Source organism: Spodoptera frugiperda, chromosome 26, assembly GCF_023101765.2.
Source record: "Spodoptera frugiperda isolate SF20-4 chromosome 26, AGI-APGP_CSIRO_Sfru_2.0, whole genome shotgun sequence".
Taxonomy (NCBI): domain Eukaryota; kingdom Metazoa; phylum Arthropoda; class Insecta; order Lepidoptera; family Noctuidae; genus Spodoptera; species Spodoptera frugiperda.
In genome coordinates, this window is record NC_064237.1 from 10,530,302 (window position 1) to 10,674,480 (window position 144,179).

Sequence of the window (144,179 nt, forward strand, 5' to 3'; positions counted from 1 at the left end):
GCGGATAACTATTGTCAAAGTAGACAATCAACACGCAATCATTGTTTTAGTACAAAAGATTTCAAATAGTTATCTTATGGACAAATCGCAGACAGATTGACACAATCAGATATACCCAAATATACCACTTTATGACAATCGTTATTCGAGTGTCTAGTCGATTTTATTATTTAAGCTATTTTAATCGAAGGGGTGGAATCAATAGAGCTTTGATAGCTTCTCGGGTGCTTACCTAACATCGGTGAAATGCTTACCTAAGCTAGAAAAAAAATAATCGAACGAATGTAGCGCTTAAAGGTACGCGTACAGGCCAGCATCGTACGCATCGCACGCACCGCACGCAACGGGTTTTAGTTTGTCTTGTATAAAAACTCATACAACTGCGTCCACATATCCGCATCGTCCGACGCGTGCTGATGACGGCATACGGTATGCGTACGATGCGTGGGATGCGTACGATGCGGGCCTATGGACGCTTACCTTTATAAGCACTCAGCGCTTAATTCCGTCGACATCACGTATTTCAATTAATCTATGATCTCGTATCCATGCTTTTTTAATACGGGTAACTGACGTATGTAGTGTGACGTCACGATAGAAAAATCAATATACATACGTTAGTTGGATTATCAAATACTTAGGTACAGTTATCAACGGGTGTTGAGGTCATGGATTGATTGAGTGCGTACTACCGCATTAATGAAGGGTTTTATCTCGTCTATGGGAATTATTGAATGAAATGAACATCCTTTGTTCTCATTTGAAATGAAATAAATGTACATATGTTATCATTATCTAGCTACAATTAAAACCTGTGTAAACGATTTGTAGTGAGTCACAGATAATCTTATTTATCAGTATCGATGTAGTCAGCTTGATTACAGCCTTGTTACCTAACATTTTATTTTATTACCTCACTGAAATGAAAACTCCTACGTATGACATTTTCAATTTGCAGAGTTACCTGCGTGAATTAATAAGGATAATGTTGCCACATTTCTACAAGCATTTGGAGAAACATGTTGATGCGATGGAGTTACTGTTTTGTCACCGTTGGATATTGTTGTAAGTATTTGTTTATGATGGCAGAGGCTTGAGCATTAAGTTTATCTTTTTAAACATATTGCATTTTGTTGCTCGAAAAGTTAGGAAGAAAATAAATATGGTATAATATGTATGATGTTGGTATGTTCCATTACCTATACCTACAACATATTTTGTCAACACCTAACTCCAGAGCTGGTTATAGTTTAATTAAGTTTGAATTGTTACGTTTTGAATAGTAACTCTAATAATAGTTAAAAGTAGTTAGTAAATTTATAAGGTCCGATGGGACTTTTATGCAAGGTATGTCCTTGCATAAAAGTCCCTAATTAAGTCCGTATCAGAAAAATTTGATTCAGGAATCGCATTTGATATGCTTTGCCGAACTTATGATTTTCAATAACTCATGTTAACTAAATAAAATAGCACTTCTATTTTTCAAATACCTACTTGAATGTGCTTCACTATTATTTTTGACACGGGCTTGTAGTGTACAATGACGTCACGTACCCTTTTCCCTTGTTATTCCCCTCTTACTACTTAAAAAGGTATCTCGTTTAGTAGCGTCAAAGGAAAACATCAAAGCGAGACAAAATGTAATTATATACCCACACAGATAGAAAACATACGACCCTTTGACATACGAGTGTGGTTTTTACCTGGCTAAGGATATTAAATTATCTAGCCTTTTTATAAAATGTTTGTTTTCTTTGACCTTTCAAGTGTAAAATGTGGGTAGATGGGAGTGTTTAAGTGGCTTAAAGGGCGGCCCTTTAAGCCACTCTCTGGGCTCTTTCGTTGGTCCCATCATCGGCAGGCGAGTCTCAGTTCAAACATCGACCTATCACACTACGTTTGGATGTTTGTCCGTCAATCATGTTGAAACTACTGATCGCATCTCGATGAAATTAGGTATACAGACAGGGAATGAGCTGATTTTGATTATAGGATACTTTTTATACTACTGGAATGCCTGTGACACCGCTGGCAGAAGCTAATAAAATAAATTTGGGGAAAATTACAAACAGTTTCAAAAGAAAATCAATTGTAATAAAGAAAATAAGTAAAACAACAGTACAAGGTTACGCTATAATTGTTTGCTAGGTATGTTATTAAAGGTAAGAATGTGAAGTGTAAGTAAGCAATCAAGCAATAACAGCCTGTACGATTGTTACGCAAATCGAATTGATTTGATTCGTGGAAAGTCTCCATTTCTGTACCCTTAGTACAAGTTTGTTTGACGTTTAAAGTAATCGAAACGAGAGCGCGTTCGGCGCTTTGATTGGTTGGCTTTTTCGAGGCGGCCAATCAGAGTGCCGAACACACTCTCGTTTCGATTTATTTAAACGTAAAGCAAACTCATACTAAGGGTACTGATTGCATAGTTATAAGAGAATGAAGTGTGTAGAAAAACGTGATAATATTACAGGTACAGGTAGAAAATTTGACCACGATAGGAAAATCTGATGTTTCATAATCAAATTATTCACAAAGATGTTCATCACTTACTTTACCTAATTCACTTTCAACTCTAAAACATCGACGCAATAAAGTCGAATATCTGTTGCAAGAGTTTACCATCTAAGATTGGCTTGACTAACTGGTGGTTCATTAGTTACTTTACTTAATTATTTTCAACTCTATAATATCGACGCAATAAAGTCGAATATCTGTTGCAAGAGTTTACCATCTAAGATTGGCTTGACTAACTGGTGTTTTATGTGCTCATTTTCTTTCGTTTCAGGTGTTTCAAACGCGAGTTCACGGAAGCAGTAGCGCTGCGCATGTGGGAAGCGTGCTGGGCCAACTATCAGACGGACTACTTCCATCTCTTCCTGTGTCTGGCCATCATTGCAGTGTACGCTGATGACGTCATCGCACAGGATCTCAATACGGACGAGATGCTGCTGCATTTTAGTTCTTTAGGTGGGTTATATAAAGTCTTTTTTTAAGCCAACGGCAACGGTTTCTGCACCCTGCAGTAGTGTGGTGTGTAGTAAGTGTAGGTACACTTATGTACTTGCAACACTATCGGATTACGAAATAAAGGAAGTTCTATTTTACTTCGTCGTAATTCCGAATCGATACGACCTTCAAGAAAAGAGCGTATTCCTTCTTAAAAGGCCGGCAACGCACCTGTGACTCCTCTGATGTCCATGGGCGGCATTGATCGCTTACTATTCGGTGACCCATCTGCTCGTTTGATCCCTATTTCATAGAAAAACTTCAGTTTACTTAGTTTTTTCTTTAGAAGAATAGCTAATATAGTCTTTGTCTTTCTACATATTTTAATAACAAATGTTGTCTACGTATATTCCAGCAATCATGATTCATATTTGTTTGAAATAACCATATTCATGTTTAACGTTCATAACTAGGGCAACATATTGTTTGATTTCAAACACATTACACATGTGTACATTTTGTACATCGTGACCTTAAACATTTTGTTTTGCTAAACTAATAATAATATTTTTTATACAGAGTCCTCAACGAATTAAAAAATAAAGTGCCCTTAGTATGAGTTTGCTTTACGTTTAAAGTAATCGAAACGAGAGCGTGTACGGCGCTCTGATTGGCCGGCTCGAATAAACCAACCAATCAGAACGCCGAATGCGCTCTCGTTAAACGTAAAACAAAATCTCATACTAAGGGTGCAGTTTCAAGCATAATACCTTGTTTTGTTGATTAAGAAAAAGTTTATTTTTATTTCCAGCAATGTACATGGATGGAAGACTCATCCTCCGCAAGGCTAGAGGTCTACTCCACCAGTTCCGCCAGCTAGTCAGGATCCCTTGCACCTTGGTAGGCATGTGCCAGCGATGTGGTCCAGGGATATGGGACTCCACCCATAGACCAAGCGTCGAATGTACTGGAGCCCACGACTTCTGCAAGTATGCTGTGCAGTAAACGAAGATAGAAGCTATTGAATACGGTTTTAGGAGTACACTGCTGGGTTTCGCTGTGTTTAGTTTGAATTCTTACGTTCAAACGGCGCAATGTATGTATGTGTTAAGGAAAATCGGTTCTTCGTTCGTTGTCTAAGCCATTTTAGAAGTGCAAAGTAAAAGCAGTCTTATTGAATCAGTATTAAAAACTCTATTTAAACTCTAGTGCCGTGCATTACCTGCTTTTAATTAGAATTAAGTTGCATTTTGCCATGTTTCATTTTAAAGTAAGGATAGATGTTAAGATATGAGTTTTATGTACAAACAAAACATGTATTAAAAATAAGTTTTGCGAAGAGAAAGGCGTAAACGGAGTCTCAAATTAATGATAAATGTAACACTTTATATATTTGTATGCTTTTAGGAAGGTCTTAAGTAAAATGTCATGATTTCTGCGAAAGTGTCGAGTAGAATTGTGTAGTAATGAAGTGGTCACGTTTTCACAAACAAACGTCTTGTTCTGAGAAAAGTTTTCAGGACGAAACGGTAAGTGAAAATGTGGCCCACTTTTCGTGTCCGCCATTGTACAAAACATACTAATTAGTTGTATAGAAATTTCGACTTTATTTCTTTCAATAATAACTGTCAGTTTCGAAGTTTCACTGTAAAGGGGTATATTGTTACAAAACAATGTATTGTTTTAAAATGGAAAGTGCTACAGAATAATGGTTTTAAGGAACGACGTTTTAACGATTGCTTTGAAAATGCTCTACTTATTTACCGAATCAAGTAATGCGAGTTAAATGATTTTTAATTGGAAAAAAATATAGGAATTTAAACGAAAACGGTATACGTATAACTAACTGTGTTTTCCATCGCACATCGTACAAAATTTTATTAGTACAAAATTATTTCCAGTAGATACGAAAAGGAATAGGGATGATGACGGGTTATACAAATAAAAAATCTATTTAGTCTGTCAGTTAGATAATGAATAATATTAGATACGTATTTTTTTATTTTGTCATATAACGTAACAATGCTTAGAGAAAAATGAATCCAAGTTTACGAGTGGGAGCAAATACGTCTTTTCTACGTATAAAACGTACCTAGAAGTGACGGTACGCGATATTTCAAATCGATATATTATTCTTCGAAAGTATTTGTTTTCGAAAGAAAAAAAAAAACGTGCCTAATATTTTAATAATCTACGAGACGGACATTAAAATGAGTCATCTACCCTATTAAAAGGAAAGTTTTTAAAATATATAGGTTTTCGATATGGCTGGGACATATCAAATAGAAAACGAGGAATGTTCTTAAACTTATCAGTAACAAAGTAAAAAAAGTAATGAAATTATTGTTAAAAACGTACCTGGTTTACACGTATGATAATTGTTACCATCAAATGTTTTACCTATAAAATCTAGGGGTATTCATATCAAACATGACAAAGTTATTAAATATTTACTTTCACGACAATTCATTCATTTGACTTTACGCACCCACAATACAGGAGAAAATGGTAGTTTGAGGCGACGTTTTAAATAAAAAAAAATTAAATAATATTTTATATTATTTAATTATTATTTCTATGTTGTATTTGACACATAAAAGCATGCGTTACGTACTAGAAAAATAATAATCAAATAATTAAAAAAAATCAACACCCTGCAAAAAGGCCAGGGCTCGAGACACGGTGATGATTTTCAGCACTAGCCTGTACTAAAAGATTTCACTACTAAAAGATTCGCCCTTCATAAAACTACTAGCCAGATTTTGGTGAAATTCAATGTAGGTACGTACAGTCAGCTAATTTATTTGGTATACAGATAGGAATTACCGAAGGCTTTGTTTGTGTATCGTTGCGGCATTTCTGTCAAATGATAAAATATGAAAAGATATAGTACCTATATGTTAAATGTATTCTTTAAAAATTGACGTGAAAGTAGATATGTATCTACGTACCAATAATGTTTGAAGACATTGTAAAATATTGTAAATTGTTGAAAAAAATCGTTATTTACTAGAGTATAGAAGCATACACAATTCAGCTAAGTATTTATTATACAAAAATTTATAAAATGCGCAGCTATTTTAAATATATAATAGTAGGTATATAGAATATAAGTTATATGTATATTATATTTTCCACTGGTTTATAAAATTAGATAGGTAGGATATTTATATGCTTGTTGTTAAATACATGCTTACTGAATGATAATGTTATTTACCTAACATACATTAACATATTATATTATACAATATACATATAGTAATTTGTGGTGCAACAATGCCTGGTACACTTTCTTTCAAGGTTACTTTAATAATGACTATTTTTAACTTGACTTCATAACTTTCGTGAGTCACTGGTTTACGGCTCAGACACGTAATTAATTTAACGATTGAAGATTATGTTTATGAACCCCCGTCAAAGCTTGAAACTAGTCGAGCACTTTCTTTAAATGGTTACGTGATTATGCTGTAGTGTCTAATTTATTTTATATGTCTCATGATAGTTATTTGTATGAAAATAACTATACCCTTAGTATGAATTTGCTTTACGCTTAAAGTAGTTGTTTGGCGCTCTGATTGGTTAGTTAATCGAGCCGGCCAATCAGTGCCGAAGGCGCTCTCGTTTCGATTACTTTAAACGTAAAGCAAAATCGTACTAAGGGTACAGTTCTGTTTGTTGCACCACGTTTTCGTTATTTTATATAGGGATATTAATCGTCTATAAATAATCTAATCAAAGTTGTTATGATTAATATCAGTAAGGTAAACTACGGAGTTCAATTGAATCGAACGAGGCAGCTTATTACATTATTCTTACTAATAATACTATCAATGCGAATGTTTGTGAGTTTATGTGTATGTTTGTTACTTAATCCACGTCAAAACTGCCGAGGGGATCGGGATGAAATTCGGAACAACGGTAGATTATGGTCTGGAATAACAGAAAAACCGCTGGCAAAAGCTAGTATTCTATATTTGTTAAATTAAATGTATTTATAAAACCTATCTATATAATTGATTATTTATCAAACATGAATGTTTTAAAATCGGATGATTTAATGTTACTTCTTATCGTTAATTTTTGGCTTACATGTATTAGATAAAATATATTTGTGGTGTAAAAGTGCAAAGTTTGAATGCAAAATGAATTGTTTATTTTACAAAGTGACGATGTATTAAACATTCCTTGTTGCATAGGTAACCAATACTTACTGTTACTCACATGTTCACCACGAAAACATAAAGTCATCTTTATTTTTTATTCAAAACATTTTTATTTTATATAAAGAGTGAGATTTGTGGCAATTTAATTTATCTAAGTATCTCAGGTTTTCTACAGAGTACCTATTATCCATCAATGTCTGTAATTCTGTATTTGTCTCTTCTAGAAATATTATGTTTATGAATTGAGTTAAAATAGGATGTTTCTTAACTCGTACATTCACTTCATACACAAATTCACAGTTTAGATAAATATGTTCGCAAAATACCATTCACGGAGAAAATTATATAGAATTTAGGTACACAATGTTACAATAAGAAATAGATAGATGCTGCACTGGTAGCTAGCAAACCTAGTCATCATATCTCCTTATTTTGTTATTTATATTTATACTTTGGACTATCTACTGAATAAATTAATGATCAAAATTTTCATTGCCGCACTAAAACCTATAATTAAACCATATTTTATATGAATTAAGGTTATGTTTCGCTTGTGTTAAATATATTTGTGTATATCTATGTCAGCCAAATTATTTGGTTCGCAGGTTAGAAGTAAAGATTGATTTAATGCAGAGACATTACTGTCTACTGTCCATTGATTGGTTACGTTTAAAGCATTAAATTATGCGACATCAATATTTATTATTATCTTATCTGTATACCAAATAATTTGGCTGACTGTACTTAATAATAGTATAAAAAATATTGTTATGGATAAAAACTATGACATAATTATGAGGCTACGAAATATTTTAAAGTGTTTTATTTAATTTCTTGCATATTGTGAATTGTTACGCGTACTCTGTGATAAATATAATGATGATCTGCTTGTAATATATTGTGTAAATGTTAAATAAAATGTTTGTAACGAACGTATCGTATCGATTATCGAGGAATAGGAGCCATATCTTATTAGAAATAAATGTACAAGCATCCCATGAGCGTTTGATTTCATTAAACCTTCCTTGTAAACCAGTATAGAGTAAAAGGACTGTTCAGTTCTTATTAGGAGTGGTAAGTACACGTCGTTGTTAGTTCGATGAGGTTCTGAAAAGACACAAGGGATGTGAAGAAATCTCTCAAATACCCCGAACTAAGAAGTAGTAGAAAAATGCAGGCGGTATTTTTTTTTTATTTTTTTACAACTGAGTCTCCAACCGTCGTCTACTTATTGAGGTGGTTATGTTCTCCACATGATTTATTTCTCTATGGAACAAGCGCTATTGTATCTTTCATGCTCAAATTAATAACCTCTGTAGATAAGTACCTTATCTTGAAAATCAGGGGCAGGTGGGTACCTAGTAAGGTACTAAAAACTAAAGTGTCTTCAGTAGATGGGACATATTATGGAATAGCATGACGTAAGTCAACATATTATTTACAAATTTTACATAATACAATATTCAGCCGACTGTAGTGTAGACACAAATACAAAACAATTTGCAAATACAACTTAATCCGCGTAATTACTCATCGTATTTTTAAACACCTTCAGTCTAAAATACTTTATTTACTGTATCATTCACAGAGGTCAATGTCAAACGTCACCGTGCGACGCCGGCGCATGTTTTGGTTGGCATTAGGCTTAGAACATACATCCGCAAAAAATATTGGATTGATATCTATTTGATTTGTTCACCCTAAGTAGTGGCTGGGCTCGCTGTCATTGCAGCGGTAAGTCCCCTCTTTGAGGAGTGGCTAGAGAGGCGCCACGGCGTCCTCACCTACCGCCTGACGCAGGTGCTTACCGGACATGGAAGCTTCGGTAGGTTCCTGTTTCTGATTGGGCGGGAGGAAACGCCCGGGTGTCATCACTGCGAAGACCGCCCGGAGGACACGGTGGAACATACGCTTGCGGTCTGCCCTGCGTGGGCTGAGCACCGCCGTGTCCTCAGGGATGTGGTCGGCGACGGCGCCCTCTCGCGTCCGGCACTGATACAAGCCATGGTGCGGAGCGAGGGGGACTGGGATGCCGTCTCCTCCTTCTGCGAAGCAGTCATGCTAGCTAAGGAGGAGGCGGGGCGCGTGAGGGAACGAACTTCCTCACGCCCCAGCCGTCGCGAGAGACACTCCGGGCGTCGGGGATCGCGCGACGATCTCCGGCCACCGTAAGTGCGGGTCTGCGGACGGTGAGCAAGGGTAGCTCGCCGCCCGACCAGAACTAGACCTGTGCGATTTATATGTGCGCGTCGCGTTCTGCGCGCGCCTCAAAGAGCCATCAGACCACCACAGATGGGGCCCAGTAGGGCTGATGCCTAATCCGGAGCTGCGGACTACCTAGCGGGTTTACCGGGGCTCCGGCTCGACGGGCAGATATAGGAACGGGGTGGTTTTTAGTCAGTAAGAGTCTGACACTCCCTCTCGCCTCGCCCAAGGCGGGAGAAGTCATTGGATGATTTTCCACCGTAAAAAAAAAAAAAAAAAAGTAGTGGCACCCTGGCTAGTGGCAACCGAGTCTCCAATGTTTCATTATAAGTGCCTAGTTAGTGTGCTGAGTGACCTTGAGCTTTCTTCTGAGGCCCATAGTGAAAGACTACGTTTCGGTGCCATAGATCATCACTGGCTGCTAGATTCAGATCAATTCCAACCAGCCTATCTATCTATATCATATAGCCTGGTCGCATATTTAGGACATATAGATATGTTATGTCTTTTTACGTTGTGTATTTTTGATACTGGCAGTGTTGAGACAACTTTTTTGTTTCTAATTAAAAAAACATCTTACCCTTTTCTAAACAACAGCCAAAGTCATATTCAAAGCCAATAGATTTTGATACCGTGTGTACCTTGCCTTACCGACTAACGTGAAGTTGCCGCTATCGCACGCGACTATATTCAATGCGCGGAGTAATGTTGTTATGTAGACGATTTAGTAAACTCACGCCCACCGCGAAGCCGGTTGATGATATCTTGATAAATTGTTATGCAATACACGTAGTACTTAGACATTTCTATTAAAAACAAGTGTATATCATTCAATTTGTTATCAACGTAGACATTTCGCAGTTTGTGTCCATGACTATCGCTTATATCCATATCTCAGTAATATTGCTGTTCGCAAGCGCGGCGCACGCGTCTCAAAATAACACGATGTTGAAGATCCCGAAAACTATGAGAGCCGTCGGCCTCTATAAATACTTGCCGATAAGCGATGTCAACAGTCTAATCGACGTAGAAGTGAAAGTCCCCAGTGTGACACCGTCTGATGTGCTAGTTGAAGTCAAAGCTACTGCAGTAAATCCCATTGACACTAAACAGCGCGCTCCGAAACCCAACGTAGAAGCTATACCGCGTATTCTGGGATGGGACGGCGCAGGAGTCGTAGTTTCTAAAGGAGAGAAAGCTAATTTATTCAATGTCGGCGACGAGGTATTTTTCACGGGTGACTTGAGGAAGAGTGGTTCTAATGCACAATACATGGCTGTTGACCAATATTTGGTAGGAATCAAGCCCAAAAACTGGACATTTGAACAAGCCGCCGCAATACCTCTGGTGACGCTCACGGCGTGCGAGTCAATATTTGACCGTCTACTGCTCTCAGAGAAAGACAAAGGAAAATCAATTTTAATCATCAACAGTGCTGGAGGAGTGGGATCAGTGGCTACACAGATTGTCAAGAACCTCGGTCTGAAAGTAATAGGCACAGCATCGCGTCCAGAAACTCAGGCGTTCACGCGCCAGTTTGGAGCAGACATAGTCCTCAACCACACCCAGGATCTGATACCACAGCTGGAGGCAAATGGGTTTGGAGCAGGAGTGGACTTTATTCTAGTTAACTTCGACCCCGCACCGTACTGGGATACGATGATGAAGGCAATCAAACCTCAGGGTAAGATTTGTATGCTAGTGGACAGCAGCGCTCCAGTGAACATAGCTACGTTGAAAGACAAAAGTATAACTTTAGTTGGTGAAATGATGTTTACGAGAATGAAGTATGACACCGAAGATAGAATAAGACATTACGAAATTTTCAAGGAGGTCTCCAAGTGGATGGAAGAAGGCAAGCTCAGGAGTCCTTTGACGAAAACATTGAGTCCTATCAACGCTGCTAACTTGCGAGAGGCGCACAAAATTATGGAAGAGAAAAAAATGATTGGGAAACTAGTGTTAACAGGATTTTGAGTACAAACTACGAACTTAATAGTCATTTCACTGCTTTATTTAAATGTAGGCAAGATACTTATTCTGTAAGTGTAGGTACCTACAAATATACTTAAAAGCATCATGTATTTGTATAGTGTGATACCAAAAATAAGTAGGTACCTATTTCTGGTATCTCAATAATATTTAGTAATCATAATGATCATTATACTTAATTAAGGATAGTTGTAATGTGTAATTTTTAGTTTGGTATTATTTAAAGATTACTTTAATTAGAAATTGTAGTATCCGTTATTTTCATCCCTTTATTCTATCCTTTCCCTTCGACTGTAACTACCTAGATAGGTACAGTCAGATAAATACACATGTAGTTACTTACTACTTAGTACTTATATTATAAATGTGGATGAAGAATTATATTATCAATTTACTCAACTAGAACTGACCTCAACACAATGTGTAGCTGGTAAAGTAGTCCATGCACGGCTTCGGCATCGGCTTTGGCATACAATCCGACACGATAGACGGATAGCTTTGAACGGCTTGTCGGATGCTACCGTTAGGCTACTTTAAACCCTGCGGAATAGGGTTGTCAGATCCAGACTGATCATTGCATTGTATTTTTGTGATAAAAACTAGTATTGTTTAGTTCCGGGACAGTAAAGAAAAATTACTGGACACGGGACATTCCGGGACAATCCTGGAAATCCCGGCCATCTGGCAACCCTACTGCGGACAGAAAAAGAAACCTCGCAAGGCGGGGCTTCGCCACTTATAAACTAAGAAGTTTAATTTAAAAAGTTTTGCTTAATCCATTAAACAGTATGTTAGATTAGTTTTAGTTAGTATACAATCCAGTATTTTTAGTGCTACTAAAAAAATTGTAGTAGGTACTTATAATACTGGATTGAATCAAGGAATACTTACAGAAACTAAATATTACCCCTATATAAATAGCTTTATTTTTTGCCCGTCATCTAGATATTAATAAGACGGTGTGCAAGATTGCATTGTCACTCAATATGGGAATATAATCAGGATGACTACTTGATTACTGAAGATAATCGTCATTGTCATGCGATAGGTTACCTAAGTCATGTCAACAGCCCGTGATAGGCCACTGCTGGAGTATGGGCCTCCTGTATACAAGGGTCTGCCATAATATCCAAGCTTGACAGGCGGTTGGAGACGAAAAGGTTCAGGTTTATCAGAACGCTGCCCATTTTTTGTTAATTTAAGGAGCAAGACTAGCGAGTGTAGGTTTCCTACTTTTTTATGGTATAAGCCGCCTGATGGTAAGCAATCGCCGCCGCCCATGCGATACCCGAAACCAGAGCCAGTAGACGTGCATTGCCGGGATTTTGGGGGTTAGGAATTTAAGGGTTGTTGGGGAATCGGCGATTGGGAAGGAAGGGAATTTGGTCTTGGCTACTTTACTTCAACTGCTTTGGAGGTCATCATTAGAACCTATAAGTCTTCTAAATAGACCATCTGCAAATCTCCACTGTGCCTGAACCGCAAAATACTAGCGCAATGATAGTTTATTTATTGAAACAACCCTTTGCTCTATCTATCTATCTCTCAGTAGACATATGAAGAGACGTTACTATTTACAATTTATATCTACGATAAAGACTGCAACAAGTAGAGTAGGTGCCTTGAACCTGAAGTATCAGTATGACAGTATCGTTGAAATTTCGATAAGAAACACAAACATTACGTGATACGAATTTTATTTTAGCTTTGTCATTGTTGGCTGTACTATATCTATGGCATTAAATAATGATATTTATATTCGTTTGAATCAGTTGTCATTCTAAATTCAGCCGCTATACCCGCAATTTAGCTTATCAAAATGTCTGGTCTACCGAAAACAATGCGCGCTGTGGGACTCTACAAGTACTTGCCGATCGAACACGAAGAGAGTCTCCTCGACTTGGAAGTGAGTTTACCAACTGTGACTGACACAGATTTGTTGATTCAAGTCAAGGCTGCCGCAGTCAATCCTATAGACACCAAACAACGCGCTCCAAAACCGAAAGTAGAAAATCCCCCGCGCATTTTGGGATGGGACGGCGCTGGAGTCGTCGTCGCTAAGGGTAAGGAAGCCAACTTATTCAACATCGGCGACGAAGTACTTTTCACCGCAGACATATCAAGAAATGGTGCCAATGCAGAGTACATCGCCGTTGACCAATTCCTAGTGGCGAAAAAACCTAAGAACTGGACATTTGAACAAGCTGCCGCTATGCCGCTGGTGACGCTAACTGCCACCGAGTCCATATTCGATCGCCTACTGATTACTGAAAAGGACAAAGGAAAGTCATTCTTGGTCATCAACAGTGCTGGAGGAGTGGGATCAGTAGCTACACAGATAGTTAAGAACCTCGGTCTGAAAGTAATAGGCACAGCATCGCGTCCAGAAACTCAGGCGTTCACGCGCCAGTTTGGAGCAGACATAGTCCTCAACCACACCCAGGATCTGATACCACAACTGGAGGCAAATGGGTTTGGAGCAGGAGTGGACTTTATTCTGGTTAACTTCGACCCCGCACCGTACTGGGATACATTGATGAAGGCAATCAAACCTCAGGGTAAGATTTGTTTGATTGTTGACTGCAGTGCTCTCGTAGATTTGAGGCCATTGAAGGACAAAAGTGTAACTTTGGTGTCAGAAATGATGGCTACGAGGATCAAGTATAAAACTGATGACAGGTCCAGGCATTACGAGTTGTTGAAGGAAGCAGCGCAGTGGATGGAAGAGGGCAAGCTGAAATGCACCCTTACAAGAACTATGAGCCCAATCAATGCTGCTAATGTTAAAGCGGCTCACAAACTTCTAGAAGATAAAACCTTGATTGGTAAACTAGTGTTGACTGGGTTTTAATAACTACATTAAGTTTTTACAGCAGTTATGTATACGAGTAGGTAATGATGGCTGATAAGCTTATGATTATTCCAACTTTGGTGAATTGTTAAGTAGGTTTTATGTGAAACCACTTATTTAAAATTCTAAGTAAGAAGACTTAGTAACTACTAAGTCTACATTTATTGATGAAGTATATCTATCTATACTTCCTACTTAATTGGTTTTTGTCGTAATTCAATAAAATATACTTTGTTTCGTTTTCTTGATTGGTTTGTATGCAATTTTATTTTATTTACTTTTAGTTGTGCGTTTGATAAATTTCTCAGGAAGGTTTGAAGTAAGCAAATAAGTTCAGATTTTGTTATATACTTCAAGAAGAATAATAAAAAAATCTTACCCGTATATCGTAGGTCTATCCAGTACAGAGTATTTGTTACTAACAAACTAACAAATTGTTAACTTTTGGAGTTAGTGTTTTTATAGGAGCAGAACATTTTCACTGATAATCTCTTAAATAATAAATTAGTTTTCAAAAATTATACACAAATAAACAATTTTGAATAATTTAATCGTAAATTAGTGACCAAAAGATCCTATTGTATGAGAAGAATTACTGAGCACACTCGGATCAAACTCTTGACCTATGAATGGGGATCCGGGTGCATTCCATGCTTTCTTCAATACATCCATATTGCGAATTTCATCACTAGTCGGCAGACCTTTCATTTTTCTTTCTTGATTCCATTGTAGTTCACGAACCTAGAAATAAAGTTTTAGAAAATTAATATTGATTGGATGTTTGTTTATTTTAAATAGCATGCTAAAATATGCCAGCGGCTTTGCACGCGTCCCCATATAAATAAGTATTCTATCACCCAAGTCAACTCATGCCCTGTCTGTATACCAAATTTCATTCAGTTGTCTTGGCATGATTGAAAGACAAACATCCAGAAATCCAAAAAAAAAAGAAAATGTTTAAGGGACACACTAGAAAATGCATTGATTTTGTCTCATTTAGATTTATGTTCCAGCAAACGATCTGTTAATATCAATGTTCTTTACCTTGGCAACATGATCTTCAGGTAAATCATCCAGAGGTCTGGAACAGTCTATCTTATCCAGGTCTATTGGCGGTTCACTATTCAGCAGTCTATTCCACCATCTCTCCTGGACTTTCTCTGTAAAATAGAAACAAAACATGTCAGTAGAAGTCCAAATGTATTTTAGATATTAATAAAATATTTCTTAGTATTTAGTGCACAGCAATATTTAGAATAATGACTAAAAACTTTTGGCATAAAGAAAAGAGATATTAACCGTCATACTCAAAGTAATTTAATGGTAACTTAACCCATTCCTTAGCAATTGTTTTGGGAACAAAATCGTTATTAGCCCGTCATATGCTGGAGCTCAGACCTGTGGGGGACACAACATGTTTTCTATTGCGTCTCATATATCCATAGACGAAAGATTAAGAATCATTGGCAGTTAGTGCCCTTATATAGTTTAACATTACAGTATTTAGTGTAACTACTTTTCAAACAATTTCAACACAATTATTACCTAGATGCATTAACAATTTTCCTCCAGTCATGCTCCAAAAGCTGTCCATGGCCTTTATCTTATAAGGCAGGGTGTCCTTTATGATAACATCACCATTTCTAGTGGCCACACTTATATCTCCTGCGTTGATAGCCACCTTCAGATCCTTGGACGATTTTATATCAGGGGGCAACTTCACAATGACATCTGAAATTTAGATTATTGTTTTGTTAAAATTAGAAATAGTTATATGTTTGGCTAACCGGCAAGGGGTTTGGGTTTGATTCTGCCGGGTCAGACAAAGCATTGCTAGGCATTTTTTGGTTTTTAGAAAATTTCTTAGTAATAGCATGGAGTCTGGAATTGTATATCAAGCTACTGAATGGATTATGATGAAATAAGCTAGTTAAGAATAAAAGGGTATAATAAACAAGTCAGTACCTAATTCCATAATATTCTGTGACCACAAGTAATTCTCTCGCTCAGCACCATTGTAAGTATCACTGTCCTTCTGAACCGGTATCTCGGGAGGCTTGTAGCCTTCTGGTATAGCTCTAGAAGTACTTGATACAGGATCCGGAGACTCAGGAGGCTTTTTGGCATTATCAACAGGCTTGACAAGAATTTGTTCAGATTTTTTAGAAGTATCTACTGATTGTTGAGAAGTTTCATCAGATTTCTGATCAGTTTGTGTGGCGGCTTCATCTTCACTCGCTTCCTCATTCTCAGCGACTACCTCCACTTCTTGGGCCACCGTTGAACACATAATCTCATTGGTAAGGTCTAACTGTTTCTGAGCCCCATTTGTTCCCTTCCATGTTTTGGGGTCACATGTTCTAAGGACCTTGATCACCAACTCTTCTGCGACTCCCGGCGGGAAGCCCATGTTTTCGTACGCGCCTTGAGGTACATAGTAGAAGTCAGTCCTGAAAATGGAATCGGTCTTTGGTGAGATGTAAATTAGAAACAAATTGGGTGTACCTTCATTTTGAAATGATAATAGTAAACTTTAGTATATTGACTGGCTATGATCTCTGTGAACGTTGTGAAGGATCTTGGTAAGTTATGTTGCCAAAAACTTGCACAACTTACGTACAAAAACAATAGAAAGAACCAACCTTCTGGCTAAAAAACCGAATATTGCAGATAGGAAGCCTAATATAGATTTCTCGTTGACTAGTATCGACGTCAACACATCGTCGTATTTTGTTACATCGTAAGTATCCGACATTATCACCGTATTTAGTTCATAAATATATAATTTTCGATGTGTTATTTTTCTTGTTGATGTTCTCTTTCGAAACAAATTAAATGAATGAGAGTGAACGAATGAAAACGAAATCAAGACTATTTGACGTTTGACGAACGATGAATGAGTGAAGTTTTCTCGTTTTGACATTGCCACGTTCCGTTTTACTGTAGCCTATTTTATTTTATTTATAGTTTAGATTTGATTAATTGAATATAAACATCATACCATTATTTTAATTTATATTGTAAACTGAGGATAATTTTATACTAAACTTTACAAATATTTTAAAATTCCCAAGGATTACTTATTTTTTTACGTTGGCATCCCAAAACCAGTTTTTTAATTTGCATTCCCGCCACTTGGCGGTGTTAGTTCGCTTTCGAAAGTTTCACATCCGCAAGAGAGCGGCAAGGCAAGGCGAGGTGAAGTAGGCAAAGAAGTCTCGCGCGCGAACTCGGTACGCTGCAGGCGATGACCGCATTCATATGAGTTTTTATTATATTGTGTGTGTGCTGTCGTGTTCTCCGAACCGTTAAGTGTTTACGAAAATGCTGTATAGGTGAACTTTTAGGATACAAAGTGTTGTGATTGTGATAATATTCCTTTAAACCTCTTCTATCTTTTACTGTCTCTTGAAGGTTGTAAAAATGCCTTGCTCAGCGGTAACTTTGTCTATAGCGACCATTACAGCAATCGTGGCTGCTGCTTTAATGGCTATAGCCTTCTCGACGGATAACTGGCTTTATATTGAAGTTAAGCGGACACACATACAGGTAAGAATATCATTAATTTAATATTTAATTTATTGCATGATACTAACAATTTTATATCTTTGTTTACCTTATACTTTTATTTTTAAGTACCTACATTGCATTAATTATTTGAAAAAAAAAAATACAAAAATTTACAACAGCTTCTAGACTTAGTTTTTTTTCGTAGTTAGGTAGTCGTAGAGTTATAGACAGATTGAGGTCAATTAGTTGTCAAAATAACTACCCATATTTAATTGACAGTTTACCCAACAAACATTTAAGACGTCGAGTAGACGTTTTGGTAACAACTTAATGTTATTTAGTCTAGTCGTATAAACGTCATAAGGACGTTTACTCGACGGCATTTGGGCCCATTTTATATAACTTAAGGCGCTAAGAGTTTCGTATAACAGTCATATAAAACACCTAATTAGTCGCATAGTAGTCATATACGCGTCGGCGATTTGACTACATGTCGTGTAGTGGTAGCTGTTGCGGCGTGTATTCGACTTATTGTCACAAATATGATTTTTATATGATGTAATCGGTATGTAATGGTCGTTTAAAGATTATATTAAGAACGAATATTATAAAATATTATTTTAATGGAGTAGTGTTTTTGACAGCGGTATTTATTTTGTTTTTTTTTCTTGTTATTTGAGGTGATAAAACCATTCCATCAGTTGTAAACCATTGGGCAATCAAGTTTACTGATTAATGTGAAGTTAGTTTTTAACAAATTTTTAATGCGCCTTCAAAATTTTAATGTTATCACATATTTTTATGAATAATTTACTATGTGACTGCGTTATATGACAACTATATAACTTCCCGACCAATAAGCTGCGAGTTCATTGTAAATAAATATTATAAATTTGATTTAAAAATGGTGGAAGTGGGATACAAGGTTATTATAAACCTTTAACATGACTATTAATTATATAGCAGTCGTATTATCATGTTTGTGATACTTTAGGACGTATAGAGGTCGTTCTTAAGACTAATATTCGACTTATATGTGATGGTTACTAATACTACGTTTAAACAACAATTGTCCGTATAGCGGTCGTGTAAAAGGTAATTATATGACAAAATTGACAGTATTTCGACGTTTATACTACGAAAACGTTTACACGACGAAACAGTTGTGTATGTAAGTTATAAAGATGTCGTCGTAGACACTATTATACGATGATTGTATAAAAAAGTCGTAATAACGTCTATATGACATTATAATACGACCAAAAATGTATATGACTATTCGGTCAGATAAGGCACCAGTACACGACGAAGAGTTATAAAAACTACTGTAAAATAACTTTAATACGACTCAAAGTTATATAAATGTTTGTTTATATGACAAAAATGTTTGCTGGGTATTCAAGGAGTCAACAGTTTTGAAGCCTTCGATGTTTAAATCAGTGAATGAGTGTCATCAGCTTCAGCCTCAAGTTACAAGGTCGCAGTCAAAGTAATAACGAAACTATTGAGAAACTTGGAGAACAGCTGCTAACACCTTCCTCCAAACAAACAATGTGATTAACATCTTAACACTTTTCTTCATTGCCAATTGTTTTGCATCATGCGTGAGCTACCTCCACGTAATGAATACAATCTTGATCATCAATAAATCTAACTTACAACATATCCCCTATTTCATTACGAATTTCGATTGTACCAGCGGAATGGGCTCAATAAATAAAATCATCGTAGCACGTATTCTTTCGAGTCCTTACCGAGACACCGTTACAGTAGACACGTTACGCATAAATATGCACGTATTAATGGCACGAACAAATGTGTTGGTAACTGTACTGTTCCGTGAGCCAACTCCTGTGCACCCAGTCGTGGAGATAAAGATGCTACGACCGATAACGTTGCACGGCAGAACACGTTTTTAATAATAAACTGCCTATTTAAGGCTCGACGGTCAAGCAATCGTTGTTATTATGCACAAAAACCCCTGTAGTTAACATAAGAAAGCGCATAATTTGCAAAAAACTGGAACATCTCACGGTTAATTTGGTTGTTATGTGCGTCTCAGTTTTTGTAACTATCAACCTGCCGGTTTTTAGTTTCTTTTCTTAAGTCGGGGTCATGATTTTTTTGCAAGCCGAGCTAACTACCTAGTATGTTCTGCCTTGTACCTGCTCGAGGACGGCTTAATTTTTTGTTCCCTTTGTAATGGGGTTGGGTTTTGCTCGTAGACAGGTTACTACGTGACCAATCCTTCGACGAGTGTCTTTACTTTACTTCAAACAATTGGTTTTGTAGGAACTTATGTGCCTTTTCTATAGCTATTAGTTGGCTCCTTATTAAGCCAGCTAGTTAAAAGATAAAACTGAATAGGTACCCAGAGATCACGTTAAGTAATCCGTTATTTTAGTTTTTTCAATACCCCACTAGTGTGTTCATTCATTGGAACAGTGTTTCCTCTTATTGTTTTACCGTAAATCACAAACAATTTGTTTTATGTGAGAATTAAATTAGCAATTATCATACATACAATCTGTAGCCCTGAAGGATTTATGTTTTTATAGCATTAATGCTCCTCAGAAGTTTTTGTGACATTTAAAATGAGATACGTTAAAAATACAGCTATAAAATTGTATAGCAAAATTGCTATAATCTACGATTTCAGTAACCATTTGAATGATTACATAGGTTACCATCACCATCATCAGCCGAGAGACGTCTACTGCTGAACAAAGGCCTTCCCCTTACATAGGTTATCACCTACAAATAAACCAATTCAATTCTAGTTGAAAAGACCATTACAGTTCTCATCTTAAAATAGATCATCTGCTTCTTCCGTATAAGTTATAAAGTAATTTCTATACTATCTCGTATCTGCGATTAAATCTATACTAATATTATAAAGCTGAAGAGTTTGTTTGTTTGTTTGTTTGTTTGTTTGAACGCGCTAATCTCAGGAACTACTGGTCCGATGTGAATATTTTTTTTTGTGTTGGATAGCGCATTTATCGAGGAAGGTAGGCTATAAATCATCACGCTACGATCAATAGGAACCGAGCAGGGCGGGTGAAACCGCGCGCAAGTAGCTAGTTAGTTATATCGAGAAAAGTTAATCTCTCTCTGTTCTCACAGCATTCAATGAGGGCTTTCTTTAAATGAAGCCTAATTGTAGTTTACGAGGCGTCTCAAAGACGTGTGGCGAATCCGCTACTATCTACATACATTATCAAAGTCTATTAGATCTTGTAGAGACAAACGGTGGAAAGCATGAGAGAAATCGATCGTGAAAGTGACGAAATCTGTGTGAACATCTCTGAACATGCATACTTTAGTTACCGCATAATGGTAACCGTGACTCGTACGTTACGTAAATTATTTGTTTATTACTTTGTGCTAAAGTCAGGTGTAGTGAATTGGCTATAAGTGTTCCGTATGATACTTACAATTGTTTTCGGTTCAAGCAAACTGCTGTTTCATTCGGTTTCGGTTATCGGTTTGGAAATTCTGCAGTTGTTGTTTGAGTTTCACAAAATATTATCAATTTCCTAAGCTGGATTGATACCTAGATATGCTTATTTCGATTGAACAAAAAGATGAAGAAATGCTAAACCTACATTTGAATTTTAAATTATTATAAACTAAAATTAGCTCAAAATATCCGCTTGAATGAACATCACACTAAACTTTCATCGTGTATCCGAATCCGAGTGATTTTCTACGTTTGGTCTTTTTCGAGTTATGCAAAGGCCAAAGAAAGTGGTTTATGCAAATACGTTAAATATTCTGTGAGTGCGAGATGGTTTTATGTAATAAACACGAATTACGAACGGACTTTCTAGTGATTCTGTGTACAATGCGTACGATAATAATTGTCATGGACTATGTATTAGTAATAGTAGAATAGCTAGTCAAGTCAAAGTAATAGACTTCTTGATAGATAGACTGCAAAAAGACTTAGTATCGACTCTTCTTGATTTCAACACCAAATTTTTTGTAACATATCGAAGTGTAACTATTTAGAACACGTATATATTTTTAGGTATTTGCCTATTTCTTTCCGCATTCGTGATAAAATGCAACAGACTTTGCTGCTCACATATTTACGTAATATTGAATAAATCTGCCTCTATTTTTAAATTCATGCAACATTGGCTATCGTAATCCTCTTTTCATTGACTCAAAGTTCACAGGGTAAATAAAGAAACTTGAGAATGAATTTCTATTTACGGAAGGAGCAGACCATCTGGGCATTAAGGGATGAACACAGAACAGTTTGTTTATTGCCTTACCTGGGGCTCCGGATGTAATGTTTACTTATCTACATCCACATGAAAAAAAAAAACAGTTTAAAAAAGAAAGATGATTTTTAACCCCGGATCAGGTAGAGCTGTTGTTAATGCGTACTGTCAACGGCAAGTTGTCGTCAGTCGCAAGAACATTTTCTATTTTTTAACGTAAAATAGACTTTAAAGTCACAACTCAATCTATTAGCTAATACAGAATAAAAGTACAGAACCAACGTTCTATCATTAAAGTTAAAACTCAATGCAACAAGTACATCTGATAACCGTATAGAACAAGAATACCTATGTTATATCATCTCATCATTTACAACTATGTTAAAAAAGTACCATGAATAGCAATAGGTTCGTCCTATCTTTGCAATTGATGGCAGAATAGGGATGTAAACACACCTCTTTAATCATCTTGTCCTACCACTAAGGCCATGCCACTGTGACCAGAGACTGTTCTAATTTTATCCGCCTACGTCACCCACCTACACTACCCAAAGATAAGTCGGTAGCACTTGAAATGCTCGGGTCTTGGCTCCACTGACAGGTGGTTTGTTTAATGCTTGGCGTCTGGTAAAACAGACACGTTTGGTCGCTTAGTTTCTTGCCAGACTGGAGCCCTACGCTAAGTGATTACGTTTCTTCATAGAGACTTGAAAGTTTCGATTTTTGGGGGGTGATGACACAATTATACAAGTTTGTTTTAGCTTCCTATATTAAAGTATTAAGTTGTAAAGGCCTTTTTGGCCGCTATTCTTTTAAATTGATACAGATTTCTTTAGTTTCTACCCATGGGTTAGAAAATAAATACTGCACCTAAATGAACGGTTAAACTTTGTCCTAATTCTTTAGTTGAACAAACTTCGGTGACGAAAATTCCTAAATGCGTGTGTCTACACGTCATCGACAATGGGTGATTATAGAGGCAACCCGCTTTCCTGCACGACGACACCCACTTCTCACGACTTCCGATGCCCGACCCGGAGCTGCGGACAACGTAAAAGGTTACCGGGGCTCCGGCTCAAAGCAGAAGAAGACACTCCTCTCGCCTCACCTAGGGCGGGAGAAGTCATTGGATGATTTCCTCCCTCAAAAAAAAAAAAAAAAAAAGATAAAGAAAGATGATGAAAATTAAGTCTAATCTGACATTACTAAGCCTAAAAACCATGAAGGGGTTTCCAATCACTAAAATAACATTAACAGTATCATCCATAGTTGGCTATTAATGACTATTAACTGTTTTTAATCGATTTATTAGCCGAATTATATTAAGCGGAATAACCAACACTACCTCTGGAGGACGCGAGCCGAACATACGCGTAAAATATTGATTGAAAAAATAGACTTTAAATCCTTAAGTAATGATTATTTAGACCTAACTCATGTATCGGAATTACCGGAAACTGCTTATAAATTTTATGTGACTGACGGAACTAACTTAAAAGGTTATAAAAACGTTGCTAACTTCCAAGTTGTTCATAATTTGTAAGTTTTGAAATTGCTCGTATTGCATGTGTACGGATATTGCATGGTCAAGCGTGATTGCTGCCTCTAATAGACGGTTTAATCACGGTGGAGGTAATCGTAGCTCCATACTCCATGACTAGATTTCAAACCATGGATAAAAATAGCTAATGAAAATAACAAAAAGTAGGGGGAAATCATCCAATGACTTCTCTCATCTTGACCGAGATGAGAGACAGTCAGACTCCTACTGACTAAAAACCACCCTGTTCCTACTTCTGCTTAGCGAGTTGGAGCCCTTGTAACCTGCTAGGCAGCCCGCAGCACATAGAGTACCTATATCATTATTAATCATCCTATCAAACACCTCCAAAAAACAACGGTTTTCTAAACTTAAAAGGTTGGGTTATTTCCCGTAGTTTCACTTAGTACATCCTCTGGAAACAGCAGCAGCAGTCATGCTACCAGATCGTAATGAATACTAATGAGTATTCAATAGATTTTTTCTAAAACTCATTTATTGCGTGAATAAATGAACAAAACTGTTATAAAGTCAACATGTGAACGCTTGAGAACATTTAACATAAATCGAATTGGCCTCGTTATGTAAAACAAAAACATTACCTGTTGCAAACCAGAAGAGTTTAAAAATATTTGTTATACTTAATTAACCGGATTGAGTTAATTTGTTCATTATGTCACTTGATTACCTGGTATATTACGTATATACAGTAAAGGGCCATGTGAACGTAACTCGTAAGGCTGTATAGAGAACAACAGTGCCACTTACTTAAAGAAAAAAATGCCGCGATTTACGCATAGCGACATATTTGTGTGGCCTTCTTTTTTGAAACATGACATAACCGATATAAATTGATTGTTATAGGATAAACAAGTAAATATAAAGTGTTGGAAAGTGTAAATAATTCATCTGGTTCTCAGATCGTTATAGAGTTGCCTTTCACAATTCTTTCCATGGTTTTCCGGCCTTTCACTGATCTTGAGACGAGACCAAATGGCCAATGTTAGCATATGTTTGTCGTAAGTTGTCATTAAAACTGCCTAATTTTCATTTATCGACATTTTAATGTGAATAAAGTAGGTTAATAGGAAGTTGCGGTAATACATTCAGATTGTAGGCATTGTAAATGCCTAATTTGATCAAAATTGTCATAACTAGTTAGTACTTTTTTTGATGATCTGTTTTTTTAATACAATGCAATATTTTCATAATCGAACTTGAAATGAATGAATCAATTGATACATACAATGATTTTTTTCTTGTTTAAAACGTTGAGCATACATCATTCTCATAACACCAAACAAAATATTTTAATGAAATGCAAGCGAGATGACGACGCGACGGTTTGTTGCCAAACTGTGCAGTTTCGCACAGCATACTCTCATTATTGTTATGCCATTGTGTCATTACAGTTGGTTCATTGATTTTGCAAGACACATTAAAAAGACATTTTTTTGTTTAATTAGTGTCATAATGTATGGCACCGTGTTCTAATTTGAGGTCGAAGGTACTACAGCAATTATGCCTTATGTAATGAACGCGGTTTTGTTATCTGTGGCTTGTGTACCTTTTAGGTCTCAAGAAACTTGTCTATGCTTTAAAGGAGTTTCTAATTAATGAGTTTTATTGTCTAACTGTTAATGCTGGATGGTTGTGCTTTGTCCCTTCTTGGGGTTTAGTTAATTAAGGTTAATTAACATTATTCTTCCTTGATTGTTTGGTGGTTTGCAAAACTTGCAATGCATTGGTTGGTGAATGGTCATTTGGGATTTGGTTCTGTCATTTGGTTATCTGATTTATTAATATAGTGACAGCACAAGGTATTGGTTTGATGCGTAGATTAAGCAATCTTTTAGTGAGGTTTCGAATTGTGACAAACTCGCCGCAACCTCCCAAAACTGCTGCAATTCCTGTAAGCCAGGATCTACAGTAGATACCACAAAAACACTAGAACACTGAAGTCCGGCGCGTCCCAGAGACATGAATGACTGTCTTGGATCTCGCAACGAAATAAATCAGAAGATATTTTTAGAGGAGAAGAAATAACGATAGTGTAATTTCGAAATATGATAACAGCGCATTCTGTATCTACAAACAATAATTTGCATCATTTGAAATTCGCATTTTATGTATCAGCCACTTGTAGGCATCCCAAATTTTTCAATGAAGTAATTTTATATTTAGAAGATTCGATATATAAAGAGCGTATAATAGTAAGGTCAACAATATTGCAATTAGATCTCATTTCTCGCTCCACTTTAGGATCGGTTAACTTGATTATTGAACTAGTGCGACCCCGCGTCTTACCTGATTTACCACGATTTAGTTAGTTGAGGTAACTGTGTCTATTACTCGGTGATCTGGCTATTTGCTCTACTTACTCATTATATGAATAAGTATTTAATAAAAAATGTTGGTCTGACTATGAATAGCAGTATTTACGATTGAAATTAACAACCGTTTCAAAGAATTTGAATTGAAATTGTTATTAATTTTAACTGTCATGTCAATTAAGTGATTAAAGAGGTTATTAAGACAGGTTTAGGTAGAAGTAAAATACTGTAAAACTGGGTGAATAGAATTCAAATGGTGAATAGATGTTAGAACATTTTCCCAACATTTCTTCACCTATTTATTCCTTGAATTCTATTCACCCCATTTTACCTTTTATTGTCAGACGTTGATGTTATGTGGTTTCCATTATAAACGTAATCTTGTGGTACAAATAATTACTGCATAGACCATTTAAGTTGACATTGGTAACGACAGACATTGATCACTAGGACCTAACTGACATCGACAGATATGCGACTTTATTATTAAAGGATATAAGGTTAAAAATCTATTAAATAAATGTGAATCGTAGGAACCAATTTTTCTAGTTATCGATATCGGGTTATTTTACTAGTAAACAAGCCTCGTCAAGTTTCCATGTTTTCGAGTTATTTATAAACCAGAATACTCTGGTTATAACTGGTTTAGTTCATGTAGCTAGTAAGGTTCAGGTGTTTTAATAAATATTCTATGAAAACCTATGATAAAATTAATATAATAGTGGTTAATTTTATACGAATAGATGTTCAATAGACAACGTACTCAGTACTCAAATGATGAGTAAAACTAAAAAGTCGTATAATTTGAAATAATTTCGTGTTCATTTGAACGTTTCACTTACCATCAGGTGATCCGTGTGCTCGTTTGGCCCTTATTCCATTAAAAAAAGTCTTGATTTTAAGTCTTAAGGGATAAGGGAAGACATTATAAAATACGTATTTAATGGACGAATAAAATAAACCTGACATAAGTAAATTCAAAACATCGACTCGAAGTTTTATATCTATATAAAATTGAGGTTTGTGGGAAAAGCTATAAAATAGATACTTACATATATTTCAATACTAATTTGATTAGCTTTCTAGGAACAGGATAGGATCGTGAGAAACCTAGTATTTAGTATCTGGTATACATTGCGTGTCCAGTACATCCACCTCGGCACAGTGAAACTTCGTGTTGACGCTGATCGATGCGCACACGCAACTAACGAGATCAATTTCAATTGTGACATTACTTCATTTCTTGTTTAAGGTGCGTGCGCAAGCCGTTTACTAAATTGTAATTTTTGAATAATTTCGCTTTAATTTTTGTAAATTATATTCTGGTGTTTTTGTTTGGGTGTCATAATTAGCAAAGGATTTATTGGTGAGGCGATACATATAAATAATATACTTTAGTGCTTTTAGAAACTGTATTTGTTATGATTGCCTCGTTAGTCGAGTTGTTACGAGTGCGACTGCTGAGCAAGGGGTATCGGGTTAGATTTCCGGGTCGGGAAAAGTATTATTGTGCTTTTTCGGTTATTCAGAAATTTCTCAGTTGTAGCACGGAGTTTGGAATTGTGCCTAGTATGTAAACGAAATAGACTCACCTCCTATTACATGGGACTTATAATAACACAAATTTAATGGTGAAAAGTGGGTGTACTCATTGTACAGTGGCATTAAGTGCCATAATGTGCACCGTGCTCCCTTCGGGTATAAAAGGCGTGACGATGTATTTGTTATGATTACGATGCAATGTCTTTCAGTTTCTTATTACAATACAACGTTCAGCAGTCTACGATATCTATGACACGCGATACCAAACAGGTGCTGCACTATTTTTGTAACGAGATGCCTCTAACTAGCATTACTTGGATACTAAATATTCCATTATTATTAAAACTTTATAAACTTAATCATGTTCTTATACATAGTTACATATGCGGAGCTACGGACTACCTAGCGTGTTCATCGGCTCGAAAAACAGGAGTAGAAACGGGGTGGTTTTTAGTCAGAAAGAGTCTGATACTTCCTCTCGCCTCGCTCAGGGCGAAAGAAATCATTGCATGTTTTTCCACCGCTCAAAAAAAAAAAACCTAGCTACCTACCAGTATACAGGACACTTGTACATATGAAATTACTTGTTGGTAAATATCACATCACACACTTCAACAGCCTATAAGTGGCCACTGCTGACTAAAGACATTTTCTCGCATGGAGAAGGTTTGAGCATTAATCACCACGTTCTGTCGATACTTAGGACTACCAAATCTGTAGGTCAGACGAATTTTCGACGTGACATCGAACGTGTGACCCTGAGTGCAGAAAGCGGATACTACGTCGCTGTGCAATAAGAATAACAATTAATTTACCAACAATAATGTTTTTGAAAAACTATTTACCGCAGTTGCCATGTTTTATTGAGTATTAAAGGCCGTGAATTAAATTGAAATTCAATTAAATTCTAGCTCAGCTTCTGTACTACTACTACTTTTTCTCTGAAACATTTTATTAAAGTAAATTCATTCATCTTTATTCAAGTCATCAGTCATCTAATCGATTAGTCATTTAAAAGTCGAAATCAAAATTATTTATTTCAATTAGACCATCAAACCAAAATAAAAATGTCAGTCTGTCGATCAGTCCTCTCGTGAAGCTATTTGCTCGTTCCAAAGTTTAGATTCTAAAATGTTGATCGTCGATCGAAACGTAGATAGGGTTACTCTTGGTACAGTTGAAAATATTATAATAGGTTTTGTAATCGCTACATTCTTCCAAAATATCTAATACTTGAGATCATCATAATTGAGATGTTCATAATTGATCCTTTAATAAAATAATGTAGTAAAAGTCTGACAAAAGCTTGAACTTTAAAAAGGTCACTATATCTTCGTCGTTAATTCTAATTCTCCTCCAGATCATAGAGAAAATTTTGTGAAGACTAACTTTTGTGATTGGACTTACCGAAACTCATTAAATGAATGAAGACGTAACCGAAATCGAAACTATCGCCGTCATACTTATTTTCAAGTCTGGTGAATACGAAAACTACTATTAGGTACTATTATTGCATCTCTGAATGACGGTTGGATAATAACAGATGTAAAAAAAGGTTCAATAGTTTTCAAAAGATGAGATAATAAAGAACCTTTTGTTGGTCGGTTACCCATCAAAGAAGTTGTAAAGATGGGTACTACGTTGTAGGTGGTACTCGTTTTTGCCTAAATTTAAAAGAGACAAATTGCGTTTAGTTTAATTTTTCGGGATATTAACTAAGAGCTATGAGTATGTTATCGTATTTTGGGTTTTATCTACATTAGTATTTAAAATCCATATTTCTATTAGTATATTAAATCCATATTATAAATAGGAAATTGTATTTGTTTGTCCTTTCTTCACGTTGCTACGGAACCAATTTATGACATGTTTTTTTGTGTAAAGTTAATTGGGGGCTGAAGAGTGATATGACCCCACTTTCTTAAGATGGAGGGTAGAAGTTTGAATGGGACATTCCGCAATTCTCAAGATAGAATGCATAAAATTGTATTGTAGACTTTTTGTGACTAACAAAAAAAAATGCATTATTTTGTTTTAGAAACCCCTTCAAAAACGCGTGCGAAGCCGTGGGCGGAATGCCAGTTGGTTATAAATTGAGTCCTCAATAAGACATTTAATTTCGCGTGTACACCAACTTAAGTTGATTAAGTCATACGATGTGACGCTTATTTGTCACATTACTAATTTTAAAGTGGAGACCAATTATCGATTTGACTTAAACCTGAAATATTGTACCTGTTCCTAGCGACGTAAACCGAAAGACGATTAAAAAAACACTGCAAATATAGATAGAAACTACAACGCAGAACTACGAGCATGTCGCTACGCTATATATATTTTAATCTTGTTGTTATTATGATAAATTCAAATTTAAATATAGAATCGAACATTATTTTTAAAGTTGGCATTTGTGTACAGAGTACCAGTGGTAAACAGGTTGGTAAAAAATCTTACATTGTATAAAGAGGTACTATTGTATAGTATAATAATGTTGTATTTTCAAGGCTGGCAAGTTTATTTGCTGTACCATCTGCTCGGTTCAGAATTAAGTTTGTTATTACCGTTCGGATGCTACGTGAGAATATCTTAGTGTTTAGGTAATTTAATAGTGCAATTTAGGAATTTTGACCACTTATTTGCCTGTTTTTCTGCGCATTTATCTGTATTTTTTTCTCTATATATTACGTCGTACAAAACAAAAAATAATATGAAAATTTAGAAGCAGTATTTATCATAAGCACAACGCAATTTCATTGTAATAAGCCTTAACTATACAAAAACTATTGAAACGGTCCAGATTTCAAAAACGTCGCAGGCGCAGCTTCATTACGGGAGCACACACGCTTCACATCAGTTATACTTATGTCTGGAGTGCTCGGCATTGCAAGGTGAACGGGCTCACTCGAGTACATGACCCGTGCCCGCGTCCACTCCTGCGCAAAAACGTCCACTGTGTACAGCTGAGCGACGCAGGCGCATCGTGCACCGGTCTCATATACAATGCACGACATTGAGAATTAACTTGATAGTCCTTTTGTTTGGTTTAGTTGTGAAATGACCCTGTATATTGAGAGTTAGGACGGTGACTTTTTTAAGGGGGAAATGAAATGGGATCATGACCTTTTTTATGTTTTTTTGGGGTAGTTAAACGAGATAAAAGTTCTTATTTCATTTCATAATGTTCCGTAAATTCGATTTTTTGCGCATGTTTGTGTATGTATTCTATTCTGCCTTTGTTTGTAATTCCTTAAACTAAACCAGTGTTGTTGTCCATTACCATTGATAAACCATCTTAATAAGCATCTATATCAATACCAATAGTTTATTGAAACAAAGTTAACATTACATTAGAAGCAATAAGTCGTCTGATGCAAAACATCAAAGCTCAAGACGGATCCATTAAAAACTGCTCAGGGTTTCATTTCTATTCCAACGCGTCTCCATCCGGTTTCCAATATTCATTAGAGTAAACGTTCAAAAGAGGAAGCCCACATCCACAGCGCTAGCGGTGGAATCTCTAGCAGCGCAGTGTGGTACTGTTGACCGGTTTTTTATGTGAAATCATCGTACGTGGCTCCATTTGTACCACATTCCGAACGTGCCCGATCATACATTGACGTATGCGCGACGTGAGCATTCGTTTGCGCGCCTCGCCAAGCGAAACTGTATACATTAGCATTCGAAACTAGCCAACCTTTTGCGATATTAATCGTAGGTCTGTACCTAATATTAATTGAGAATTATGAGGGCGAAATGTTCGAAAGTTTTCGCGGCCACTGTTCCGCCATACAAAAGATTTCAACGAGCACTCGTATTATTGCTCAAATGCCTAATCGCATTTTTGCAATCAACCAAAATGATTTATTAAAGAAAGTCAAGTTGTTATGAAATGACAATACTTAGATAGATAGCAGCATGTTTTATTTTTCTTGACGCCTTAGTCTTAAAACAGCGCGAAACAAAATAAAAGCTAAACATCATATTTTACAGCATAATGTCTCTGTGGCGCATTAACTTCATACGTAGTAATAAACTCTGTAACTATACAGTAGATTAATGATTAGTTTGGAGTCCAAACGGCAGAACTGCTTGGGCGAAAGTCGGTAGACAATGCTCACGTATAATTATGACTGAGTGTGGCTGAGATGTGGCGAAAGTGACCGTATTGACCGCGTGTGGTGCACACCGGTCAGTCAATGGTCGGCTCTTCATAAGTTATAAGGCGACAGGTAGTGGCACTTTGCTAATAAATTAGTCTTAAAAGAAGCAGTTTTACTTAATATGGTTGTACATTCGACATGATTCGGAAGGGAGAAATATGAATTCCATCTTATACATGACTAGTGGGCATAGGTTCCTATTTTATAAATTTACTATACTTTACTAAGTCTTCTTTCCCATGTAGTTTTAATTCAATTTCCTTGTTAGTAAGTAATCCTACTAAGTAAGGATATAGTAGGTAAGATGTGTAATCACTAGTCTACTTAAAGTAGACTTTCCCAAATGATTTTGATAATAGCTCGTCAAGTCATTTTACATTATGTTTATCATAACTTTTAATCATAAAATTAAAAGTAAAATAACTGCCAATTTGAAATGACAAGCAGCTACGATAAATGATAATGTAATAGCTGTAATCATTCAATAATATCGAGACGGACTGGGTCGAGTGTCATCCGTGAGTCAAGCGATCGATCATCGATATTAAATTGTTCAATCATAGGTATCGATTGAATCACGTGTTGCGTAAACTTAAGTGATTTAAAGAATGTCTTAAAGTTAAGTTAGTTAACGATTGCGTGAGGGTCTGTAAGAATCGATTTGAGTAAAATCGATTAGGACTGGAATCGGAAAGGTCTTACTTGCGTATCGTGTTGTCACGCGATGTTGTTGTGACAGGTGCTGTTCTATTCTTGAGAGCCCTTTATTTTTGACATGTTCACGTATACCTAAATTACATAGCTATAATAATTATCATATACGATATTATGAAATAGGAACTCATCAGACTGAAAATTCTGAACGAATTTTGATGAAATTTGGTATATAGACAGGACAGCTGACTTGAGTGGTAGGATACTTTTTATCCCACGGAAACTCGATCCTTAATAGGTTTTACCATTCGTTGATCAGAAAAACAGTGTTACATTTACAAAACTTACTTGCAATGCGGGAATAAACCGTTTCACTAATAATGTAAAACCCTGTTTCTTATCCTTTATAAGTTAGTCATTAGTCATAATTCCATAATAATAAAGAATTAAACAAAAATCAGGAAAACCTATGCCCTTTGTATGTGCTTGCGTCTCTGTGGTTTAATGTAAAACAATACAAAACAATTTAGGTGACAATCGAAGCGTTTGCTACGTGCCTATTGGCTAATACTTGCTGATAAGACTCACTTTGTATAGTGATAGAAATATTTACTGCAGTGTACTTGCATTCTCGATTACGTTGAAACCGGAATAAGTAGTATTGTAAGTATTTCAGTAAAATGTGAATTGTAGTCCAATTGACGGATTACCATATTGTTATGTAACGTGAAAGTTTCGTACAAACATTGCAATTATGCCGTAGAGTAATTATATAGTGACATAATTGACATTAATACCAGATTGCTTTATTAGGTTAAATTGTTTAATGCAATCTGCGGTTTCGTTGCACTTTTGTTATAATTTATGACGTTATTTTATTATGCATGTGTCTGTATGTGGTAATAAATTTTAAACGTTTGATTTGTTAAATTAAATTAATCTGTGTGATTTGGTAATGTATGTATGTATGTTAGACTTTTACTGACTATAAATCAATTATCGTGGGACGATATAAAATTTATTTTAGTTTTATTTTATTAATATTTTCCCAAAGTAAATAATTCTGCAATGGTTCATTGATACATTGACACAAATGGTAAATAATAATAGTAAGGTTTTATAAAATATTTATTTTTTTCTTGTCCAATTGTCTATAAATCTTCACAAACCTTTAAATATATCATTTAATATTTTAATATGTATAGACTTCTCAAGAAATATCGCAAACAGCTATCTTACCCATATTATACATGCGAATATGTATGTTTGTTACTCAATCACTTCAAAATGGCTGAAAGAATCGGGATGAAATGAAGATTAGAGGTAGATTATGTTCTGAAATAACATATAAAATACTTTTTATCCCACGGGACCGAAGATAAAGCCACTGGCAGAAGCTATAGTACCTTATAAAGCTATTACCCACACACCGTTTAAAATAAATACCACAGGATATATTACACACACACATCAAGTTTCTCCCGCCATACCCAAGATTGACACTGTAATAAAATATAAACTTTCATAGCACTTTCCCATCGATAATCGTAATCGGATAGCTTAGTTGACTCGATAAAAACATCGATCGATGAACTCGAGTCGAGTTGAAGAAACGTTTCGCTCCGTCGATTGATCGCTCTGATGATCTTCAGGCTAGTATTGTAGCAAAAACCTAATGATCTCTCATTACACGAAGTGGGTCGGTATTAGACCGATAATAACATCTTGATAAATAACTTATTTTATAGAAATTAAACGAACGAAACGACGTTCTGTAAGGAAAGCAACCGCTTTTCTTACAGAATCTACATTTTGGGTGTTTTGTTTATCATTTCTCAATAAAGATATTGATCTTTTATGGGTAAAAGATCAAATAATGTATCAGTGAGATGATATTTTGAAAAGAGTAACGATGGAGTTCCTTGCTCGTTCTTCTCCATTCGAAGCCACACTTTGGAGTGAGCACCTAGCTTCACTGACATACAAATTGTCGGTCAATTCAATTTGACGTTTCAAAAGTGCCTAATTAACACTCAGTTGAAATAAATGCTTTGACTTTGACTTTGCATATGTGTGCATTTATGGTTATCATCGGTATACGCCAAAAAAAGACGTCTTGTTAATATCATAGAGTTAATTTACTATAAAAAACTGTGTTTCTCAGTCTCAGTTATACTCATAATCAAATATGTATTTCGTTAACACAAACTTAGAAAACTGGATTCACCCAGTTTAACCCAGTTTGAAATTGGTAGTATAATTAAAATACCAGTGTACTAAATTCGGCGATTGATACAAAACGAGTTGCCTTTTATGTATATTTGAGTTTATGCTCAATATCATTTGAATTCTCATTGATAAAATATTTAAATTCATATGCCAATGTTCTAGATAGCAACTTAAGCAATAGCTGTTTTACGGCTAGTTTTAACAACCTTTATTTATATTTGTCTGTAGCAGTAGTTTAAGGTGGAATTTTGACACATTTTTTGTATGGAATGTCAAACATTGACAAGTTAAGTAGACTGGCCTTTAATATATTTGTCTAACTATCAAAATTAATCCTATGGAAGCCTTGGTATTATGTAGACGTTTCCTATACGAGTATGTTACTACAGTTTACGTATGTTTTTCTGGTATCTGTATACCTAAGAACCGAATCATCTAGACGTGACCAGCAGCTATGTCCAATATACATGACATACGATCAGTTAATAAGACATACAAACAACTAACTTTCACGTCTGGTTGGACAAGAAAATCTATTTGATTTAGATTTTGTTGGTCATGCAAATATTAAGATTTGGGCTTAATTGTTGAATCACGACGCCCATCAAGTCATCAGTAAATTACAGAAAAAACCACTAATTGCTTTACCTAAATGTTGATAAACTAATTAATTCAGTCCGTTGGAAATACCAAAAATATCTTACTAAAAACTGAGATAACACTAAAACTAAATTCAAAGCTTTACATGTATATAAATAGGTATAATGGATGTTTTATTTTAAAACATGTTTTGTGAGTTACGAAAATATTTATTCAAGAGTTTTTGAATCTGATAAATTGGGTATATGAGCACCACCATCGGCCTGTTTTCGTCCACAGCTGGACATAAGCCTCTCTAATGGCACGCCACAGAGCTCGATTTTTACCTCTACGCATCCAACTACTAACAGCCACCTTAAGGCTATCGTTACTATACGGCTAGAGGGCGCCCTATACTTAGCATATGAACAACTAAACATTAACACAATCTAGTTGGTCCTTCTATCCACCAAACATACAAAATGACGTTCAACTTCAAATACAACTAAAGTTTAAATAAATAAAAATGCAATAGAATCACTTAACAGTTCTCATAAACACAATAACGATTGTCAGTACAATGTCAATGTATCATTGACGTTTTTCTCAAGAATGGTGACGTCGGCGCCTCTTTCCTCTCGTCTCTTCCACCGGGAAGTCATTACAACCGGTTTGATGGAATGCACCATCTGATGGGCTATCATTGTTCATGTTTTTCTACACTTCATTGTCTCATGATTTTATAAAGAAAGTCGTGATAGCTATTATAGCTTGTATTATACTTTAGTAGTTATAGGCTTTAGTAGCTGTAACTTTAATGTTAGGTTTTTGTTGTGTGTTTTTAATTACTTAGAAAATATTAAAGATATTTTTGATTCTATGTAATTGGTATATATTTTGTTTGTTTAATAGCATACAATTTAAGAGAAAGGAGGACAAAGGACCAGATTTTGTGATACTGGTCCTTTTAGAATAGCTTAGAAACGCAATGACCTCTGTTGAGAGGTTATCTCAGAGACGCCACACCTGAGCTCAATAAAAAAAGAAAGACACAATAATATTATTTTTATTAAGGTGACAGCATCGATTTTTTTTCCTTTAAATATCAAATGAGTCACTTGTTTCTCGACTAACAGCGCAATCCGGTTTACTTGAAAACCGGACAGCTATCAGTGTCAGAGGAACTACGAAACTCACCGAAACTTATGAAAAAACCCACTCATTCTTATTTTTTTTATACTATTTAACTGTATTATAGAACTATACAGCTATGTTTTTGGTAGGTAATATTATTATGTCACATTTAATGAGTTTAACGAATGATTATGAGTATCCTAACTTAACTAGTACATAATTATTTTGTACGCTATGTCGCTATTCATAATTTAATTTATTATTTTCTTGATTAGAACTGACTCTATAGATGACCCTTTAAACATGCATACGTCTTACACATAAAACACCATTTGCTATCAATTTCAAAATAATATGACTACTAAACTTAATAGAAGTCCAATAAAAATAATAGATTCCAGTCATGTTTCATACTCAGAATAAGGATGGGATTTGTAATACCTTTTGATCCGCGTTTCTCACGGCTGGCATCCGCTTTATAACTAGAATGTCGATGACAAAGCTGTTTGGAAGGTTCTGTACTATGACTGATAACATTATGTGAAGCTTGTCTTAATTGATAACTGGGCACAATGCCTTTCTTTACAATAGCTATTGTTACAAAGACTATTTTTCAACCATTCACTTCAATGTTTGATGTTTAGTTTCTGTTGATTCCGCTTGGTCCTTTAGGTACCTACCTTTTTTCAATAGTACCTATTCAGGTCTAAGAATAGTATCTACACCACCTTCTACGTAGAACTAGCTACGTTACTAGTGAAAAGATTGCCTCTGTTTTTGAACTAAGCTACATAGTTTCTTTCTTAGTCAGTTTAGTAGTAAATATGACTCATATACGAAAGGCCAAGAGCAAAGCCTTAGTAAACGCTTGTAATCTATAAGTTTTACTGGCTTATGTGTATTAACTTGACACTTTCACAGCTGCGGACTCTGCAATTACTAAGCATTTACTAGATCGCCGGAGGTGTTTAGCATAAACGATCTCCGATGTTAATTCCAAGTTAAAAGCAAACGTTTGTTAAGTCTGAACACTTGTCATGTAAGTTTAACCGTGTTAGTAACATCAAGGCGTCTTTCTGTTCTGCCATCTACTTTCTAATGAGCTAAATCATTCAGTGTACATTTAAAGGCGCGGCTATAGTGATATTACTGAGAATTTGTTTGAAAGTGATTTATAACATATGCCTGTTTTCAATGACCTCTCCTAAGTTTTAAGAAACCTCTATACTAAGAAAGGTTACATATTTAACGAGATTTTGGTTTTCACCAATCTATAAGTGACACCTAACAGTATAGGTAGTTGTAAGGGGTCAGTTTAGGTGCTACATCACACTAAGTAACGTGTTGTTAACAGATGGTTTAGGGTGGTTGGTGAAAAAGGCCTTTAGTTTCTTAACAATAGCAACCTTTAGTTTGTGAACAAAATCTTACATATTTGCAGTATAATATCTATAAGTCCATGTATAACTAAGTGCAGTAGGTATCATATTAACAGGATAATACTTAGAACAAAAACAATAGACATGGTTAAATAATTATGTGTTAATTGTTAATTCTGAGAATAATACAACAACAAGACAGATAAAAGGCAAGAACAAAAATTCTCGATAGATACTTTATATGATAGTTATACATATAAGAATGTCTTCCAAAGCCAAAGTATTCAAAGGACCAAAAAATGTTCTTCCTAAACCGTGTCCTTTTCCCAAATGAGGTCCTCGAATGCCCTTGAAGGCAATCAATCCGTTCCGGCCTTCGGTCCTTGGAGGCCTCGAGAGGAATGCGGTCCACGACCAGTTTCATATAATTACGGCCGACTACCGCTCGACTGCGGGCTATTGTGGCCGTTAGACGGACTCTTAAAATCGCACTTTAATTATACTATACATCAAGCTTATTGACTTAACGATACCAATGTTATTCAATACCGTTTCATTGTCTTTGTGTCAACGATTATGTTTTGTTTTTAAAAAGACTAAGTAATTGAAAACATTCGGTAATAAGTTTCGTTGCCTATAGTAGCAATTGATATGTTTAATAATACTTAGTTGGCTATATCTATTTTTGTATTTGTTCTAGAATTATGCAGCGGAGAACGCAGCGGGCAACTCACAGACGATCCTGGATAGTCTCAACAACAAATATTACTTCTACACGAGGACGCGGGGTCTCTTCCGTATCTGCTACCCCAAGGAACGACCACCTTCAGGTAAGAATTCATTATTTACCTTAATCTTAAGTTAGTAAAGCTGATTTTGCAACTTCGAGTATGTTAGTCTAGTTTAGTATCGCAAAAGTCTTACATTTTTAGGAATTAAAATTGCGTAGATTAAGGATAGCCTTAGGATACTTCACTTGTCCTTTCCAGCCACAAAGATAACAAACCTTAATAAGATCATTTTCTTAGGTCTACCTCAAGGTGAATAAAAGCTATAAAATATGTAGAAATAGAAATGTTTTAGGACCTGTAACGATTTTTTTGATTGGATTTTGCAAACAAAATTGCGATGAATTCTATATTGGTAATGCTTACAAAGATTTGCTAAACATTGACTTGTTCCTTTTTACGAAGGTATTTCAAGCTATTGTATTTGAAGACAGGTTCAAAGTAATAAGCTTAAGCAATTTGAGATTAAACCAATATAGTTTTTTGTTTGTTGACAAGGCTATCTCTAATACGAGTGTAGATCTAGAATGTGTTCAGTTATTGCATACTTGTAATTACAAACGAGTTGGTCATGTGCCCATTTTGCGCCATTCACAAACCTAATCCGATATTTATTGGTATTAGTCATCGTTCGAACCTTGGACGTTGATTAAACTTAAAATTAATGAGCAAACAAATAATTGTTAATTGATTTATAGGAATAACTGTGTAAGCGATAAATAATGTATTAATTTATCTGTTTTTATCAATGAAACTTAGATTTCATGGTCCTAAGGTTTTGGTCCTTCTGGTCCTTCGAGTCGTAAATCTTCAAGTTTTCTAAAGTAAAAACACAATAAAGGGTGTTTATTGTGTTTTCTTGAACTAGTATGCCAATTGCGGTTTCAAGTCTTACAAATACATGTTACAGTTATTTCATAGAAGCCCATAATGATGTTGAATTGTACAAACATTCCTAGAATTCGTTCGTACATCTGACGTGAATCGAAAGATGATCCACAAAGATTGTGCTAAAGTGTAATGATCAAATGTAATTAAAAATAGCTACAGCTATAACTATGCTATCTTAGTAACTATGTTGTTGTTTTTCCATGTGTTGAACTAAATATCTTATAGCTCATTACTATGGATGACCAGTATCCGAGAAATTCACTCAAACGGTCTACTTTGTTTTATCTAATTTGTTCATACTTTATAGCTACGTATTGGCGCATTAATAACCATAATCTTTACTAAACGATATTGAATTCTATAAATAGTGAAGCAGGGTGTAAAATTGCGTGTGTCCAGGGCATACAGCTTGACACTGTTGCGGAATTGACGGTTTTATGGCTGTGTAATTAAAGTTTATATTTGCGTGGAATGTTGTCTGGTCAGTAGCCGTACGGTAAAGCTGTAACTGTGAGTTGAGAACAATAATGATTATGCTCTGAACAAGAACTGAAACATCTGGGTTACTTACTGTTTTACTTACATATCGTCATGAATCTGTACATACTATTACATACATAGGTATTTTCTCTAAAGATGACTGTCTTTCTAGTTTTAGAACGTGTTTAGAAATTGAAGATTCACTTTGGAAACGTTTGAGAGTTAACTTGATGATTTTTTACTTTTTTTAAACGTTGCTCCACACTAGTATTTTCTCCTGAGTCGTGAATGCGTTTACGAACATACAAGTTTACATGCACATGACACTCAGACCCTAAACAACAATTTGTGGATCACACAAAGAGTTGCTCTGTGCGGGAATCGAACCCGCATCAACGATGCAGTCAGTTATATTTTAATAAACTCACTTCGATCCTTTAAGGGTATATCCCTTTTATCTTACTTCGTTGTTAAGACTTTAGAAAACAATTTTCACGATCACTTTTTTAATAACACTAGTGGTCGCCTAGTGGCCGAAATTCGACCATATACGATTTAATTTACAATACCACTTAACATAAGTTCAAGGATAATTTTTATTTAACTCAAACTCAAACAAACTCTTTTATAAAACTCTATTCATATAAGACGTGAGAATATCATCGCAATGTCTATCGATTTTGACGTTTTGTCAAATACGATCAGATACTATGCATGTGTGTGTAATGTTTTATTTATTGATTTAATGTACTTTATAAGCATTATTATTGAAAAATAATAGCGTTCCGCACTTCTCCTACACATAAACTATAAGTGTACCAAATTTTATGCTCCTACGTCCGCGCAATTTTCGTAAAAATGCGTATAAAGTTTTTGCATCACGTATTAATATATAGATATCGTCAACTGAGGTATTCTCATTTTTAACATAACATAATATGTTATGTACGTGTCAAAATATGTTGGTTTCCTTGTGTGTTCGTAACAGTTACCTAGTTGTATTATGATTGCTTACGATCTGCCATTTTTTTATATTATAATTATGATTTTATAGCTCATATAAAGCGAATATTACGACTTGATATGTCAGTGATAACATCACAGTATAGTTTTATGAGTTACATGTTTTATGGGCGTGGTGGTTGACTGGTTGCAAGAGCGACTGCTCACTGCTCAGTGTGTCCGAAGTAAGTAAAGTACCATATGTTGAGAATTATTTCTACATATAAAGGAATCATTTTTCAATCAGTGGAACATTAAAAGGACATTTAAGAAAATTATATTTAAGTATTTGATCAACAAACGATCTCGCGGATGGAAGAAGATTTTGTCGAAATGCCTGAAGTACTGCGAGGGGAACTTATGAATGCTGTTAATTCCTGTTTAACTATGTTTTACTTATGTGTAATGTCAGTTACTTTAATTGGTTCTCTACCGTTGTGACTGTTGTATTAAATAATAATATTTCTCTTGACAAAATAAATTTACTGAAAATGCATTAAAGATATCTGATTTTGGTGTAGTACGTTCTGAAAACTAGATGCGCTCCTATTTACCTATTCTCTCAGTGAAAAACTGGTCTATACCTAGCACATTATCTGAAATTCCATGTTTTGGGAACAATAGGTTATTTAGCTCTCTCCTACGTGTATACAGAGTCTCTCAATGCCACACCCACGATGTCACACCTTGAACCTTTTAATTCAAGATCTTCACTGCCGCTTCCGTTGACCCAGCCACATTCGAAAGTGGAGGCCTTAATTAAATTTCATATATTCAAGCCATACCTCCATATTCTTTATAAAGACTTCGAGGCTATATAGACCCCTATTTTTGTAGTCCTAAGGTCTAGGCCAAACGTGATACATCATTTTTTTTTATTAATAGTCTATGGTCGCATATTAATTGGCCGTAAACTGTGTTCCTTTGCCTGATTGTTGCTAACTTTCGCGTTAATTATCTGTGGTAGTGAAAACTGGCTGGTTGGAATTGAAATTTGAAATTGGAATACTGATGTTGATTCGTTTTGATCTGTTTACAAATAATTATGTTGGAATTTAAGTGTGGGAATGTTGTGATGAGTAAAGATTTTCATTCGTTTATTGAATAGTTCGGTACATCGGTTTTACCAGTAGATATATATATATAGTGTATTTGTATTGATTGGAACCTTAGAGGTGAGGAGAGGAGGAGGAGGAGAATTTCGAGAAATCTTGGACCAATTTGGCCAATTTTGCCTTAACTTGTTTGTTTTGGAAGCTTAGGGAAGGTTTAAAAGGTGAGAAAATAATGTTTGAGGCGGTAAGAAGTTTGCCGAGCCAGCTAGTCTACAATAAATTCTTTTGAAAACAGAATAAAGGCACCTTTAAAAGCCAATACTTACACAACCTATCGAGTATGTAACTCATAATGCGTGACATACGCATTTGGTCGTAATAATCTTGCACATGGTGCTTAAAACGCAGCATCAGCAGTATCTAATCAAGCAAGACAATCAATCTATCATTGTTTCACACCTTTAACTAAGAATTCTCTCACGTCTAGTTATTATCTCCAATTTTAATACAGATAACAAATAACTAGTATTAAAAAAACAGATAAAATATTGTTCAGTACGTGATTGACATGTTTGTTCCAAGGCTGGGCTTCATAGAAACATCACGTATGCTCGCTTGGCACTTGAATGATAATTGTAATGCTAATTCACACATTCTTCTGACATAGGACATAGGATAGAGGACAGATAGATAGATACTAATATATACGTGTATGTAGATATAATTGGCATTATTTTAAATAGGCTGACGATGTTCGTAGATGTAAAAAGTAATATGAAAAGGAATTGTTTGTGTTTTAAAAATGCCCATTGCCACAAACCTCTCCAAAATTTTAAGGAACTCCTAAACTAAGATATACCTTAAGCACCTAAACTAACCCCTGACTTGTGCTGTTAGGTGTCACTTACAGGTTGGTGACAACCAAAACGTCTTATGATTCAATAGTCTTTTGAATTCTTCTGATTCTTATTCATAACTTTTTTAATTGGTGATTGGTGATGAACATTTTAATAGTCTTATTTATTAAGAACTATTGAATTGACACGAATAGGAACCATTTAGTTTGTAAGAAGTAGGTATATTCAGTCCACCTTTGTATGATTGTACATAAAGTGTAAAATAAAAAAATATATTAGAACATTTTGTTGATCTAATATGTTATTTAAGATAAAAACTAAAATAGATTCGTTACAGTTAAGCCTTTTAGGAACAATTTGAAATTGTGTCCTGAGACTAGGCTATTTCTTTTCTACCTAGGCAACCCTAGTATGAAACAGATACACAACTAAATTCTTCACTGTTTTGAACAAACTTTAGACTTCGGCAGGCCCTAGGTGGAGCGTGGTGCCTTAAATTGCTTTTATTTGTTTTACATTTATTTGATAGATGGTAGATATGGGAAGATATGTACTTATCAGCCACAAAAGTGCTGAACATAGGCCTCCCTCGAATCAAAGTACTTATGACAAAGCAGTAAATCCAAATATTGGTGAATGGTGAAATAGTCAATAGTAGTGTATCGGATATAACAATAGGTGCGGAACCCGCCTACGCACGGAGGCCGCGGCCTTGACTCCATGCCTTCAAACCATGTTATTTGGTATTGGCCATTTGTTACAAGACAATGGACCATAGGAAACGGGAACATGTACTTACTATTTATATATTTTGTAGTGTTTCATATCAGGCAAGGTCAAGTTTTTGGGAGTATGGAACAGCCTCTATAGACATTTACCCACTCCCATGGCTCCTATAAACTTTCTTTATAGATACCTATAAAGATACTAAGTAGAGAGCACCCTAGACGGACATATAGCAACCAGATTGGCGATATATTAAAGAAGGGCCACTTTAAAAGTCTTCCTTTAACCGACGAGCATGCATGAAAAGACTGATGACTGTTGATAAAGCGAAAGAGGTATGTAAGATTCGTAGCAATTGGCGTTCCATCTCTGCCATGGGAGACAAGACATAACCTCACGGGTTATGTATGTATCTATAGGTATATAAATATATAATGCACTGCACTGTGTTCTCCATACAAATGATGATCAAAAATTTTAAGAGATTTGGTGGACAAAAGACATTTTCAGTGTGCTCATGTATTCTCTATTTCTCTACCCATTTAAAAAGTATAAAGCATGTACATAGCAACAGCTAATTAGGTAAAGAGGTAATAAAACTGTTAACCAGAGGAAAGCAAAAGTTTATACAAATATTTGACATTGAATTTGTATTCTATTACTTTTAAGTGATTTACTGGATGCGATAAGTAAATTATATGTAAATTTAAAGCAATTGCGTCTTTATTTAATAACAAACTTAGTTCAAAATCGTACTGAAAAAACTACAGGTCGTCTACAAAATTATTTCTTCTCATATTTTGTTATTTTAGAGGACATATACATGTGTGATTTTATGTTTTGTTCTTAGACATAGTTGTTGGTCATTGTACAATTATTTACTCATAAAGTTATGTGTAAGAACGTGCAATTAGTAACCTTGGCAGAGTTGGCGGTTAACCTTTAGTGGTTAACTTTATATTTGCGTAAAATTCAATTTTATACGTGGAAAATTGTTGAATTTGTGATACCTTTAGAGAGTAAGATTGAAAGTATGGGGTTTATAATATAATAACCTGTCTTCTTTAGTTTTCGATTAATTAAGACAGGATCGCAGACAGATCCTTAGTTTCGAAGTTTTAAATCGTAAATAAAAATGTCGCGTGTCGCCTACTATGGAACATCTTTAAACCAATTTCTAATTTTTCGGCATGAATAAATAATATTGAGTATATTTCCATATCTATAACACTTAAGTAACAATTACTTAACAAAACATTAACTTAATTAACTTTATTATCCAACATAACAATTCAATTTCAACACAGACTCAAGCACAGACAAAAAGCAAAAGTAGCGAAGTCAATATATCATAGAAACAAACTGGCCAAACGCGTTACTGTCTCAAATATCTGGTTTCAAGACAATAGTCGGTTAAGCAACGACCTGAATGCAAGTATAACTCTAACTAGGTACCTATTTATAATCGGCAACAGTCATGCGAGCGAATAATATGGTAACAGTGCAGTTTGACGTGTGAAATCACTGGTTACTGGTCTAACCAGTCCAATTTAACTATTTGGGTGATTGAAAATGATACTTAATGATTAAGTTTTAAGATTGTTTTTTAAGAATAGATTAATTTTTGCTTTGCTCCTGGACTAGACGGATGCAATTGAGCTGACCTCATTGGTGTCTTTAAAAAAGACGTTACAAAAAGTGAGGTTAGACGTTTTGTAAAAAAGAACAGTTGTTCTTTATTCAAAATCGAATTGTGGTGCTAAGGAAGATTATTTGAATTAAGTATTTACGGCCGATTTCAATAACCTATTTATTTGTAGATTTGCTTACTTTTTTTTTGAACGGGGACAATTTATCAAATGACTTCTCCTGCCTTGGGCGAGGCGGGAGGGAGTTTCAGACTCTTACTGACTAAAAACCACCCCGTTCCTACTCCTGCCCTTCGAGCCGGATCCCCGATAAACCGGCTGGGTAGTCCACAGCTCCGATTATTTGAAGATTTGTTTACTAAAGATACAATTTTGACATATTTTGTATGGAGCTTACGCATTAGTGGAACCACGTCGTTATTAAGTAGCAAGTAAATCCTCTATCTCAATCTTTTTTCAAACTCCATATTACTTTTAACACTCTAATAGCTAAGTTTATTGTACAACCTTCTTACAAAATCACATATAAACAAGCTGTAACAATAATTGCACCTTATTTTATTGGCAAACACTACAAAACGTAATAATTTCCATTTAACAATGATTGTTAAGGTTATCATTGTGAAGTGACCTTAGGAAGGCCTTGGTTTACGAGATATATTTTAGGTTGCCATACCATTATGTTCAGGGGATTCTATTTTGTGTCAAATAAAAAATAAATGTATAAAAAAAGTCAAAACTATGGAAGTGAGTGAGTGAGTTTAGTTCTTTATGTGTTGTCTTCAAATATTAGTATAATAATCAAACATTTGTAGTATATATTTAAAACTAAAAGCTTGGATAGGTACATAAAGACTCGTTTACCTAAATTAAACCAATAAAACAGAGATTTTGAATGCATTATAATAATATGCACCTGTGAGTAGTGGCGTTTATACAGATTACACAAAGAGATTTGCACAGGTGATCCAAAAATAGCGAACTACTTTCTTTTTTATGGTATCTATGACTACACCAACTTATTAATAAACATAAATAATAACAGATGTAGGCCAATTGATAACCATTTCAACTGGACTGGGGATTGTCACGCCAAAACAAGTTTAATTGTGATTGATGGTCATTGCAAGTGCAGAAAGCGGCGCCGACGCATAATGATCACCGTACAGCAATCAGCATACAGATTATATAGATGAATCGACAGCATATCGATTGTATCGACTCGCCAATTCTCGATTACGGCTCGATGAAGCTTTCTTAGTAAAATGAATATAAGTTTAACATCGGAATCGATTGCAGGTGAAATCTCTCGTGCCACTAAGTAACCGGTCCTGCGCGTCTCGTCTGACGGGAGGTGCGCTTGCGTCGTCGTGTTCGTTTTTTTCTAAGATGGCTGGGAAGGTCGCGAGGGGACCGAACTGTTCGACTGTTCACTGGATGTTTATCTCACGATCTGGGTGAAGATGTATTTGGGTTATGTTTGGACCAGTTTCTGTCTGTCGTCAACACGATTTTTTGGTTGGCTGATTCTGTGATAAAGGCAGTTTGTTTGCAGTTGTATTTCCTTTTAGTTTCTCCTTTAGTATTACTGACTCGCTTTGAAGAAATTTTACTTTTTTTCGATTACATCGTTTGTTTAGTTTGTTCTGTAGTAAACACTGGTACTCATACTTCTACGTGTCTGCAATGACTCACTAAGGATGATGTTGTTCTCTCATTACATTATGATACGTCTATTCTTTTTTATCTACAAACAGTTGTAATAGCCCAAAACACTCTTATCTTTATTTTATGTTGTTTAGAACAGAGGGCTTAGTACGAATTTGAGTCAAGTTTAACGAGAGCGCGTTCGGCAGTCTGATTGGTTGGTTCTTTTGCGCTGGCCAATCAGTTCACTCTCGTTTCGTTTTCGTTCAACGTAAAACAAACTCGTACTAAGTGTACAGAACACTAGTCGTTTAGTAATTATCCAAGTATTTGGCCCACTCGTTATAGATAACATCGGATTCTTGTCAGCGAGACAAAAGAGGTTTATATGCGGTTTTCGCAATGGTAAGGAATGCTGTCCACTCCTCGTTTCCTTTGCCTTATTCTCTTTGTATAGCCACCTGTTGATTAATACTATTATTTTATTGTAGAACTTGTTATAAATGCGTTTATTGTAACGCTTACTTAATATGTCCCAATGAATCAATGTTTTATTGCTTTGGTCTACCTTATACCTATATTACTGAAAGATCCTAAAATGCTAATTGCAGTTATCTATAATAATAATCTGTATGATCTATATGAGGTAAAACTGTGTCCACTCTCAAACCTTGTTTACCAATATAAATCTTGGCATCAATATGCTAAGATTTCTGCGTAAAATATTATCAATATTGAAAGTTCACGTTTTATATAGACTGAAAGTTAATGACATCAATAGTAGATTGGAATTTGACACAAGGTATAAGTAGTAAAATAACTTTTTTATTTACAGTGAAACTATTGAGAAACGATAGAAATAAAAGACCTTATTAAAATAACTCCACCATTAGTTAATTGTCGCTCTATTTAACATAGAGGTCAATGCACGATAAGTATTGTCCTATTTTTAATTTGAACAAGGAAATGTGTCACGATATAGCTTATCGTATAATTGTGTAGTTGTTTAATATCGTGCCACAAAATGTCAATAGGACTTTATCGAAAGTAAATTTTAAAGAATTTGTTAATTAGGTTCGTTCCTTGTTTATTTTATATAATTTCTTTATGTTTGAGTTCCAAAGGTCTAAGACTTCTAAGGTCTAAGCCTTCTCACGTATGAGGTCGAGGGTACGAAACCTACCAACGACAAGTACCAATGTGACTTTTTCCGAGTTATACATACTTTCTTAGTTTATTAAAACACCACAGACAACAACATCGTGAGGAAACCGGGGCTTATAATTTGTAATTATAAGTTTGAAATCGCCAACCCGCATTGAGCAAGCGTGGTGATTAATGCTCAAATCTTCTCTATGCGAGAAGAGGCTTTAGTCAGCAGTGGCCACTTATAGGCTGATGTTTGTAATATGACTATATTAATGCAACATTATGTTATGATACTAAGCAATAACATCAAATAAACACTGCAACTATTATAAAACATCGCCAATACCTGCATTTGCAATTAAATACATTTTATCTCCAATATAATCTACTAAGGAGGTTTCTAATTGACTTTCGTTTTCAATCAGCTTTCATAATAATATGTTAATTGATAAGTATTTTAATTGATTAGTAGAATTTAATTAGATAATAAACTTCACATTTGGATGGATTGAAACTGTTATTTAAATAGATACGAGTATGTTACGTAGTAAAATTCCTCAGCTACACTTATAAAAGATTTTTCTGAATTGATTTATCAAGTTAATTTGTACGTAATTGCAATTTATGAAAGCTCGGTGGAAAAATATTACAGATTAACTATGTGGTGAAAGGTGAAAAAATATACGTAGTTACATCTATGTCGTATTGCGAATCAATTATAATTATTTATATCTTTTGTGTCTTATATAACTGTAAAACTAGTTTCAATTGGCTTTTAGACGAAATTTCGTTATAAATAATCATTTGGTCATATTAATCTTGTAAACGTCAATTTATTTGGTGGAGTAGAGCTTAAAATCTTTGTTATTTCTTTGGGTTAAAATGTTTAATGACTATAACTTAAAATCGTTTACTTAACTATTATTCATTTTCCACCCCAGTGTATGAGTTTGCTTAATATGAGTTTGACTTTATGTTTTAAGTAATCGAAACGAGAGCGCGTCCGGCGCTCTGATTGGACTTTGTTGCGCGAATCAAGTAACCAATCTAAAGCGTTTCCTTTCGTTCAACGTAAAGCAAACTCTTACTGATTGGTTGAGTTTGCTTCGATCCGGTAAAGTAATTAGAGCGCCGGACGCGTCGAACTCTTGTTTCGATTTCATTAAACGTTAAGCAAACTCATACTAAGGTTACAGAACAATTCAACCAACACGGCACCTTCAATTTTATTGCACCAAGTCTCATTTGTTTAAACTTTAAGTACAGTACAATCGAACCATTAAAACAACACCATTGTTGTCACTGAGATGAGAAGTAGCGTGATGATATGTTATTATGTATTATTACATGTCCTTTGTTTTCAGTTACGTGAATAATTATTATCCGCCATTTTGATTACTGTCAATAACGGCCACGGTTTCCGTGTTACCGGTGTGGGTTATGTTACTTGCATTTTGACCTTCGAATTATATTAAAAGAATTGTCAAATTTAATGAATTGTAATGCAAGACTATGCACAGATTAAGATATGTGTCTGAAACGACATATTTTTTTACTAGCTCCTGGTTTCCATGGGGATAAAAAGTATCATATCAACCAAGTCAGCTCATACCCTGTCTGTATTCTAAGTTTCATTTAAATCCGTTCTGTAGTTTTAGCTTGATTGACGGACAAACATCCAAACAAACAAACTTTTGCATGTATAATATTAGTGTGATATTTTTTTTACCGTACCACTTCGTTTGTGAAAATCTCTTGGACTTTTAGGCTTTACATTTAATACTACATTTGATAACTGAAAGGATAAGGTTGGCACATATTTTTGTTAATAGTCTGGCTTTATCTACCCGTAATTCCATGTAATTTATAACAAAAGTAGTACTGCTATTTCAGTTTCCATTAAAATATTCTTCTTGATTTATCAGTTCAATGGCCAAACCTATTTTTAATTTTAATGTACCTATTAATAACACCTTTGTCCTTCAATTAACAGGTAAACAAACATATAGATTGATAACCTCTTTCCTTGTTTCCATACATCATAGCCATTTGGGTAGTTATCGTCTCAACTTAAAGTCTAACGATGCAATGATGTCATTATTTGTTTGTCTTCTTTATAGTGGCCCGAGGTGACGGCCCGCAAACAGATTAAAACCCAGTAATTAATGGTGTTGCAGATAATATTAATAGGACATTGTGTGTCGAGGAAAACCGATGTCAAAGAGGTTTTTCGTGACTTGAATTAAGATTTTTATTATTTGTTCAACAACACTTCTACTCAAAGTAATGCTTAGGTACGGGTTGAACATCAGAGGTATCAGAAATAACGCATTTAACGACTGATAGAAACTACAAACATACATTACTGCATTAAATTCACTGAGGGAAGTGTAAAACTATCGTTTTGTTTCTTCTCTAATATATTATCTTCTGATTTATTTCGTTGTGGGATCCAAGACTTACTCATGTCCCTGTTACGCGACTTCAGTGTTCTGGTGTTTTCATGGTTGTATCTACTGAAAATCCTGGCTTACAACAGTTGAAAGGTAGAGGCGGGATGTCCCATTAAAAAAAATACATTACAACATTTTTTAAGTAAAAGATGGCACTTTCAAATAACTTATCAGAAGACAAAATGTGACATCATTCCGTTTAACTTAGCTTTAAATCATCGTTAGGCTGGTCCTGCAGTCCTGATTAAGTGGTTACGATACTTGTCAAACCATTTACGTATTACTTGTTTCTATCAATGTACAGGTATACCAAAGACTTTCCTTCCTCAATAGTTTTTCATGATTGTTATATATGCACGGGTGCACTTCCACAAATACACACTCTTCAAGTTATAAAACCAGTATATCATGGACTCGCTTTATGTGATCTTTCAGTACATGTGACGGTCAGGTTATACCGGTGTTGTAGAGCTTGATGTGTCGTGTTTATATTGTCACACAACCATTTACGTTTATCGTAGGAAGTTGTTTTGTAATACGCAACGATTTGATTGAAAACAGAGCACATTGTTTTAATGTGATTGTTGTGGATAGAGAAACTATTTAAATAAGCAAGTTGGTGTGTGTACTAAACAATTTGGGGAACTATTTATATTTGGGACTTGCTATGTAGTAAGTTGAATATGAATGAAATTCATTCTTAATTTTGTTGCTATGAAATTTTTTTCTCTCTTTTATTAACTTTGCACCACACTAGGATTTTCTCCGGTGTCGTGGGTGCATTTACAAATATATAAGTTCACATGCACATGACATCCAGACTCAAACAACAATTTGTGGATCACACAAAGAATTGCTCCCAGCGGGAATCAAACTACTACACGTTGCACGGCAGCCAGTTCGGACCTAGCCTAGCCACTGCGCCAACCGGTGGCTTATAATAATAATAATAAAGGAGGAGAAGGACGTATCCCAGTAAGATGCTGGTAGGGGTCTTGACCGTACTTCCGGGATTGCTCTGATAGCCGTGGGATGCCTCCCCTTCCTCAAGCAGCTCAACGGATGTTGCTTCCCTTGTCGCTACATGCTAGCGGCCGTTTCCGGGGGCCCACTATTGAGTTTGCGAGTCACCCCCTGCCTGTTTATCCGTATTTTTCAATATTGGTCAGGGGCAGGGGCCATAGTCCCCATAGTTAACCGGTTAACTATTCCACAGCCACCCACACCCATATCCCTATCATTTCCTTTTACCATATCTCACAATAGTCCTGCATCAACCGGGGATTGTCCTTTGGTGTACTTCCATAGTGCATACAGGGATAATCGCCGGCTGATGTCCCCTTACATTTAGATTAAAATTGTTCAACGGGCCTCTGCGAGTTGGCTTCGGCCCCTCGTACGCCTTCCAAAGGTCCGGGACCCTGTGGTCCCGTGATTATGTAAAGAACATACATAATAATAATAATAATAATAACCTTTATTGTACACCTTTAGATAAATTCAGCATAAAATAACAACGTATAGGATTAAAGTGCACAAAGGCGGCCTTATCGCTTATAGCGATCTCTTCCAGGCAACCTTTGGGTGGAAGGAGCTGTTGAGTGGTAGTGGAGGTGGCTCTAGGTGTAGGTGTTATTTACATAGAATATATAATAACATACATACACGTATACGTATACATACATAAGCATACATATTTATATATATATATACATACATACATACATACAAACATACATACATACAAGAAAAAAGAAAAAAGAGAAAAACATAAATACTAATTATGATATAAATGACAGAATAAGTGACAGTAAGTAATAAAAAAATAAATAAATAAATAAATAACAAGGAAAATAGTGAACTACAGCGTGGAGAGGTAATGTTCCTTCACGAGCACCTTAAACGACGCGAGGGACTGTGCTTGTCTTACTGTAAGCGGCAGAGCATTCCAGAGTCGCACGGCCCGAACCGTAAACGATCGGTCGAAGGCTCTGCTCGCATGCTGGGGCATCTCAAGCTTCATTTCCTCCGATGACCGTACTGGTCTAGAATGTGTGTCATGGAAGAACTTAAAACGTTCTTTGAGGTAATGGGGGTAGTAGGATTGAACAGTATATTGTATAGAAGAGATAAGATATGAGTATTCCGGCGAAGGCGGATCGGCAGCCACTTGAGTTTCGCGCGATATTCAGAAATGTGGTCATATTTGCGTAATCCAAATATGAACCTTATACTAAAATTTTGGAGTCGCTCAAGTTTATCTAACTGCACTTCGGTAAGATCCGGATAGCTGACGTCGGCATAATCGAGAATGGGAAGGAGCAGTGATTGAGCTAGCGCAATTTTAGTAGCAGTCGGAAGAAAGTTTCGAAGTCTACGCAAAGACTTCGCCGACGCAAACGTTTTCCGGCAGACTTGTCCCAGTTGAGGTCCCCAGGTAAAGTCACGGTCCAAAACAATACCCAAGTCTTTCACCGTGTCACTATATGGTATTGTAGTACCGTTGAAGACTACGGGTGGGATCTGTGTCCACGTGATCTTGCATCGTAGACGGGGGCTACCGACAACAATGACCTGGGTCTTCGTGGGGTTTACCTTTAAACCGTAGGCCGTACTCCATTCCGATATTCGAGCCAAGTCGGTGTTCACCATCTTGACCGCTTCGGAGAATTCGTTGGGAGGTGCCTGAGAGTAAATTTGCAGGTCGTCGGCATACAGGTGGTAGGAAGAGAGAAGTTCACTAGAGATGGAATTTATAAAAATTGCGAAGAGTAAAGGAGAAAGAACGCCCCCCTGCGGTACGCCAGCAGCCGTGTCAGACCAGGAAGAGTATGAACCCTCGACGGCAACACGCTGCCGGCGGCCACACAGGTAACTACGAAAGAAATCAATCACAGTTGGAGATATGTTAAGAGAGCTCAGTATTCCAAGCAGTATGTCGAAATCAACGGTATTGAAGGCGTTGCTAAAATCTAACAAGGTAAGGAGAGTGAGATTGCCATTTTCAATACCGCATCGTATGTCGTCAGTAATGTGAACTAGAGCCGTAGTGGTACTATGTCCCGGACGAAACCCGGATTGGTAGGGATTAAGGAGACGGTGTTTGGTAAGGAAAGTACTAAGCTGGTTATAGATGAGTCGTTCTAGGACCTTGGAAAGGAAAGGTAATATGGAAATAGGACGATAGTCGGAAAAGGATTCAGGATTTGGTTTTTTGGGGAGCGGTGTGATTTGCTCTTCCTTCCAAGCAGAAGGAAAAACGCCACTGGATAAGGAATAGTTAAGGATATGACAGATGACAGGAAGGATTTCATCCAAGACAGGGAGTATCATCTTACGGCTGACACTGTCACTCCCTACTGCATTGGAACTGATGGATAATATGCTCTTTCTAACATCACAAGCTGTGAGTTGATTGAAGAAGAATGGTGGGTAGTCGGGAGAGGGAAGAGAAGAAAGATAGTTTAAAGTCTTAGATTTGATAGACCCATTAATATAGGGTGAAGAAGAGAAGTGTTTGTTAAGAGATTCAAAATCTAAGTCTTTGGTGATAGCATTCTGACGTTGTTTACCAACTCCCATCGACCTTAAGAATCTCCAGATCTTGGCTGGATCACCATTTTCCACGGACTCATGAATGTGGCGGCGTTGTGCATCCCTACACATCCTGTTGCTTCGATTACGAGCTGCAATATACTCCTCACGGTTTGCCGGATTTGGTTGGCGTTTAAATTTATCTTTAGCTGCTGCCTTTCTGTGTAGCATGACCCTGATATCATCTGTCAACCACGGCGCTGGCGCATGCTTAATTTTTACTGGACGAATCGGAGCATGTACATCATACAGTTCGTTGAGTTTATTACTAAACACCTTAATTTTATCATCGATCGCCTCAGCGTCACGGAGCTCAGACCAGTCTATGTTGCCGGCATCCTCACGAAGCCTGTCAAGATCCATGCTACCAAAATTGCGCTGAAGGAGTGTTTTAGGTTTAGATTTAGGAGGAGAGAGTTTGTAGGAAAGGAAGATAAGGTCATGGTAGGAGAAATTGTCAGCAGAACATTGTCCGTGCTTGACAACGTGCTGGTCTGACGAGACAAGGATAAGATCAAGAAGAGAAGGTGAACAGTTAGGAAAGTGGTGAGTGGCACTTAGAGGAAGAAGAGACAAGTTGAAGGATTGAGCGATGGATTGAAGTGAAGAGGAGCGAGAATCTTGTTTTAGGAGACAGGTGATAAAGTCACCCATAATTATGCTATGACTGTAAGAGGGAGTTAATTTTAGGAGTAAATTTTCGAAAGAGGAGAAATAACTGACACGTAAAGAAGGACAGTAATAGACACCGAGCAATACTCTGGTATGCCGCAGTGTCAGTTCCAAGAAAAGATGCTCGCCAGCGTTCTGCGGCGGAGGCTGCGGTGACATATCAATTATTTTAAAGGAAATGTTTGCGCGGAGATATATGGCAACACCGCCGCCGCCGCAGCTCGTGCGATCATTTCTTATCAACTGGTATCCAGGTAGAGAGTAGGAAGTGGAAGGGAGACAAGGTTTTAACCAGGATTCGGAAACTAGGATTGCATGGATATTCTTACAGTCAAGATTTGCCAGCATATCGTGGTAATGAGCCGGAATACTCTGTGCATTTATATGGACTACATTAAGATTTTTCGATACATCGGAGAAATGAGCCTCAAGTGTGTCAGAAAGAGAGGGTAAACTACAAAAGCTGTCGTTATCGAAGTTTGCTGAAATAAAACTGTCATTATCACTCTGCGTGTCATTCATCACAATTTATAAGTATAAAATAATAATAATAAAAATATAATAATATAATTATATATAATATAATGTGGGTGTAATAATTAAAATAAATAATAATAATAGAAAAGTAAGGTAGGTTGTGTGAACTATGCTCAGGTCCACCTGCCGGTTCCGTGTAACAATTTTATAATATAGGACTACCTCACAACACAACACAGTGTCTCGCTCGGGCAAAAATCTCAAAGGTTTTATAAAAAAGTAGATAAATTACTGAAAAGATAATTGGGGTGAAAAAGTGATGAGGATAAATTTAAATAAACAGATAAAATTATTTTGTATATAAACATAAATAAATAAAAATTGTAATAAATAAAATAATATTTGGCATCATCTGCATTGATATTGTCTATGGTTTCATAGACAATTCATGCATCCGATGCCAAACCTGGAACGCTACTTGACATTTGACATGTGTCAAACGTCAGTAACAGTAAACAAAGTAAGGTTTGAGAATAAATAACGGTGACTGATAGAAATATAGAAGATAGTTATAATAAAATATAAAAAAAAAAAAAAGGGGTAAAGGATTAAAATAAATAAATATGTTAACATGGGTAGAAGCAATAAATACATAAAGAAGTAATAAATATATTGTGAAGGTATTCGATTACTACCTCAAGACAAAGGAAATAAGAAGTGAGATTGTTACCCGAACGAAGCAGGTCTATTGGAGTCACTTTTTGTTGACGCCGCGCTTCCCTCTCCGTGCCACTGCCGCAGGAGATCGCTCGGAGACTGCCGCCGTAGACCGCTCAGGGACTGCTGCAGGCTCGCCAATCGCACGCAACTCGCTGTGACTGACTATGCGGTGCCTGACGCCATCCGGCCCCAGGACATAGATGTGGCCCGCATTAGTCCAGCATTTCGTCACACCGAACTTGTTCCGCGCCGGCTTATAGTGATTACTTACTCCCCATTTCAAAACACACGTACCATTACACCCAACCAGTATGCCAGTACGTGGAACATTATTTTGTAACGATTGACAATCTTCGGGCTAATCGAAGTAGAAAACTGTTGGCCATACGTAACTAATAGCCGTTTCGCAAACTCCCGGCGAATCTAAGCCCATATCAAGTGTTTTGCAAGCACCCACCGTTCCGTGAAGGAATGCACTGCGATGCGCAAGCGAACCTTCATATTGTTAATTTGTCAGTTTGTAACAGTTTTCGTATGTAGTGGTCACGCCTTTATATCCGAGTGGCTTGAATCTATACTTACTAATATTATAAAGCTGAAGAGTTTGTTTGTTTGTTTATTTGAACGTGCTAATCTCCGGAACTACTGGACCGATTTGAATTATTCTTTTTGTGTCGGGTAGTGCATTTATCGAGGAAGGCTATAGCCTATAAAACATCACGCTATGACCAATAGGAGCCAAGCAGAGCGGGTGAAACCGCGCGGAAGTAGCTAGTTTATTATACATTCGTTTTAGTTTTGACTTTAAGCACAAATCACTCACTGTTTTATCCCATGGCTTGGAGCTAGAAACTATAGAGCACCATCTACTACCAACCTGACACATGTACATTATTAGATGACGGATGCATATTTATGCATCTGTACCATTAGTATGAGTTTGCTTTAAGTTTAAAGTAATCGAAACTAGACCGCGTTCGGCGCTCTGATTGGCTGGTTTATTCGAGCCGGCCAATCCAAAGTTTTCATTCAACGCAAAGCAAACTCGTACTAAGGGTACTGGTCATGCACGCAAGGGCAACGACAAGCATGTAGAATGATTTTGTATGTAAATATTTTGAATTTCTGTAATATGTTAAATCTTTATTTACTGGCCTTTGGCTCAGTCTACAACGATGCTGACCATGAAAGTTTCGGTTAAATATCACAGCGCGTAGGTGTATCAACTATCATTAGACTTTCACAATACATGCCTCAACATTGCAGAATTTTGGTTTGGTAAGAACCGCGTCCCGTTATGAGAGACGTGTTAGAAGAATGGAAGGTTTTAAAGAAGCTGTTTTAACATAGTCTTTCTGGTTTTTAAAAACTTGTTCTGTAGTTCTGGTTTTGGTGAAACCATACAATATGAGGTATTCCACGAAACACACCCAAACGAAGCACATCTATACAGCACCCGATATAACAGTATTCAATGAAGTACACCCGTAGGTGCGCTTTAAATATTTCTTTTAAATAATTTAATTACTAACTATTCCACGAAGTACACCTAGAAATATAACTCTCATAGTACGGGGACAAAGAAATAAAAATGTCGATAGAAGATCCAATATCAGGGTATTCTTATTATTCACTAAACAGGGAGCTATTGGATGAAAGATAAAAGTTATAATGTGCTTCGTGGAATACCTCTGCAATTCTGGTAGGCAGTTCTCAGCGGTCAATGAGGCGAAAGACGTGTTATTTACATGTATAATAAGTGCTCAAGAGAAAGGGACTGAGCCTTACCGTTGATTGTAAACGTTTCGGTCGACGGGTCTGCGGTGAGATTTTCTCTACAAGCATTCGCTCTGGGAAAATAAAGAAACGGAAATGTTTTCGTTTTTGAACCATTCGAATGCATTGAGGAATGAAGTTGGATTTGGGTATTTTCTACTAGTCAAATTCAATACTTTTTTTCGAAACGTCTAAAACGATATTTTGTATGAAATAATGCGTTATGTATGACGTCATCAGATTTTTACGTCAAATAGCAGACTTATTACTAGAACATTTGCTAGATAAATTCGCTAGGAATGTGTCTACTCTACTTTACATCTATGAAAGAGTGTGATTATTTTTGAATATTTCATTGTATTGAAAAGTCGATATCATTTATTTTTGACTGAGGAAACTACTCAATTGTCTCGTTCTCAACATGTGACGAACATACATAAACAGTTGTGCCTTAAGACAACATTCTTAGGTTAACATTATCTAGGGGACTTTACGAATCATGCTCAAGCCCATTCTAGTTCCACAAGATACAAATCACATGAGATTTGAACGAGGAAGCAGTGACGGTAAGGTATCAGATAGCAGCGGCTCTAGCGGTAGACCGCATACAACATGATGGCGGATGGATGCAAGATGCGGATGGATGCAACATGCACATTGCAAGTGATGCGACCGATTAACATTCAATGTACGGATCAATACCGTTGCTTGACCGCGCGTAGGCATTGCTGATGCAAGTGAAAATGTATGTGGGTCTGTAGGAGTTTGTGTTAAGAGTTCGTTTTATTGATGTTCTAAGGTTACAAATTGTTATCCTTTTTGGAATTAACGCTAATTATGTTTCCCTTTTTTCTTCTTGGCAAGAGAACAAATTAGTCAAAGCTATTTATATCTTATTTCTCTATCCTATATGTCTCTGTTCTTTCTGATCTAGATCTGGTTAAGATCGTCAGTCTTTTATACTTATAAGTACTGAGTACTACCATTTACCATCTACAGTCCATTTAGGGTGATCTGCACGCTTATGTAGACCTATTGTCAGTTAGGTCTTTTACTAACTGTAACGATTGTCATGCGTTTGTATAATGATAACCAACTAATTGCCTTCCTATTCTATAATAGGAATAATGTATCAATTCGATTACTAAAAAAGAAATGCAAATTCGAACTATATTCCGGTTAATTCTTTCAGTGGCGTTTACCGAAGTCGGTATAAAAAATATGTAGATTCATATGCATAGGTAATTGTATATTCACAAAGCCCAATAGTCCATGTAAATAAATGGAGCCTCGGTCTGCATGTCCGCCCGTGTTCACGCTAACCCGATTACGTATCAATGAATGCGTGACGCGCCGGATGGCAAAAGACATTCACTAATTATTATGATTAACATCACACGAATACACGACACATTCGTTCTTCAATTCATGTCAATAGAAAACCGTTTATATTTTCATTACCACCCATTTATGAGTGGCTATAATGACTTTATTCTGACTAAGAATGAGTTATTTATTTATTTTTAAATGTAACGGAAATATAGGAAAGAATGGGTCGTTTATATTCAATTAGAGGTTGATAATAGGCCACCCAATGTCGGTGGATTTTTGTTTACGGAATTTTGTCACGGAGATTGAATTTGAAAGTTAGCTCTACCAGATATGATTGTTCAATTGAGTCTTTATAGAAGGAATGGAAGGTGGAGATAACGGCGAAATCGGCGAAATTCATATCAAAAGTTAAATTATTCTATCATTTTATCACAACGATGCATATTGAGTTAGATATAGGATATTACCGAGGTGTACCATTGGCTTTTTAGTTCATTCAAAGAAATGTAGTTAGGCTAATGATATTAAATTTTCTCGTCTCTAGAGATGATTTGAAAGCTGTATCGCAATCTGTAGACAGCTATGCCGTACCGCTACACACTACTCTCATCCTAAGAGAAATCGTCTGTATTTAAATGTAAACAAATACACTTTCCTAGTTAGATCTCTCAGTCAATATCTGGGTGTGTCGAAGTAAATACTTCATAGGTCTCTTTCCCTTTAACTTCAAAGTAGAAAATCTAAGGAACATACAAAGAATATATGATAAAGAAACTGTTTATTATCTACGTAATATACCTACTTATATTATCGCTATTAATTTTCTGTTCATTTACTCAATCTTTTGCGTTGTTCGACGAGGTTATTCGACTACTTTCAAGCTACGTCGGGGTTCCGTAATATTGAGCATGAAACGTTAACTTCTAAGACTTAAAAAATATTGAAAAAATCCTTGAGTGAAATTATACAATCGTTCTTGAGGTGTAAAAATAAATGGTTATAGACTAAATAACTTTAAAACTGAATGTGCTACTAGTTTGATACATAAATATTACAATATTACGTGGTTTCGCAAAACGAACTTGTAATTCGTAAACAGGTATTTTGTATTCGGTGTTACGATTATTGCCTTTTGGTATTGGCAAATAGTTTGTTACTGTTCAGTCGTTTGTTGAATAATTTCGTTTAATGTACAATGTATGTCTGTGCTGTGAGTGTGTAAAATATCAATTGTTTTTAGGCAACGTCTATTTTCGTAACTTGCTACATATCTTAAGATAGTGTCAACAAAATTAAGTTACCCATTTCAACAAATTGATACGTAAATAATTATTATGTTTTGCTATAAAATTACCTATTTCTTCAAATACTGTATAAACAATCAGGAGTAGGTATATTATAGTGCTAAAAAGTGAGTGTTCCTCAAATTAATTATATCTACTTACCATTTTAGTCAATTAACAACCTCAACCTAAGTATTTAAGAAACATATTCTGTGAGAAATATTTTATCTATGTCATTACGAAAGCAAACGAAGTAGGCACTTAATACTGATGAGTCTACCTCATCTCCACTTTCTTTGTTCTACTAGCCAATATTATTCTAACGTAGGTATTATTACCACACCTTAAACCATTTGTAGAGGTCAATAAGTACCGCAATAATTACTCAGATGGTCTGTAAATAAGCTACAGGTTTTTCTAATTAGGTTCACGGGAAAATAAGAAAGTGAAACTGGCCATCTGTAGCTAATTGGCGGGAAAAGTGACGCGTGAAAATGCTTGCCCGCCATGTTTTCTTTCCTGTCATTTTCTATAACTGTCACCGACACCATGGAGTATAGAGATAAGGAGTACTGCGATCTGTGTTCGTTAAAACATGTTAAACGTAAGGCGCTGTTATATCTAAGACTAATTGTAATGAGGCGCCACTTCATTAATAGGTTTATTATCGTTGTTGAAAAATGTTAAAGCCATTTGTTTTATTTACGTCTGCTTGTATAGTTAAAGTAATTATGTTGCTATATGAATAAGTTAGTACTAAATTACCGCACTTAATATTAATTATGTTCGATTATTTTTTTCAATATCATATTTCCGTTCAAGTTGGCACTCTTTAACTTAATACTCCATTGTTGTTAGAGTGTAAAAAATGTGTCAGGGTGTTTTATATAGCCAAGGCGCATAGACAATAATTTTATTGACGTAATGCGTAAGCCTTATAATTTACATTACGAGCCGTAGAATAATTTGACATAAGCTCCATACAAAATGTGTCAAAATTCTACGGCTCGTAAGCAAATTTAACGATCCGTAGTTTTCTTGGTATCTAGTTACGCCGTTATTATCTAGGTAGCCAAGGCCAATGTCATAGATAATAATTGGCATAATGCGTAAGCCTTAATTACATTAAATTAATTAAAAATAATTCGCATTTATACAATACTATTCAAGATTATTAATTGCTGGACTATGGTAAAATCTCTTCTTAGTCTTATAGGTAAGTTAGAACATAAGTTTACATAAAAGTCCCACCTTCACCATGTAACTCATAAGGTCTCATATTAACGACTTGCGTCCAATCGTATTGTTCTAAACTCGAGTGAACTTTACGTAATAGTTACACAACTTGTAAAATGAGGAAGTTTATTAATATTTTATAGTGTTATTTGAATTAAATGGCTTTCATGTTAAATTGTGCGAATGGTTTATAGCCATTAGCAGTTGGAACAAAGGCCATATGTAAGCATAACTGTTAAGGCCTTAATGCCTTTTGGATGTTTAAACATTTTACTAGCATTTTATATAAGGCCGGAACTAAAATAATAATTCACTGCGATTCTATGATAATTGTTTGAGGAATATTTTACACTTTTTTCGTCCCATATCTATCCGTCGGATATGTACCTAAATTAATTGAAATATACCTAAGGTTTACTAATGTGAACTAATGGGAAAAGCTCTACAAAATGTTACGCGACAAAGACACTGCGCCACGCAAATATGGGTCCCAGGGTGACTTGAAACTAGTAGCTTTCCATGATGTTTATAAGTTTTTAAACTGATATGGTCACTAACGGTCATTAGAATTTGAGAAATATCTAACGAAATAGGTACCTATCGGAAACTCTTAGACATAAATAAACATGGTAAATATCACGTCTCAAGTTCTAATTTCCATGACTAGTTTATTTGTGCAATTCGTGTAACTAGGGAAGGACTAGACACCCTAAATACCTCCTAATAATTATGGCACACACACCTGACACTACAACAAGGACACACTAGTAAACTTTCTCCCGACACAGCTCGCCTACTCACATTCGCCACCAAATGTCGCGAAATCGGTCACCTATTTGGAACCCACTTAGCATGTTCGGTCGCGGGCCAAGCGATGCGCGTGAAGCGATTGTCAATGTGATGTGTGATGGAATGTCAGTCCAGTGAGGTTAGGAAGGCAGGAGCTCAGGAGGCAGTGGTGCAAGGACAGTTGTTTAAGTTATTGGGCAATTTAGTGTGTCATTCTTATGAGTTATGTTATTTCCTGATGATTAGCAAATAACGTGTTAGGAACGTAGTGTTACTTTTTTTTAGAAGTGTCACAGGTAGATTTATGCCTAGACTCGTGTTAGGATATGTACACATGGTTTTAAAAGAGAACTTGGTAGAGAACTTTTAACAATTGGGCTGATTTAGCAAAGTTCGGAGAGGGAGGACTGTTACTTCTAGGGCAGCCTTAAACGAGTTTGCATATTCGGTGTTCGGCGCTCTGATTGGTTGGTTTATTCGAGCCCTCTCAAAGAGCCGAACTTATTGTCGTTTCGATTACTTTAAATGTAAACAAACTCATACTAACGTTACAAGTCTTAAACACGATGTTGTGTTAATCCACATTCAAGCTATTTAGACAAGATCGTCGTCGTAGGTACGTTTACTCTAATACATCTTCACATACACAAATACCTTATCTATAGTATACTATATTATTCCATTTCTAACACAATGAGTGTAAACCTAGCCTTACAATTTAGCCCACAGCACACGGCAGCGCCAGCAGCGCATACCAGAGTCATGTAGGTAGAACAATGCCTCCGATTGCCTTAATATCAAATATTAATATTGATGCTCATTGAATATGCATACGACAATAATATAATATACAGTACATATACTATGTACGTACTATGTTGCTAGCCTTGTGTCTATTGAAAGTACTGAGACGTGAGAATCGTCAAAGTTAATATTGAGATTTGGGAACATGGCGCTTCTTTGTGTGTGTGTGTGTGTCTTAGGAAGTCTGCTGTATATGCTAAATAATCTAAAGTGACATTTTTAGGTCAATTTATTCTGGTAGTTTCCGATCGAGACATGTTCTAGATTACCTACTTCCTTTGAACTGCTTTGATATCTCAGTTAAGTCTAACCGGGTGATCCGTAAATGATAAAAAAGAACACAAGACTACATTTCTGGTCAAGAAATACCACGGTTAAAACTCAAATTAAACTAACGTAAAGGGGCAACTGATTTCAATAATCCTAAAATCACTATTGTTATGAGTGAATGAGAAAAAGTAACAGTAATAGTGGTCCCTAACTTAACAACAATTATAAAAGCGGTCCTTGATCAGAATAAGGTGTAAACTGGGTGTTTGTAGATTTTTATACAATACATCAGGTATTTATTAACCTATAACTAATTACAATGTGTATAAAATATGAAAATGTGTAAATGTGAATAGGATTACCAAGTTATAAAATAATCTCTTTTTCTTACAGAAATCGAGATGCGTTCGTATTTCAAACGCAACGCATCTTTCTCAATCTGTCACTTTCCTTCATATACGAAATAAATCTGTTAGAAAGAGAGGCGAGATAATTCGCTGTGAGAACTAACAGCAATAACAATAGAGTAGTTTTTGCGGTAGTCATCTTTTTAATTATAATGTAAAAACTAGGTATTTGGGATACGATCAGTTTTTACAAAGATAGATAATAAAGTAAATTGAGGAAGTTGTCTGTCATGTTATGTTCGCTGTAGTTTTCTCTTCTAGACAAATAAAAAAAAATACAAAACATGCGTCTTAAGACGTGTGCTTATTTGATTGACGTTACAATTTTAGTTTATCTGTCCATGTTTTTGCTCTGGTCTATAATATAATTAGTTCCATTTCTTCTTACTGCTGCACGCAGAGACATTTAATGACTACTATTCTAACTATTCCTTAGTAACAACTATGTTCCGAAAACAATAGCTAAGGACTTTTTTTTAATGTATTGTTAGTATTCTGTGGTAGTTACATAGGTACGTTCTTTTTCTTCGGCATAGACGTAAATATTTACCAAGTGGTCTAGTTTATTTCTAAATAAGTTATATGTATTGTTAGTATTCTGTGTATTACATAGGTATGGTCAATTTTTTCTTCGACATTTTTTTTTTGAAGACGTATAAGCAACGTCCATTAATCACGTGAGACTCAATTATGTCGGGAGTGTGGTTCGACAAAAATCACGAAACATCACAAGAGGGGACGGGGGCCTTTATAAAATATCACGTGTATTTATTTTTTCACCAACGCGTGTTTTTTAAACCTTAAAACGGGGTGTAGTGTAGAATTTGTCACATCCCCATAAAAGAGTAAATAAATTATAATTATGATGAATTTTTAGAAATTCTAAACTTAAATCACGGTAGATGATATTTTTAGGTAGGTACTTGTATTACCTACAAAATCTTAACCCACTCATACTTATTTTCTGTATTAAAAAAATACACGTGATGTTGGTTGCGGGGCTAGCTAAGGAGGGGGGGTTAATCTAAAATCTCACCACATATCACCCGGGCGTCGGGGGGTCAAAAAATGGTTAAAAAATCCTCACGTGATTAATGGACTACCCCTACCAGTACCAAATGACCGATTCTCACATTAAAAAGAAAACACCATCAGACTCTAATGAAAAATGAATTAATAGGTTCGATAAGCAGGAGTAGGAACGGGGTGGTTTTTAATCAGTTAGATTGACACTTACAGTACGCTTTGCCCTGGCGTACCGTACATTGGATGATTTTCTATTTAAATAACAATGAAGCAACGTTTTATTATGTTATCATACTTTTATTTTATAGTCTATGTCGTGTGTTTAGTCTGTGCGTGAGACAATAGATTGTGACATGCAAGAGAATGTGTTGGTGACGAGATCGTGCAGGTAATTCCGGGTTCAAACTATGTGTATAATAGTAACATTAGTATCAGTTTGCTTTACGTTTAAAGTAATCGAAACGAGAGCGCGTTCGGTGCTCTGATTGGTTGGTTTATTAGAGCCAGCTTTGGTTGGTTGGTTTATTAGAGTCGGAGCGCCGAACGTCACGCAACGTAAAGCAAACTCATACTAAGGGTACAGACATGGAATAATGAGTAATTTTATTATACACTTGTAATGTTATTACACTAATAAAAGTATCGGTGAAATTACGGTAAAAAATTATTGCACTTTTAGCTTTGTGGGATAACTGGTATTAAAGTCATAAGAAGTCATTATAATAGGTTCTTGGTACGATTAATTTCACTTTTGATGACTTGCTGCCGCAAGTCAGAGACAGAATTTAATAGATTATCGACGAACAAATTTTGATGACGAAAAAATCCTGCTAATGAAGTTTGTGCGTTAAGTAATCCCATTTAATGACTCTGGGCAGTACGGCAGGCTGATCACCTCGTCTGGTCGGAGCATCCTCCTTTTCTTAGGGAATAGAACCGAAACAACAAGCTAAGTATCTGTGAAAACTAAAAAAATGTGACCTTTTCCACTGGGTAACTATACTAAGCTATGTAGCTGTGCGATTAATTTCAGGAAGATGCCGCTATCAGACTCAATGTTTGTAACGATTGTATCGGTAGTTGGGAAGCCATCCGCACAGCACGCATCTTTCCATATAAAAAACAAGGCCTAGCTAAGTTAATACACAGTGCTATGTTATTGGTACACACCAATGATGATTTAAGCCAAACAATAAAACGATCTTGTAAGTTAAATAAATGTATGTATGCCTAAGAAACTTTTAAACTAATGTTTGTATCACTCTCCTATTTTAAAAGCCCCTAAACTAAAAGGTGACATTTAACGCCAATTTGGACACCTATCAGTTTAAAGGGTTTAAGTGGTAAGTCACACTAACGTTAGGTAAGAGATGGTTTATTAAAACGGGCATAACATTTCTAAGGGACAAAACTTACTTACATTGGTATTTCAAGATCTTCATACAGCACATACATACCTACATAAAATACCTGATTTTAAACTACCTACCTAATGACGCAATTAAATGATTTATGCGTGATGCTGTTTTTCTATGACCATGGAACGTGGGCGTGTGAGCTGATGCTGCGATTATCTGATGACTTAATACTCTGGCATTATGACACGGCTTCCATGTTTCCTGCTTACGATAGATACATCACGCATACTTCTTGCCGTCTTCATGTAACGTATTGGTTACACATCAACGTATACAAACTAGTTTATCATAGTCTCGCTTTGTATGATCTGTTCACACTTTCAAAGGTCAGTTTATACTGGTTATACGTAGCGTGATGGGAAGCCGTGTCATGTGTACTTTATTCAGTCATACTTACTTATAGATATGTTTTAATAGGTAATTAGTAGCAAAATTCTTGATGTCATCGTCAATTTTAAAATTTAATCACAGGAGATATAACTTATTTACTTTGATTCTTGGCGGATTATCAAGATTGGGCTAATCGTTATCTTTATCATGATCAGCTGGTGATAGCTATAGTATTTGTAGAGTATATCCTATGCACTTTATGTTCAAAATGATGTATGTATTTATAATGTTATTATTTAGAACCTTATGAACTCCTAAGAAAGAGATACCGTACCTAAACATTGCAATTTGCAATCCCCCTACATTTCTAAGAAGCAATAAGAATTGTGGTTTTATTTTGTTTTGACGTTTAATTCTGAGTCGAGAAAAAGGATCGGGAGAAACCCAGCTACAAAGAAACCCAGACTCATTGGTTTTCTGCAAATTAAAACACGATTTTTTTGACCTACAGTGAGGTAATACTTTAGTACGAAAATATTTGAACACCATTTCGATTGTACAATCAAATACCTGAATTTGATATTTACAAATCAGTCTGGATTTCTCAATTTGTTGACACCTATTTGTAAATCAATGTGCTGTTGGTGCATATCTTTGCATTGACGATCTTGTTATAAAATATTGATAAATTACTTTGAAATATTGCTTGTTGGGTGCGGATTACCATATTATTATAATGAACGTACTTAACTACGTGGGTTATAAATTATTCTCTATTAATCAATTGCTGTTCGTTAGTCTCGCTAAAACTCGAGATCAGCTGGACCGATTTGGTAAATTTTGGTCTTGAATTATTTGTAGAAATCTAGGAAAGGTTAAAAGGTGAGACAAAAATAAATCGTGAGTTACTTTCGTGTTTATATAGTTTTTCACCCACCGCTTGGCTCCTATTGGTCAAAGCGTAATGTTTATTAACATTTCTCGATAAATGCACAATCCAATACAAAAATATTTATTCAAATCGGATCAGTAGATCCGGAGATTAACGCGTTCAAACAAATAAACACACAATCGCCTTATAGATTTGTATAAATTAGATGTAGATTAAGTAGAAGCATTAGGGAGGATTTAAGAAATATAAAATTAAGCGCAACAAAGCAGATATTTATTCATACGTTGAAGCGAAGTTGCAGTAGTAAAGTTGGTTTCACTCAAATGACATGCATGCAGTAAAAATATTTCGAGACATGGTCTGAATTTTAAGCAGTTATGATTCAAGTCACATTTAACACTTTCTTCAACATACAAGGTTACAATATTGTATGAAAGAGTTAAGTTTCGTAGGTGTGTGTACAAAGATGAATGCTAAAGCAGAATGACATTCTTGTTTCGTCACTCGCGGATAAATAACTTATGATTCAAAGCAAAGATATTTTGCTTAATGATCTTATTGGTATTTTATTTATTTAGGTATCTGTGTACACTTGTACGAGTCGATGATTTGATCGTGATCGTAAAATACATTTGTGATTTGAGACACTTTTGTATTGATGCTTTTTATCTTCTCTATACTTATACCGTACCTATATAAAAATCATTTTCTGTTTGTTAATCTCGTTAAAATTCGAGAACGGCTGGGCCGATTTGGCTAATTTTGGTCTTGAATTATTTTTGGAAGTCTAGGAAAGGTTCAAGAATAAAATATCTGAGGCGAGGTACAAAGTTTGCCGGGTCAGCCAGTGCTGAATAATGTTGGGCAATATTCTAAATACAAGAAAATAATAGGTATACGACCAAAAACGGTGATTTTATTATGACATTACAAACTAACTTGTCCTTTATTTCTTTCCAGTTGAGATCTACCTATCGCCTGTGGAGACACACTGCAGCAATGTGGACTACTTCATCCCTGACGAGAACAACGAGACGAAAGGCCTGTCGGACGACGCGATGAACAGGTAACATTACATTCAATACTTCGTCATCATCCACAATCCGTGACTGTCCATTGTTAAGCCATGAAGCTCCTTTAACATTATTTTTTTTTAAACGTTGGCCCACACTACGATTTTCTTTTGTATAGTGAGTGCGTATACAAACATACAAGTTCATATACATATGACACCCAGACCCGAAACAACAAGTTGAGGATGACACAAAGAGTTACTCCGTTCGGGCATCGAACCCGCCAACCGTATAGTCCAATCCAGTCATTTTCCTTAACACACCACGAGTTTCAATTTCCTTATCTTAAAAAAGCTGTTTCAATATAAATGTATCGTTGACCACGCCTTTGTGATGTTAGGTATAAAATAAGTACAAGATATTATATTCGCTAAACAAGAGAACAATAGATAAGGTCAGTATTAAAACGTAAGTATGTCTCGGGTCATTGGCCCATTCAAAGGCTTTTGTATGCCAGCCAGTGTCGGCACGACTGCGACTACAACATGTTATGAGCAATTACCATGACAACCATTGACAATTGATTCCTATACGTAGGTACTCACTTTCCCTGTGAGAAATGGACAAACAATAGGGAAGAATAACTCTGTTATGTCTATAATTGTTATCCGACGAAAAACAAAACAGTACCCTTAGTATAAGTTTGCTTTACGTTAAACTAAAACGAAACGAGAATGCGTTCGGCGCTTTGATTGGTTGGTTCATTCGCGCTGACTAATCAGAGCACCGAACGTGCATTCGTTTCGTTTTTGTTCTACGTAAAGCAAACTCGTACAGAAAGGTTTTCTTCCTCTTTGTAATTTTAGGGACATTTGGTTCTAATGCCGTGTAATTCCGGGTCCAAATGAGTGATTCTTCGAAGGTTTATACTGTAAACGAGAGAATTATGTTTAATAGCATACACGCTTAGACTTCAACACAACAAATCAATTTGGTATGCAGTCCTACATCACGGAAACTTCAAGGCACTAACGCCTATAACAAATTCTAAAAATACATCAACACTGATAAGTTTAATGCGTGGTTTTACCTCTATTTATTTATTATTGTTTTTAGCAATACCTTGAAAAGCTTGGCCTTACAAATAAACAGTCTCTAGTACTTTATATGCATCATTTGCAACAAACCCATTAGCATAACTGACTAAATGCATCCTCTTTTCTAACGAAATATGGGGTTCCACAAGGAGGTAATTTAGGACCACTGCAGTTTTTTCATTTATTTATTGTAAATAGGCTACAAAAGAGCACCTTTACACGTCAAAATTATTATATAAAAAATATCTAGATGAGGTCGGCATTTCCTAACGGACTACTCTGAGAAGAAATGTCGAAACAAACTCAGAGTTAAAATCAGACCCGCATTTAAACTGTCCTTGATTAGACCAAGTAGGTTACTAGACACCACTCGAAAAACGATTTAGACAAATAGTTTTATGGTCTTTTAATCAGATCACAGTTGATAACCATTTTTAAACTTTTATTGGTGGCGTGTAATAAATTATAGTTAATAAGCTCTCGTTATTAATCTACGGACTAGTTTGATAGTAAATTGTGTACCATCTTAAAAAGTTGGTTATGAAGGGCTTGACAGTGGCTTATTGACAATAGACGTACTCATTATCAGCTATTTATGGTGTTAAATCAGCTTTGATTTGTAAGGAAAATACAAGATTTCGAAAATTATGGTCAATCATGGTTACAGCTAGTCATCAAGAAACTTTGCATTGAAGCACAAGAATTATATCGAATTGATGGTGCTCGTGGTTAGAGGGAAACTGGCCTCCATAATCATATTTTTAAATATGCAAATCATGACAATAAAGCAATAAAACATAGCGGTATAACAGTCATAACACATCTGCGGTTAAATGATCCATCACAAGATTTGATGTACTTGGTAAAAGTACACTTAAATATATAGAATAGACTCGATACGCCTAACGCGTTACTTTGCGGAAATCCACGCTACACTAACAATACAAAAAAAAAAAATAGATTTAATTCTGCTTGTAGATGTATTTTTAGCATGCGGTGTGTAACACCACCCTGCACGCAATTAAATGCTCATGCAACAAAATATTGTATTGTTAGTGTACACTTAAATAATTTCATCAAGCAATATCAAAGGATTATTACAATGAGTTGAATCATTCTAGGAACAATTAGAATGACACTTTACTACTAATTAAACCATCTTTTAAAATACATAATTTGCAAAAGTACAAGTCGCTTTCCATTGTCAGTAGACATAATAATGATATTTTGATTAACAAAAGGGAAATACAATAATATCTACTTATTATAATGGTTTATACAATACCTACCGAAAGAATCGTCTCGTTTAAAAACACGCTATTGTCGTTAATTCAAGACAAAGGCATGAGTTCATCAGCTGATGTTTTATAGACAATAATCTGGAAATGGGCGGATTATTATTATTAAAGTTTGTTTTAATGCAAAATATTATGGTATGAAATCCCGTAGGGTATCAACCTATGCTTGTATTTTTCGTCATCATTATCAAGCCAATTAACTGGGGAAGAGTTATGCTTCGGCACGAATGGGCTGGCTCTACCATAGTAATACCACCGCCTCATTTAAAACCGACGTGAAACAACGCTTGCGTTGTATGTATGTTACCGGATGCCCAGGTTACCGCAATCCCCGATTCCCTAACAATTAATCCCTCCAATAGGCCGGCTAATTTTTAGTTAATCAAAAACATATCATATTCCAATATTTTGGATTGAGTTTAGTTATTATTTTCCGTTGTTAGAAGGTAGCCATTGATTGGTGTTCTATACCGACAATAACAATAGATTTAACCAAAATTAATCACATTTTCATCAATTCCAGGCTGCACATGGCGCGCTCAACGGTAGCTCTGTTCATCGTGGCGTTCCTAGCGCTCTTCATTGCCTTCTGGACCGGCGTGGTCGGCTGCTGGAAGCGCAGCCCTGGCAACATCACCGCCACCGCCATACTTATGCTGGTCACATGTGAGTACTCCACTATTTATTGATTCTAGCGTAAGATTATCATAGAAGGTTTTAGAGATAAAGGGTGTGAAACAAACATACCGTCAAACGAGGCGAAAAGAATTCAAAGGGTGAATAGATTCAAGATAGGGGTGAATAGATGTTAGAATATTTTCTCAATATTTATTTACCCCTCTTCTGTATCTATTCACCTTTCGAATTCTATTCATCTCGTTTCATCGTTACCTAACACAATTATCCGTATTAGTTGCCTGTAGATTTTCGAACAGGACAGAAGGTTTTGTCAAAGATTTTAGTAAGTTTGCCACAAACAAAAAAATTTAAAAGCTGTGACAAGCACAGAATAAGAAGTAAAAGTCCACAAGATATTTCACTTGATTATTTTTGCTGTAATGTAACATAGAATTTTACAACGCAATATTAACTTGAGATCCCAAAAACTCGTAATATCGTACAATGTCCGTCGTATGTACTTTAATCCTACGGAAAAACATTTATCCTAGCCTAATTACTTACATATTTCTTACTTTACTGGTAACATGGTACTAAAATAGTTTTGCTATGGTGTTTCAGGTTTACTAGCAGCGGGTGCGATGGCATTATGGCACGGAGTGGAGTTCTACGAGAAGGAGAAGGTTGTTGGAGAGGAATACTACCAACAGTGGCCTAACGTAAGAACACAGTCTTGTTGACACAAATATTTCCTAGAATAAGACCAAAGAATTAAGAAACTTTACAATGTAGGCTGATGAAAATGCTGATATGAATCAGTATTACTAGCTCCAGTGAACGATTAAGAGGTATTCTTGAGCCCTGATGTGCTTAAAAGAGACATGAGGGCGCATAAACATTTCCAGATTAGTTTTGCAGCAATAGGTGTTCGAGGGCAGATTCTAACGAAGCGTAACGTGTACCTAAATTAGAGTCAAACTTAGTTACACCTTATGCTTTCGATCACCTACAACCACAGAAGATTTTTGTGAGCTTTTAAGTTAGTTATTAGATTATTAGATATTAAGAAGGTTTGTACCACAACATTGACCCAACCCCCAAATCAGGTGTTAAAAGACAACTCATCAATCTGGTACGATTGGTCGTACATCCTGGCTTGGCTGTCTGTCGGCGTTTCCTTCGGAAGCTCCATTTTATTCTTCTCCGCCGCCATTTGCCTGAGCAAGGAAAAAAGGCGGGAACAGCAGAATAACGTGCAGTACATAATGCCAGGTTAGACCGCCATCTTGAGCGGCCATCTTGTGATACGCTTGGCGGGAATAACACTAAAAACTCTTTTGTATATTTCTACGGTTTCCTCTGATGATTTCGTTATATTGTATTGTAAGTGCGCAGTAATGTGTGTTGTAGTTAGGTACCTGTGTTCTGTAGTTATAAGTAGTCTATGTTGGAAGTATAGTGGCTGTAATCAATGTTAGTTTAGTCATTAATGTCGGTACCTACCTCACGTATTACTATTCACTAAACAGTAAATCATCTTTAACTTAGTCCATAAGTACAATCATGTAAGTATCTCATACTAACAAAAAGCTTTTCTCTTTTTTTCATGTTTCTATGAAACTTGGCTACTGCGTATAACTTCGCGACTGCGACCGGTCGTTTAACGCATATTTAAATGTAACTGGCTATCTCATAATATCTGGTTTACGCCAAACGCAATACTAACTCGCTTACGGACGAATTTATTAACATTGGTGCTGTAAATACTGAAAAATCACTAAACTGTATCTGAACCAACTAAATTGATTACCAAACGTATTTTGAATTGTACATAACCAACTTTCAAACACTTGACACAAACACACACACACACACACACACACATTTTGAAATTCGCGGCATTTTTTTTACACACACACTAACTTAACACACATTGCCTACACACCCTATCACCCACACACACGAACCGCGCTCGGGGGCGATATAAACCAGATATTACGTGACAACTCGCGCGTGTGGTACGACTGGTCGTACATGGTCGCGTGGTGCGGCGTGGGCCTGTCGCTGCTGTCCGCCATCTTGTTCTCGTCGGCGGCCATTTGCTTGCGCGGCGAGCGGGAGCGGGAGGAGGCGCTTAACATGCAGTACCTCATGCCCGGTATGCTTTGTAAACCCATCATTATTTACGACTTAGAACACATCATCAATCATTTTTATGTATAAGTATTTGCAAATCAGTTATAAAAGAAACACCAATTAGGTTAGTTTTTGAATAAATGAGCATTGGCATCCGAATATTCGTCCTAGGTCTATAAATCCGTAAAATTTTGAAAATTAGCTTGAATTAGGTACAAAAGATTATCGCAGTCAGTAGTTTTTTTTTTCAATAAATATTATACAATCATTGAATTCAAACTTATTTACATATATACCTTACCAATGACATGTAACATTTTTCGCTTGTGGCAACACAAACACATTCCTACTAATAATTTCTTTTGTAAATATTTTCTCGATTTCAAACAGGGTGAATGTTGAATGCATGACTGGTTTGTGGATTTTGAATAAAACTGTTTTAATTTCCCTTTTACTTTTAAATACAGATGTAAAATTAATTTGGCCTTTGTAATTGTTACTGAATTAAAGTTTATTGGACGTACCTATTACTTTACATTTTATTTTATTTCACTTCTATTGACACGTTTCACATCCAGATTAGATCTAAAATCAATAAAAGAACTTTTAAGTATCGCTTCAGCTTAAATAAATGTACTAGTGCTGCCGTATTTTCAGAAATAGTCTACAAATGTCTAATGTTTTCTTGTTTGCTTGGCAGTGTACCCCCAAAAGCAGCAGTATGCCTACGCGGGCTACCCGCCGCCCCAGGCGTACCCGGGCCCCTACTACCACGGGTCGCAGTACGGCCCCTACAACTACTGAGCATGTGACCAGATGAGGGACCTCGTGGCGGCACACTTCGCCAACGCCCCCGCCCCGCAGGCACCCGCGCGCAACCCCTCCCCGCCCCACCACCCGCCCTCCCTGCCCTCCTCCCACGAGACGTACAACTCCCACCGCAAGATCAAGCGGCCCAAGCTGGGCGACCGCAAGGTGTACCGGCCCGTGCGGCGCCACACGCTGTCGCGCATCGACGAGACGCCGCCCGCCACGCTGCGGCCGCGCTCCAAGAGCCTGCAGCACTCCGCCGACTTCTCGTCCACGCGGCCCATCCTGCGCTCGCGCTCCAACATCTCGGCCGACACCAGCCGCAGCGTGCCCGTCTGCAACCAGAGCCAGGACGTCGAGAACCAGGTGGAGAGCGGCAGCCCGCAGTACGCCGAGCCCAAGGGCTCGGACTCCTCGTCGTACGACCGGCCGGCGTCCATGACGGACCTGCCCATCATGGTGCCGCTGGACCCCGCCACGGGCGCGTACATCCCCTACCCGGAGTACACGTACTACCACGACGACGGCTGCCAGCTGGCTCGCTACCGGCAGTACAACAAGAAGTCTAACAAGTCCTCCAAACACAGCAACTTGTATCTAGCGTTCATGTACTGAACGCGCGCGGGTGTAGGTGTAACGACACAATGGAAGCAATGGTTCCGAGTTTCGATTATTGCCGTACAGTGTATGACGCCACAACCCATGAATTACATTTTGAAAGTTTACGTCCTTGTCTCTAAACATTCATACACTGTTTTGTTTATTTATAAATGGGTGGCCCGAATCTGGTTGAGAGAATATCCTTCCGACTATTGGCACTTTATTTACTGCGCCGCGTCGCGATGCCTCGCTCGGCGACCTCGCGCCGCGGCTGTGCACGGCTCTACGAAACTCTGACGCCACTGAACCTTAACGTTTCATGCGACAACTTACGAACAATCTCTGCTACGAATTTTAGATAATGATAGAACTGTAACAATGTATCGGGAGACGCTGTAATTAGGAGTAAGTTAGTAATGACTCCGCCATAATATACAGAAATGAAACAAATTCTTGTAGTAGGTACCTAAGTTAAAATCTAAGAATGTTAAGATTTTGGTTTCATAAATAATTATAGTTTTTATAAAATTCGACTTATTTACTCTGATCAAATGAATATATCCAAAAGTATTGTGCCTTCTATCGTATAAATATTGCTCATTCGTACTGTTTAAACATATCTTAATCTAATGTAGCGTAGTTAGTGCTAGATGAAGGTATTTTGTACACACCTCGTATAATGCAAGGCCTAGCTCTGGATAGTCACAAGAAATATGGTATATTTGTCTTTGATATATCTCAATTTCTATGTGTAGATCAATTTATTAGTAATTTTTGTATGTTTTTGATTGTCAAATCGTTGAAAACCGTCCTTTTTATATGGATATACGTTAGCATAATGGTTTTTCTATGGATTTTTGTATTTAATTCCTTAGTCGAAATCGTGAAGGTATGGTTCATACCGACTAGTTAGCTCAGAAATAATTGTACATTAATCAGTTTAGGATATGCATTACAATAAATGGTAGATTATATTTAATTGTATTTAAAACTTCCTTAATAAATAATTAGAAAAAATGGCTTGTTTTATTCCTATACGGTGGTAAAAACTGTAATTATATTTTACTTACAAATAAGAGTTATTCAAAGTTAGTCAAAGTAGTTAGTTAGTCAAATTAGTTGGACAGAAAATAATATTGTAAGGAGTAGGTTAAAAAGAAGGTGGGAAATGAAATATTCTTGAATGAAATAGGTTTATCTAGTACAGAGCAACAAAAAGTAAAATAAAGTGGTGTTACTATGTATTCAGTCAGTCGCTTTTATTTCGAAAATTTTAACAAATTCTCACAATTTCAAATCGCGAAATGGATAACGACATCTAGTGTTTGAAATACACAACAAACACAGCGCCATCTATTGAGTAGTATCTATTAAAGGGCAATGTCAAAATTATTTCTTACTCATTTTTCGACATAGTTTTTACTATACTGAACCCCTAGTACCTAATGCAGGTGCTAAAGCACTTTGAATAGGTAAGTACTTATATAAAAGTACGAGGACTGCATTGTATAAACAGATTTGGAGAAAAGCCTGGTCTATTTTTTTTAGCTTCATACTTATATTTTAGTAAATGGACAAGGCAAAATGTTTTGTAATAATTTATCATTGACTAGCTGTGCCCGCGACTTCGTCCGCGTGGAATAGTTATTTTAGGCATTATATTTATTTTTGCAAACAACTTTCTCAGCTTCATAAATTATAGCTGTTACCCACGGTTAATTTGTGCATTGAAAATTCGTGATAGCACTGGATTATGATTATAAGGAACAATCCACACTCATATTTATACTATATGTGTTTCCACTGTTTTCCGGAAACCTGCGCCTATAGGTTGGATTAGCCGCCACCCCGGTTTGTGTTTCAGAAAAAAAGTTCCTAGGGTACTTTTTAGATGGGCTTGCTACATACGCGTTATAGCAGTGGTAAGTCCCCTCTTTGAAGAGTGGCTTGAGAGGCGTCACGGCGTCTTCACCTACCGCCTGACGCAGGTACTTACTGGACACGGAAATTTCGGTTGGTACCTGTTTCGAATTCGGCGGGAGGAAACACCCGGGCGTTTCGTCTGGGTGTCGTCATTGCGAGGACCGCCCGGAAGATATGGTGGAGCATACAGTGGCGGTGTGCATTGCATGTGCTGAGCATCGCCATGTCCTTAGGGATGTGAATGGCGACGGTAACCTCTCACGTCCGGCTCTAGTTCAGGCCAAGGTGCGGAGCGAGGGGGAAGGGACGCCGTCTCCCCCTTCTGCGAAGCAGTCATCCTAGCTAAGGAGGAGGCGGAGCGCGTGAGGGAACGATCCTCATCACGCCGCCGCCGCAGAAGACACTCCGGGCGTCGAGGATCGCGTGACGATCCCCGGCCACCGTAAGCGCGGGTCTGCGGACGGCGAGTAAGAGTAGCTCGTCGCCCGATCAAAACCAGACCCGTGCGTACCGTGCGTCGCGTTCTGTGCGCGCCTCAAAGAGCCAGGCCACTACAGATGGGACCCAATAGGGCTGATGCCCGATCCGGTGCTGCAGACAACGTAAAAGATCACCGGGGCCCCAGCTCAAATCAGAACGGGGTGATTTTTACACTCCTTCTCGCTTCACCCAAGGCAGGAGTAGCCAACGAATGATTTTCCCCCTCAAAAAAAAGAAAGAGTACTTTCTAGAACAAATGTTTTCTTTCATACATGGTGACGCAAGGTTATGAAATCCTTAAGGACCATATTTTTATACCCTATCATATTTTTATGACAATAAATTGAAGAATTGGATTTTTTTGTTTGTCAAATGTTTCAGCCGATATTATTGCACTATACGTAGAATCTGGTTGTACTTTGTTAGACAGCCACAATAAAATGTGGGCGTGTGGTAAACCGCTTTTTTGCCATTATACGCTGTAAACAAACGCTTTTGATAGTCAATGATCAAAAAATGTTTTACTTCGTTAGTAAGACTATAATTTTTTTCGTTAATACAACTCTTAACAAATAATGCATTAATTTCAACCCAGTTTGATTACCATAAAAACGATTCTAGTACGTTGATCCTAAAAGATAGACATATACTGTCGCGGACTTTTTTTTAGATCATTTTAAGAGGAATAATTCTTTCATACATATAATTTTCGTATCTTGAACCATTTTCGCAGCGCACGCAACGGAAGCCTTCAAGAATTATTAATTTCCCCCGTTTTGTCCACATTTTCCTTTATTTCTTCGCTCCTAATAGTTATAGCGTGATGTTTTATAGCCTATAGCCTTCCTCGATAAATGGACTATCCAACACAAAGAGAATTATTCAAATCGGACCAGTAGTTCAGGAGATTAGCGCGTTCAAACAAACAAACAATCAAACAAACAAACTCTTCAGCTTTATAATATTAGTATAGATGAGTATGCATGAACAGACTAAAAAATGTAGGTTGATAAAGCGCCAGATATAGGGGATTTTCACTATCTCTGTCTACAGACGTGTTAGGTATAAATATTTTAATTTTATCGCTAATTTTGATTGAATAGTGCTACAATCTAGTTAGTCGTGAAAACCCGAATACTTACTATTATTTGGAAATGAGTACATACAAATAAAACAATTCTACATTATTCATATAAAATTACAAATGTTTATTTAAAAAGAAACTGTACAAAAATATATTTAGGTATAGGTACTAATAATTATGGCGATTGGACATTTATGAACTTTTATCACATTTCATGAGGCACTAATTTATAGTCTATAGCGTCTGCTAGCGGGATAGAAAGCGTAACATACGTTTGTTGCACGGTTCATGCAAAATGTAATGTGTATGTAACAGATAACAGATTAAAACCGTGTATTAGCTTTAGACGTATCCAAGGCCCGATCTAATTAGAATCATCCCTAACTGTTTATAAAGCCGGTCCAGTGTGTGATAAAGCCTGCTTTCTATCTTGGATTGCAGTCACCAGTTTCCTGTGAGGTCCTATTGGTAGGCGTAAGGCCTGAAGGTCACTTTCCGTGAGTAGCATGAGGGCATCCAGGTCTATTTGCTCGTCTTTAAACTTCTGCACGTATTGGTAAAGGCCAAAGGCTGCTAGGAACATCTCCAGGGAGGCGTACGTTGAATCCTCAGCTTCAGTTTCTTCGTCTGATGCGATGGTTGAGCTATCTGTAACGAAAATGACGTTTATTGTTAAGGGGGTAAAGTGCATTTTGTCACGGAGCCATTTTGTCATTTTGGCCGTGGTATCACTCCAGTCGAGCTTGCCCAGTCAGCATGGCTCTCCCACACTTTCTTAGGTATATGTTAATAGTTCTCGAGATATGCTTATATCTAAGACCAGTATATCTATTAGTTAATGCTTGCTCCATACACCTACCACTGGTTTGTCTCTGCATCACTCAAAGGTTTGGCTGGTAGAAAATGCCTACGGCATTAAGCCGGTGGGCTTGTGTACAGATTTATGTGCATAAAGAGTTAAATAAGTTCTCAAATGATGCAAGACTACATTCTGCTTCACTTCACACGCTGACGATGATGATGACAAGACTTCACACCCAATGAACCAATACTTTCGTAGGCACCAATGACACTTTGTGTTGTGTGTTACCTGACTGTGTGGAAGTCCAGTTAGCTGGTTCGTACGCGTGTATCGCAGTAGAGTTTACAGCGAAGTCCTCGCCAGGCTTGTCGAACTCACACATCGTTGTAATTGATTTTCTGAAATACATCGTGTTTATTGTGGATTTTAATTGTAAATTAGACACTAGCAACAGTAAAACAAAAGACATTTTCTATATAGTCTACTGCGTATGTAGTCTTTACAAGAATGACTATAAAGGTATGAAGTTTAGTGCTTATTTTACTTGCAAGTGAAATGAAATCGTAGGTACCTACTTCGGACATCAACACATCTTTTTAAAATTATGCAACGTCACGTCTTTTATTCCCAAAGGGGTAGGTAGAGGTGCACATTACGGCACGTAATGCCGCTATACAATGTACACCCACTTTTCACCATTTATGTTATAAGTCCCATATAATAGGGGGTGAGCCTATTGCCATACACTGGGCACAATTCCAGACTCCGTGCTACTACTGAGAAATTTTCGAAAAACCGAAAAAGCCCAGTAATATTTTGCCCGACCCGGGCATCGAACCCGAGACCCCTTGTCCGGCAGTCGCACTTGCGAACACTCGACCAACGAGGCAGTCACAGTTTTTCAAACTAGTTTAACGATTAACATGTTATTGGTATATAACGGGTGTTCCAAAATTTCACACAAGAATGCGAAATTGCGTGTATGTATTTCCCATTAATTTTATGTTATACCTGAACACCAAGTTGCGGACCCCATTCGACCAAGGCCTCGAAAACATACTGGCTGGCTCCTGCAGCGTCACCTCTTGTTCGATGCCACTGTCTTCGTTCACCAAACCAAAGTCTGTGTGACTTACAGAACTGAAACGAGTGGAAATGGAAATTAATTATCAGGGAATGTTTAGATTAAGCCAATGTCAATGTCATTTTAGTGTTTAAAGTTTATTTGCTCCCGGTGCATGAACGATCAATGTTCAAGGAGCACTATTGGTTGGATTGGATTCAATGGTAAGATAAATTTAGAGCCTTATACTATACAGAATTCAGGCAGCAATACGTAAATAATAAAAAAGTACTCTTTTTCATCATCATCATCAGCCTATATATGCCATCTGCGGAGCTAAGATTACTTCTCACACGGAGCAAACATGAACATTAATTAATCATCACGCTTGCTCGAAACGGAACGTGTTAATTACAAACTCTTAGCGTTACAATACCCCGGAGCTGCGGACTACCTAGCGGGTTTACCGGGGCTCCCGGCTCAAAAAGCAGGAGTAGGAACGGGGTGGTTTTTAGTCAGTAAGAGTCTCACACTCCCTCTCAGTTCGCCCAAGCCAAGAGAAGTTATTGGATGATTTTCCCCCTTAAAAAAAGCGTTACAATACCTAGTAAGAGGTTTCTTAACCACGGTGGGCTCGGGTGGTTCTTCAGCTAACGCGTCAGAAGATTCGCCTGTCTGCTGCGGCCCGGTGTCGAAGGTAACATACATCACTTCTGAATCCCGACGGATACCACTTATTGACATCACTGATCTACGACCCGTCATCTCCGTTGTGACCTAAAGAAAGTAAAAATAAATGATTTTAGTTTAGTTCACATAGTTGAGCCAACTTTGATACTTACAAACCTATGGCTTGTTTGTGTTGAACGTACGTGTATGAAAAACTGACTCTTAACTGAACTTAGCAAACTAAATTAATAAGTTAAATATTAACAAAAGTTATTCCATTAATCCATTTTATCAGCAGGTTGTATACCCAAATACATATAACTGTTATCCGAAAAACTGTCATCACAACGTACCTTAAAGTCATCAGTGTTGCCATTATTAATGTTGTTTCTCAGTTTGCTAGCGAATGCCTTCTTAGACACCGTGCCCCGGCCCCTTGCGCCGGAGTAGACGGGGCCTACCGGTTCGCGAGGTTGATCGTCAGGAAGGAGACTGCCTGAAACCATTAGATAGAGAGATACATAATTACCATTAAATATCTATATCTGAAAAGCTCCAGAGCGATCACACGACTACGCCCGTTTTGGAGATTGACCCATAACATAACTGGGGAGAAGTAGGTGTTACATTATTAAATGTTTACCCCTTCAGGAATTAAAAGGTTAAGGAGGCTTATTAGAAGTCATCATTATATCTTCCCCTAGTTACTTCGTGATAGGTCGGTTAGAGGCGACCCACGTTTAGGGGCTGCCTGCGGCTGTACACCATGTGGCTGTGCTGGCCAGTACGTGGCCTCCATTTGAAAGCATTCCTACCCCAGCAGCTATCGGTTTTCCGTGCATCACCCACTGATACGCTAAGTCGGAGACTGTGAGGCTCGTTTAAATGAATTTGTTCACTCAATTTTCAATGTAGTTGTAGTATGATGAATTTATACGCCGTTATGAAAGCTATAATATAATATATGTGACGTAAAGTAGATAAGGACAATATTAACGCTATCGAAACATATGTTATCAGTGATATTAATATATCAGGGAATGGAACGGTGCGTAATGACACTTTATTAGGGATTTCCATGTCATGATACCTGAATAGAATCTCTATGCAAATTACCAGCTTTAGTGCCTATTTCATAAGTTCCCGGATGAAATTATTCTCTGAAAAGATATATTACGCGTAATAGTATCACGTTTTCTTTTACCTGAAGAGAAGTAGTAGGTTCATTCAAGTTCAAACAGTTTGGGAGTAACCAAAAACTCCAAATTAACTGTCTAAAATAACTTCAAAAGGGTGGTATTCCTCTTGTCGTAGATACGTTCACTAACATATAATTTCACACGTGCACAGCGGGGAACAGCAATTTGTGGCTCAAACAAAGAATTGTTTCGTGAGGAACTTCACGACACCTTTTGAAGCAGTTGCAGTGCAGTTGTAACTTACCATGGCCAGTAGACTTGGTCATTTTCTGTCTCAGCACTGACAGCACGTTGCTAGGCCTATGTGGCATGATGGTAACCTCCTCCACATACCCCTGGTCCCACTCCTTTGTCCGCTTCTTAAGGTCCTTCTCAGCCATCAGCTCGGCCTTGCTCTGCCGTTTCTGGTACCGTTTGTGGGATTTCTCATAGTCTTTCTTTGCTTTCTCCTTTAGAGCATTCGCTTTTTTCCTGAAATAGTTTCAGGTTATTGTTATGTATGATAAATTAAGATGATTTCAATAAACAGATGGATTATTTGTCCGACTGAAAGACGAAACCAAACGTCTACCAACAATTAATGTAATATGCTGTGTTATGAATTGAGAGATGGACTTAAATTGGTAAATATCTGTTAAGTGCATTTTGCATGATCTCATCTACATTAAGGGGTTTAAAATTAAACAATATCACATTAAGTAATATCGGTTGGTTACTTGGAATCAAATGCTTTATAATTAGATTATAGATTATAGATTCCAGGGATAAGCCTGGTACAAAATAATGTTCTTCAGGACTTTCTAAAACGGGGCTCAAAAAGTTCCGATATTCTTGATACCGTATTCATACCGAAGCATTATAAGTACCATTCCACAAAAAAACAATACAGGTAAATAAAGACTCACTTATCATTATTCTCCAATTTCGCCGTTGCCTGGTCTAAATACAGCAATATATCATCTCGTTCGTTGATGGCTGCTAATTGCTGTGCGGTGTGACCATTCACATCCATAGCGAACACATTGGCTCCGCAGTTGATGAGGAAGGTGACGCATTCTTTGTGGCCATGTGCGGCTGCGAGGTGCAGGGCTGTGTTACCGAAGTGATCGGCTTTGTCTGGATCTCCTCTGGAAATAATAAATGGGTTGTCGTGGTATTGAATTGGTAGCAAGATTGTCTGACAATGATGGTTCCAAACAAAATAGGTAGTGTGAACATTTAATCAGATTTAAAACAAGTGAATATTAAACGGAATGAAAAATTAAAATAGTTAAATAATATAACCCACATTTTTTAGACTGCAGACGGTTGGAGCGGTTGCTGCCGCGTAACGTATAGCGGGTTCCGATTCCCGCGCGAAGTTACTCTTTGTGTGATCAAAAAATTGTTTCGGGTATGGATGTCATGTGTATGTGAACTTGTATTTTTATAAACGCAACGTGTGTTTTCATTAAAACATTTTGGTTCTCTGGAAGGTGCAATTACCAATGAGATGATACACAATAAGTAGTAGTGGTACAGAAATTGTTGTCTGTGTTCGAGTTGAGGTGACGTGTATGTGAGATTTAGTTCACGACACTGACTTCGGAAATCTAAATTCCAGTCAATAACATGCTTACCCTCTTCCACACAAAAGTCGGAGTGCATCGTAATGTCCCTCGAAGGCAGCCCAGAGTGTGGGCGTCATGCCAGACTCATCTTTCTTGTTGCATTCGCTACTGGTCGCCTCGCGCAACACATGCAGCAGACCATCTTTGGCGGCTCTGAAAAATTATAGTTTTAATGTTAATAATACTACTTTCTGAAGATAATAATCATTGTCTGGCCCTGGTCTACGACGTAATAGGTACATCTGAGGATTGATGAATAATTCCCTAGTGTTTTAAAAACACCATTTTTTTTTAAATTAAATATATAATAATAGAGAAATGTTTTGTTGCCCTAATTTTGTAGGAAAGTCCTATTATTAATTATTATCAATTTCTTTGCCTTTAATTAGGTTTTGTTATCTTTATATTATCTAGGTCAGAACAGAAACAACAGCCGATTGCATAATTACAGATACTTATACTGGTCTTTGTTTTAATTATTATGACGTAGAGCTACTTTATCAAATTAATACCTTTTTATTTTTCAAAATTGTCGATCGTTGATAAGAAGTAAGTAGTATGTTAACTAATTTAATTAATTTCAAAAATGTTTTAATCATAATTAAGTAAATGAGACAACAATAATTCATTTTAGTAATTTTGCGTCTTGTTAGTATAGAACGAGGTAGTCATCTGGCGCATAATATATAAAACTGTCTATTAAATTTATGTCCGCATAGACTTGTACCGGCTTCATCCTTGATTCTTATTCTTGTTATTTAAAAATAGTAATTTTCGTGCAATACGGCCTTTTTATTCATAAATATCTTAATTAGTTCTTCTTAAAATATCTCGAATTCGTAACAATTCTTATTGTGTAGTATTTATTCCTGTAACTATACTGTACGTAAGTCAAACATTGTTTATTACGGTGTGGAGAGCCTGGTGACCTAAAACACAGACCTCTGACCTAGCTTAGGCATCAGTCATGGACTGAGCTCAAGGGATGTGGTCGGCGACGGCGACCTCTCGCGACCGGCATTGGTTCAGGCTATGATGCGGAGCAAGGGGAACTGGGATGCCATCTCCTCCTTCTGCGAAGCAGTCATGCTAGCTAAGGAGGAGGTGAGGCGCGTGAGGGAACGAACCTCCTCACGTCCCAATCGTTGCGAAAGACACTTAGGGTGTAGGGGATCGCGCGACGATTTCCTGCCACTTTAAGTGCGGGTCTGCCAACGGCGAGCAAGAGTAGCTCGCCGCCCGACCAAAACCAACCCCGTGCGTGCGGCGCGTTGCATTCCGCGCGCGTCTCAAAGAGCCATCAGACCACTACAGATGTGGTCTAATAGGGCTAATGCCTGAGCCGGAGCTGCGGACTATCTAGCGGGTTTATCGGGGATCCGGCTCGAAGTGCAGAAGTAGATTTGTTATACATTGTGTATTTCTAGTGGAGACACTTTTTATACTTGAATTGTAAATAGAAATGCGAGTAAAATGCTCTATTTTAATTATCTACTTATCAATATTTCTAAGGATATCAACTGAATAAATAATTGGAGTTTAGGCAGTTTGAGCGAAAAAGGAATTTCAATTAAGTAATTTTATTAAATTACTTATTATATATTATGATTAAAAAAAAAACAATAATTTTGAATTGTGCATCCATAATGTTATCGAAAATTAATACATCAACATATTTACCTGCCGATATCTTATCAATATATCAACATTCACTCACCTGTGAAATCTGCCTGTTGTCATTTTTATTGTTTTTCACGATACCATATACAACGACTACCGACAGGCGACTACATGAAGCCAATTCATTTTGAAAATAAATATTGAACAAATTGATAACGACATCTAGTGATAGAAATACATAATTTATTCAGCGCCATCTATTGTTCAGTCACAGCGATTTACGGGCTCATTCAAGAATAATTCTTTTTTATGAGGGGAAAACCATCCAATGACTTCTTCCGCTTTGGGTGAAGCGAGAGGGAGTGTCAGACTCTTACTGACTAAAAACCACCACGTTCCTACTCCTGCTTTTCCGAGCCGGAGCCTCGGTAACCCGATAGGTCGTCCGCAGCTCCGGGTAATTGTATTTTTGTTACATCTTGACTGTATAATGGAAACATTCTGCATTTTTTTAAATTTCACTTTAGTACTAGCTTCAGCCAGCGGCTTCGCCTGATTTCCAGACCATAATCTATACGTGTTCTATCACTAATAGAGCAGCAATAGAATGCTACATTTGGCATGCCTGCAAAGTATATTTTTTGGTGGGGCAAAGCTCTATAGAGATTCTGGCATTGTCATTTTTATCCTGACCCCATCAGCTGTTTTGACGTGAATTTACATAGGTACAAACTCAGGAACTTTCCCATTCATAGGTAGGTAAGTAAGATTGAACTAAATATTTTCTTTATTATCTAATTTTATTGATAGCTTTTAGAGGTTAGGAAATGGGAAAATAGATGAATGGGTAATTATTAGGATTTTTATCTGTCATACTATCAAAATACATAGAAAAATGAAACAAAACAAATCATTCATACAAATGTATATTGAAAAAACTGTACAAAAATATTTATAATATAATTATGGCGATTGGACGTTACACTGGATGGAATGATCTCGAACTTTTATCACATTACATTGACATGAGGCACTTACAATACAAAGTATTCCATTAAGTACATTTCGTTATATTTTTATGAAAAAACGTGATAATATATAAGACAACTACAAAAAAATATATACTCGTATAAAATGCCAACATTTTTACATAGGTATCATGGAAAGAATTAGTGTAAAATTATATTATAACAATTTTATATATTAGCAATAAAAGGAAAGTTATACATAAAATACATAATATTTATTAATCAAGAGCACACTGGAAGTCTTAACCTAAAACGGTCTATTCACGAAATCTTACCTTTATCGTACTAGTGCTAATTGCTATTAAAACTCTTAGGAAAGACCTGCTTCACACTGAAAGTAGCAAAGGTGATCATTTTTTCATCAAAACAAACGTAAAATCTGTGCACGAAGATGTGTCACTAACTGCGCAATGCCTTACATCACAATTACATAAAAATTGAGCACTCACGACATTTTATTCCATTCTTTTCGGCTTTGGGTCGAAATGAGTGGCGGTAGTACAACTACAGTAGACGTCATCGTATCAAATGTGAAATTCGTTTATTTAACGAGAAGTTATTGTGTAATTTTCTACTAACTGTTGGTTCCATACTTACTTTATAAAACACAAAATATGCTCAATTTCATCAAAATGGCAAGTAAACATTCAAACATTCATTTTACTGACAGGACTTAACTCATAAGTGGCGCCATCTTGCATTGACAAAAACATTGCGTAAACTATTTCAAACCAGAAAAATTGCTGTTTATAAAGCCGTATCTATAATAGGTCCGGGGTGTGATAAGGCCTGTTTTCTCTCTTGGATTGCGGTCACGAGTTTTCTGTAGGGTCCTAGAGGGAGGCCTAAGGACTTAAGGTCACTTTCCGTTAGTATCATGAGGGCATCAAGGTCTATTTGTTCGTCTTTGAACTTCTGCACGTATTGGGAGAGGCCGAACGCTGCTAGGAACCTCTCCAACGATGCGTAACCTGATTCTTCAGCTTCTGGTTCTTCATCTGATGTGATGGTTGAGCTTTCTGCGAAGAAAATTGGACTTTATTACAAATTGCACTAAGTGCTTATTGTCTTACTTAGTTTTCGAAAAGCATCTGATCTTCTAGTGAATTACTGACCGTCAAGAAGTTGTAAAGCACTTCTCATCTTATTTGTGCTATGTTGAAGGAAAAACAACTACAGAGTGTTACGGTTTCAATTATATGCAGTTCAGAGGCCGTGTGTAAAATGTCGAAACGAGACCACATTCGGCGCTGTGATTGGTTGGTTCATTGGCGCAAACGTGCTCTCGTTTCGTTTTCGTTCGACGTAAAGCAAACTCGTACTAAGTACTAAGGGTACTGATATCAGTATATCCAATAAGAAGTTCTCAAATGACACAAGACCTTGCTTAACCAATGAGATATTTAGAAAAACACTATAGAAGAATATGAGAAGACATATTTTGAGAGGCATGTGTTTAGTGTCGTCAATGGACACATATAACACAGAATGAGTTTAATACTTTATTGAGGCGTATACCTGACTGTGCAGAAGTCCACTCAGCTGGTTGGTACGCGTGTCTGGCAGCCAGAGAGCCGGCAGAGCCTATAGACAGGTCCTCGCCAGGCGCCCCACTGCCGAACGCGCTCAGCGTCGCCGTTATTGAACGTCTGTAATACATAAGTTTTATTGGAAGTTAAAATTGTAAATGAAAAATTATAGTACAAAATGTTTGGATTAATATGTAGATTTTTGACATAAGCTGTATGGAGCTGTTATATCGTGGTGACCCGGAGGTTTAAGACGCCTGCTCATGTAAGAGGACGCGTGTTCGAAACCTACCAATGGCAAAGTACCAATGTGACTATTTCCGAGTTATATGTACTTTCTAAGATTATCTAGACACCACTGACAAACGGTGAAGGAAAACATCGTGAGGAAACCTGGGCTTATAATTTCTAATTATAAATTTGAAATTGCCAACCCGCATTGAGCAAGCGATATAATAGATTAACGCTCAAACTTTTTCAGTGCGAGAAGAGACTTTTTCGGCAGTGGCTTGGATCGATCCAAATTATGGATTAGGATTGATTATTATTTATATTAATTTTCATTGTATCAGTTTATTACCGAGGCGATACTTTGTGAAACTATACAATATATTTACTTTAATCCAAGTTAGTGCCAGTATGATTTTACCTGAAGGCCACACTGCCAAACCCGGGTCTCTCGAATATACTGGCCGGCTCCTGCAACATCACCTCTTGTCCAATGCCGCTGTCTTCGTTCAGCAAAGCAAAGTCTGGCTGACTTGCAGACCTGGAATTAGTTTGTTATAGGATTAGGATCTGGTTACTCCTTAGTTGGTTGCTAAGTGGTTCTAATTCCAGAGAGGATTTTTGGAACTTGAACGGCATTAAATACCAGTAAGATATATTGTGTAGACTAGACTAATCAGTCTAGTCTGATCTAAACACTTTGATCTTTTAGTGAAGTTATAGTTACTAAAACTCTACAAGATCTACACACACGAGAATCTTTGGGGTATTTTAACTATAAACTATATGATTTTTTATAATAACTATCGTGAGACATACTAAATTAACTAAAAATCACGTACATAAATGGACAAAAGTTCTACTAGTTTCGAGTCACAAACGGACTCTTCATCATGAGCAGCGTGCGCAGACGCCGTGTCTAACTAAACTATATGATATTGTAGGTATTATTTACTCTGATGTATAAGTTATTAGCAAATAAATAATACCAAAATCCCAATCTTTGATTACTATCAAAATAAATGATTTCTATTCCATTAGTGATTGTCATTAAAGTACCTTGTAAGAGATTTCTTAGGCGCGGTGGGCTCGGGCGGTTGTTCAGCGAAGACGTCGGACACGTTGCCTCTCTGCTGCGGCCCGGCGCCGAACGTACCCACGTACATCACTTCTGAGTCGCGACGGACACCACTCAGTGACGTCACTGATCTACGGCCTGTCGTTTCTATCTCTCCGACCTGAAATATACATAAACATATTTATGTACACATGTTTAACACAAAGGATATATAATAATACTAGCGGACCCGACAGACGTTTTCCACGTCTACACGTCTTTAATTTGAAAATTTTAAATTTTATTAATAAGCTAAAACATTCTGGACCATTTTGATGAAAATTATTATTCAAATGTTATGACAATATCTAACGTCATTAATATTTGACACTGCGATGGTAGCGCCGTCTGTCGTATCCAATTTAAAACATTCCAAAATCAACAACTACTAATAAATTAAAAATGAATTAAAAAAACATTGTCTATCGGACAAAATTGTGAATCTAAACCATTCTCAGATCCCCTTGAACACACACAAAAAAATTCATCAAAATCGGTCCAGTCGTTTAAGAGAAGTTCAGTGACATACACACGTACAGAAGAATTATATATATAAAGATAATCTCAGGAGCCCTAACCACCGGTAGCTTGGACTATACTCCCGCTACTGATCGGCTCCTACTTATATTCTTAAAAAAAATAGTATTAAATAATAATTTTAGATGATTTCAAATAAATACATAATTTAATATCAATGTCAAAGTCAAAGGATTTATTTGCTAATGAATACAGTTATATAAAAGGTGTTACAAAATGTCGATCAGTTCAGTATTCAGTCATAATAATATAATGACATGCAAAATACATATTAATATTAAAAATAAAATTATTTCGGGAACTTATATTGTAGGAATTATTTAGGGATTATCAATATGGAATAATACAATTAATTTCCTTTTAATTTCACACAGAATACATAAAAATATTATTACCAGTATTTTCCCCTCGTTTCAAGCACTGTAGTGTCGGCTAGTGAGACGAATCTTGAGTGAAATGTATTTGATCTCAGTTTAAAGTACCGTTAACGTAACGGTAGAGTTACAGTTTTGTTATAGCATAGTCTGTATAATGTCGTTGTAATAAATTAGAGGTTATGCGAATAATGCTTGATCGTGATGAATGATATTGGCTTAGCTTATTTGTAAAGTAGCTGTGGAACTTAATGTATTGTGTTTGGTTGTTTAGGTTTTTTAAAGAATAATTCTTTACGAGTACGTATGTATTTTAGATAGTTTGTTCTTGATTTTGTGTATTTCGTGGCGGGCCAGAGGTAGGCTCCTCATGTATGAGGGTTTGAAACCCACTAACGGCGAGTATCAATGTGACTTTTTCCGAGTTATATGTACTTTTTAAGATTATTTATATACCACTAACAAACACTTGTTCAATAAAAAATATAAAAAAAAAATTAATTATAAGGCTAGGCCAACCCTTATAATTAAAAATTATAATCTTAGAGACTTTGGTCAGCTGTGGCCACTTATAGGCTATTGATGTGTGTACATGTGTATTCTTGATTATAAACGATTTAACTTTATATAAATAATGTAGAATGTTTTAAAAGTTCTTCACGTTAACTATTACAACTTTAAGACAATGTTCAACAGAGAACGATTCAAATAACACTAGTCTACAAGAAAAAGTATCCGAAATAATTTTAACTAATTTTTGCTTGTCTATACATGCTAAATACGATTTGATAAGTAAAAGTAATTTATTAGTTTAAGTTTTCAAGATACCTCATATCTCAAAAATGTTACGATTAACTTTGTTAGTTGGCATCCAATGTTAAAAATATCGTAATTTAGTGCTCTGTTCTTTATTACTGAATAATAAATGTGCTAAAAGTGAAAAAAAGTAAAACTAAAAATTATTTTATAACATAATGTCTCGGAAATGTGCGAATAATCCTGACAATTTTTGTTACATTTGCAGAGAGGTGATATTTAGTAAACAAAGGTGTTCTATATCGCCTATAATAAAAACTCTTATTCTTACTACTTTAACAAAGACATATCACACCAGATCAAAAGCTGGGTTCCACATTTCTGCTGAAATCCATGTGCTACAGGTTTGAGAAATTGGCTGAGTGGCAAAAAAACATCATTTCGTTTCTAATAAATGGAAACTAACTTATCTAAATAATTATTGTTTTCGTTACCAGCATGTGAAAATAAATTAAAAAAAAACTACTTTGCTCGAAGAATACTTTTTTAAAGGCAAAAGTAGACCAGTGTAATAATCTTATACCAAGTGTTCATTTATGTCTACTGTAAGTTAAACTCGTGCTACAAATAACATTGATGCCGTGTATATGGGCAAAGTAGTTCTTTTCTTGTTTAGTAACCTCTATCAGAAATGCCATGCAACATACCTTAAAATCATCAGTGTTGACATTATTATTTTTCCCAATAGTGTTGTTCCTCAGCTTGCTAGCGAGTGCCTTCTTGTACACTGCGCCCCGCCCCCTTGCGCCGGAGTTGACGGTGCCTACCAGCGCGCTGTATGTTGGCCGAGGTTGGTCGTCGGCTAGGAGATTGCCTGGAAACATTGTTATTATCAATAACTGTTCAAAATTATCAAATCCTTAACCTCAAAAGGCCGACAACGCGCTAGTTACTCGTTTACTAGGCGGTTCCGATTGCTTGCCATCAGATCGGTCTGCTCGTTTGCCGGCCTATGTGATGAGAAGTGGAGGTTCACAGGGTTAGGTTTATTAAAAGGCCTGTTGCCTAGTCTCTGTCAAAGATAGGTATAGCCCTTTAGTCAGGGTTTTTAACTAGGGATTCTGAGGGCTTAGTACGCAAACTCGTACTAAGCGTTTTACGTTTAACGAGATTGCGTTTGGCGCTATGATTAATTCGTTCATTCGAGCTGACTGAGGTACTGACTGATGTTTTTCACGTTACCATTGCCATGCAGCAGATGACGGGAATAATATAAATTATTATTCCTACGGATATTACAAAGCCATGTAACCGACATCCAAATGGCCTATTGTGACATATTCACAGATTGCCAAGTTACAGGAACATAAGAAAAAAAAAACCATTGCCATAAAGATCATAATGTTGTACCGCAATTACATTACATTTTCACTTCCATTTTTAATATTAAAAATAAAATGGAAGTAAAAATGTTATGTGTAGTAGAGCAAGTGTAGTATGACGAATTTATACGCCATTATAAAAGCATATGTGACGTATTGTAGATAAGGACAATATTAGCGCTATCGGTACATATTATCGGTTATATTAATACAAGGGGAAATGGAACGGTGAGTAATGATACTTTATCAGGGATTTTCATGTCACGATACTAGAAAATGTACAATTTGGTACCTACACTTCGTAATTTCCCGGATGAGATTTTTTCCTGAATAAATATATTATAACTAGCTGGCCCGGCAAACTTCGTACCGCATCAAACATCGATTTTTAACCTTTAAACCTTCCACGGATTTCCACAAACAATTAAAGACCAAAATTAGCCTAATCGATCTAGCCGTTTTCGAGTTTTACCGAGACTAACAAACAGCAATTTAATTCTATATATGTCTCGCCTGGTTCATTCGGTTCTTGAATACACCGGAGGGCTTACCCTTCGGCAAACATAAGACTCTGGTAAAAAAAGTTACTTCTTAACGTTTTGCACAAAGAAACTTGAAGCGCAGCGCTTCATGCGAGTGGGTGGGACATCAACCATGTTGTGGTGACGCTTTGCCGATTATCTGGTATAATAAGTTGTGCCAAATTTCTTTAAGGTAGAAAGAACCAGCTTACCATGGCTAGTAGACCTGGTCATCTTCTGCTTTAGGGCCCACAGCACGTTGCTGGGCCTATGTGGCATGGTGGTAACCTCCTCAGCATACCCCTGGTCCCACTCCTTGGCCAGTTTCTTCAGCTCCTTCTCAGCCATCAGCTCGGCCTTACTCTGCCGTTTCTGGTACTGTTTGTGGGATTTCTCATAGTCTTTCTTCGCTTTCTCCTTTAGAGATTTCGCTTTTTTCCTGGAATTTGGAATTATTGTTATAAATTGATGGTTGAAAGCTGGTCTGCTGAGCATAATGAATTGGATTGGATTCTTAGGTTCTTCGGTTTTGAAAATATGAAGTCTAGTTTTAGCCTATTAGTCCGGTCAAATTAGACCAAAATATTAGGGTGAAATTACATAAATTCGCAACAAGCTGAATTTCGGTACAATTGTTCAAAACACGATTATAAACAATAGTTGAAAGTTCCCCATCATTCCCGTGTGTGGAAAAATTTTTGAATCAGTTCCATGTATGGAGTGCCCCCTTTAATTTTTAAATTTATGAATTTTTATTCAAAATTCTAATAGCGGTTATCGAAATACATCAACCTACAGAGTTTCAACTATGTAGACCCAACAGTTTCGGAAATAAATGGCTGTGACATACGGACGGACGGACGGACAGACAGACATGATGAATCTATAAGGGTTCCGTTTCTTACCATTTGGCTACGGAACCCTAAAAAACGCGTTAAGTACACTACCTCATAGGTGGCGTGGAAACGTGTGCATTTTATGACAATTGCAACTGTTACAACTTTTTACACTGCGATATCTCCGAAACGGTGTCTCGTGAGAAAAAAAGTATTGATATATTTTTTATAGATAATTTAATGATCTACAATTTTTTTAGTCTGAGGTATTTTTCTGATAAAACTTACCGTTTTGCTGAAAATCGCGAAAAACTAATTTTTTTGACATTTGGCTTTGAATATTTTTTTTCCACACACGGGAATGATGGGGAACTTTCAGCTATTGTTTATAATCGTGTTTTGAACAATTGTACCGAAATTCAGCTTGTTGCGAATTTATGTAGCACCGAATGTCTAATTTGACCGGACTATATAAGCGGGTTACATATTATTAGAGGAAATAATAACATACTCTTCACCTAATATCTTGCGTATGGAAGCATATAGTAGTCGGATCGAAGAGCAAGAGTAGGAACGGGGTGGTTTTTAGTCAGTAAGAGTCTGACACACCGTTTCGCCTCACTTTAAAAACATTGGATGATTTCCGCCCTCAACAAAAAAAAGTATTAGTATTATGTATATAACTTCTACAGAAAACTATGTAGTAAGTACTTGATGTTATACTCGTATTACAGAATGCAGTAATTAAAAATGACAAAATAAATCATCACACGTTACCCAACAACGAATTAACATTGTATAACTCTACGTGTTTCAATGAATATTTTTTGCTTAATTACAGCCATTCCAGATGGTATGGGATAATGATGGGAACCATTATACAACGCCATGTTTTATTAATTGTAACATGCACTTCAAACGTACGTGTACATAGTTTAGCTGTTATGTGATAAACATTAACGAAATTAAGTATATTATCATCAGGTTTTTTTGAAAGTTATTATTATGTAACTCTTGTAATAACAGCCCTTTTAAGTTCGAAGCAATAATTAAAGAGATGTGTGCGTTTTGTAATATGATTATAATTTGTTGTTATATTTTGTGAGTTGAGACTTGAGACAATGAGAAAAGGCGTAAGTATACTTTTAAGAGGACAAAATCATCTAATGATTTCTCCGGTAAGGCGGGAGTGAGTGGCAGACTCTTACTAACTAATAACCACCCTATTCCTTTTCGAACCCGAGCCCTGGTGACCTACTAGGTCATTGGCAACTCCGGGTCGAGCTCCAACCCTTTTGGACCCCATCTGTTCTGACCTGACTCTCGGAAACGCGCGGAACGCACGCACGGTGGTTCTGGTCAAGCGGCGACTTACCATTGCTCACCACAATGATAAAAGCCATAATACAAATACAGAAGCAACTCACTTGTCATTATTCTCCAATTTCGCAGTAGCCTGATCTAAGTACCGCAGTATATCGTTTCGTTCATTGATGGCTGCTAACTCCTGAGCGGTGTGACCGTCCACGTCCATGGCGAACACATTGGCTCCGAAATTGATGAGGAAGGTGACGCATTCTTTGTGGCCACGCGCGGCAGCGAGGTGGAGGGCTGTGTTACCGAAGTAATCGGCTTTGTCTGGATCTCCACTGGAAAGATTAAAGATAGATAAAGTTAGAACGGTTAAAGAACGTCTGAATATTGATTACAAACAAAATAGTGTTTTTTTTGAAGGGGGAAAATCATCTAACGACTTCTCCCGCCTTGGGCGAGGCGAGAGGGAGTGTCAGACTCTTACTGACTAAAAACCACCCCGTTCCTACTCCTGCTTTTCAAGCCGGAGCCCCGGTAAACCCGCTAGGTAGTCCGCAGCTCCAGAAAACAAAATAGTGTGAATGAATGAATTATGATTTGCAGCTATTTGACAAAATAAGTGATGCGCTATACCTAAGTCTTGTAATTAAATCGCATGACGCGTTAATAGAAAGTTCCAATAGATAAATGCTTCCACACAAATTTTTAAACTTTTGAGTTTAATGGGATTTACCTAATTAGGTGCTTTTGATTATCAGATATGTCGGATTTTTCCGTCTGTTCCGACTGATAGGTATGAAGTAACATTGGATAACTGTTTCTACACACATTCATTGCAAACATTTATTGTGGTAGAGTCATGCTTTGACACGAATGGACCGGCTCGACCAGAGGGATACCACAGCCTCACAGAAACCTGAAGTGAAACAACGCTTGCGTTGTGTTTAATCGTATCGGTACCGGAGTATCGGTACCGGAGCAACTACCCCATCTCAATCTTCCCAATCCCCAATTCCCCAACAACTTTTAAATTCCTAACCCTCGAAAGGCCAGTAACGCACTTGTAACGCCTCTGGTGTTTCGGGTATCCATGAGCGGTCCGTCAGGTGAAACGACTGCTCATTTACCGGCTTATACCACAAAAAACATCAACTAAAAATTGCAGCAAAAATTATCTTTGTTCTAAAGGGGGTCACGGTCCCAAACACAGTGGATTTTGGAAATCAATTTCATCATTCTAATCACCACGACGGATAATAGTTAGAAAATGTATCATTGTCGTATTGTTGAGAGTTTACAAATGGACCATAATTGGACCACGGAATTATTTAGATGAAGTGAAAGCTCCGTGTTTCGTGGCTCAATGATTATGTGTGTTTAAGTACTGCGTATACGCGTATTTATTGCCAACACAGGTTAAAAGCATTTTAATAATATTTATGTATAAAAAAATGTTCTTTTACAAGTCTTTGTGGAAGTGAAGTGAAGTGAATTGGAATTCTTGCAACTGAATTTTGAAGCAAATTATTTTCAACCGTTTGAGTTGATTTTTTTTATAGGTATAGTTTATCCACTAAATGTTTAGCGGCATAAAATATTGTTTTAAAAAGTTTATTTTTTAACATTTTGCAATGCCGTGTGGTGTGGTGATGTGCATTCATCAGATTTGAACGCAAGATAACAACTAACTGAACTACTTATAGATAGTCGATAGATAGTAAATTTGCCTTAACTACGGAAGAAAATACTAAAGGCTTGCATGATAATTAATGATCATAAGTTATCACTTTTTATGATACGCAGCGTATTAAAACAAGACTTTGTTTACAGGAAACGATGCATTCCTTGGAATTTGCGCTCGATTCGAAAAGGACAAAAACCAGATACAGTTAACTGTTACCGCCCTGTATACGAGCACTAAATTATTCATGTGGACATTCAGACACGTATTGTGGGACAACATGGCTAACCGACTCGGTTTGAAACATAGTTGGCCTAAAATGGCTATTAAACTCGCGTGTTGGTATGAGGTTTAGTCAAGATATAGATATATACAGGGTGTAAGCGGAACGCTCCCGAAAAACGCCACAAATTGTTTATGTTTTTATCATTTTGATCGTTTTTGTGTTTGTATTATTCATGCTATATTAACATTCAGCATTAGATTACAACTATTATTACTTAAAATAAACATTGAATTCTTTATTTTTTTAAATAATACACGTTTTTTACCATCACCTGTTTGCGACGTTTGGGAGCGTTCCGCTTACACCCTGTATAGATATGGAGTTTCTTGCTCGTTCTTCTCCATAGGAATCTACACTTTGGAACGAGCAATAGCTTCACTAGAGGACTGACCGACAGACAGACGTTATTAATATTATTATATTTGCTTTGACGTTCAAAAGTGCCTTCCTGGTCTATTTGAAATAAATAATTTTACCTATTAGTATTTTTGTGTACAATGCAAGGAAATATTCTGTCTGCTTCCTTAAGTCGTACAGGGGAGCTCGATTTAATATAATAAAAGTTAAACGTAATTCTTATATCTATCAAGTAATTGTTAGTTTTGGGAAGCTATACTCTGCTAGAAAATTGACTGTGCGTTTATTGCTGCTGTGCAACGTGTAGCGTGTTCCGAATCCCACACTTAGCAACTCTTTATGTGATCCACAAATTATCTTCAATCGGGTGTGGATGTCATGTGTACATATATGAAATTGTATGTTTGTAAACGCACGCACGACACAGAAGAAAACCTAGTGTAGGGGCAACGTTAAAAAAATCTACATAGGTTGCTTCTACTGTTGCTGATTTTGAAGCCAGATAAATGGAAAAAGCTAGATATACCGTTTTCAGGTTCAACCACAATCTTCATGCTTGCTTAGTAGCAAGTAGCTTGCTTAGTATTAGTGTTAGTACACTAATAAACTCGGCAGTCACGTAGTAATACATAGCTACAAAGTAACGATTGAGGTCAATTCTCACCTTAATATGTAATTTTAAGGCTAATGAAGCGATTCTCTTTAATTTTTTTATGTAATATAATCCGTAACATTGTGTAACAGCGGGGAACAATGCGTGAAAGTGAGAATGAGTGATACTACATTGTTCTCAGCAAACTTCGGATTACAAACTAATAAAACTGTTACAAGGGAAGGTAAATTGTTTTAAAAGTAAGAGTTCCAAACAATTATAGCGGTTTAGTTGATAACATAGATGTACATAGGCAGGATTCGTTTTCAGGTTGTAAATTAAATATGTATAGGTATTTTTAAATATTACTGTATCACACTAATATTATAAATGTGAAAGTTTATTTGTTTCTTTGGATGTTTGTCCGTCAATCACGCTGAAACTACAGAACGGATTTATGGCAAGAAAGCCCACGGCCCACCTTGCAAGTGGTTGCGTGGCCTATGAACGCTTGCAACATTTGAGGCATTACATGCATGCGAAAGAAGTCATTGAACGATTTACCCCCTCAATAAAAGGTACTTAATTCATATCTTAACAAAAGCCGTTAACAGACAAACATTTTTATAAGTAATTTGTATCAAACACGTATCGACAATGACTAACAACTTTTTAAAATTAACACTAACAAATCCAGAGGTAATTTAGCCAATAAAAATATTAAGAATATACAATAAAATACTACTAATATCAATACTTTAAGCCGGTCCATTGGTGACTGTTGTAAATTATCATAGTTTTATCTATGTACGCGAAAGAAAACATGTGTAATTGAATTATTGCTCTCGACGGTGATTCTAGAAGTGTTTAAAACAAAAGGCTTGATGTTTTTGTTAAGAAGGTACACATACTGATAAGATGACGGACAGACTGACGGACAATTCTAGCTTCACTGACAGGCAATTCGTTTCAAAAGTGACTAATTAAGGATTATTTGATATAAATGCTTTGACTTTGATGATACTGGGTAATCGTAGTCCAAAGCGTAATGTGCAAGCGTAAAGTACACGTCCGATAGTTCAGGAAAGATAGTCCCAATAAGTTGTTCGTTTTGTATTTTTAGTAGTTGTTTAGTTAGTCATGCTTACCCTCTTCCACACAAAAGTCGGAGTGCGTCGATATGTCCCTCGAAGGCAGCCCAGAGTGTCGGCGTCATGCCAGACTCATCCTTATTGTTGCACTCCTTACGGGTCGCCTCGCGCAACACCTCCAGCAGACCATCTTTGGCCGCTCTGAAAATGAACAAGTTATAATGTTAATACATTTAATGCTTTGGGAAAAAACATCTAATGACTTCTCTCGCCTTGGGTGAGACGAGAGAGAGAGTGTCAGATATTTCCCGCCCTGGGTGAGATGAGAGTGTCAGATTCTTACTTATTTGACCACCCCGTTCTTCTGCTTTGAGCCGGAACCCCGGTAACCCGTTAGGTTGTCCGCAGTTTCGAGACTCTTACTTATTAGAGGGGACAAACGAGCAGACGGATCGCCTGATGGTAAGCGATCATCACGGTCGTTGGATACCGGCTATACCCGAAGAGTTAAAATTAGAGCATTTGTCTACTTTAGTGGTAAGCATTCCGAGGTTGGGATGATGATGGAGTCCACTCTAATATTGGTAGTTATACCGTATTCACTTTGTGAATTAACTACCGCCGTACTCAGAGTCATATAATGGGTACTTAACCCAGCCCTTAACAATTGTGTTCGGAACAATGTCGTTACTAAGGAATAGTTTGAGTAATCTTTAAATTACTCTGACTACGACAGTAAGAGAATAATCGCATAACTAGTTAAGACAAACACAACAGAAAAGGTTAAGAAGTGAAGAATTTATGACTAGAGGGGAATACTTTGTTCATTGTCTAGATTCTAGACTTTTATGGAAAGTAACTAGTTACTAAGCTATTAGTGAGTCACATTCTTTTTGACTTTAATTAACAGGTCATTTTATCGTTTAGGTATCTGGGTCAGAATCAGAAACAACCGCTAATTTCATTATACTGGTTTTTCTTTTAATTATTGTGACGTAGTTACTTAGTGTAGTTTCAGTTTTCTTTTAGTCACTACATAGTATAAAACAAAGTCGCTTTTTCTGTCATGTTGTATGTCCCTATGAACGCTTAAATCTTTAAAACTACGCAACGGATTTTGATGCGGTTTAATAATACATACGGTTTTATAATACATGCATAATATATCACTATTGCACCCATGCGAAGCTGGGGCGGGTCGCTAGTATCAAATAAATACAGAATTTCTTTTTAATTTCCAAGTAGGATACGATATCGCTTCCATCAGGGGTATGAAGAATTAAAGATAAGATTATTGATAAGTATTATTTAGTTGTAAGTAATACCTATAATTTAATCCAAATATTTGACGGTAATCTCTTTCTTAACATTTGCAAACGATAACTCGGGTAGACGTGACGTAATTATTGTTTTTATAGTCGTTATAAGCCGGTATAAGAGTAGACAGAACACTTGATGGTAAGTAATCATCGCTGCCCATGCAAACCCGAAACACCAGAGGCGTTACAAGTGCGTTGCCGGGTTTTTGGAGGTTAGGAATTTAAGGGTTGTTAGGGAATCGGGGATTGGGAAGATTGGGGAGGGCGGTAATTGGGCCTCCGGTAACCTCATTCACACAACGCAAGCGTCGTTTGTTTAATGTGAGGCCGTGATATCACTCCGGTCGAGCCGGCCCATTCGTGCCGAAGCATGGCTCTCCTATCCTCACATTTTTACTTGTGCGGTTTTTATTGGATTAGCCCTACGCTTTTTAGTTTTTATCTACATAGTTATTAAATTTGAGAGGTTTCAGTAGAAGAATAGGTAACTATAACTATCGACGGATAAATCCTAAAAGAGTAGACAAACTAAAAAAGTATTGAGCCAGTGACTAAATTGCTTCCAAGTTTTGAGCAGTCAAATGAGGTAATTTACTTTTATTGTTGTTTTACTTCATACAGTCAAAAGTTGACGCCATGTCACTCATGTCAGTGACCTTTCCTGACATGGAATACCATAGTCATAGTAATACGTCACCCAGCAACCTAACACCTGCATGTCATGTCACCCAAAATCGATAACGACAACTTAGCATGGGATTCTGACCTTTAGTTTACAAATAATAAGTGTTAGATTAGGGTGTATGTTTTTAGCAATACGGAATACCCTCGACAGTGGTGCCCAAGGAAGCGTGAAGGTGCACTACGATACAAATACGTAGGAAGTATTTGTCATAATTAATTCAATGTTCGTCGTACTAACAAAATTATTAAGGTTTTTTTAATGGCAGGTATTTTGTTTGTTACCTAATTTTATTGAGCGTGTAATGGTCTCGTTAAGAATCTCTTTCTTTTTTTTTAAGTCAGTGAATTTTAGTGTCTTTACTTTTAATATTATACGTAATAAAAGTGATGTTTTATAGGGAAATAGCATTTGGATCATATGACCCTGATGGTAACTACGCGATGCAGCGCCGCCCATACACTTCCACAACATCAGATGAGATACAAATGCGACCCTAGCCTTTAAAAAAAGCCTGATACTGAGTTATGTAGCTGTGCATGAAAGATGCGCACCTCGAGTATGCGATGTAGTTATTGTTAGTAGGGAAGGCATCGAGAGCACGCATCATCGAGTGCACGCAGCTTTCCATATAAAAAACATAGCAAACATAGCCTGTGGCTTAGCCAACCAATGAATATGATTGGGGGAAGCCAAATCCTTACACAGCAAAATAGGATAGCACATCTCTGGTGGAAAAGCACCCGTATCTCATAAAATAAAAAGGTTAAGTTATTGATTGATTAATTTGTGTCTTCTAACTACAATGAGAACTGTTTGAACTGCATCTGAGCAACTGATACCTGACTATGTACCAGTTATAACTCGTACGTCGCGTAGTAAACAAGCTGTGGAGTGCGGATGTTTGAAACAACATCAAGGCATCGACTGAAAACATTCACATCTCTGGTATCATTGCGGACTGCCATTGCAACTTGTATCTACCAACTAAGTGACACAATACTTATGTAGGTAACTATTGTACAATGTATTGTATTGTAAAATAAATATCAATGTACAATTTTTGTTCCTAAGTACAATTTGTCAGATGTTGTACAAGTTGTAAGGTTCTAGTTAGGTTACTCTTATAACTAGCTCAAAATCTCCAATTAGGTACTGCACTTGGCAGCAAAGAAACGGAGCCACTAGCGGTTTTTTTTTTCATTTTAAGATCCAAACAAAATAACTGAGTACATACATACTCTCATTTTAAAGCTAACTAAATAAATTGGCTTTCATAACTACAACGACATACGTTATCAATTAGTTAGTTGATAAAAGATACTTGTTAAAAACACTAGTGGCTCCGTTTTTTTGCTCCCAAGTGTATTACAAACTCTAGGTAGTTAGTTATACCAAAACAAAACGCTAAAGCTGCTTTCAGACCGTCTACCGTTTCGGAGAAAACCATGCGACATAATATGTGATAAAATGTGTGTTCAATGACACTTCCTTGTTCCGTTGTGATACGTGGAAGCTGGTGGAGGCTCGCAGGCCGCAGGAGACACGGTTGGCCTGCCACCAATATGTAGTTCAATGTCCCGGCTTAGGTATTCACTGGGCTTACTACGGTGACGAATTAAAACACGAAGCGAAAGCGAATTCACTTTACGTACTTGGTAGGTACGTACTAAAATAAATACTGATTGTTGTGTGGAAGGTTCGAGAAATAACTAACTAATGAGAGTTTAATTTTTGTATCACATCAACAGCCTATAGTTATACGGCCACTACTGGTCAAAGGCTTCTCGCACGGAGAAGGTTTGAGCATTAACTTATCACCACAGCTGATTCATGCGGGTTGGCGATTTAACTTTACTAGGTACCTATGCCTACCTAACTATTGAAAGTTTGGAAAGCTTGTGTTGCTTTTGCAGCCGTAGTCTTTATTAGTCTTTTTTTAGTATTTACGGACATCACAGCGATGGTGTTTCTTTACCAGGTCCTAACGTCGTACGCAGTTTCGGAAGCTTTAGATGAACTTGAAAAGAGGAGAATAATTATGGTATGGTAAGATATGGTGCTGATCTCAGAAATACTTATACTTAGTTACAGTTTATCTTAGTTATAAGGATGATGGTGTATAGCCTGTATAGGACATGAACAAAGACAGAACTTTCTTTAGTCTGTAATTGTGTAAAGAGTAGCGCGATGAGTTTGTCGCTCGTTCTTCTTCATTCGAATTTATAATTGTAGAAAGAGCACCTAACTTAACTGACGGACAGGCTGATAGACCAGGTTTTTTATTTGTTGACGGTTTAAAAGTACCTGATTATAGTTTGGTTGAAATAAATGCTTTGACTTTGTATTAGACTTCTAGTTTACCTACCTATTTATTGTTCTCGTAATTTTTGTTTTATTGAAAGGACTTTGTGGGTTGTATAGTTACGTTATTTAATTAGCAATTAATTTACGATATCACTTACTATTTAGCATTACAAAAATGTTTAGAAAAGCGTAAAATAATTAAGTAATACGACAGCAATAATTCATTTTAATATCTTTTCATCTTAATTAGCCGGCGCGGCGTTCTTCTTGAACCATTCTTATTGGCTCTCGTATCATAACAATTTTTAATTATGAAAATTATTGCAGATTAAGCAGATTGCGTAAAGTAGGAATTCTATTAACTAGCACTTTATCTCTTGTAATTTATAATTGTGCGTCCACTATTATTGGATGTTATCGAAAATACCTCTACGCATTTACCGATATCTTATCAAGATTGCACCAACCAAAGACAAGATTGTCCAGTTTTTACTTACTTATGAAATCTGTCTGTTGTCATTTTTATAGTTTTTCACAGCACTTTTACCACAACACTGCACACAACGACCGCACGAAAGTTTGTTCAACTCATTTTGAACAAATTGCCACCGTTTAGAACCGCGAAATTGATAAGCTGAGAAAGTTTACTGTTTTGTCACACTTCACACTTTAGCGAATTAACAATAGTAACTAATTTACAGTTTACACATATTTTTTTTAAGTTAAATGCAATGTAATTGTCATATAAAGTTTCAAAACTTTATTTAATTAATATTTTGTTAGATCGCTACGTGTTAAAATATAATAATAACAGAAACACCTGTTTCACTCAGGTGAAACATTGACTGTTGTCAAGTCACAGACGTAATACAAACTTACGCTTCGTCAAACTTTGAATGAATGGTAGGTGTAATGAATGAATGGTAAAAGACAACAGGTAAGTGTGAATGAATGATTTTAGGCCGTATTTATTAATAGTACTACTAGCGACATCTAGTGGTAAATAAACGCAAATAACATGTACAGCGCCATCTGTGGTTGAGTAGCAGCGATTATAAAATAAGTTAGTAATGCTACTTCTCGATAGAGGACACTACTCATATCCGTTTTTGGGCTTCCAAATTTGAATTAAAAAAGAACATGACGAAATTAAGATTTATTTAAATAGCCTATCCCGTTACTAGTATAGAGGTCAATATATTATTAGAGTTGCTATTTTTTCGTAGACTTTATTCGTTTACTATTACTATTTAAATTAGGTTTAACAGTTTTACGGAAAGCGACTAGGTATTGGTAAATAATAACTTTTTTTTAACAATTTTAGTGCAAAAAAAATAAACTAACCAAAGTAAGCAAATATAATTCATAAATTAAATCATTTTATCTACAAGACAGTCATTCATATAAGACGCACAGGAATTTAGTGTTCCAGTGTTTTCATGGTTGTATCTTCTGTAAATCCTGGCTTACAGGAGTTGCAATTTTACAAGAGAAAGCGGCGGGCTTATTCAAAAAAATATACATTGACATTTCTACTTACTTATTCCACTAGCATTTAAATGCCACTTACGTACGTATCAGATACCTAGAGACCTACATTAAAAGCATGGCGTGATAACTAATAACAATCAAGTGATAGCTCCAAGCACACACATTCACATTATCACATTATCATGAAAGCTGCCGCAATAACCTTACCTAAAAGTGAATTATGCTGCGTTTATCTCAAGTACGCGATATATTATCGAGCGCGCGATAAACCATCGCCCACTTATCTAGCCGCTTCACTATTTTTAGAGGGTTCATAGATATATAGAGATTGGGGAAAATTGTTCTAAATGAGAAATGATTTACCTTTCTTTTTTGAGGGAGGAAAATCGTCTAATGACTTCTCCCGCCTTAGGTGAAGTGAGAGAGTTTCAGACTCTTACTGATTAAAAACCACCCCGTCCCTACTCCAGCTTTTCGACCCGGAGCCCCGGTAACCCGCTAGGCAGTCTGCCGCTCCGGAAATTGTTCTAGGTTTAGGTGTCATGTGTAAAATTTGTATTTGTAAACAAAACCAACAACAATATACCTATAGTCCAGTCAATTTAGGAATTCACCTCGGAATTCGAGATACCCAGCTGTAATTTTGTATATACTTGTATATTGACCCCCTAAAACTTGTCTCAAAACCTACATATGGTAGGGTGTAAGCAACCCTTAAAATTCAGGGTCAAAGGGCCCAAAAATCGTTTTTTTGCGGTTTTTTCGTAATATCTCATTTCCTATGGGTTTTTGGTAATTGTATTCAATAGCAATATTGTAGCATACAAAATTCTCTACAACTTTTGTATAAACTTTTTTTTATACGGTGAACCGTTTTCGAGATAGAGGGCGGAGAGCGCGCGGTCACTGCATCTCTTCAAAAAATTTTTTTTTCGTTTAACCTATCCGTGATAGTTGTCTATGGATAGGACATAAAAAAATACGTCATGGTTCCTAAAACCATTTTTCGTCAAAATCAATCGTTTGAAAGATAGACGCTTTGAAAGATATAATTGATTAAAAGAATTGAGAAAGTGGAAAATTAAGTGTGTTTTTATTAAAAATGTATCAATTCTTAAAAACTAATTATGATATCTCGTTCAAACCAATTTTCGTTGAAAGTTTTCATTAAAATCTATAGCATATATTTTTTTTAGTTTTCTTACTAACTTATTTTAAAAGTTAGGGGGCAGGACACATTCGATAGACCTCATTTTTCCACTTTGGAAGCGTCTATCTTTCAAACGATTGATTTTGACGAAAAATGGTTTTAGGAACCATGACGTATTTTTTTATGTCCTATCCATAGACAACCATCACGGATAGGTTAGACGAAAAAAAATTTTTTTGAAGAGATGCAGTGACCGCGCTCTCTCCTCCCTCTATCTCGAAAACGGTTCACCGTATAAAAAAATAGTTTTACAAAAGTTGTAGAAAATTTTGTATGCTACAATATTGCAATTGAATACAATTACCAAAAACCCATAGGAAATGAGATATTTCGAAAAAACCGCAAAACAACGATTTTTGGGCCCTTTGACCCTGAATTTTAAGGGTTGCTTACACTCTACCATATGTAGGTTTTGAGACAAGTTTTAGGGGGTAATATACAAGTATATACAAAATTACAGCTGGGTATCTCGCATTCCGAGATTCTTACCTAATTTAACCTTATTTGACTGGACTACTACTGAAAATCCTAGAGTCCGTAAAAACACAAATTAAATATATTGCCTATTTTTAAGGAGGTTACTGTATAATACGTCTGTTATTAGAATTAAGCTTTGAAGTTGACTTTACTATTATTGGAGTCTGCAGTTGGGAAGCTCTAACAAGAATCGAACTATTGTGCAACGTATTGTAAGCTTTTGAACGAATTTTGGACTTAAAAATAACATCATCATATTCGTATTAATAATATTCTATTTCTTTTGTTTTGTTCAGAAATTATAACATTATTGTGAGAATATATTTCTGAGCTATCTTTACGCCCTCCAACGTGTCTACAGGAATGCTACAATTGTATGGGCTTTCAGGTAAAATTACTCGTACAATTCCATAGAAATTATCCCATCCAATATCATTATTTCATCAGCCAACCACTTACGTTGTTGACTGAGTCATTGTAGGTGAATGCAAATAAATATCAATTCATGAGGAAAAGAGCTTAGCCTAGAACTTATATGGAGTTAAGATGCCCACTATTTCTACTAAACAATTTACTTATTTTCAAAACGTTAACATAATTTTTTACTCATGAACGATAAATAATAACCATAAAATTAATTTCGTAGTTAAATAAAAAGCTATCAAACGCCTATAAGCTCACGAGTGCGTGTAATCAACGCGATTTGATTATGGAACTTCAATGGCGATAAGTTCTGATAGAGGGCGCTCTCGTCGAGCACTACACGCGAAATACATTAGAGATAACAAGCTAATGGATAACAAATATTTACCCATCGCGCAATTACCAGTAAATATAGAATTTCGGTAAAATATAGATTATGCCTGATAGATTATAATTAAAGTAGAGTAGAGCTTTTTAGATAGGACGGGGATTAATCATAATATATTTCGCCAATCAATATGTCTCGTATCACGCTGTTGTGAATACTAAATGGTTCTGCTATCTCGTAATTTACTTTAACTATCACCAGTATTAGGTTTTGTGAAGCCTAAAATGGTAGGAACTGCTGTTTACTTAGGCAAATGTGTTAGCCTGATACTCATAATGTATAAGAGATCTACTATCTGTGGCTTTTTTTGTTTATTTTATGGTATAAGCTGGTAAACGAGCAGACGGATCACCTGATGGTAAGAAATCGCCGCCGCCCATGGACACCCGAAACACCAGAGGCGTTACAAGTGCGTTGCCTGCATTTTGGGAGTTGGGAATTTAAGGGTTGTTGCGGAATCAGGGCTGGGGAAGGGGTAATTGGGTACCCGGTAAACTCTCTCACACATCGCAAGCTTTGTTTAACGTCGGTTTTTTGTGAGACCGTGGTATCACTCCGGTCGAGCCGGCCCATTCGTGCGAAGCATAGCTCAATACTTTAAGATGGGTTTATTTAGTAAGACATAGTATGATGGTGTTTGTAATTTAATAGTCGTACATCAGAGGCCCGGCAGGACTAAGGAAGTCGTAAACTGTCGGTTGCAGTGTGGTCTCTGCTAGGAATAGTCTCTTGCAAACGTTTCTCTGAAACCTAATTTAAGTATTTGGCTGTCGGTAAATAAGTGTTGGAGGTAAATCTTCCGCTAACTATGCACATATGCCGTGCATTAGGCAAACATGACACGCTTAAGGGGTAAAAGGTTTTGGAGCTGCGGACTACCTAGCGGGGTGGTTTTTAGTCAGTAAGAGTCTGACACTTCCTCTCGCCTTACCCTGGCGAACGTTTGTGGATTATTCGCAGGTAGCTAATGCTAAGAAGTAACTTAGGTTACTTTAACCACGCGATTGATACAGCGGGTATCAGTTAGTACATACCTAGTATACTTTACCTTATATTGTGGCGACACATTGACAAGTAACAAGTGACAGATGACAGAAGTCGCAAATAGACTATCGACGAGCAAATCAACGGATGAAAATATCCTGCATCTCACATACGAAGTTTACATGCGAATTAACACGGATAGAAAATCCCAACGAACAACAGTTGGGCAGAAAGCCCGCCAGGCTGATCACCTCGCCTGGTCGGAGGATCCTCCTTTTCTTAGGGAACTTTACTTTCTGTTCCCTAAAATATTAAGAGTAAGCCGTTGAGTAAGCCGAAGCATGGCTCTCCTACACCTTATCTACATCCTTGTCTATTTACAATCGTGATGTATTCATAAGTAAGTAATATTATGTTTTGTAATCAAAAGGCTCAAAATAATAAACATTAAAAAAAATGTTTATTATATTTATATTTTATACAAACAGTAGTGAGTGTTATATGACGCACACGCACTATGAAATTAAAATTCTTAAGTACCTATAGAAAATAATAAATAATTCCGTAAATGTGCCCAAAAATATTCTTTCCACAAAGTAAAAAAAAAACACACTTAAAAAAATATTACCTATTTGTGAATAAAAAATATTTAATATTTACATAAGTAAAAGTCGTAGGCTCATAGGTAAATAAAATAAATATAATTATTCATAATAAATATATATTTAGAATTAAAATGACCAAGTTCCGTATTTTGAATAAAAAAATAAGTAATTGAACATCATTTACTTTTCATAATGTACTTATAGAATTTTCAGGCACAAAAAGTCTTTAAAAGTTCAAAGACCCAAAAATAAGACTTAGGCATGAATTTATGATCATATATTTCATAAGGTACGTTACTGAAAACCTATATTTTACAATCGATCCATCTTTATAAGTGTGCTTTTCCACCAGAGATGTGCTATGCTACGTTGCTGGATGCGTTTGGCTTCCACTAATCATATTCATTGGTACACATAGCTTAGCACTGGTGGCAACGGATTTAGCTAAGTTATATTTTTTATATGGAAAGATTCGTGCTATGGATGCGTGCTATGGATGCGTGCTATGATACGTGCTATGGATGTATGTTCTGGCTTCCCTACTTTCGATAAAAAAAAAAGGAATACGTCTAATAAGTACTTAGGGAGTTAGATTCTAAAACATTGGTATAATTAATAACTTAGTTGACAATTCAGTATTCGTTAAAATTAATAGCCATTAATGAGTCATTCGTCCTCATTATTTGATCATAAAGTTTACTGAAGTGCCTAGGTCCTAGGTAGTAAGTTCTTACCTACATAAGAGTCCTAAAATATTTTTTAATCAACGACAAAAGTACACGTTTAATAGTGACGTGTATGTCACTGACGGACAATTCAATTTGACGTTTCAAAAGTGCCTAATTTAGGATCACATAATTGAAATAAATGCTTTGACTTTGACTGTTATTCCGTAACAAACTTTGTGATCGTAGCGAGCAAAAACGAATCGTCTGTTGACGCAGAGTTTCAAACGAAACTATTTGCTAACTACAGCGCAGTCGGTTCGGTAGTGCGCGTTATTTTTCAGCGTCGATTCATGCGGACTTTCCCGCCGACTTTCCTACTAAATCACAAGGCAGAGCAAAAAAATCAAGATGTCTACCGCGACCGAGACGCAATCACCCGATGGATCGGCCAGACCCGCGCGGAATTTTAAACGATCCTTGTATTTTTTTATTAAATTTATTTATTATCTGTGCATTGAGCGGTTCTTATATTGAAACGTCAGTTTTTTAAATATTTGAAATTCTTGAAATGCGTTCTGTTTTTGGCTGGTAACAAAATATCTTTTTTTTTTGGAATTGTAAGTTTGTAACAATGCGATGTAAACTTAATAAAATAAATTAATATTTATACGGTAAAATATAATGATATGTGTGTGGTTGTAAAATATGTGTGTGTTATGGGTTATTTATTATTTGTAAATAGTAAGTAGTCTTGCAATGAGGTTTTGAATACTATTTAGAAATGAATGGTTGACATGTTGGCAACAAAACTCTTTCTGTTAGCAGTTCTTTATTCATAAGAAATTACTAACACATCAAATGGTTAAAGAACACATCCATATCATAATAAGTAGATAATACTGTATTTGTACACAGTAACGTATTATGAACGCTTAATTAAGCTTATTGATCGGTGAACTTTTGTGTTCCGACCAAAAGTATTATTCTAAACATTTCCCAATCCATCTGCAACGCAACATGACTGATTACTGATTACAAATGGCCATAATTGATCGGTAAGTACAGGTAATGTAAAACAATACTGCGTCAGACTGCGGTGTAACGATGTAGCGACAGCATTCATTAGCTTAAGTGGCCACTACAACTGTTGAATCATGCTCAACGACGCTAAATGAGCAAAACCACAAAATGCGAAAATGCCGATGCCCGTTTCACCATTATATTGATTTCGACGCCATTAAAACGAACCGGAAATTAAAAAGAAATAAAAACATATTGCTTTCCCGCGCGCACCGAACTTCACCCAATTTGTACACGTTCTGTTTTCGAACAAGCGATTTTTTTTGCGTTCCATAATGACGTAACAGGCTCTTTGGTGTCATTCGATATTCGATCGAAATCACTGGGAATAGAAGACAAATTTTAATGAATTGTGATTTATAAAACATCACTTTATAATCGTGTATGATAGGTGTAATATAGGGTAGGTAGATTTTATTTGGCATGCCATTATTGTCAGTGTGATATGATTATTATATTATCGGGCGATAAACGGACATAAAAAAGATATATCGTGGTGAGGCAATCATCTCGAACGGGGATTACGATGTTATTACAGTGTATCATGTGGATTTATTGAGAATGTTCCCGGCTAATTAGATTTGAGAGAGGGAGTATGAGTTACGTGTGTAGTAAATCACGAGCTTTGCAAAGGAACTCTAGAAATGTTTGCAGCTTAGCGTCGCGTTGTGTTACCGTTTCGCTTTAGTTTGGTGTTAGCGCTAATCCTCTTGTTAAATGAACTAAATTGAAGTAGGTGTTTCGTATATTTTGTTTACCTCTGTGACAGATATTTGAATGAGAAATAACTAGATTACGTACCTAGTAATAATTAGAAATAGGAATGCAATGGAGACTAACATCATTATATTAATGCATTTTTCTCTAGTATTTGGCATATTTAGATTGACTGACTGAGGCAGCTTAAAGACTAAAATTAACATAAAAATATATAATTATGAATAAATATGACCGCCTCTTTAGCCGAATGGTTATAAGTGCGACTGCCGGGCAAGGGGTCATGAGTTCGATTCTCAGGTCGGGCGAAGTATTGCAGAGCTTTTTCGGTATTTCAAAATTTTCTCAGTAGTAGCATAGCGTCTGGAAATGTGTCCAGTATATGGCAATAGGCTCACCACCATGACCCATATTAGTCTGGTAATGTGCCCAGTATCCATATACTGAGCAACAGGCTCACCACCATGACCCATATTACATGCGACTTGTAACATAAATTGTGAAAAGATGGTTTTTAGTCAGTAAGAGTCTGACACTCTTTCCGTGTCATTAGATGATTTTCCTTTCGCCAAAAAAAAAACTAAGTAAAAGTGTTGAAAAATAACCATATCTATACTGAAGTATGCCAACTTGTAAGTTTAGTTAGTCGGAAGTATTCCACATCCCCAGTTCCCCGTCCATAGTAAACGTCAGCCGCTCGCCGAAGAGTTTCCGCCACTTAACAGTTAGTGTGGCAACACCATTAATTATATCCGACTTCCTAAAAGGAGGTGATGCGGCTAAAAATATTCAAAAGCAATTTTCAAGCTTTAGGTGTAACTAACTAATATTAGTGTATAAATAGTGAAAAGTGGGTGTACTTTGTATAGCGGCTTTACGTGTCGTAATGTACACCTCTGACTACTCCTTCGGGGATGAAAGCCGTGACGTTGTGTGTATGTAACTAATATTATAAATGTGATAGTTTGTGAGTTTGTGTCAATGAATAAAGTAACTAGCAGTAACGTTTATATTTATTCCATAGCTAGTTTCTGCCAGTGGCTTCACCCGCGTTCGGATGACATGAAAAACCTATGTGTTATAGACACAGACCATTGTCTACTCTTGTTTCAAATGTTACCCAGACGGTCTTCAACCGTATAGACGTATTTATGACATTAGTAAGATAATACAGTGTAATATAATATTTAAGGTACGCGTCCACATGCCAGCAACGCACGCACCGCACGCAACGGATTTTAGTTTGTTTTGTTTAGAAACTAAACGTACGATGCGGATCAGTAGACGCAGTTAAACAACTGCTTACTGCTTGACGCCATCAGTATGCATCGCATGTAGGCATTGCTGTTGATTCGATGACGTTTACCTTATCAGGAGTTTATGAATGATGCGACAACAATTTACTACAACTACAATCATACCCAATAAGAGCATTTAAGCAAAAAAATTCCTTCCAAATTCAAATTATATAAAATCTTAGCAGCCAGTCCGTATCAATTTGCGCTCGCATTATAAGCGTTCAGCCTATAAAACCGATAACATCGTCATTATGTTCGAAATTCGAATGAAATTGTAACGTAAGCATTTAACGCCTTTAGCGATTGTTAGGAACCGCCACGAGGTGGCGCTGCCGGCCCGGAAGGCGGCAGGAAATGGCCACTAATGGCGGCCCAGCGGAAGCGCTGCCATTACGCCGCTAGTGCTGCTCAAATAATTACATAGACAATGTTTATTTTGCAATATAGGTAAGTTTTGGATAAATATGGGGAGATAAAATGGTTATTTTTGTAAAGGAATATTGTTTCCAAATGATATATGTGTTTCTGAGCAACCTGTTGTATTTATTTATTTATTTAGTCTTCACCACAAAAATAGTGAATGGCGGACTAAATGCCTTAAGACATTCTCTAACAGTCAACAATAGGGTAGTGCAGAGAAATGATTTACATCCTGCTTAAATGTTGTATTCTATTATATAAAAATAAGTCGGGTTTTCCTTCCTGACGCTATAACTCCAGAACGCATGAACCGATTTCCACGGTTTTGCATTTGTTGGAAAGGTCTCGGGCTCCGTGAGGTTTATAGCAAAGAAAATTGAGGAAAAATTCAAGAGAAAAGTAGAAAAACAGGGAAAATCATTGGTGGCGAAACGGAGTTCGCCGAGTTTGCTAGTATCTAATATAAATCATAATTATTTTACTGTTGCGTAAGAGACACAAAACTCTGTAACAACTTGCATAATTATTTTCTGTATCATTTCAAATTAAAATTAACTTACTTACCTAAGTGGGCACTTTGAAATCTACCGGCTTACTGATCTATATTTTTTTAAAACTTATATGTATATTTCAAGTGTCAGTAACCACACGAGTCTATCCTCAAAACTGAAATGAAAAGCACACGTCATAAATAACTAAGGCTGACAATTTTCATTCTGTGCAAAGTTCGCAGCATTTCTACATTTCTAGGAAGTTGGGCGATAAATCGTCAAGAAAGCAAGTGAAAAAACTGTCGGATCCCGACCGTAACGAGTTTCAAATTGGAAAATCTAGTTACAACTTTACGAAGTCCCAAGTTTTGGACTCTGGACCTGAGGAGACGTCCAGGGTTGCTTCTATAGCTGTTTATTGTTCACTTTCATATATTTTGATGGTATAGTCTTTGGTACTCGAATTAAGTTGGATAATAAAATGTTTTTAGTTGTTTGTATAATAATCTCCAGATAGATTTTACAAAAAGAAAAAACTCTTAAGATTCTCGTAGTTTTAGCTGCTAGCAAAACAATTATAACTTAATTATTATTAGTCATCGTCATCACTATTCATAAGTAGTTGTAGTCTTAGCACTTAAAACGTTAACAACAGCACTCAAAGTAGGTACAAATGACAATAATTAAAAGACTATCAGCTCCTAGCTAGAGAATACAATCCCGGGATCCCGAATCTCGGGATCCCGGCCGTTTTCTTGTCCCGAAAATCCCGGGACTGTACTTGGCTAATCTCGGGATTTTTAGGATTTCCATAAACAGGTTTGAAACAGTTTGCATTCCGTAGTCCATTGCGCCATCTTGCCTAGATTATATTCAAAGCATTTGTGATAGGTAGGATATACTATACAACTTCCTACACAGGCTTTAGTGAGGAAGCAAATAAAGAGTATTATTAAAAGACTTCATAGTCGAGATGACACGGAAGAAGAAGAAATGTCAGGATCACAAATAGATGATGAGCTACAGCAAGGAATCCCCCAACCCCAATTGACATTAAAGGAAAAGTTACAGCTGGAAATTGATAAGAGTATGAATTCCCCAGATCCTAAAGTACAAATACAAAATGAATCAGGGTTGGCAAATAGTATTAGACGTGAAATGAGCCTGTTCGAAAATGGAGGAACTCGTGGATATCACTTAGAAATAGCAAATAAATATCTAATGTCTATTCCTCCAACCAGCGTAGAACCTGAGCGAGCGTTTTCAGCTGCTGCTTATATTGGCAATAAACTTCGAAGCAGGCTTGGAAGTGAAACGTTGGATGCTTTGATATTCCTGCGATTGTATTTTCGAAATTCTAATTAGTTTTGTTGTGTTGTCTTTTAAATTTCTTGCAAAAGTATTTTGATTGTTTTGTCAATTTTCGTTTCGTACTGTATTGTGTTGTGATGTGATTTATATTGTGCAACGATATTAAAATCATTTTTTTAAATAACTCAAGTTCTGTTTTCATTTGAGCCCAATTAGAAACCACAAAGTCTAATCCCGGGATAGCCCCGGGATCCCGGGATTACACATTTAAAATCCCGTAATCCCGGGATTGAAAAACATGCTCGGGATTGTATTCTCTACTCCTAGCCCAGCACATTACCCAGTAGACTGCGATCAGAAGCAGTTAATCACCCTGTGCATTAACCGCGTCTGTCATCGTGGCGACGCCATTGTTCTCAGAACTTCGCAATTTCCCCACACAACACTAACAATACGCTAATGCGAAACCGCCAAGTAGGTGCACAGATTAAAAAATCATCCAGGATAATAAAGAACTTATCGGCTGTGAGATCTGACGCCGGTGCCTAGCGAATGGAAAAAAAAAGTAAAAAAGGCGGGAATTTGATTCATAATGACATCAAACATGGCGGCACTGATTGCGATCTGAAAGGGAGATAAGAATGGGGTGGCTTTGTCTTGCGGTTGATTACTATTTATAGTGCTTATAGCTGTGGAAGCCTGTATTTACCTACAATAATGTCTATGTATTGTATTACCATTAACACTAACGACAATTGTTTACTTTTGACATTTGCATTTTCTTATTCTACAGTCTCAAAGAAAACACCGAAGAAACGGCTTCAGCTATAAACTGAAAAACACAATTTACGCCGAAACGCGCCCACAGAAATGTAAATAGCAACGAATCGTAACCGAATTGGTCAAAGGGTAAACGGGAAATCACTGTCCATTTACCGAATTCGACATTTTGTGACAAGTTTCGGACGGGCACAATATTTGCGTTCGAAATATTGGAAAGGGTCGCGTTCTTTACGTGCACGCTATAAAGCTCATTTTGGTGGCGAAAACTATTTTTGTGGGCGCAATCCTGTGCGTAGGTATTCGAACACAATATAAAGTGTAATAAAATAAACCGTCCGCAATAATTTTTATTGTAAGAAGGGCCCTCGAATTATCATTTAGATGGGGCGCTTGGCAATATGGCGCGAATTCTGGTGCCGAGCAAAAAAATAGATCGGGAATGAAACAGCCGACGCGTCAATTGAGTTACTGTTAGGGATGATCTTGTAAAGGGACTTTTTGGGGATTTTTGTAATTGCACCTATTTTATTGTGGGGGCCTTTTGTTTATGGATGAGTGGTGTTGTGTTGTGGTAAAGATTTCTTCGCTTATTTCTTTGTTTGGAAGGAGAAACATACTTGCACAAAGTAGCATTATTTTATTGTAAGTGGATGGTATTTTTGTTTAAAGATCTATGTGTTTTACAAATATAATTTATTTTTAGCTGAATGTAATTATTATTCAGAGCTCTTACAGTAACTCCTATACTACCAGAGACTACTCAGTCGTACGTCCGATACGTGTCCATGGCATGCTGCAGAAGTTACATCCACTGTTGTCAATTTACTGCTCGTGTTTAGTTCTGAGCTCTTATGTTACGTAATCTATCAGTTATGAATTGATCGAACTTTTATATATTCATAACAAGCATAGAGTGTTAATACAAATATTAAATTTTAATCTAAACGTCGTCGCCAACAAGTATTAATGACCAACTCCCCACAAACATGTTATTCCCCTGAAACACATTAGTCGGAGCACGTTAGGGATTCGAATGCGGCCACATTCATAAGCGGCAGCGATTTAACTGACTACTACAATATCAGTCTATTAATTTATTTTCAAATTCTTTGATTGAGCAGTATTTAAACGGTTTTATTTACCTTTGTCCATTTTTTCGATCAAAAGTATCTAGGTAATTAAAATATTACCCCCTTCCTGATAACTGATCTGATTTTAATACACACTCTTAATTTTAGTGATATAAGGGTATTTGATTTCATATTTTCTTATTAATTTTGGCCAAAAGAGACTACACACTTCAGACTGTTTTGGCAACAGTTAGTCCAACACTACAATAGAATAAGAGCCTATTGCCCTTCATCAGGCATGATTTCAAACCGAGCAACTCTATAGTTTATCGGAAACCAAAGTTAGGTAGTCGCGTTTGTAAAAAAAAATAATATACAATGAACAATACAGTCTGTACTAGAGTGGAAAATCGCTGTAAGCGCGCACCATGTCCTCTTGTCATAATGACACTGCGAAGCGGCGGCGTGGGCCGAGGGCCGCCAAATGGAAAGAGAATCAGCACTGATAAATGATTTCGGTACAAATGTTATTTTGATCTTTTGCGATACCCACAGATTTGTTTTGGGGGCGTGCACGATTACAATCCGTCTGCTGCTCCTACTTTTTGATTGCATTTTGTTTTACTACATGGCAACATTGTTGTGAATTCGTTTGTATGGGTTGCCAGTTTCATTTTCCGATATAGGTACGCATTTGATTTTGGAAATTATTTTTTTATGTATTTTATCGACAGTTGCCATATAGCAGATCGATGAAGTTAGTTCTATAGAGTTTGTCAAAATGTGAAAATGGGGATCAATCCAAAGCTTTTGATTTATGATTGGTTATTGAAATTGGCAGTTACTTAATAATGCAATTACTGCGCATAGAATAACATAAGGTTCATGGTAATAGTTCAATCACTACTATTAGGTTTTTGAGGCAAGTCAAGTAGTTGCAATTATGACTACGGACTACGGAGGGTAATAAGGGGTCTTCGTGGCTTAGATTCGACTGTTGAATAAAGAACTGTCTTTTTTACAGTTTTGAGGTAGCATATCAAAACTGGGTGTTACCTTATGTAAAGTTTATTGAGTTACCTACGCATGAAAAAATATATTTGCTTTCCTTCCTGTAAAGTTAATGCTCTTAGTGTGAGGCAAGCTTAGAAAAACAAGATTTATTACATAATAATACTTTATTAATATAATATCTCCCTAATGAAACAGAAATAGAGAAACAAAGGATAATACTTAATGATCTTAAAACAATGAAATAAATTATAGACGACTAACTACATATTATCTCAGTATAAAAAGGGATCGATGACATCCTAAAACCGAATTCAAGCGCTTTACAGCTTGCTAGCTGCAATTATGCTTAATTGTGACATGTGAAGCTGGATACTTTCGAGAACAGCCTACAACATTGGGATTCCTATACAATGTGATAGGGGTGAGACTTCTAACCCGTTAAGGCTGAGTACTACATCTAATTTTATCGACAAAAGTCGGGGGTCGAAGGGGTGGAATCCCCTCCCCCTAAAAATTATGGCTATTTTAATATTTTTTTTTACTTTTTTTGATATCAAAGGTTGTATGCTTTGTAGAAAAACGACAAACGGTAGCTAATAACCTTGGCTAACTAAATCATTAATTTTTTTATATGTTTGAAAATGTTTTAGTGAGAAAAAAAATCATTTGTGAATTATTTTTACCGAAAAAATCACTATTTTTCAATATTTTCAATTAGGGGTTCAATCCCCCATATTATTTTTTTGTCGATAAAATTAGATGTAGTACTCAGCCTTAACGGGTTAGAAGTCCCACCCCTATCACATTGTATAGTCCAACATTAGAATAATTATGATGCTTCTTCCAAGGTTTTAAGAGTCTTCGGGTTCTTACCCTGAAAAAAAAAGCGCTTTCTCAATTTACTTGCATATAGGTAATGTTTGTAACGTACTCGCGACACAGGAGAAATTCCTAGTATGGGGCAATGGATGGTTAAAAAATTAGGTAACAATAATAAGTTATTAGTGCAGTTTTTTTAGGAACCTTACCTTACCTACCTTAACTTGGTCTGGGTCCCCCAACAACCCTTGAATTCCTAACCCCCAAAAGGCCGGCAACGAACTTGTGTCACTGGTGTTTCGGGTGTCCATGGGCGGCGGCGATTGCTTACCATCAGGTGATTTGTCTGCTCGTTTACCGGCAAAGGTAAAATCTTTTCTATCACGATATGCAACGGTTTGTAATATTTACCCATTTGTGTCCTAACCAGGCTAGGGACGCGTTATGTAGGCGCGGACCCATGAGGGGATTCATCTGTGATATGTACATAGTAGTCCAGCTGAAACGAACATTCAACACATACAGGGTTAGTTGTAAAACAACATGACAAGGAAGAGAACATTGTCTCTTCTTTTTCTTAAAAGAAAATAAGTCGCCCAGTTGGTCGAGTGGTCGCAAGTGCGACTGCCGGACAAAGAGTCTCGGGTTTAATTCCCAGATCGGGAAAGTGTTGCTGGGGTTTTTTCAGTTTTTCGAAAATTTCTCAGTAGTACGGAGTTTGGAATCTACCCAGTATATGAACCCCGACGCCCGGAGTGTTTTACGCGCCCCACCACTTCTTTAGCTAGCATGACTGTTTCGTAGAAGGAGGAATCATGGCCCGAATCAACGCGAGAGGTCGCCGTCACCGACCACGTGGTAAATGGCTTAGATGCAGGTTGCCAAAAATTTAGAGAAACTGAAACTTACAATATCCACATGCAGAATGCAGTAATCATGATACAACATCTTGTTATTCTGTAAGCAAACAAAGTATCTGTCATTAACTTTCCTAATTTGTCGAGTGACACAATGATGTGATCGCCAAAGATGGTGTACTAAAGTAATGTATCGTTTTGTAATTCATTCACTGTACCTTTCTTTGTTACCAGGGATGTCTATTGTAGAATATATTTCTGGTGAAAGCAGAATAGAATAAAATCACCAGTCCCACTCTTACCCAGGCATCATATCAGTAGATTAAGGGACTACTGAACAGAGACTGATAAAATTAATCCGTTTAGGCCGGGTACCGACTTAGAAAATGTTACATGAAATATAACATGAAAGGAGCATTTCATAAGTGAGGACGTGGTTGACGAGCCTGGTTCTCGCGATCCGTAGACACAGATCCAAGACCCCGGGTAGACACGTTATATTGTGTGTACCCAGCTTTAAACTGAAATCTCCTTATAATCCAGATGATGGCAAACCCCTCTATTGTAGATGACTCTGACAAGTTATTGATGATGATGAAAGCGTGAAAGAAAAAAGAAATACTAACCCACTATTGGGTCCTTTTCGTACTACAAGTGGTCCAATGATAAAAATTGCACCAAAAATGGCAGTAAGCACGAATATTGGTAAGTAATATGTTTGAGGAGCTTCCTTCGGCGGGCCGGGCGTTGTGACTGTAAGATTGGTACCATTAGTAGCATTACCACCTGCTGTAGTGCCTGTAAAACCTGCATCTGTTGGAGTGTCTGGAGCATCCGTAGCTGCTGGTGCTTCCGTAGCTGCTGGTGCATCAGTAGTGGTGACATCATCCTGACGCCTCATTTCTCTCTCCGCTTTTTTCACCTCTCTCAGCTAAAGTTGATCCTAATTCTTAATACGCTTAGCTGTCAGTAAAATTCTTTCACTTCAAATTGTTGTTTTTTTTCGTTTTCTATTGTGACGTGAGTTTTTAATTGACTTTAGCTTCCATAAAAACTCTTTGGTGAAATTTTTTGGAACTTTACGGAGGAATATGTTATAACCCAGGTTTTCACCTCGGATTGTGAGTTATAGTCGACTGAAAACTTGTGAAATATCTTTATTTTAACCTCATAACACGTGAAATATATTGTATTTTAGTTCTTTGACAGTGTATTGTTCCGGACGGCCTACGATGAGTAGTATTTGAGATAAGTATTATGTGATCAAAATAAAGAGCTTACACAAGTTTTCGGATGACTATTTCATCTTTCCTTATATTAATTATTATTTACCCTCATTGTCCAAACTAATAATACACAAATGAGGCTTTAAGAACTAAGTAACATAATATACATAGCTATAAATAAGTAAGAATCATGTTTAAGTAAGTTAAGTAACGTCACGGTGCCGGTACCCGAGGCCGGATCGGAATCGGCGCTATCGGCCGATCGCAGATAGCACGAGAGCGGTGTATGCGCCCGCGCACCTATAATGACTCAATTATCCGCTTAGCGAGGGCGTGGCTCCGTACAGTATGTCTTCATTACAACCAACCGCTCACCAACTATGGAGTAAGCTTTCGTATTACGTTTTTGTATTTGTGAGTCCTTGGCTGAGACCGACTAACTTAAAATTATTTTGGTATGTCAGTAATAAAATGTTACTTACACAAAACTAGCCAATAAATAGTATATTGTCAAAGAAACTATGTACATAGATAGTCTCTATATGCCATTGTTACATTGAATTTTCGTTACTATTGATCATAGAAAAAGACGATGCGACAAAATTTCCATACTGTGTCTATTTCGCTAAATATTCGGAGTATACAAAAGCCGTGTTCACAGTAGCCCAGCTTGAGGAGCAGTCGTGTGCGCAGCGCACATCATAGTGCCTTATCTATTGGTACGGGGAAGTATAGCAAAGAATTTATTGGTAATATCGATGCGCACACTGATGGCCGTTTATGGTGCATTTCCCCGTTCCACGGACTCTATCGGCCCATCTCAGCCAGTTGACCTCCAGAGGTCATGAATTGATTTTTAAGTTTCTATTTTATGAGGAGATGTGGCTTATACAGTTATCTCAGAGATTTTCAAAGAGATTGATCTAATGGCTTGTTTGAAATTGTTCAAAGCACGCTTTATTGATGCTGTTTTACCAAAAGAGTTGTTATTGAGATTGTATCGGTTGTAGTTTTTATTTTAATGGCTGTGTTTTGGTTTGCTGTTCATTAATTAGACCCAGAATAGAAAAAGAGATTGTCTATCCGTTTCTGATGAGACGTAAGAACCGTAACATCCTCTGGTGTTGCGGGTGTCCATGGACGGCGCTGTTTGCTTCCCTGCAGGAGACTGTCTGGTCGTTTGCTTCTTTCTATCTCGATTCTATAAAAAAAGTAAACATTCTATATGTATGTTATGTATACAAAAAAATTTAACGTTTTTAACTGGATTTTGCCAGTGACATTTAAAGAATGTACATAAACACCTTTTTAATCTGAGCCAATAGATACTCAAATTAAAAGCTCAATGTAAATTAAAAATTGTGCATGCCATTTGTGAGAATTTCTTGAAAGTGAGTAAGTATAGTACTATATATCTACACAGTTACATATTAAATGGATCTCAAGTCCTTTGAATACAAAATTCTCGTTTCATATTAATTTCCATTTTATCGGGAATCTTCACGGCCAGAGGACGACCGACGACGATGCCTTTGCCTGCAGATATTATGGGCGGGCGTTTTGACAGCTGTCACTTTGACGGACCGGGTCAAGCGACGTCGCTCGCTTCAATTTCCGGAGGGTGTGACGTCGTTGCATGATTTGAATTTAATTTTGGAACGGCCCCGTCATCTATCGCCAAGACTTTGCCAATATTTACAGAGAAGAATAGGGATGATGACTGGGTCAAAAATAAATTATTACAACTTTTCAATACAATCAAATATTCAAAAATAATCACACTCTCATTCATAAAATTTGATTAACTACTTAATTTTCGTTTTTTTTAGTAAAATTTCTAGAAATAAGTTGCTATTTGACGTCATAATAGAGTATTTCATACAAAGTTCATAGAAAATATCGTTTTTGACGTTTCGAAAAAAGTATTGAATTTGACTAGTAGGAAACATGCCTATTGCAGTAGCTTTGTTATTTTAAGTAGGCATCGAAAAATAAAATATTTTCTGAATTCTACAACACATTTCGTACAATGACACAAACTAGCTTAGCTATGCAGAACAGTTCCCGCGGAACCTTCGTAAAAATAAATAAAACAAAAGTCGCTAGAACATTTCCTTGAATACAAAATTCTATGCAGTAACATATGCAAGCGGGTTGTCATACATAGCGAGGCTGCAGCGACCCGGAACATAGCATGTGACTTCCCGGCTAAAATAAATCACGTGTGATTTATTTTTATTCGGTTGGCAACACTGAGCGTCGCATATATTCCCGCCCTGCAATGCCGTTACCATTCTTTATTTAAATTATTTTCGCGGGTATTTGGCCAGGACGTGCCTAGCGTATTTTTTATCTGTATTAACTCGGCTGAGCGTTTATGAACGGAATTTATTTAAATTGTTTTATTTATTCGCGTTTGTATTGGTATTTGTTGGTGCATCGTATATTCGTGCGCTATATGAATTTATGGCTTACTTTTATTTCGCTGAACATCATTTTTTAATGGGTATTGATACTTTGGGCTTACTTATGATACTTATTTTATAGCTGGAACTTAATATACAGGTGCACAGTCTAGTCTAGTTTACATAACTAAACATAATAATTATATATAGACTATTGTATTTAGTCGATTTGTAGTTATTATTTCAGTGTTTGATGTCAGTGACATTTTCATCTTTGTAATATACATATTTCTCCTGTATTCAAGAATACAGCTTTCAAGGATTTAATGTGAAAAATTTTCCCTTCGCAAGAAACAATCGCTTTATTTGTTACATTTTTTTAAAATAAATATACTATTTAAGTAAAAGCCAAATACTATTTAGCGCAAGAAAAAAAAACATATTGAAGTATCTAACAAAGGAAATGGTGGACTGCGCAGATGTTAAGAAATGTTGTAACTCGCTACAATGGCTCAACAATGACAACATAATGGAACAACAGTGGCCACAAATCATCACACAATCACACATCTTATTTAGAACTAGTCACTGCCGTGCGGTTTCGCTCTCTGCTCGGCTCCTATTGACCGTAGTGTGATGTTTTAGTCTTTCTCGATAGATGGACTATCCAACACAAAAATAATTATTTTATCCGAACCAATAGTTCCGGAGATTATGCGTATAGACAAACAAACAAACTCTCAGCTTTAAAACGCCGTTTGTAAAGTGATCGAGACACGGTCTCATGTTCGATTGAGTATTTCTAAATGTCATTATTTAGTTTGCCCTGTTTGTTTGTTTGGTAGTAATTAAAAATCTATCCCCTTATTGTCGACTTTATCTGATATGTCGTCCATTATAGACATCAAACAAAAGATCTTGATTGGTAGAATAGAATTAATTAAAACCTTTTTATTTATTTAAAGAGAAATCTTGTATACTCAAACCTTGTTTTATGACACACAACAATTTAATACAGAAAAACATATACCTAAGTTGTTTACAAGTCTACACCCTCACATATAAGACAAACAACATATTGTAAATGTGTTATCAAAAAAAAACGAAATAAAAAAATAATTAGTTTGTTACTCCACATACAAATTCAAAACACATGTCTTCCGATAGCAAACATGGACGGACACAAGTGACTCAATCATATGATTTCCCCGACAAATAGATTAGTCCGTCCGACTAACCTATTGCTGACCTATGAAACTGTCCAACTTCTTTTTTAGGAGTCCGTAAGCATAAGGGTAGAACTTGACCTAAGGACTCGGCTGACTGTCAATTGTTAGACTGTATCTCATGAAGGATAATTTTAAGTTGAAAGTTTCAGATTTTTTTATGGAATAGGGGCGAATGAGCAGGCCAGTCAACTAATGGTAAGCGATCAGCGCCGCCTAGACACCCACAACACCAGATTAACCACAGGTGCATTGCCGGCCTTTTAAAAGGAGTATGCTCTTTTCTTAAGCGTTGAAGGTTGTATCGGTTCGGAAATATCGTCGACGCGAGTTCACAGTTTCGTTGTGCGAGGCAGAAGTTTTCGTGAAGAGCGCACAGTTTTAGCTTGCCAATCATAGATGATACATTTCTGTTGCTGCTACAGTTAAAATACAAAGTAAGATAAATATTTAAGAAGGCTCCTATACAACAAACGTGATGTTTTTTTACTTGCTTTTGAAAATCATTGATAACAGCAACAGGATCTATAATGCTTGAAATATTTTCCGAATATTGAGTATTATTATTTTGAAAATAGATAATTATGTAAATGTAAATATACATAATAGAGTAGCTCTTGAAAACAGCAGCTCATATTATGACAAACAAATTTCTTGCCGTACATTTTTATAAACGACCCAAAAGTCCGGCAACGCACTTGTAACTCCTCTGGTGTTTCGGGTGTCCGTGGGCGGCGGTTATTGCTTACCATCAGGTGATCTGTCACCTCGTTTATACCATATATACCATAAAAAATTACACAACAGTTTTCTCCTGTATCGTGTCGTCATTTTTATAGATACGTACGGAATCATTAATGAACGAATAGGACCCCAACTTAACTAAGTTTTTTAATTGCGTCTGTATAGCGTTAATATTCAATAAACATGTTATCAGAGGCGGTTAGTTAAAAAAGACAGCTACAATTATTTATTAGAGGGTGATAACCCGCGTATCATGAAGCGGCGCGCGGCGTCACAAAGAGAGGTTAGCTTGTGTTCCTATTTCACTTGACAAGTTTGTCGTCTTCCTATTGGTGACACGCTTAGCATTGTAGAAGGTCCGGAGCTGCGGACTACCTAGCTTTTAGCCTAGTGTTTACCGGGGTTCCGGCTCGAAAAGCAGGAGTAGGAACGAAGTGGATTTTAGTCAGTAAGAGTCTGACACTCCCTCTCGCCTCGCCCTGGCGATAGAAGGCCAATGCCTTCTTATCCAATGATAATTTTCCCCCCTTAAAGAAAAAAAGCATTGTAGAAGGTGCTTAGCAGTTTTTGTAAATGTGTTATAGCCTAATTGGGAAATAGCCTGGAGAAAAAGAGAAGAATTTGTCTTTCAGTTCTTGTAACTTCTTTACTACGCTCTTTCCTTCATCTTTTTTCCTAAAACTGTCGCTTTTGCCTAAAACTGGAGATGCCCCACAGGGCACTAACGTGTTGCAAATGTTTCAGTCTCTGTCTAAAGACGCATAACTGAAGAACAGTGGGTGTTACTGTTTAGCAATTCGACAAAGTAACATACATAATTCTGTATTTCGTATCGTCACGCCTTTTATCTTCGAAGAGACACTCTACAATGTGCACCCACTTTTCACCCTTTGTGTTATAAATCCCATGTAATAGGCGATGTGTTACTACTGGGTTATTCTTGAAAAACCGAAAAAAACCCAGTAATACTTTGCCCGACCGGGAATCGAACTCGAGACCCCTTGCCCGGCAGTCGCACTTGCGACCACTCGACCAACGAGGCAGTCAATTCTGTATTTACAGAGACAATATACAATAGATACTATTACTTTACAACTATGTATTAAGTATAGGTAGCTTTCCGCCATTTTAGTGAAATGACTCCCCAAAATGGTAACATACTTGTAACTCCTCTGGTGTATCCACAAACGATTGGTAATTACCATCAAATGATTAAACAGTTACTTCTTGCAAAAAGACTTCTCTCTCTTCTCTTAAAAAGCATACTTCGCAAAAACTAACAAAACGAAATTAATTAACACAAATACACACATAATCACATACATTCACAAACGCTTCCAAGCAAATTAATACAAGAGTTTTATCAACGGACCCTTGACCTCTAAGCTGTTGTTCTCACTATTGTAACTCGCTATCGTGTGTCGCCAGTCACCTAATTATTATATTGAATCCATTTCTATATTGTTATTGATTTCGTCGGCATACGGCTCTGATGTGGCAATGGCTTTTGAACTTGGACACGACTGGTGAGTGTGTCGCTTTGATATTAAATTATATGTTGTTTCCTCATTTGAAGATACTGAGAAGTATATTGTGTTCCACAGAGCATATCTTTGTATCCTTTGTTGTCAGTGGTCCCTGTGACAGTCCCTGGAAAGTACCACAGGAAGTAAATTACCCGTGAGAGAAGTATTGCATATCTTCGAAAGGTTGTGAAGACCTCTGACGAACCCATACCAAAATTGATATATACTTAATGCTCATATGCTCCGTGATGTGTTCGTATATATTGTGTTTTAAGACATCACCCATTTTGGGCCAAATTCGAAAGTCGGCCGGCCAGGATGCAATAATATCTACATTTAATAATCTGTTAGTACTTGACCCCTTAAAAATATTTTTATTATGGCACCAAAACTGTAGAACCAATACTTCGAATTTATTCTAACCACCTATAGGTTGTTAATATGATGTGATATGGAGTTTCTGCCAAAAATCGTCCACCGTTCGTTTTGGATTCCACAAATTTTAACGCCCTTGAAGTCGGTTGATCTGGTCCATTTTATTGGCTTGGTTTACAGTTTTTAAATATTGTCTATGTTCATTTACACACGTACCCAAGATCCGTATTTTTAAAAATATTTTATAGACTGGTCTATGACAAACCGAAACATTTTCAAAGCAAATAGAAAAACCATTAGAAAGAAAAACTGTATAAGTACCTATTTATGTAAAAAGTTTTATAGACAAAATACATGAACACTTATAACAAAGAACATCTCATTTCTAGTTTATAAAACTTATATACACGGTGTAACAAAAAGGGGGTATACATATAAAGTGCACGGTTTCTAGATAACATAACAAACGATACGGGAAGGGTATTTTAAGCTCATGTTTTCATGGAACGAAGTTATGAATTTTTCCAATATAATATCTTTTTATATTTTTCATGTGAATCAAAATTAGGTAGATAGGTACTAGTCGATCAGATTTACAGAAGAAATGTTTCGTAATTAACGAGTGACCCCTATAATAGTGTTGTGACGCGTTTGCATGATTTAAAATCAAGAACCATGCGACACCAACTATTTGGTACCATTTTTTTAAACGTATTTTAAGCTGAAACTTTGTGTAGAGATTCTATTCAACCTGTATTCTTCAGTGCTTTTTGATGTATATGGGTATTTTGTTACACGCTGTATATATAACTATAAAAAGAAAAAGCGTCTACCGAATAAGCTACCGAAATATGTCAATATCACACGGAATTAATGTCAACCCCTTATTGTTATAATAATAATATATTGTATTCACGATATTACGTCTCTGTCGGTGACACTTTGAAAGGAAAATAAATAAATTAGGTAGCAATATGTCGGTGTTAAGATATTATATTATATATTGGTTCCAAATACTTTTTAAAGCTTATGTTTTGAGTGTTATTAGGTAAACTTTTATATTATTGGTTGGGAATGTTTAGAGGTTGGGCTTGACGTGAGATGCTATATGTCGCCTCTCTTTCATTGGACATTATAAGTGTACTTCATCATGAATTGATCAAAACTATAAAGTATTGTATTGCATTATGTCACCATTTACTTTCTTACTTTCTAAAGCTGCTTACCTTTTAGGGAAAATTAACTAGAAATTGTGAGTATGATTATAACCCACTAAAACCATTCTAATCGTCATCATGTATCAGTACAAACTCCTAAACGGGGGATTTCCAAAGTAGTTATTTTGACGCAATGTCTGTAAATCTGTTTTTTGGGTGGCTGAAAGGCAACTCGTTAAGGTTTTAAAAACTCAAACATGATGGCTCAATTCTTGAGTTTGTTCAATTATGACATAACGAAACAATGTGACCAAAGTGAACCTTGTGAACCTAAATAAAAAAGAGTAGGTAACCTATGAAATTTCATGCTTGCTCTTACATAGAAATCTACACTTTGAAACGAGCAAATAGCATCATCAGAAGACTAAAACCACTTTTTGACGTTCAAAAGTGACTTTGATGACACTGACTTGACTGTTTTTAATATTATATTAAACATTAAATAAAATATACATATGTATGTATGTAGACTACTTAGTTATATATTTGTAGTAAGTCGTTGGTAATACTAAAAGGTATTTAGGTTCGAAACGTTTCAGCCGCTCCAACACCTTGATACAACTTCCACCTACTAAAAGGTATAACATCACTAGAATTTATATAACACAATATATTTATAGAAAACTTCATAGACCAAGATGTACGGAACAATAGTTCGGAACAGTGGCGTAATAATTCAGGAAATTGCCGAAATGTACCGGCGGAATGGGCCATAAAGATGATCTATTGCCAAGAAATATACCAATAGTTTTATCGTATTATTGCACCGTTTCCCACTTTATTCGTAGCACAAGTAAATCATATAAACTGCTGTGTATTTGTTGGTTTCTTTCATGTAACGACAAAGAGACAAGGTGACTGGAATCTTTGTGGGAGCCTAAAGCTCTGAAGGTTCAGAGAGAAATATATGTACCAGTAGTATGGATTAAGCGTAATGTTCCAATTACGATGAAAGGAAATTATCAGTAAGTGTTCATTTTTAGAAGTCGCAATAAAAGAACAGATTAAAAAAACTATTATTTTACGTCTAATAACACCGATCGACTCCAGTATTGAAATCGAAACTACTTTCCTAGCTTACACACTAACGAACACTCTTCCAAACTAGACAGCGGTCACCTAATTTATACAAAACAATAATGACTCAATTACAAACACATAAGAATTGAATTGGAATGTTTATTCAGTTCCACACAGGCGCGCAGAACGCATGTATCATGGGCAACAAGCGCGCTCGCTAGGGACACATAAGTTAAAGCGTCGGATCAAAAAGCCCGCGGGCCGATGAACATGCCGCTCGATTTATGCAGCAGCCTAATGTTGGGCTAGTAAAACCGCGAGGATGCAGCTGGGATTGAAATAAAGGTAGTTTTTTTAACCTAGATCCTTTAGTAGGTACTTTACCTCGTTTTCCATTAAGGGATTTATGGATTATTTTCCGATGTTGAAATTGCCATCAATAGTACAGAATTCGATTTGGTTCTACGTCTCCGAAGGTTCAATATTATCATCAAGAAGTTTTCCTTTCGACTGCAATTGAGTTCAATTGCCTCTGCCAGTTGGCAGAGACTGATATACTACAAACACGACTTTTCTAGAAGATTCTAAAAAAAATATTACATGCTTTTAAAAAAATAACAACGGCGATATTTAATGGAGAAACAGACACATCCGACACATTACTGTAAAGTAATAACTTAAAAGGAATCTATGTCTTTTTTCATCCAACAACTTCTCTCACCTTGGACGAGACAAGAGGGAATGTCAGACTCTTACTGACTAAAAACCACACCGTTACAACTCCTGCTTTTTGAACCGGAGCCCCGGTAAATCCGCTAGGTAGTCCGCAGCTCCGGAGCATCTATGTGGTAGGGCTTCGAAACAAGCGGATATTGAACACAAGTATTGTACAGTTTAGGTCATTAACCTCTACTTATTAAGATGTAAGTTAAGTTTTAAAGGTTTTGTCGTTAAAGTACATGTTTTGTAAGTTAGAGTTAAGTTAAGGATAAGTTAGTTACCGCACCCATTGGCTTGCGGTAATGATGTCGTTAACATTGTAATGTTAAGAGGATGGAGTTGTGATGTTAATTATTGTGCTTATAATTATTATTATGTGGTCTGTACTTATTTGCTACATACTATAAAGTGTACTAGCTTCTGCAAGCGGCTTCGCCCGCGTTCTGACGGGATAAAAAGTCCTATCACCCAAGTCAGCTCATATCCTGTCTGTATACCAAATTTCATTAAAATCCGTTCAGAAGTTTCAACGTGATCGACGAGCAAACATCGAAACAAACAAACTTTCACATTTATAATGTAATTTAGTGTAATACATAATTATGTTGTTCCATATGGTGGTAAGTAGGAGCAACAGTAGAGTTATTTATGTAAGCAGTTGCAGTCATTTTTATCAAGATATTAGTTGCATATCAATACACTGTATAATGGACACCGATTATGGATTCCGTTCATTATTCCGTGCAAATACGTATATTTATTATCTAAAAATTTTAATTCTCAGTAATATCTTGCACGACCCGCGAATAGAATTCATAGGATATATTATTTTTTCCTCGAAAGTCGTGTTTGTGACTATGCAATCTGCTGGAATTTTTTGATGTTCTTGAATTACGAGCTAAAAACTGAGTGCTACATGTTTTTTTAGAAGAGGAAAGAGGTATGTAAGATTCGTAGTAATTGGCGTTGCACTGCCTCTGCCTACTTTAATAGGAGACAGGCGTGAAGTTATGTACCTATATACATGTATAGTTTTGCATTGTACAAGTCTAGACACGACCGAAAATGTAACAGAAACATAAATAATGGCCACAGGCAAGTTCTCGTTGCGTTTAATGAAGATAACACTATCATTAAGAACGGATGCAGCGTTCCGAATGGATCTCTTTGATAACCCCTCGCGAGATGTCGAATACGAAATTACGATAACTTGGCAGTAACCAACAGCTCCTTTGACATCGATGCGCCCGCACATGGCTAGTTTATGCAGCTGTGCACCAGAAGGATCTATTCTGTAACTATAATGGATAGAGACAGTATTGACTTATAGTTCTCTAATTGAACTAAACCATAATTAATGTTATAAATGTGAAAACTTGCTTTTTCACGCAAAAGGTGCTAACGAATCTGGATCGGTAGTAGATTATTGTCTGGAATAACTTAGGTACGCGGTTATGGACGATTACGCGGGCCAAATCGCCGGGCAGGGTAGTGAAAATGTTTTTTTATAAATGTTGCCTTACTCTAGGATTTTCTCCCGTGTCGTGAGTGCTTTTATAAAAATACAAGTTCACATATACATGACACTTAGACAGGGAACAATTATTTGTGGATCCACATAATAGAGTTGCTCGGTGCAGGAATCCGAATCGCTACACATTACGCGGCAGCCAGGCAACGCAATAACCTTGTATTCTCATTATAGGTAATGATTTCTGTATCAATAATGGTATTAGAAGTTTTACTAATAGGGTCTTGGAGAGACTGATTCTTGGGGAAGATTTTAGTATAAATTACCACTACAAAGCGGTCGGTAAGGTGGAGTAAAGAAATCCATATACTCTCTATCTTATTTACACCATAAAACAAAACTGTTGTACAATATAACTGACTGCTACACTCTCCAACACAGTCATCCCGACAAATTTAATTGGACAATAAAACAGAGTTCGTAATGATTTGTGCATCGTTTTGATAACAGCATGTTAATTATTATTCATGTTCATTGAATACAGCTGTGTGATATCCGTTATCAGTCCATTCAGTTGCACCGACCTATATAAATATAATAATGGCCGATCGCGTAAACAATCTTTTGAGATTAGATGCTGTGTGGTGGTGAATTTATGAATTGGACGCGAATTTTGAGATACGTATAGCTACATGTGTGCTTAATAATTTGTTAAACACATACGGTACTTATATACCTAGTGCAATGGTGATATATTATGCATGTATTATACATATAAACCTTCCTCTTGAATCACTCTATCGTTTAAAAAAATCAATTGCGTAGTGTTAAAGATTTAAGCATACAAAGGGACAGAGAAAGCGACTTGTTTAAATAGTTTCTTACTTTTCTAGTTTTTGTAGAAAATCAACTTGATAAATCTAAAGATAAGGATGGCGCCTCTATATTGACTGCATTAAAATTTCCTTCTCGTTGCTATGAAAAAAATAGTATAAAATAAAAATAAAAAGAAAAATGAAGTCGACTAAAAACATAACACTTTTTCTTCATTACCGATTAAAAACCAGTAAAATCGCACCCGCAATCCAGTTTACACACTCGAAATAATTACAAACCAATTTCGAGACCAAGCAATGTTCGCAATAATGTAAATTAAAAGTGTTTGTACATCATACACAATTACCACTACCTGCCAATTAGCTTTTAAAAGCAAAAACAACAGCAAAAAAGTTGATTAGCAAACAAAAAGACGTAAAGAAACCTGTATATTTTCATTACCAGCCGTCCGAAGTGTTAAATAATGAAATAATTTCATTCTATAAGCCAGTTTAAAACACGATGCCCTTTACAAGAAAAAAGAATCGTCAATACGATTAATTAACGCCAAAATATTACTTGATTGCGTTCTCGAATAAATGTTAACACACGCACAATTTTTATTAATCGAATGCAATTTGTTATTGATGAGAGAAAGACAGCTATATCAACTTTTCATACACAAGAAAGAGAAGTAAGAAAACCTTTAAACATTATCAGGAACTAAGGAGCGATGTATAAAGTATTTTAAATAAAAAGAGACAGGTGTATATTACCAGGGGTGTTAGAAAAGGAAGAAAGTAATAAAAGATGGGTGCGAACGAGAGAAATTTGCATTTAATCTTGATACATCATGCTGTTAATTGAGAGGAGTGCGAATGTTTTGCATGCACGCGTTAATTAACTACTGATTAATGATATCTTGCTACTGTCCATTTTATTTTGTCGATACAATCTTATGAAATATTTATCAAGGGGCGAATGTGAAGTAAAAGAGGAATAGGTAACATATTAAGGTCTTTTCTTACATCAGTTATTGTCTAAAGATATTAAGCTCATTTTAAATGTCACCGAAGTCGTATTTATCATTGTATTACAAACATGAGTGGGTTAAACCAATTTATTTCTCGATATTTTCATTTATTTGCTATCACTCTGTAGTGTGCCGAACCTGTAAATGTACTTTTCTAAATATGGTAGCGTGGGCGGAGCTCTTACATGAAATAAATGGCTCATTTCAGAATGATTCTTAAGTATAGAAAGTCAATGTGACTCAGGAAACACAACGCAAGGGTCAAACAAACAAACTTTCACAGTCATTTTCATCGGCCTCGGAAAAACTTATAGCTACCATAGTTTGTTTCAACACCAACCAAGTTGATTTAAGTCAGTTGCATGCGCAACACTAAACTTAATATAAAAGCGTTGTGCTGACCTTTTAGGACAAAAATGATTTGGCAAGCGATTTGAGTAAGTTACAGTGAGTGTATGAATTGTTTAACTATAAATTATTACAATGACATCTAATTTTAGAATTCTTATCATTATCGTGATAGTCTAACTTCCGATGCACCAAATAAATGTTACAACAAAATTAGAACAAAGATAAACAAAAGCTATTTGAATATAGAGCAGTGCACTATCGTGTTCTATTTAATATTGTTGACATTCAACATCAAGAACAGCTGGTTGTTGAAAATGATTATTTTTTGATGAGATGAGCATGATACTGTTTTTAGTCAGCTCATATTGTCTTGTATGTTTCACGATAACTATAAAAATATAAGAAAGCCATACATTATTCGCTACTAGACTAAAGCTAATATTACTAAAAATTCAAATAACTATAAATCGAGTAATATTTTATTTTCCACGTATCAAGATGTAATATAATCAGAGATCAATCGACCAACAAAACATATAGAATCAGATCACATAATAAAACCAACTTTAATTAACATAACAACATATAGATTACATTCATAGCTTCCGTTCCAATGACTTGTGTCGAATCACTGCCCTCTGTTTGCTTGCCTGTATGTATGTATGCATGTCTGTATATACAAGCTTATGCCCGCGACTACCCACGCTCTTTTAAAAAATTGGGAGTAGATTTCCAAAAAATATTGTTGCACAATTTTTTTTATTGCTCATTATTACAAATAGTACACATACCAATTTTTGCTTTCTAAGTACCTTGAAAATTGCGAAATGTTCCATACAAAATTCCATCCCCTATTTTAGGAAAGTGGGGAGGATTAGAAAGAGACACAATACTTTGTGTCTCTTTCTATAGCCTATATCGCTCACCATCCTTTCAAATATCTCCACTTAAAAATCACGTTAAGTCGTGGCACCGTTTTGCGCGTAAAAGCGGACAAATAAACAAACAAACACTTCTAACTACTAATTTATAATATTAGTATGTATACAACTAACATTAGAACACAATGGCGGTTTGTTTTGATCGCTTTATCACCTAGTGCTAATGTTTATTGCAAACTAAGTTATTGCTTGAAGAATAATTCGATGTTATCTCAGACATTTATGTTGATATAAGACTGGAATGTTTTCAATGAATCTGTTTGGTCAATGAATTTGTAGAATTGAATGAATTGGTAAGGCTGATAATGTATAGTAATATTTTATCAAAATTAATGGATCATAGCAATCTGACATTGGATTATGGGCCTACTTTACACTAAAAGGTTTGCGCTGATTTCAGATTGGCGATCCGTGCGTGCGGCGCGTCGGGTTTTGCGCGCGCCCAAGGAGCCATCAGACCACCACAGAGCTGCGGACTACCTAGCGGGTTTACCGGGGCTCCGGCTCGAAAACAGGAAAAGGAATGGGGAGGACTGTAAGAGACTGACACTCCCTCTCGCCTCTCCCAAGGTGGGAGAAGACATTGATCTTTCTAAAAGCGTCAGAGAATCATGTTTATCAGAAAATGTTACCTCAACTCTCTTAAATACGTATATTAAACTATCACCTATTTGTATTCTTAGTATAACGTTTCTTAAAATGTTTTTTTTAGGATTTTGGGTAAGTGGGACAGCATTTATCGGAATTTTCCTTTTTATTTTTAAATTAAATTCTAAATCGCTCTATCTATTCGGCAGTTGAATATAGATTGCCATTTTTTTAACAAAAAGCAACCAGACCTGATACATTTACAATTAATTAAATAAATAATTTCTATTCCTTTTTCCTTAAACATCTCATCTACGTCGGAATGACAGAGGTATGCAATCACTCGTCCTAACAGGACGCCTCATTTGACACGCACCAAATAGGTTTTGAATCAATTTGTAGAATTGTGAAGATATCGTTTTATTGTGGCGATGGGTAACCATGATTCTTGGTTTCATTTAAAGAAAAATATTAGCAATTAATTTATAATGATAGACGGTAAAAGAAATAAGTAAAAAATGCTGATTTTTTGAGTTAGATGTGATATAAAATATTTTTTCCTAATTATTATATTTCTCACAAAAATCTACTACGTATTTTCCGATTACCAGTAGTACTTTTTATGTTATAAGCCGGTAAACGAGCAGACTGATTGCCTGATGGTAAGCAATCGCCGCCGTCACCCAAGGATACCCGAAACTCCAGACGCGTTATGGGGAATGGGAAAATTGGTAGTGGGGATATTTGGGCCTCTGCTAACCTCACTGTTTCCAATGTATCATTTCCATCATATCAGATAAAACACATCCGTCGTAGAACATAAGCTTCATCCGATGACCATTCCCGCTTACGATTATGATAATACGCAGTCATACATTACACATCCAAGCCACAATACAGGCTCACATTAATATCTTTCAACACGTATGTTAATACAAAATTAATTTGTCAAATAATCCCAGCAATAGAAAACAAGAAAAACACTAAAATATGTTTATCACACCGCATAACAACCAAAAAAACCGGTAAATATTTAAAACCGACAAAAGATATCCGAAAATGTACTTAAGAAATCAAAAGATAGATATAATCGTTCCAATTTATAAATCACCACAATTAATCACCGAAATCCTGCGCAGGTGTGAAGTTAATAATTTAAATCCTTGTATACATGGTGTTCCTACAATCGAGGACGTCGGCGGCCCCATGGGGTGCGCAGGATCACTCGCAACGGGGCATCGACTCTTGCGCACATTAATTAATAGTTTTCAACACAATAACACCCAATGCCGTCGTGCTAAATACATGGAATTGATACCCCTCAGGGAGCCTGTAACGACCTTAATTGAACACGAATGATTATATTTTTTTCATTAATAAGATTTTTTGTGATTGACATTTTTGAAATGATTACGTTGATGCTAGTGAGTAGTGGGCTGTTTGTTGTGAAGGTATCGGGGCTACTGGCAATTTAGAAGTAGATTACGACTTATTACAGTTTGGTAACAAGTAAATAATGATCTTTTTCTATTGCTTGCGATAAAAAACAGCTTTGGTAATCCAGAAAATGATGAAAGGATATTTTTTTATAAGCCTGTAAACAAGCTGACGGATCACCTGATGGTAAGCAATCGCCGCTGCCCATGGATACCAGAACATTGCAAGTGCATTGCCGGCCTTTGTTGGTTAGGAATTTAAGGGTTATTGGGGAATCGGGGATTGGGAAGAGGGGTAATTGGGCCTCCGGTAACCTCATTCACACAACGAAATACAACGCAAGTGTTATTTCACGTCGGTTTTCTGTGAGGCCCTGGTATTACTGCGGTCGAGCCGACTCATCCATACCGAAACATGGCTCTCCCACACTTACAATATGTTTCATTCCAACTTTTATTAGTTTCGCTACCCAAATAGCTAATGTCCAAACGTGAAGCAGTCTTCGTAAGTTTTCCTTACATTAAAGAATCTTTGAAATGCACTGAAAAACCGAGAACACCTGCCGCCTTCAATTTATCGAAAAAACATATAGCAACAAAAGTCCACGATCTCCAGTGGTTATGTAGCACAGAATTCAATAGAAGCGAACAAGTATCGTGAGCTTGCAATGCACCTGACCCAGCCATCAAGGAAATTCTATCAACGATTTCTTCAAATCGAAGGAATGCGCGTAACCAATCGGACGATGCTTCTATCGACATCGATACCATAAAAAATCGACGGAAATGATCGAACCACGACAAATGCGAATGCCCCTCGAAATTGAATAAGTCGATACGATATCACCAAAGTTAGAATTGAAAGACGATTGACTGAGAAAAAATACGATCGATTTACTGCTTCGGTTGGTTTGTTTGTGATGTTGTCTGTCGATAGTCGATAATTTTGATGTTAGTAAGTATGTTCATCTATAATTAAATTTAAACTATATTTTGTAACGTATATTACTGACAGCATAGAGATACTCTGCAGTTTCTACCTGACCAGTATTATCAAACAGTTTCAAATGATAGGTTTGTGTTGTTATCTTCCTACTATCATATCTTTACAATACCGTATTAGCTTAGTCTGGTATTTGTTTTAGATTTAGTTTTATCATGATTATAGACAAAACATTAATTTGGTACTGTCGTTTACTTTTTCTGCGATTCAATCTAGTCTGAGCTACCAATATGTAAGCAACACGCACCTTTTCATCGATATCGATCAATACCGCTGATCCAGCAGCAGACAGCATTGCGTTCGATTGAGAATGACATTTGGAAACGGTAGCCACAGTCGCAGCGGGGGGCGGTGCCTCGTTCGCCATCTTTATTTTTATTATTTTTTTAGCCCTTGTTTATCCAGTCCGGGGCGTCGCGGCTCACTGGCCGGAGCAATCAATAAAATGCTGTGACCGTAAAACCACGCCGGAATTAAATACAACGCAGCGTCCATTGTAGCCAGGTAACACCCGTCACGCAACCGCGCACCACTGATGTAATTAAAAAAATTGAAATAAAAACGTCTACTATTACCTATCTTGAAATTCCAAGTGGGTGCAGTCACCTTAATTTACACTCCATAATTTATGTGATTACTACGAATGAATGATTTTCGCTCAAAGTAAGGGGTCTGGTTTGTAAATACACCTAATCCGCAAAAGAACAATCCAATTCGCCTTATTTGAAGTCGCACCCGGGGGACGGCGCTCAAAAAACGCCTAATAGAGAATTATAACAAACACCGGCCGCCGGTGGCAATTTCACACTTTATTAATGCAAGTATTACGGCTAATTCCATCGGTTGACACGTGCCGAATTTGCTGTTCCCATAAAACCTCGGCCTCCCCTCGCGCTCCAGCGAAAAATACAAAAACACCCATTCAACTTTCTGTCTTACGCTTATACATGTAGATATTACGTTCGCATGTTAACAAATAACAGAAAAAAAAACATGTCCCCCGAACAGAAATATGCATTTTAATTCAAAGTATTAAGGAACAAAGTGGCCTGCAGATTAACGAGGTACACTTTTGCACAAAATCGTTTTCGGTTCCCTCCAATTTTTGACAGCTAGGCGATGGCGACTCATAGATAAAGTTGGGCGCACAGATTCCGCGGACCATAGATCACAGAGTAATGCGGTCACGCTCTATGGTATTAAGTGTCAGTTATCGTCTCCACGGGGCTTAGTGTGCAGGAGTATAATACATTTTTATGTTTGTACGCTCCCCTTGTTGGAATAACAACATGAAGTGAGGTTTACTCGGATTGAATACGGCATTATAATGAAATGATTCATATTTAAGTGAGTTCTCCCCTTCGCCTGTTGTAATTTGATGGTGTCAGGGATCGGAAGCAATGTTTCTTATTAAAGTGGTGTTATGACTGTCGTTTTTATTGTTATATGTGTTCTTTCTCGTGTAATGTCCTTGTGGCGTTTTTTAATGATTGTTAATACAATTAATGGAATGACACCTGATTTAAAACAAGTGCTATGTTAGAACAGAGCGTAGCATTTTTTTGCGCGACACGTTTAGGTAGCAAAAATTCTCAATACCTATTGGTCACGGCTTCACAATTGCGATACTTTAATAGCCTCGCTTTAAATTAATTGTGACAGACAAAAAAAGTATAAAACTGAAAATGAAAAAAGTAAAACTAAATTGATTTCTACGTTTGTTGCTTTTGGCATGAGCTGTTCTGCGGTAAACAGTAACTTGAGACTTAGTGTGTGAGTTTCCCAGACTGGGAATAATCCTGGATGAGCCGATGTCATAGATAATGCGATAACCGTCCGGTAATAGTCCAAATATCTGGGTAATGTGTATGTAATGGGGAGTCGCGTGGCGGTCGCGTGCTGTTTGCGCCGAGGGAAGAACCAGGCTTAGCACTTTCGCCGGCGCCTGTACAAGCTCCCTTTTAATTACTGATTGATCCAAAAGATAGGTTTGTTGGTATCAGATAGTCGTAAATTAGACAAAAGGATTAGCAACACAGCTTGCATAATGGTATAAAGTATTATTAGTGATTTGTTACTGTTGATCAAGTTTTTGTTGTGCCATGATTTGTCGTTTTTATTGTTACTTGTTAGTGCTGATAGCTGTTTGTTTGTCACTATTTGGTTATTATGTAAGTTTCTACTACAAAGTATTACTGCCTTCAACATAAAGTTTTTTTAAACATAACATCACACATCATCAGCCTATAAGTGGCCACAGTTGGCCCAGGTTTCCTTACGATACTTTCCTTCACCGTTTGATAATTGTGTCTCAGTCTTAGAAAGTACATATAACTCGAAAAACGTCACATTAGTACTTGCCCATGGTCTTTCATTCTCTCAAAGGATAGATAGAATTGCATACATACAATGTTCCGCTCGCTTTTCAGTCAATTATGTTACGATTACGAATTACCATATACAGAAATGTTTAAAACTAACAAATCCAATATCCACAACACACAAAAACACCTCTGAATTCGAAATCATTCAATCAAATCTAACCTGAAAAAAGGACATATCAAATAGATGGACACACATACCACACATATATAGGTACAGTTGTATGTATATATAGTTGGTATATAGTAAACTAAAGTGTTAGAGGTTGACAGCGGTGGGTAGTTGTATCAAACAGATACAGATTGGACCCAATGTTGATAGTCCATGACTAGACGAAATAGGGGGATGATGTATGTGAGAGTGTTCAGGTATTGTTAACATATTTAAGTAGACCATCATTTAACTAACATATTATAAAAACAGATGAAAATGCTAGGTGGTGCCGGTCGAGTAGATTACATTTGATTTTGTAACCAACTCTATTCTTTGAGTGCCAGAGCTGCGGACGAACTAGTGGTATTACCGTGGCTCCGGCTCGAAAGGCAGGAGTAGGAACGGGGTGGTTTTTAGTAAGTAAAAGTCTGACACTCCCTCTCACCTCACCCAAGGCGGGAGAAGAAATTGGATGATTTTCCCCGCTTAAAAAAAATTTTCGAGTCGACTGAGGAACAACACATTTGATGGAGAACGGGCAGCATCGCTCTCGGATAAACCTGAACATTTAAAATGCTGTCTTCAACTCCTTAATCAAGCACAGAGTATAATAAACCACTCATATGTAGAAATATCTTATGTAGAAAATGCCCTCTTAAACCCAGCAGTCGACTATCACTGTGTAGTGTTAGAGTTTCTTGCTCGTTCTTCTCCATTCGAAGTTACACTTTGGAACGAGCACCTAGCTTCACTGACAGACTGATGGACAATTCAATTTGACGTTTCAAAAGTGCCTAATTTAGGTTTAATTTAAATAAATGCTTTGACTTTGAGTGGGCTGTTCATGTTTCTGTAAAATAATGATATAAGATATCACTCTTTTTGTTTATTAGCCAGAAGGAATAGAATACTTCCTTCAATACAAATGAGTATGAGAGCAAATAAATAGCAAGTTCTTGCATAAAACCAACTTGGAATCGATATAGACGGATCGGTTTAGTAAAACGCGAGCGATGTAAGCGAAACGTGGGCCGATACAGTTTTATGAGCCATGCGCCGTATGTTAGCTGAGCCAGGCTACATTTGTAGCAGGTTTAGATTAGGAGACACATACTTGTTTGGTCAAACAAAATAGATTTGTAGAGCGAATTACTTATTTGTTTTTATAGTTTAATAAGTTTTAAGTTGATTACACCTAAAATAAATGAATTAATTGTTTTGTTTAAGGTCAAGAGATAGTGACTATATGAGTCACTAATAGGTAAGTATATCATTTATCGAAAGACTAGAGAAAAGACGAAAAAATATTTACTTATAGGAGAATAGAAGACGACCTTATTGCTGCACAGAGTTGCACACTGCCAATCATGATTTGATTTCTTTGTTTAGTTAAGCCAGTAACTTACGCAGTTAATACTTGCTTAGTAAAACAACTTCTACACAACTAGGCACCCCACCTACACACAATATTCATTATGCATTCCATAAAAAATAATAGCTGCATTTGTGCGGATGCAATAAAAATGAACAAAATGCTTGATATAATATCGGGGAGCCGCGGGCGATGAAATATAAATAAAACGCTATGGGAGAGGAAAACGAAAAGCCTCTTAGTTCCGCCCCGCCCTCTACTGGGATTTACTAACAAACTAACAACGCCTGTGAGATTTTCAAAACGGAAAATGTTTGCAAGAATGTATGAAGATAATACAAATATGTATTCTTTATATGATTTATTTATTAGTAAATAAATAAATTATATAAAGAATACGTAGACTTTTATTCACATAATAACACTTTCTTTTCTCCATTCCAAAAACCACACACATCTAACCTAATTTTTTCAAACACATATTTTTTCTGCACAGATAAAATACGGCCACTGGCAACTGGCAACAAATGACGGCGGGCGCGGGCCGCGAATCGGCCATGGCGGCCATTTTTCTTCATTTCGCGCGCTTTCCCGGCAATATATTATTATTTTTTACACTTCTCCGTCGCTGCGCTTGTAAGGCGGCGCACTCACGATCTGAATACCAATTGAACTACGTAACCAGTATGTATGTACTCGCATAAAGGGTTGAAAGGATTTTATAAGCTCAACGGGGCTTAGATAAAATGGGAGATTTACTTACTGGGGCCAAAGATAAATGCATGCTACGATAGTTGTTGGAACAAAAGATTTGATGAAATTGGATCTTCTCTTTAAGAAGCGATGGATGTTTCTGTTTCAGATTTCAGTGAAGATTGTGAACAAACATGTGAGATTTAATTTGCAACATTTAATGAACACTTTACCACTGTCTAATATGTATTTTTAATTATCATCACGCATGAAACTAAATCAATAAATTCATACCTTCTTCAGATGCTTAAAAACTGATAAGCCTGCTCCTGTTACCGCACCGCGTTTCATATCTGTTAAAAGGCCATAAAAAAAACATTTGTTAAGATGCAATAAATAGATTTAATAATGTACCATTTTTAATTTGAAGAGGACAATAACAAATGTCATCGTAACCCTTGACTTACAACGCCGGGTCCGTCCGACCCCAGGCCCCCACCGCGGTAGGGACCGAGTATTTTGCCAGATGTGACAATTACAACAAAAGTCGGTTTCGATTGCGGCTGAATGCGAAGAGATAATCTTTTAAACGGTACACTATTGAAATTTCGTTCAACGACCCCCATTTATTTACATTCCATCGAAGCTTTGGTTAGGAGTTTGTTGAATAGAGACTACAAAAAGCAGCAATGTATTAGTTTTGGTGTTAATAAATATGATGTGATGAATGTGGTTGAAAAGAGATAGCTGATAAGAATAATTGAAACATGTGTTACGGTGTCGCGAGGACAGACGAACCATTGTTTATGGTTCTTTTAGCGGTTACCGAAATGCGTTATCTAAATCTTTATTTAGCGTAATAAAAGCTGTTAACCCGACACCTGTCACTCATGCTATTCGGGTATTTGGTTAACAAAATGTAGGCTTATGAAGTTACACTGTATTATCATGACAATAAATTGTACTAATAATGTTTCCTCGATAGAATTTAGTGTTCCATATTTGCAGTTTTTGGGAAATATAATATACTAAGTTTTTAATATTCTTTACTCGTAATCAACAGTACCGTTAGTACAAGTTTGCATTACGTTGAACGAAAACGAAATCTGATTGGTTGGTTAATTCGCGCCGGCCAATCAGAGGGCCGAACGCGCTCTTGTTTCGTTTTCATTCAACGTAAAGCAAACTCGTACTAAAGTAACAGAAAACCTGTTCTTTTGTTTGCTAATAAGTCTTTATTTATTCCAAACAGTCATTAATCATTACCTCGACAGCGCTAAGATGACATTTAAAAACTAACAACTAATAAAGAAAAAAAAACTATTCAATCACACCGCGTGACGTAGAAAAACGTGTCGTATTTACTTGTAAATGAATAATAAAAATGTTCTAGTTATGTTTTCATTTCTTTTGAATCTTTTATTTTACAACACGAAGCGTCTTTAGCGTTTAGGGTTACGAGCGAGTCACAATGATGTGGCGATAAACACTGATGGATGGATCGTAAAAATATATTGGGCGACTTTGAGTTCATTTCCTAAATTAAGTTCCGGTTCTACGCGTGTTTTTATAATATAAAAAATATATAAATTAATAATGTTGTTATTATAGAAAAGGCGGTGGCGGTTTAGAGTTAATAACGTCGTGCTACTTTGGTAATTTATTTGTTTTACTTTTTTTCAATGTGAAATGAAAGGTTTTTACATATTTAATTTAAATACGCAACGCAACATAACGTTACGCCTTTTTATCCTCGAAGGAGATACGTAGGTAATGTCGATATAAAATGTACACCTAAAAAACCGAAAAAAATTCAGTAATAATTTGTCCGAACCAGGAATCGAATCCGATCCCCTTGGCGCCGGCCAAGGGATTCGGATTCGGTCTTATAGTCGCAGTTGCGACCACTTGACCAACGAGGCAGTAATTTAAAAAATGTACAGATATGTGCTCATACTTAAATTGAATTTCAAATGAAATATAATTCTATAAACCTTGTCAGTCCTTAAAATAACAGATGCCATCAATAACAGAACACAAATTAAAAATGTAACAAAATAACCAAGAACTTGTAAATAAATAATTAATCCCCATAAAAGTCGTCAACCGTCATTGAAATCAGTATCTGGTAGAAATGATCACAGAGCGGTGATAACCGGGCGGTCTCGCGAGATCTTCTCCCAAACGTGCCATAACGTGTAACGACCGCATCTGTTGGACTCGGGACGTTTCGACCCGGCT

At 36.5% G+C, this 144,179-nt stretch overlaps 8 protein-coding genes across 12 annotated transcripts in view; 4 read left to right on the top strand and 4 right to left on the bottom strand.

The window, feature by feature from the left end:
• LOC118264482 (TBC1 domain family member 16) overlaps positions 1-5,113 on the top strand; it is a 24,368-nt gene extending 19,255 nt beyond the window's left edge. For all 4 annotated transcript variants that reach the window (XM_035576996.2, XM_035576997.2, XM_035576999.2 and 1 more), the window contains exons 5-7: positions 959-1,065; positions 2,789-2,970; positions 3,761-5,113. In XM_035576996.2, coding sequence (XP_035432889.1) covers positions 959-1,065; positions 2,789-2,970; positions 3,761-3,954 — 483 coding nt within the window. In that variant the 3' untranslated portion in view covers positions 3,955-5,113. The remainder of the gene's footprint in view (positions 1-958; positions 1,066-2,788; positions 2,971-3,760) is intronic.
• Positions 5,114-10,023: 4,910 nt separating this feature from the next.
• On the top strand, positions 10,024-11,552 carry LOC118264652 (zinc-type alcohol dehydrogenase-like protein SE_1777). The gene has a single exon (XM_050705162.1). It carries the CDS (start codon positions 10,188-10,190, stop codon positions 11,292-11,294), a length of 1,107 nt encoding a protein of 368 aa, XP_050561119.1. The 5' UTR covers positions 10,024-10,187; the 3' UTR covers positions 11,295-11,552.
• A 1,394-nt stretch (positions 11,553-12,946) lies between these two features.
• On the top strand, positions 12,947-14,394 carry LOC118264517 (zinc-type alcohol dehydrogenase-like protein SERP1785). The gene has a single exon (XM_035577046.2). The coding sequence runs from the start codon at positions 13,129-13,131 to the stop codon at positions 14,158-14,160; it is 1,032 nt and encodes a 343-aa protein (XP_035432939.2). The 5' UTR covers positions 12,947-13,128; the 3' UTR covers positions 14,161-14,394.
• A 299-nt stretch (positions 14,395-14,693) lies between these two features.
• On the bottom strand, positions 14,694-17,030 carry LOC118264516 (nudC domain-containing protein 3). Its single transcript, XM_035577044.2, has 5 exons — positions 16,803-17,030; positions 16,126-16,610; positions 15,706-15,891; positions 15,205-15,320; positions 14,694-14,901 (listed from the first exon to the last, which is right to left on the bottom strand). The coding sequence occupies exons 1-5, from the start codon at positions 16,913-16,915 to the stop codon at positions 14,719-14,721; spliced, it is 1,083 nt and encodes a 360-aa protein (XP_035432937.2). The 5' UTR covers positions 16,916-17,030; the 3' UTR covers positions 14,694-14,718.
• Positions 17,031-17,308: 278 nt separating this feature from the next.
• On the top strand, positions 17,309-75,622 carry LOC118264079 (uncharacterized). 2 transcript variants are annotated; one of them, XM_035576432.2, is made up of 7 exons: positions 17,309-17,709; positions 38,153-38,282; positions 68,136-68,241; positions 71,107-71,249; positions 71,823-71,920; positions 72,308-72,473; positions 74,038-75,622. In XM_035576432.2, exons 1-7 carry the CDS (start codon positions 17,584-17,586, stop codon positions 74,139-74,141), a joined length of 873 nt encoding a protein of 290 aa, XP_035432325.1. In that variant the 5' UTR covers positions 17,309-17,583; the 3' UTR covers positions 74,142-75,622. The 2 variants fall into 2 exon arrangements, with proteins under 2 accessions (XP_035432325.1, XP_035432324.1); XM_035576431.2 differs by lacking the exon at positions 72,308-72,473 and adding an exon at positions 73,194-73,359.
• Positions 75,623-78,333: 2,711 nt separating this feature from the next.
• Positions 78,334-85,395, bottom strand: LOC118264385 (pre-mRNA splicing regulator USH1G-like). The gene is made up of 9 exons (XM_050704696.1): positions 85,295-85,395; positions 83,587-83,730; positions 82,873-83,094; positions 82,212-82,438; positions 81,122-81,264; positions 80,704-80,876; positions 80,048-80,176; positions 79,325-79,434; positions 78,334-78,882 (listed from the first exon to the last, which is right to left on the bottom strand). The coding sequence occupies exons 1-9, from the start codon at positions 85,315-85,317 to the stop codon at positions 78,623-78,625; spliced, it is 1,431 nt and encodes a 476-aa protein (XP_050560653.1). The 5' UTR covers positions 85,318-85,395; the 3' UTR covers positions 78,334-78,622.
• Positions 85,396-86,107: 712 nt separating this feature from the next.
• LOC118264374 (pre-mRNA splicing regulator USH1G) lies at positions 86,108-104,007 on the bottom strand. The gene is made up of 9 exons (XM_035576863.2): positions 103,632-104,007; positions 98,884-99,027; positions 94,933-95,154; positions 92,882-93,108; positions 91,474-91,640; positions 89,042-89,220; positions 88,404-88,523; positions 87,744-87,874; positions 86,108-87,244 (listed from the first exon to the last, which is right to left on the bottom strand). The coding sequence occupies exons 1-9, from the start codon at positions 103,652-103,654 to the stop codon at positions 86,973-86,975; spliced, it is 1,485 nt and encodes a 494-aa protein (XP_035432756.2). The 5' UTR covers positions 103,655-104,007; the 3' UTR covers positions 86,108-86,972.
• Positions 104,008-117,709: 13,702 nt separating this feature from the next.
• On the bottom strand, positions 117,710-120,249 carry LOC126912472 (V-type proton ATPase subunit e-like). The gene is made up of 4 exons (XM_050704695.1): positions 119,867-120,249; positions 119,293-119,340; positions 118,795-118,882; positions 117,710-118,438 (listed from the first exon to the last, which is right to left on the bottom strand). The coding sequence occupies exons 1-4, from the start codon at positions 120,139-120,141 to the stop codon at positions 118,394-118,396; spliced, it is 456 nt and encodes a 151-aa protein (XP_050560652.1). The 5' UTR covers positions 120,142-120,249; the 3' UTR covers positions 117,710-118,393.
• Between the last annotated feature and the right edge of the window lie 23,930 nt (positions 120,250-144,179).

Bases quoted from the DNA above. Each gene is read 5' to 3' on its own strand.
- LOC118264652 (XM_050705162.1), top strand. From the start codon at position 10,188: ATGACTATCGCTTATATCCATATCTCAGTAATATTGCTGTTCGCAAGC.
- LOC118264517 (XM_035577046.2), top strand. From the start codon at position 13,129: ATGTCTGGTCTACCGAAAACAATGCGCGCTGTGGGACTCTACAAGTAC.
- LOC118264516 (XM_035577044.2), bottom strand. From the start codon at position 16,915: ATGTCGGATACTTACGATGTAACAAAATACGACGATGTGTTGACGTCG. The intron at 15,321-15,705 runs GTAATAATTGTG...TCTATTTTACAG, and splicing joins AAAATTGTTAATGCATCTAG to AGAAAGTCCAGGAGAGATGG. The intron at 14,902-15,204 runs GTAAAGAACATT...CTTTATTTCTAG, and splicing joins CTGAAGATCATGTTGCCAAG to GTTCGTGAACTACAATGGAA.
- LOC118264079 (XM_035576432.2), top strand. From the start codon at position 17,584: ATGCCTTGCTCAGCGGTAACTTTGTCTATAGCGACCATTACAGCAATC. The intron at 17,710-38,152 runs GTAAGAATATCA...TATTTGTTCTAG, and splicing joins TTAAGCGGACACACATACAG to AATTATGCAGCGGAGAACGC. The intron at 71,921-72,307 runs GTAAGAACACAG...CCCCCAAATCAG, and splicing joins ACTACCAACAGTGGCCTAAC to GTGTTAAAAGACAACTCATC.
- LOC118264385 (XM_050704696.1), bottom strand. From the start codon at position 85,317: ATGACAACAGGCAGATTTCACAG. The intron at 83,731-85,294 runs GTGAGTGAATGT...ATAATTTTTCAG, and splicing joins ACAACAGGCAGATTTCACAG to AGCCGCCAAAGATGGTCTGC. The intron at 82,439-82,872 runs GTGAGTCTTTAT...AAACTATTTCAG, and splicing joins AAATTGGAGAATAATGATAA to GAAAAAAGCGAATGCTCTAA.
- LOC118264374 (XM_035576863.2), bottom strand. From the start codon at position 103,654: ATGACAACAGACAGATTTCATAA. The intron at 91,641-92,881 runs GTAAGCTGGTTC...CAATGTTTCCAG, and splicing joins GACCAGGTCTACTAGCCATG to GCAATCTCCTAGCCGACGAC. The intron at 89,221-91,473 runs GTATGTTGCATG...TGTATATTTCAG, and splicing joins TCAACACTGATGATTTTAAG to GTCGGAGAGATAGAAACGAC.
- LOC126912472 (XM_050704695.1), bottom strand. From the start codon at position 120,141: ATGAGGCGTCAGGATGATGTCACCACTACTGATGCACCAGCAGCTACG. The intron at 119,341-119,866 runs GTTAGTATTTCT...GTTTGCTTACAG, and splicing joins CGAAAAGGACCCAATAGTGG to AATAACAAGATGTTGTATCA. The intron at 118,883-119,292 runs GTAAGTTTCAGT...TGTTCGTTTCAG, and splicing joins GCATTCTGCATGTGGATATT to CTGGACTACTATGTACATAT.